The sequence below is a fragment of the Hippoglossus hippoglossus genome, chromosome 13 (assembly GCF_009819705.1).
Source record: "Hippoglossus hippoglossus isolate fHipHip1 chromosome 13, fHipHip1.pri, whole genome shotgun sequence".
Taxonomy (NCBI): domain Eukaryota; kingdom Metazoa; phylum Chordata; class Actinopteri; order Pleuronectiformes; family Pleuronectidae; genus Hippoglossus; species Hippoglossus hippoglossus.
The window spans coordinates 4,188,111-4,310,006 of NC_047163.1; the positions used below are offsets into that span (position 1 = coordinate 4,188,111).

Below are 121,896 nucleotides of genomic sequence, written 5' to 3' on the forward strand. Positions count from 1 at the left end.
TGGTAAATTGTGGCCAGTGATGCACATGCTAAGCGAGATATGCTGTGGAATTCAAACCACTATTGATCGGTATTAAGGTTACCGAGAAGCCCAGCGCCAGCAGCATTGACACGAGGAAGACCATGTCCATGGATTCATGCTGATGAATTCAAAGTCTGACCCAACGATCTGTGTGCCTCGGGAGAAATCGAGATTCATCCGACCAGGCTTCCACTTTCCAATCTTCAGCTGTTCCAGATTTGGCGAGCCCTGGATTTCTGTTCCTCGGCTGGAGTCCAACTTCTGCAGTTGTGTCCCATCCCCCTTCCGCACGTTGTGTTGAAGCGAGTGTGTAGAAATACGACAAAACTGAGCTCTAATCAGTATAATCACACATCAGCATGTGGCGGTCCCTTCGCCGGTGGCGATTGGGTGTTACAGCTCAATTTCCTCCCTCAAATGAAGAAGGTAGCAGTGTCGGGTTTTTTTTGCCTGCACATTTAGACCTGCTGGTAATGTGAAACATATCTCGAGTCAAATATTTGCACATGGCTGCTGTCTAGGAGAGTAAAGAGGAAGGGAGTGATGAGAGACAGCTCTCTGCAGGTCACTGTGTTTGCTCGATACTCCTGGGAAGTGCTGATACACGTAAGTCAATAATGGGGGGAGCACCAGGCAGATGTCTGCTCCGTGGAAGAGGCTGGCAGGGCCAAATGTCTTTTGAGTATACAGTACAAATATATACATATATATATATATAGATACATACATCCTCATCCCCGTGTGGTTTCATGTGAGATTGCTGAATCCGATATTTCAGCTTCCACCCTGAGTGAAATGCTGCGGGACTGTGAAATCGATGGTATGAAGGATTTGAATAATTCCATGTAACTTTGATGCGTGGTGTTATTTGACTGGTTCCCTGTCTCCACGAAGTCAAACACCGATCGCCGGCGCTCGGCTCGTGATCAGAAAAAAAAAAGATCCACACCTATAAGCTTTCACTTCTTTGATGAGCTGTCAATCAATCAGGCTCACATCCCCGCTGCACATGAAGGTTAACCCTTCCCGTGCTGCTCCTCAAAGCAGCCTGGTACAAGTTGGTTGCAGTATTTTTAGACATAAATATTCAAAAATCATGTTTTGATTTATTCCAACTATTCCAAAAAATAACCAGTGTGCCTCTTCTTTCCTTTTCTCCCCATCAGTGATTTTAAAAACCAGTCTGATAGGTCGTCTGTGGAACTACAGACCTACAGTCCTGTTTTACTGCTACAGGCGACTAGAAGCCAGAGTAATTAAGACATGAGGAAAGGAGGAAGTCAGCTGACCCAGTGTTGGGAGGAGGTTGTAAGGGGGAGAGTTGTTTACGATGTGAAACTGAACTGTAGTTCCTTTTTCTCTATAATCGTTCCACAACCTTAACCTATATTATATTGTTTTTATTAGTGTATCCATGACAACAAATCACCTATATAATTGTATGTAAGTAATTATTTTCAAACTAAGCTTTTTTTCTTCTGTGAATAAACTAAACCGAACCATTCCACGGGCTCAACATCACGTCCACGGTGATAAAAGTGGATTTTAAATTCTACTTTGGAGCAAAGTTTCATGTCTTTTTATAGATTGTTATTGTGAAATAAATCAACTCCGCTGTTGCTGTCACATTTTGATTCCTCGCCTGCTGCTGCGCCCTGAAAGGTTTTTTCAAATGCATGAGACATCACCTTTGTCCAGCGGAGCCCCGTCCACTTCAAACTATAGAGTGAGAAAACAAAAAAAAACGCACAAATAGAAATCTCTTCTACGAAATAAATAAAACTGTTGGAGCTTAAGGAGAAAACAAAGGGCTCAAGTTGTACAAAACAAAATCACTAATAGTTAATAATGTAACGGCTTTAGCGGAAAAAACTCAGGTTTCTATATATCTCACCTCTGACCCACTTAATAATTGATGTTGTTTCCATTGATTAAAGGATTGAAAAACAATAGAAACACAAACATGATACAATAACACAACACAAAGTCCTTCTATGAACCGTTGAGTTTAACGAAATATAAAAGACGATATGTACTTTTTTAAATTACAAACAAATTCTGTATTGTATTCAGGCGGAGCCTTGAGTGAGAGAAAGGTAATGATAAGTTATTTTGGGGTCATTTGGGTTAATCAATCTTTTAATTGTCCCGTAAAATACTTTTATTATACTATAACATTTTTACTAGACCCGCCCTGCATTATACAGACAGTAAATCTCACTCCGAGTCAGACAGTGGTGCATTATGTTGAATGACTAATGGCAGTCGCCAAAAGGTGTTGCAGACAAAGTGTATTCATTCGGCAATATGCTATTGTTAAGAGGGAACACCGGATGAGATGGGATTAATGGTCTGAAGTGTTGGCTCAGGAGACACTGCTCGAAAATGAGCTACAAACCATTCGATAAATGATTCATGGAGTCCGACCAATGCATTTAGTGGTAGAGCACTCAGTCCTATAAAACCCCCCTGAGGCCGACTTCATTTGTTTAGTTTGCTTTTGCTGAAAAGCTGTGATATTCAACGGCGGCGGCTCGTCGGGAAGCTGCATGTCTAACAGCCGCCCAGAGGTGAGGTTCAGGGATGTCACCGCGTTAGTTCAGGGTGTTTCCTCCATCATCTTTCAAATAAGTCGGGACAAGAAGATGTGAACTGGAGTATCCACCTTTAAAAGAGAGGAGGGAAGAGGAGGTATTGATTCATGGCCTCCCGCAGCTCTCCTCCCTCATTCATCATGCTGTCCCTGTGCACACCGCCGTCACTTCCCAGTGGGGAGCCGCTCCTCCTCGCCGTGCAGCCGGGCCACTCATCCTCGTGTCTGGGTAACAAGCTGGTGTGCTCCACTCAGACCCCCCCAACGCCTCCTCCAGCCCCCTTACTTTCCGCTCTGCTGTCACACTCCTGCACCCAGAGATGCACCATGACAGGATTACTCATAACGCGCGCTGCTCTGCGGAGCCAGATACGTGCGGACGAGTACCTCCTGTCGTAGCCCGTCACCGGCGGCTTTTCAGTTTCCAGTTCATTAACACAATGCTGAGTTTGCCAGCTAATTTGTCTTTGAAAAGGCATAATTCAATTGTTTCATATGGGTGTGGGAGCAGGACGCAGGTTGACAGATATTTGCACACGTTGCAGGTCTGCGTTTTCCTGCTCAGATCCGGGTACAAGACGTAACAAGCCCAGGAAACAAGTGTCAGCTGCTTCATTGTTTAACAAAGCAAAGTGACACTTGCACCGGTGTGATACCGGCCCGTCTCGTCATGCTGAAGTAGCCTCATGCTAATTAATGAATTTTCCCTCCGCAGAAGGACAACATGATTTGATCGCGACATTCAAAGCAGCATTTCTCCACAAAAAAAGATTTATTATTCCCTCAAATTTTCATCAACTCCTTCAGAAAATCATCCGCTTTTAATGCATTTCTCCTCCTGCATTCATTAAACAAACAAAAAAAACATTTACTCTTTTTATTAATGCATTCAAAACCACAAGGAGCTGTTTATGAATATTCAAATGAGGCTTTGACCTTTTAATAAGAAAAGAAAAAAAAAATGGCACAACCTTTAGTGATCTGCTGTCAAGGGGAGAAAAAACAGAAATACATTTCCCAAGGAATGTTGTAACGCTGGGCGCTGTTCGATCTTGAAAAGAAAACACGAGGACACGAAGCAAGGTCCCGCAATGTTACTGTTTTTTTCTTTTGTTTTCTTCCTCTGGTGAAAGTGGGAGTGTCGTCTCACTTTGACTTTGCCGTTTGAATAAGATCCTCCTCTTCTTTCACAGCGACGCCACCGGCCAGGGTCATCCGCCCTTCACCCTCTCGAAGGTTTCCGTGAAGCTTGGCCGCCTCCCTCGCCCCCCGAACATTACCATCGCTTCTCGTTCCCTCCGTGAATATTATGTCGCGGCATAGCAACAGCACATTCTCATTCCATTCCCTTTGCCTTCCTTCAAGGCCCCTCACAAAGTCAACCCCAATTTATTTGCGAGGGATGGACTCATCATCGCTCAGGCCTGCTTCTCTCTCTCTCTCTCTCTCTCTCTCTCTCTCTCTCTCTCTCTCTCTCTCTCTCTCTCTCTCTCTCTCTGTCTGAGCCACACTGTGCATAACAGAGCTCATTCACACGCTGCCGTTCACACTGTATCTCATCTTGACTGAGTCACAGTCCGAGTAAATTGAAAACAGCATCTGCATTCAGATGAATGTGCAATTAATAATTAAAATGACAGCAAAATATGAAATGCCAGTGGAGTGTCACATCTGTCCTGTGATATCCTCCTCATTCGCCTGATGATGATTATTTTTGTCTCACTTTTGTCTTTCTAGCAAAGCAGCTTTGGCTCTATTTGCATACAGGCTTCATATTTTAAAACCAATTCCCCCTCCCTGCCAGGAGGAGGTAAAACTCGTCTGGACTCAGGACGAACTGACCCTTCAAAGTGTTTGTTTTGCTGGAAAATCAAAATGGGCCGGAATCAATCAATCTGCTGTCTGCTCTCAATTTGCAATTTGCAGCCGCTGCCGGACTTTGCCGCGGAGTAAATAACAACATGTCCGGGAAAACAGTTTGTGAATAAAAGTCAGGTGGTATGTGTCCGACGAAGAAAACAGCCCCGGCCTCGCTCCTCTCGACTATTCAGGTAGATAACAAACGGATGTCAAACAAGCAGCGGGCTGAGACCCCTATCATCCTTTATTTACCTTCCACAACGAGATGCAGTTGTCTTTGCTTTGCTTTGTGAGTAGACGGGGGAATGGGATGAGCTGCAAGATCGGCCCATGATAAACCCCCATGGTTGGCATGGTTCTTTTATTTTTGTCCTCATGTTGAACCCAATCTCTCCACGAAGCTATCGTACTATCTCCCGAAAAAACATCGTCAGGGGACAGAAATCAACATGTCAAATACGTCTTTTCAAGGACTTTTGGGAATTTGAAGACTCGACTCTCCCATTCAGCGCTCGCAGTCTAAGCCTCCGCACATTGTCAGGTTTGGATATTTCACTCCGAGTGGTATCAACCTGGTTCAACAGCCGGTGCTTTTAGATTTGCTTTTGTCGGCTGACTGACTCCAGTGGAAGGAAAGAACCTCCAGATCTTCCCCTTGATCTCCGCTGTTCCAACATATCACCAATTCAACGAGATTCATATCCTTCAAGAGCAATTCTAGTCTGACTAATGAGGCTCAGCGGATTCAGAGGCTGAGCAAATTGAGCACGGCATCCCTTTATATTCCGCGTTCTGTCCGTCTTTCCACGAACAACTATCTTGTGGGAATTTACTTGCAGATTTTCTTTGTGCGCTCATGTGGGACCAGATGCACCTAGTTTGACAGGCTCTTAAATCCTACAGGAATATGTTTGCATTTCATAAAGTGCAAATCTTCCTTACCAAGGGATGAGGCCCCACCTCGCCCTCCGGTGCTTGATCCAGTGGTTTTGGACAAAGTCGGGGCAGCGTGGTGCAGCTAACTGGATCTTTTTGTGAGCGGGTCCATTTCCGAGGGGGTGGTTCATCCTGTCCTCGCTGTGCCTGTCTCCAGGTGATGGAGAGCATGTGTCTGCGGCCACGCGTGCTGTCGGGTTCTCCAGATCACCCGCTGCAGGCATGACCTTCCCTCTCTTACTGCTTAACCTAATCAATTACGGTTCAGAACAGAAGCCAAGAGAGAGGGGAGACAGAAAGCCCATGACCTTGTCAGAGCCCTGAGGAGACTGTGAATAATTCCCTTTGAGCCCCATAAAGAAGGTTTCCATGGCAGGAGGGGAAGAGCAAAGGTAAAGCTGGTTGAGCGGCAGAGAAAGGACCAGAACGACTGTGTCAAAGGTACTAAAGTGAGATCGGGAACTGCTCGATACAAACATCTGAATAAAAGTCTTGTACAGTCAGACGGTCGTAAACATTTAAATCACAACTGCCTTTTTCTGGCCTGAACAAATTGGATATGAGGCTAAAGTTGCCGTGGGCCTTATTTGTCAAATATGCAGAGCTCCAGGTGTAATCTGGATTTAAACCTAAAGTGCCCCATGGTAAATGATGAATATGGCCCAGATCTGGCAAACAGTAGCGTACCGCCCAAGTGGATTCATTCCATGTGGTATGTGGGACAGATGTGGGCCAAATCTGGGCCGTAACTATTTTGCTATGTGGGGAGGAATTCTGCTTTTTACTGTAGCCGTCATCAACCTGCATCAAAGAGGTCAAAAAGACAAAACAACGAGAACTTGACGTAAACGTGATGCGTGATGTACTGTATATGATTTACTCTGGCCCAGACAAAAGCAGACTTCAGACGTGAACTCCGGATAATGTCCACACAATGGACTGTCTCCGTAGTTTATCTTTCACATATGAAACACAGAAATCTCTGGAGCTTTTCAGGTGAGCATGTGTTTGTCGTTCACAGCACATTAACACAGAAGACACCGGCTCATGACCGTTTCACGTTTCAGTTTTGTTCTCACACTCAGCCCCTTCAGATAATTGCAGGATATTATCTGGAGTTCAGCTCATGTCTGAAAGCGGCTACATTTGAATTTCTCTAATTAGCTGCTTACTCTCCTCTGCACAGAAAGTGCGACTGCCTTATTTGTGTTGATTACAGGCCTCAGATCTGTGCTGAGGAAACCCTTCCACTCATTGACTCTTCATTTGATACATGTGTCAAATAAATATAGTTAAATTATAAACACTTGTTTAGTTGGCGTGGCTGGGCTTGAGGAAACCTCCGAGCAACGACAGCATCTCCAGGTTTTTTGATTTATCAATATAGTGAAGTGTTGCTGCAGCTCAAAGCTCAGCGGCCGAGCAGAGGCCTGGAGTCACACCGGATCTCCACCGGGCTGCACAGCCATGACTCTGCCCCTCAAACTGAACAGTAATTAAACAGTGCACAGCGAGTTGAGTGTGTGGTAACGTGGGAGCTCGTGTGATGATACTTTCCAGATCAGCTACTATCTGAGCTTAGACTCCGAGGCAAGTGTTTGAAACGATTCATGCGAAAATCCTGTTTGTTTACAGAGCTACATGAACACACTACGTTCAAATAACGCGAATCTCTTTATTTTCAGAACGCATCTTGCACAAAGTGTGATGTTGAAACCTGAAACCTCTCATCCGCAGGGGAGAGGAACCTGTTTCACTTATCAGGGCCCATTTCAATTATTCTAACATCCTATGTGAGCCATACTAAATTATTGAGCACACAATAAAGCACACTAGACCCTCTCTAATGTGTTGGGCCGGAAGTGCCTTATCATGGTGATGCATCTGATGTCAGATGGTATTGATGATGATGGTGGTGGTGGTGATTATGCAACTTGCAGCTCATGCTCCACTCAAACAAAGCCTCACCTTTTGGCAGAGCAATGCATTCGTGGTACAGGCAGCAAACACACACTTCATATCAAACTCACAAAAACAGAAAGATCTTACAGTTTTCTTAGGTGTTTTTTTTTTATATATATATCTTGTGCGATATCAGTAATCTGCTCAGCTTGGGTTCTGACACCTTGGAACAATTTCACTTTATCCAGTGATAGCAGTTTCAGTGTGTAGCGTCTCAGCTGTCAAAAAAAGAAATCATACATCAATTTCTCTTCCACAAATATTCCACATTTACTTTTCTTTTACTGATAATCACAGTGAAGCTTTTAAGCGAAGACTAGAAAGAAGCTGCACATGTGTTTTGTTCACGAGGGACCACCCAAAACATGCTAATATATAATTTTGTTATTTTCCTTTTTCATGGAAAGATGAAATTATCATGTCATGAGATTATTTGGGTGGATTTTAAAGTTGCTTTTTTGTATTCATGAATTGTCCTGCAGGCTGTGCACGGCCTGGGGGCCGGAGGTTGGCCACCCCTGCTCTTGTTCAGTCATAGAAACTGAATTTTTGTGAGAAATTTGCAGAGTATGCAGAGTTTTCTATTGTCATAAAATATGCGTGGATGGAATCTTAAATATTTGTTTTCTTCGTAGAGAAAACAAGTCGTCTAGAAATGAACGCTAAAATATTTCTAATCACATTGTGGGATAACATATGTCGTCTACAACGTCATACATCTTTTCTGAATTAATCTGTCTTAATTTTAGATTTAAGTTAAACCTTTATCCTTTGGGAGAATCTTTTCTGAACTTGCCAGCACCGTCTGCAATTCGTATTCCACATTGAACCGGCTCCACACACCGTTACATCTGGAAGCTTCCCAGTGCCACCACAGTCATCGCCGAGATTAGCATTCAGGGCTCAGCGGAGCCATTGAGAAGGACACATCGGTGGTTTGTGTCAAAGTGTGTAATTTGTTTGTGAATATCAAACTGCAACCTTTAAAGTCACGCAGCACCCAGGTTTAACATAATCATCTGTAATGACTGCAGCGCACGAGGTTTCTGCATTTCATTTTACACAGCACTTCAGAATTATATGAGTTTATGTTTTACACAGCGCTTATTCACTAGAAATTGTTTCGCTGAAGGGCCGGGTGGTAATGCAACGTGGAGCTATTGCAACAGCTTGTCGCTGCATGAATTCTTGTCTTTAGTGAAGCTTATTACCTTTTCGCTGCTGTATTACAGCCCGGGGAGCGCAGAGTGCTTTGCTATAGGACGCATTTTCTGGAAGCTTTTCAGATTCCCCACAGTCTGGTGTGTGTGTGTGTGTGTGTGTGTGTGTGTGTGTGTGTGTGTGTGTGTGTGTGTGTGTGTGTGTGTGTGTGTGTGTGTTAGTGTGTGTGTGTGTGTGTAAATTCGAAACCCACAAATGTATCTTTTGAATATAGAAAGTCTATAGAATATCATCATCATAACATTGGAAGCATGTTTTGACACGAGCGCCCTGGTCAACTGGTAGAGTGCGTTTCATGTATCAAAGCTGAATACTTAATGCAGTGGCCTGGTTTTCAGTCTAAAGCCTCGACTCTCTGCTGCATCTCAGTGACTATATCACGATCAAATACAGCAGAAATTCCAAAAGATGAATTAATATAAACATTTTTCTACCTGCACAAATATACAGTCTCAATACTGTGCTGTTCACTTTGCAGTTCAGTGAGCCACAGGCAAACTGCGACCAGATCTGAAGTCACAGTCCTTGATCTTGAAGTTAAGAGAGTATGCATGCCCCCCCCCCTGACCTGAGGAGCTGCAAACCACACAGAGAATTTCATTAGCAGAGGTTTCAGCTGAAGGCTGAGGCCTCTTGTTTTCTAAGTGCTCTCTCTTTGGAGGCTTCTCCACGCAGCCAGAAATGAAAAGAAGAAACACTCAGGGAAAACGCAGCCTAAATGTTACTTAGCGAACTGAACCAGCGGGACAACCTGCTGCTTCTTTATATGTTAATTGCCGATAGCAGTTGAGCCTGAAAATACTCAAATATTCCTTAAAACTTTTTAACTGTGGACTCTTGTTATGAAGTCTGCTGTCGGAGCGCTAATCACGCTCTCTGCTTGAGTCCAGTTTCGGGAAAAGCAAAACACAAACTCTGCCTCGTCTAATGAGATATCACATAAGCTGCAAAAAAAAAGAGAAAAGTATGTTTAAAGAGAGAAGCCCATTTGAATCAGGGAGACAATACACATATGTGGGAATAATCGTGCCGCCTGTTTGATGGTGCTGTTGTTGGTTCACCTGCAGTTTGTCTGGCCTCCGCTCTGATCCCGGCAGCGGTCGATGGCGGCTTGTTTGTTTCTTAAACATCAATCATGGTCACCTCCTAATGACTTATTCATTAACTCCTCCAAAACACACACATCTCCACGATGAGACTGGAAGGAGCATGTTTCAAGACGCACATTTGCCGAGTCTGCAGTCAGCATTCTGCGGAATTAAAGCCACTATTAATCAATTTTAGCCAAGCTGGAACCGATCCCAGACACATGATTCTGGAGCTAAAGACTGACAAATGTGCTGCGTGTGCGTGCGTGGGTGTATGTGTGAGGGTGTGTGAGAGTGTGTGTATCTGCGTGGTGCCAACGTGTGAAACAGAGGGGGTGGCAGGAAAGGCAAATTCAAATGCTAATGATGTCTTTTAGACCACGAATATAACAAGATGGCAGCACATAGATCGATAGATGCTGTAGAAAATATCACAGACAGAAATCTGGCTCGATGTTGAACTCGTGCTCCTTCACATCTGAAATATTTGTTTTTCCTATTTCCTGAGCATGGGCTTGTTCCGCTGTTGCCTCCACTCATGGAATCGCTCGCCCAAAAGTGTTAGCTAAATGCGAACCGACGAGCACCCTGGGAAGTGTCATGCCTTCCAGTTTATGTGTTTCCAGCTCTGGAACAGAGGTATTGCTGTGATCAAGGGGTGGATTCAAAGTGTAGCTCCAGGATACAGAGAGCCTTTCCTGCGCTTCCTGCGGGGGAGAGGACGACAACATGTGTCCAGCTGTCAGGGGCGCAGCTGCCGGCTTCTGAAGTGGTGCCCTGGGTGTGTTGCAGCCTGCAGTGGGCGGCTGCAACACAACTCCTGAGGTGGCCCCATCAATTCGGTGGTGACGGCGCTGCAGCCCTGTTTAAATATCAATGTGTCCTTGGGTTTCTACCGCTATGGAGCTTTTATTGATCTTACATAATAGAAACATTAGGGCTCCGGTGTTTTCTTCTTCTGAAGAAATCCATGCTGTTTGGTGTGAGCGTGCATGAAGCTCCAGCAGACAAGAATGAATACATTCGGAGCGGGGGGGGCACGTCTTTTTTTGGGGGGGGATGAGGACAAGTGATTTCAAAGTAGCAATTATTGTCCCTCTTCAGCGCACGGAGAAACAGGTCAGTTTTCTTATTGGCGACAGAGTAGAATATGTTTTTTTGATCTATATTCATTGTTCTGCCTCTCGGCGCAGAAACGATTCTGCAGCTCTCAACCACAGATCTGACACGACTTGAATGATGCACTCACCGCTGTGCAACTTCGACGATGACTGTCACATATTCTTTGGCGTGCGCGGCTTGAAACGGGGCGTCACAGGTGGAGCGAGCGGCGCGTCTCTCATTAAAGAAGCTCTTAGCCGCGCTGTGACACCTGGATAATCCAACAAGGAATCAATCATTAAGTAGTTATTGAGGTAATAGGTGAGCAAATATGTTTACCGGTGGCCGTCCTTATTATTCCGGGGCTAGCGGGGGTCCCAGGAGACGCTGGAGCCAGATGGAATTGAGGTGTTGTCACTACTGAGTGAACAGGTAATGAATTACTCCAGGACAAATGGGCTGCCACATGGGAGATGAGGAATCCTCCCACAAAGGGGGAGAGACAGAGGGTGAATGGCAGCATCCACCAACACTCTTCTCCCTCAACGTCAGTCCTGTGTGTGTGTGTGTGTGTCTGAATCATTTTTTTTCTTTATTCAACATTGACAAATAATCAGTGGATGCTCGAATGAGATAAGAATTCTCTGAGTCAAAGACACAAAGGGATCGTGACACAGCTTTTTCAGAGTTGCGTTTAAATTACATGATACACGATCGTGAACCTTTTCAATCACAGAGTCCGGACTCTTTGTCTTTCTGGTGATTCCTGAAACCAGCTGATGTGTTGTGACATTAAAAGGAACGGTGTTTCTCCGCCGACACTCATTGCTGAGGGATATGATTACGCCGTGGTAATTATGATTGTTATTTCCAATCACAGCTGAATGGAGTCGCAGTGTGTTATTTCAGCCGTGCAGACAGCGGCGGAGCGACTATCGGCGCTCCACGATTCCGATGGGGCCGATTTGAGATACAAGCGTTCTGCTGGCACAAGCACCGACAAACACATTCTGTATTTCTGCAGGGAGGCGGCGGACAATCTCCCCCTCTCTGCAGGTGGATCTGCTGGTCGCTGAGGCAGCTGGGTGACTCCGACAACACTCCACTAAGGAGGGGGAGGCCGAGTGTGACCTTATTCAACACAAACATTAAACTGTGGCTCCCATTCTTTCAGCTTGTGAATACAATGGGTTCACGAACATGAACAATGGGTCATACTGCAGTGATCTAGGATTATACCCGATCAGGCTGCTAAATTATTAATTAATTTAATCCAATAAAGGGATTTTTGGCCACTTGGAGGCAGCATTGACAAGTCGTGGGCCCAACATTGACATATTACTTTTCTAAGCAAATCGGGCAAACATGTTAAGCTTCATTTGGAAACTCGTTTGTTTTGCCAATCGAATGGAAGCAAGTCTGTTCTTAGCTCCGTTTTTTTTTGTTCTCTATCAACTCCCAGCGGGAATAGCTGTCTCTTTAGCAGCTAAATACTCGGCTGTGATCAGCAGAGACGCTGACTCTGCCGAACATTGGGTTTCTAGAGCCTCTTGTTTGAAAACAGCCGCCCGCTGCAGCTGAAGAATGACACGATGAGAGCGAATCAGAAACAGTGCGGCTGCAGAACAAGGAGCTGAAAGATGCTACAAAGCTCTGCAGGCTTGAAATACACTGCAGAGTTTTGGTAAATAATTCTCTGTAGCTTTTTATAACCAGACTGACTCCTTTCGCATGTGAATCATTGTTAAATAAATATATTGATAATAGATGCTTTGAGTAGCAAATATTGGCCAAACATGTCACCTATTGCTGACGGAGGTTTGTCCCTGACATCACTCTGAGGCTGTCAATATTGCGATTAAATCCGATTTTCTTCGTGCATTTTAAAACCGTGATTATCATTTCTATTTTCTCTCCAGCAATCAATTATTTAGATCAAGTAATTTATGGTGAGGAGCCTCATAAACTTGATTTTACGCTCGTTCATCTCGTGTTGAGGAGCCGGAGATGTTACCACGAGAATTATGTTCAAGACAAGTTATTATTAATTGATTCATACGATTTATTAATTTCCTTAAAGTACATTTAATATTTTAGAAAGTTACCGGTGACATATTTCGATTTATGTCCGAGCAAAACTGACTTTGACGAAGAAACTCATTGCACCAGAAAGTTTAATATTTTGAAGCGTTGATAAGAAACAGTCTCCTTTAAGTTATTTTGATTACGTCTCCAACTCTCTGACAAGTTTGATTGTTAATTAATCCAAACTGTAACGTGATTTTTGCTGTTTTATTTAACACCTGCACGGCTTTATATCGACTTTAAATCTCGTGTGCGTCCGTGTGACTTTATGCAGCCACTTGCATGCGTATGCACTCCACCCAGCAGATGTTGGCGCGACCAGTAATGAAAAGAATCAGTCTACCAACTAAATTATAATTTACCACCTCGATCTAGTCAGCATCTGCTGAGCAATAAATACAAATTGCTTAAATTTGCTAAGCCTGTTAATGTTACTCACCATCTGTAGAGGTATACCGTCAGGCTTTCCTGAAGTTTATACGGCAGGAGAGTGTGAACAAGCACACACACACACACATGTAACATGTGCAATAATGAACCTCACTTCTTTTACTTATTTCCTCAAACTTAAAACAAGCTAAACTAATACAAAGTAATGCACAAATGTACGTCGTGTGCAGACAAACAGTTCATTAGGTTGCCCCACGTTTGAGTCAGAAGTTGGCGCAGCAGTCTGAGCGGTAGCCGAGTGGAAAGCAGCGTAGCACAACACAGCTCTCAGGGTGTGTAATGAAGATAAATTAAGACGTTTTGTTCGTGAATAGTGCTGCGTTAGTCCAAAAGCCGAGGATTGCCTTCTCCTTAGCCTTTTCTTGGGAAATTAGGATTCAGTCAGCTGCAACATCACAAGCACACACACACACACACACACACACACACACACACACACACACACACACACACACACACACACACACACACACACACACACACACACCACCTTGCAAACTGCAGATGTCAGAGACTTGCGTTGTTAGAAGTGTGACAATTTTTTATTTTCACACCGGCAGAGAAAAAAAGAGACAGTCTGAAAGATTATGTGAAGAACAGGTTCTGGATCTTAATTGTAAAAGAACAATTTCATTCTGACACGGCACCATTCAGGAATCCAGCTTCACAACTTTCTACAACACCCACGTCAAACTACAACTTGGGTTCTTGACAGGGGAGGAAATTTGTTTCTGATTCTTTTTCTTCTGCCAGCCATATAAAGTTTTGGCTTAAAAGTTCAGAAAGTCCTGCATCCTGTCATGTCCCCACTTGTTGTCAGGCCCTAATTTCTAATCCTCCTCTCGCAGCAGAGCGCCACCTCTCTAATTATACGCGACTGCTGTCTTCTTTCGCCCAACAACATGTTGTCATTTTCTGTGTCGGGTGTGACACTCTTATTTAGCATCAGTGGTGAGACTAACAGCACTAACTCAGGCAGGCTTTCATTCCCTCTATCCTCCTCTCTGGCTGCAATTATGTTTAAAATGAATATGATGTGTTTGCAGTTGGTTAAAAGTGCAAGTGGCCATTAAGAATAAAAAAAGCTGCACCGTACATTGATATCGACGGCGACCAGCGATTATTAAATCAGCATGGAAGTCTGGAGGAAGCATGAAATGTCAGAATCTTTAAGTTGGTGCAGTGGGTTGAAGGAACTGGAAATGAGTTGCCGCTATTACTTTAAAACTTTTTTGTGCTATTATTATTATTTAATGCACCCAGGTATTAATGTCAGTGCACTTCAAAGAAAACCAAAGCCAGTGTGCTCTCACAGGGAATATGTCAGGTTTGCTTCTTAAAGAAAAGCTGCAGCACTGTGCTTTAAATACTGCAGCGTGCACACACCTGCCATCTTGTTAACATTGCCCTGTTAACAAATTCCTGTGATTAGCTGCTGTGGCTGTCGTTGTTATGTTTCAGGTTTATCTTTTCTTTAATTACACCTCACATATCTCATTTGCAGGGACCCACAAGACGAATCGGCCGCAGGAAGCTTCGGAAAGAAATCAATCTATTTATTGCAAATTGTGTTTTTCCACATTATAAAGGATTTAAATTAAAGTAGATGACTGTAGGTTCAGAGCAGACAGTGTTTTTGCAGCATTTGCACGTGTAAAATGGGGAATTCTTTGCAAAATGGATGACACCGCATTAGGAATAGGAGTAGAGTATAAAGTATATTCACTGAAGTGAAACAAAAACACTGAACGGATAACTGCCCTGCGAGTTTTAAAGTGCAAGACAAATACTCCATGTCCCCTGTATCCAAACCATTATTCAGTGCTGGGAAGTACAGCCTAAAAACTACTTAGCTTAAGGTAACAGACCTTGAGAAATAATAATATCCTCTGAAACACATTTCGGCGTGTATACTATAAGCAAAGCTCTCCACACCATATCAATGCCAAGAAGCAAAGTTGTAAAAAGGGTCTTTAAAATGCTGCTTTTCAAAAAGATGGCATCTAAGAGCTGATAAGAGCTACGAGCTTTGCAATGGATCAATTGTGCAATAGGAAGAGCACTCAGCCATGGGTCCTGTTTAATTAATGATGGGGGATAGAGATAGGCCGTTAGCTCCATATTGTCAGTCAAACACTCACGGCAGAGGGTGGCAATATGAGCTATGCAACCGATACGTGAAACAGAAGGAACTAATCTATACTCTCCAGTCTAGTACCATTAGTGGTCTGTTAGGAGGGCGGTGAAGCTGCAGCACGACAACAAAAGAAATACACTTTTTAAAAATGTCTCTTGATTGTTAAAGTCCAATTGTAACTAACAAATAAAATATATATTCTTTATTAGATTGAGTGCCGTGCATAAAAGAAACAATCAGACTGGACTGAACTTTTTTATCTTCAGTCTGTCCTTGATTGATTCATTGACAGGAAACATCTGAACTTTTAAGCCTCAGTGAAACAACAGATGAAGCTGATAGAAACGATTTTTTCTGTTCGTGCTTCCTCTTTATTTCTACCTTTTTCCTCCTCTTACACAACTCACTGGTCTTATGTCACATGGTGGCCTGAAGAGAACGACTTTAAATATACATATTATGCCTTATGTCGGTCGTGGGGGGGGGGGGGGGGAAAAAAACACAGGTACAAATATCTTGACCTGTCAATCACATTTTTAAGCTCAGAGTGACGTATTGATTAGTGAAGCCTGAGCAGATCTGCAGACAGTTGTGACTATCAGCACAACACTTGTCCCGTCAAACAGGAAGAGAGATCCTGACTCATCACCATCACAATATGAAAAGATGCTTTTGCTGAACTGGAATTTAATGGAAATATGGAAAAAAATTAATTATTGCAAATCTCCAATGAGGATGAGCTCAAAAATTATATTCTCCTTAACTACTAGGGAACTATTAGTATTAGCAAACTGGACAATGTGAGCTGAAAAAAACTTTAAGCTACAAAGTTAAGCATTTTCAGTGCCCTCCAGTGGTCACAGTGCAAAATTACAGCTATCTCTTCATAAATTAATAAATAAATAATCATAGTGATGTTTTCACTAGTGTGTTTCATCTAAATTGTACGAGCTGTTGTTTTCTTTACCCTAGAATGGGCCCTTAATATTTAAATACTTTATATTTAAATACTTTATATTCACATCAGGAGCAGGTCCTCTCTACGGAGGCAGCCATGTTTTTTACAGGAGCCCAGACTGGACAAACTAAACACCTTTTGAGGTTCTCTTTTGAGAAGGGTAGGGCGAGGTTAGGGGGTATTCAGCTGCAACATGCAACTTCACCACTAGATGTCACTAAATTCTACACACATTTAATGACGGAAGTGCTAATAAACAGTAAAAAAACCCGACAGCTTTCATTAAGGTTGATGGATTGGATTTCGAAGTCAAGGGGGATGACATTCGACTTAAGGGGGGGGGCGTTCCAGTTGCAACTTCCGACTCAGGGGTTGGAAATTAATGGAACGTGGCATTAAACTGCTAGTTAACTTTGTGAATGTTAACTAAACAACTACTGAAAAGTAATTAATTAGCTGGTAACATTTAGATTTTCCGATTTGCATTTCGAATCTGCACTGGACGCTCTGCATCATCTGTTCTTTTCGAGGTCGGCCTGTGTCGTTGATTACAAGACCAAAACACCTGATGATGCTAAGATGCACAACTGAGGTCGCGTGCCTAACATCCGCTGGCGGCCGCTAACACCTGCTAACATCTCCTGGTGGTTGGTAACGTGAACTGTGCAGAAGACCTTAAAACGTACAAGGGACATTCACCGTCTTGTCCTATATTCTAAAATAAAACAAAAAAAGTTTGTCCAGTTTGGGCTACTGTAAAAAAAACATGGCTGCCTCCGTAGAGAGGTCCCGCTCCCGATGTGAATATACAGTATTTAAATATAAAGGGGGAGTTCTCGGGTAAAGAAAACAACAAACAGTACAATTTTGATGAAACACACAAGTGAAAACATAATTTTATATTAAATTTGTGCCATCACCTTAATCCTACACACTGGACCTTTAACAGAGAAAAGCTGTTGATGTACACAGGTGCGTCTTTTACTATTTCTCCTCCATAATTAACCAACTTTAGCCAAATACTTCTCCATTATTTTTATATTGAGGGCACACAACTCAACACAAATGCACACGCGGTGTCATAAAGTGTGACGCTCGTCGCTGACATGCCCCCCCCCCCCCCCCCCCCAGCAGCGGTGAGGGAGGACGCTCCGCCGCAGAGAGAGAGAGCCTGAGCCGGCGGACCGAGCGGAGCGAACACCCGCCCTGCGCGACGCACAGCCCCGGCACACAGCTCCCTGGAGCGGGCGGAGAAAGGCTGGAGAAGCTCGGGCAGTTGGAGAAAGAGCTGGAACATTCATATTTTTTTGTTGGTTTTTTGGTTGGTATTCCATTGTGTGACTTGAGGATGTACTGGACGCGCTGGTTCACCGGGTAAAGCGGCGGTAGAACAGGATCCCTTCACTGGATATTCATCTCTCTCTCTCTCCACCGCCGTGTGGCTCCGGGAGGCAGAGACGCGTCGGCGGCCACCGCAGCCCGCTGACACCCGGGAGGCAGACAGAGGCGGAAAGTGACCACTTCCTCTGCGTGTTCTGTGAGTAAACTACTTCATATACGTGTGTGTTTATTATATTTATGGGGTTTGTGTTGTAGCTCGAGCTGCACGAGGTTTGTTCAAGTTGTGCTGACAAGGCTCCAGATGTGCATCCGGATAATAAACCACCTGAAAGACGCTGGATAGTTTTAGATGGAGACGTTTGCTCCACATCTGGATTTAATAACTTCTGCGCGAGTGACTGGAGCCAGAATTAAACATGTGGGAGATGTGAGTGTGTCGAGATGCTCACAAACCTTTTTCATCTTATCATGTCTTTATTATAAGGTGGGATATTATTTCCAGTTCGTCAAATTAAAGGTGAACATCTGGCTCTCTTTCAAGTGGGATGAGGTCTGTCTGCCTCTTGACAGCAGCTTAGAGGGAGATATATACATAAAAACGGTATTTGGGGTAAGATAAAAAGCTCAAGGGCAGAGGCAGGTCCTCTTTTTGTTTTTCAGGAGTGTATCTTTAGGTTTGAGCAGAGCTGCAGGCGTCTTCCAACACAACATCCAACTGCTCCCACAGGAACCATCTAATCAGGGGATGTGCAAATTACCCAAACTCTAATTTAGTGGCTTGGCTCTGGTTGAATGTTTAGTGTGTTATACTCTCATCTGTGCTTTGCTGGCGACTGGATCTTTAGTCTGATCTTATTGATCTGGATTATTAGTATTATTAAGCCATTACTCAATTTAGGGATGATTGTGCAATGTTTTCTTTTTCCCTGAAGTTTGTAATATCCTCTCGCTGACAGCAATTAGCGAAGTGGTGGCGAACAGAATAAAGTCACCTTCAAACACGTCAGTAAAATCCCTCTGCTCCCTCTCCATTTCTAAAGCAGGTTCCGTTCAGAGACGCCAAGACAAACAAATTTAAAGTTATTCATTGTGTCACTGCGATATTCAAGAAGATTGAAACCATAAAACTTGCAGAAACTACTTTGTTGTCTGCTTGCCTCCAGAAATGTCCAATTTGAGAAATTCAGATATGGTCCTTTGGAAATACTGGCGATGGAAATGCTGTATTACTGATGTGCACAGCGTCTGAGGGAGACAGACGTGTAAACTCCAGCATGTGTCTTTGAAGTCGAAAAAGGAATAAATGCAGTAATAGGTTCCTGTATTCATGCAATCGTGATTCAAGCTGCTGGTTGTGGTTACGGCAAAGTTGTCCACTCAATCGTTTTTTTGATTCGAGCGCAATTTCATTCATATTCTCCCAAGACTTATGAGTCGAGTGCATCTTTTTTTACTTCCACTGCTGTGTCACATTTTTCTGAGCTCTACTCGTGGGATATCGTTTTCAACATGGACGCGATCGATATTCAATTTTTGCCTTTGATGTAAAGCAGTTCCAGCCGATTCAGCGAAATCACCCAATGCTTTTATGTTTTTTAAAACTTTCCTCTGGACTTTTTTCAATTCAGTGGATGATTTCACAGTTGGAGCAGACACTAAGTTGAATTGATGCCTCGCACATGTTGCTGTAACCAGTGGCGTCTATAGCAAATGTCTGGGTTGTGATGTGGTTGTGTTGTGCTTGGCTGCTTTTGTGTTTGTGTTTTACACCTTTTCTGTTGTTGCACTCCATGAGACAGGGGTGCACAAAAGTGATTAGTGGCTTGTTTTGTCAGAATAGACAGAGATCGGCTTTTTCCATCAAATCAACGCAGACATCACTGGACGCCACAATCATATCGAAAAATATTAAATGTTGGCTCAAATTGACGGTAACATATTTAATCTCACTTGCTGTAAATCAGTGTAAAAACCATGTTACATACATCACGGTCTAACGCTGCCATGCTTTTCTGTTACAGCAGCTATCAAGACTCACTGGTGGAAGCAGAACTCTAATTAATGCTTGTGATTTCAAATGGGCTATTATTTAATGCCGTAACGTTAATGTGGATATATATTTCATGAGCCCTAATCTGCTAAAACAATTGTAATATCGGAGCACTCCGCCGCTCTGCTCAGTTTCCTGAAACCATCTGATAGTGGAGAAGATGCAGTTACAGTCAGAGACAGTCCTAATCAGACGAGCTGCACTTGCATATCGGGGGAATAGACGGAGGGAACGAGCAGCTGTGCCTGTTTCACTTGGCACCGAGTAGAGGTTACCCTTATCCTTCTCAAATGTAAATCAATTACTTGCTTGCAATACATGCTTTAAACGTTCGCACAGCCACACGGGGGGGCCAGGTGCGAGATGAAATGCAATTTGGTCGATGGAAATGGAATATGTCTGTGCAAGTTGCAGCTGTCCCATCATCTTAAATAAAATGATTATTGACGCGGGCCAACAGATATGCGTTTAGGGTATAGCTAATTGAAAATGACAACCCCGGTGAAGGCTCGCCCCTGGGAGGCGAGGAGGAAACGCATAGCAGTAGTGACAGGAGGGAAGCTGGAGATAGAAACTGTCTAACAGAGACAATAGCACCCAGGGGAGGCCTATTTCCACTGGCAAATCTGAGGCTAATAAAGTGCAAAAGGCTAAAGGAATGTCTTGCAGAACACACTTCTTACACTCGTGAACCCTACAGGCCTCAGTATATGTTGTGGGAGAACATGTAGTTATTACAAAGGTGAAGCTAGGACGTGTCGTGGCATCACGGGAATCTGTAAACATGTCTTCAGCGTCCAGAGAAAGGCGAGAGTGTGGGTTTTGTTCACAGAATGTGGGTCTGGGGCATCTGTCCCTGGGGAGATTGGAGACGACACGCATTTGTCAAATTAGAGAAATTCTCTTTAGGAAATGTTGGTGAACTTGACAGTGGCAAAGTCGTCCTTGGCTGCATTCCTATCCAAGCACTTTGTTTGTAAGGGAGACCCACTGGTCTTGCGAAGCCTGGAAGACAAACGTCCCCCAGGTCCCATCTGACAACTTAATTTATGTAATTGCTTGGAAGCATCTGTGTTCGAAAGAGTGACTTTCACCCCCCCCACCCCCCACCCACCCCCTCCACTTGTCAGGGTTATGAATGGCTCGGATTTGACGGCCGATGAGTCAAACCGAAAATCTTGAGCCACAGAGATGTTGTCATGCAAAAAATCACGTGTAAAACCACAAAAAACAAGTTAGTTTGATTATGCATCCATCATCTCGCAGTTTTCTCTCATGTGGCTCTTTGCTCTGTTGGTTAGCAGCTGATCCGAATGGCTGGAATAACTAATAACTAATTGTTTTTGGTTAGCTAATATATATCACCACAGCCCCAGGTTGGGTAACTACGCAGCCCCCTTCATGTGCTTGTCTCTGCGATGTCCTCATTGTGTTAACTTTGAGCAAGTCATCCACAGACACCTGCAGGCGTCGTCTGTGCCAACGCTGAAATGTTAAAGGTTATTAATCGCATGTTCGGAACAAGGCAGCAATGAGGATATTGTTTGAGAAAAATAAAAAAACTGAAGAATACACTTTGTTTTTTGGCAATTAGATCTCAACAGAATTCCCTAATTCGTAACCGGAAGGCATTATGAAATTAAAATATCTGCTTATTATGTTTTTTTAACATACGATTTAACCTTTAATGGGGTGAAAATGCAAACCTTTACCATGCTGTATCAAAATCTAGACTTTACACAAAGGGATTCTTCTTCGGCCACCTTCCTGATGTGCTGAGATCGGGGGTGTTTGGAGATGGTCTGTGGAGATGCGATGGAGAAAGTGGTGGTGATGGTGGGAAATAGCCCGAGGACAGAGTGTTTTTCAGTCGGCAGCCCCTGATTTTATGTGACAGTATAGGGCCTTATCTACCGGGGCCATGATGAAGCACAACACTCTTTGATTTCTTTTTTTTTTTTTTTTATCTTCCAAACGTCTTACACTCTCATGCTCGCGACAGATTAGTGAGATGAAGGTGTAACAAAAAAAACGGTTTAAGGGGCGTCGAATACAGCCAAATACAGGGTCTTAGGCTATATCTGCCTCGTGCTGATAGTACAACATTAAAGATTATCTTATATTTTTTAATGCACTTTGACCTTCAGGCTCCAGAAAGTCATAAAATTCTGATTTGTCTCGGGGGCGTGATTTATTTTTGAATGATTCAACGCGTGGCAGACAATAGACGGGATAGAAAGGTGACACGCGAGGTTTGTGGGTAAACTTTACTTGAACCCACAGCAGCAGTTTGTATCGTCTCCTAATCTAAGACCAGTAGATCTATTGTACTCTGTTGTTCCCCCCCCCCCCCCCCCCCCCCCCCCCGCTGCAGCAGCAAGAGAGAGTCTGTTTCTCGTGTCCTCAAACGGGCCATGGATCCCCCACCCCCCCCCCCCCAAAGAATTAGTTAGGGGCACTTTTTTTTTTTACCCTGCTTAGGATTCAGCGGAGCTCCGACCCCTTTCTTTCCACACATTTCTCTACATTTCTGTGCTAAACTCTGGGCGAACGTCAGCAGTGTTGAGAGAAACACAAAGACACTTCGGGATATCAATGAATTTTCATCTGACATTAGTTGTTGTTGTTGTTTTTTTTAACCTGACTTTGTAGAGCTACCTCTTTACATTTTGATCTTTAACCCTGAAGAAAGAAAATGTCTTCAGGCCTGGTTGGTTAACAAGCATTGATGTGAAATAGCTTTTCAGGTTCTTGTAGAAAAAATATGCCCTGAATCAAAATACATGCTAGTAGTTCATTCCTTCACTCATTTATTCATTCATTTGTATTTTTTTTTTATGTAATCATCTTTTTCAACTGTCATAACCACAGACTGTTGGTATATAATCATCGCCCTGCAGCTTAGAAACTCAAAGTATACGTTGTTTTTATTGTGAAATGGATCTATTGTCAGAAATTGAATATAAAATAATCCTACTGATGTTTTCACTCGTGTGTTTGATCTAAATTGTACTAATTGTAGTTTTCTTTACCCTAGAATGGGGTCTGTCATGTTTGAAAGTGCAGGGTGAGGTGAGGGGGTATTCAGCTGCAACATGCAACCTCACCACTAGATGTCACTAAATTATACACACTGTACCTTTAAATATATTTTTCCCAAAGATGGTTTCTGTCATTTAAGGAAGTTCGTATAACACTGATGTTTGTTTTTATATGATTCTATAAAAAAGAGGGTGAATATATCTTAATTGACAGCTGAGCCTGACTCGGAATTGGTCAAGCGTATGTTTTGGTGGGACCATGATACTTTGACTCCACTGCGCAGACTCTGTCTCCAAATTACATCGAGAACATGTCAGTGGCCGTATCCGGGATATTTAGTTTTTGTCTAATAAGAAAAACTACAGATGCATCATTAATATTAACGATCACCTTAATTTTTTTTCGATTTTATAAGTTACTCTCTCACATGTTAAAGCACCTAACATAAGATCTTATCTGGTTAACGTGAGAGATTGTCATTCATACGGAGGGTTAATGTCAAATCTTTCCCCCAAAAAATCCATGCTACCAACTCCTGAGGTAGAAATACTGCTCAGATCTCTTTTAGTTGAGCCGTTCTCAGTGTCCACTGTGGTGCAGCCTCGCAGGGCTCGCAGCCCAGTGGACACTTTTTGAACAGAAGGCAGAGATGTTGTACACAGAGAAGAGGAAGAGGAGGAGGTGTTTTAGGGTCACCTTTCTTACAGTACTAAGTCATGCATCCTGCAGGCTCATGATGACTCGCCGCGTTCCACTCTCATGCCTCCTTTCTCCCGAGAGATGAAATGTGTATGGAGGTAACTGTCAAAATACAACTAACAGGGCTGGCTGTGCTTTGCTGTGCCTGTGCTGCACCCCCCCCCTGTTCACTCTCTCGTGACAAAGCACTGAATTTATTCCACTCAAGTCTAGTGAATGTCATTTCCTCGGTATTGTACAGTCATGCTGTAACATAGAAGTATGGATAACGGCTAATGTTTAATCATATAGTTCCTTTTTTACCTCAGACTTGGCAATTTGGATCCGATACATTTCTACAAAGGGAACTTGGATGTGAATTGGCAATAATATGCACACAACTGCACACACACACATGCATATATACTTACAGACATTGTATGCTTTAACAAATGTGGGTCTTAATACCAGCAAAATGTCCTCCAGATACAGCGATGATGTGAGGCTTCATTAAGCCCGGGCATAAGACAGAGGCACTAATGCTTTTTAAAGGAAAGAACGGGACGAAAGCTGCTCTGTGAAGCTTTTATTCAAAGCCACCATTGTGTGGTGAATGCTGATGTTTGGTTTTTACACAATTTCAGCTGTCAGCTTGCTGTGGGTGGTATTATGGATGTAGTGATTTAGCAAGTAGTCCTGGGATGAAAAAATAAGAGAATAATATTATAATATAAAAAAACGAGATAAAGACATTTGTATGTGCAGCGTTGCTGTGCTTTTTATGATTTCGCATAATTCTCCTCTGAGCCTTTGACGACCAGCTTCCAACTGGTCAGTGACTGGAGTAATTAATCAGCCATTTCCAACATCTGCTGCAAACAAAGGGGACGGCGGCGTGGAAGAGAAACATGAATCTACTCCAGCTAGTTAGTTTAATTAGTCGTCTTTCAAAGGGAGAAGATAGAACGATGGCTAATGGTTGTGGGGACCATTTAGTTTTTCTGTGTGTGGCTTGTTTACTATAAATTGCCCATGATTGTGCGTTTCCACAGATTATATTTGTGTTATGTTTTACTCATCATCCAGTTTGCCATTAGCCAGTTGTATGGTAGGAAAATAGAAAAGGGAATTTTGAATAATGTTTTTTAATAGTGGTTGTATTCAATTGATTCCACTTTGAATTCACTCTTATTAGAAAATATTGATGACTACATGCTAAGAAGTTTCCAACAAATCATATGCTATAACCTTTGGGTGTTTACTAACGTATGGATGAGGGTTTAAATGTAATACCTAGCCACGACTTATTAAATCTACGAACGTGCAACAGTAACTGATGATTCTATATTTACATTAATCTAACATCATGTCAGACAATAGGTTTTATTTTAAATCACTTTTTGCATCATTCTTAGAGAAAGAAAGTGATGATCTAAATATTCCACTGATGGAACAATTAAACCTAGTTTGGTTATCGCAGTATTTGTGAAGATAGTGTGAGATTCACTCTATTCGTTTGAACAGGTAAAATAAAAAAATGAAGGTGCTGTCTAAATATTCCAGTGCAGCTTTTTTTTTATAGCTTGTTACCGGAGCAGCTGAAGAACGTCTGGCTTTGTTTTCTGGGACATTATGCTAATGTCTCAGATGTTCCACTGTATACCAGCAGCCCAATCATATCTAAACATATAGAGAGATAGTATAGGAAGTGCCTAACCTTAACCTAATTCACTCACACATTCCCTCATTGTACATTCTGTTCCCTTTTTAATGAGTGTTTTAAAGTTCCTCTAAATCAAATCCTCACGAGCTGTCAAAAATGTTTAATTCTCTATCGATTGTGTTGTTCTTATGTTTTCTCTTAATGCATTTTGAATGAGTGAAAACCACTAACTTCAGAGTTAAGGATTAAGATGCATTGATTACAATTTTTATCAGTGCACCATAATAAAACTAATCTGCAAATTTGTTTCCTGTCAACTAATGTTCACGCAAAAGACGTTATTTACGATGCACGTCCCTAATTTGGTTGCTAATGTTAACAACAAGTAGCATCTCTGTATTCTCCCTGGAATAGATCACAGTAATTGATCACTCAGGGAGAAGAACAGTGGAGATCCCACTCAGATAAATGGAGAATTAGCTCTACACTATATATATATATCTCACTGCCACACATGCAGCATGGGACTTCACAGAACTGCATGGGGAATACAATTTTCACAGGCTGCTAGTGTTCCACTTTTCAGCCTGTTCCACACTGACCACACAGTATTCTCGGGGATGGAGGACGACCGCAGGCTCTTCCAAAAAAAAAAAAAACGCCTTTACTACCACCCTTTAAATTCCATGGGCCATACTGGAGTTACCATAGCAACGTGACACCTTGATTTGCGCAGCACATTATTGCTCGGCTTAGATGCGACCTTTACCCCACCACAGATCTAATAGTTGGTCTCCTCTTCCCAATGCTCACTGCTTCTTAACCATAATTGCCTGCATTCAGTCAGATATCGACATAATCCCAAAACATGAAATTTTAATCAGGATTAAAAGCATCTTGGTTCATTCACAGGGATTTTTTTTACCATCAAAGCAAGACTTTTAAAAAAGTAAGTTCTAAAAGTATGTGTGTGCTTTTCCCTTCTCGTCTCTCTGAGCCCTCAGTAAGCCATCAGGGGGTGGGCCACTTTGCACCGATTTCATTATTAAATGGACTGATAAGTGGGGGTATATAACACCAGCATGCTAATAATAGAGCGGTAAACATGTGCTATTCAGATGTATTGTAAGCAGCCTATAATTTCCTGCAGAGAGGTTGATGTGTTTGAGAAATAACTGAGTAGCTGACAGTGTTGCTATGTAATAAGTTCTCATTTAATTTCTAACTGTGGCTGTAACCAAAGAAACAACCTCAGGCACAGACACTCTGATAACTCTGATATTTTCTAATTTGGAATTTGACATTATCACTGAGTTTTTTAAAATCCCAGGTATCTTCCTCTACATGAGCCATGACACGTTCTCTCTTGCCATTGCACGTTCTACTTCTTCTGCGGATTCTTCTTCTTCTGGATTCAGATCACACTATTAAAAGTCAGTGTAACATTCCTGCACAGGTACTTGTCTTAACTGCGCTGACCTGAGGTGTCGAGCTCCCACAATGAGCCCGGAGACAGTCCCCTTATGTGCCCCATCACGTCCTCATTAAATCTCAATTTTCAGCAGAGCTAATTTAAAACATAATTGTGTGACACACGGAACCCGTGTTCTGCTGTTTCCTGTGAACGTGGACAAATTGACGTGCTCAGCTCCTCAGAATGTGTGTGTGTGTGTGTGTAGCAGCTGAGGATGGTCAGCATTGTGAGTCTGCAGAACTATGTGTACGGTGTGCAAAGACGTAAAGTAGCTGTCATGGTGGGTATGTAAATGTGGTCTTTAAAATGCGTCGCTCATACGTTTGTGCAGGACTCAAACACAGACTCTTTTGAGAAGGTGTCTTTCAGCAAAAAGCCGAGTTTAGACAACACTGATGAATATTAAAGAGGGATATTTCTGGGCTGATGGGTTATTTAGTCTGGGCCTGTCGTGAAGCAGGGTTTTGTCATTGTTTTAAGGTCAGAATGAATTGATAAATTCATGTATATTCTCCGAGGAAAGAAACGGTCCAAGATCTTAAAATAGTCAGATGCTTTCAGGGATTTGTGTCCTCTGGCAGACTTAGGTGGAGTGGATGTATTTCCTTGGTGTGGTGAGAGAAAAGGGCTTTAACTCCGAAAGTTAAGCACCTGCAAAATGTAATTCACATCATGCTACATTGCATAATTTACAAATTAGGCTTAACATTTTATTGAGCATGGGCAGAAATGGCCCCACAAGCCAGCCAGTAAATTTAACTCATCGTGCGACCTGTCTGCCCCCCCCCCCCACACACACACACTCTCCTCTGATATGTCATGTGGAAAAAAAACAGTCTTTATGGAAGGTGCAGTCAGCTTTGTGAAAAGATTAGGGCCCCGGTCCACTACACCACAGTTCAGTACGTCGATATCAGGTGTCCCTGGGCCATCTGTCATTATCTGTGGTTGACCACTGCCACACCAGTTGTTGTTTTTTTAGCTGGGACACACAACCACTGCCACCCGGCACCGTTAAAACGCATAGATGATAACCTGCAGTGATAATTAAACTTGAAATGCAACGTGACATTATTTGTTCGGGTTCATTCATTTGGAGCGTTTTCACTGTGTGAGCGGTTCCACTCCAGACAAGTGGGTTGTCTATACGTAACTGCTCCAGAGAGCTGAGCTGGCTGATGTACATATTCAGGCCTCTTGGTTTGAGAAGGGGCAGCTGCCTCTTCACCTTGTCCTCAACCAGACGAGATAAAGGTAAAACGGTGAATATTAAAGATAAGCTGGAGTTGGTGTAATGTTTGTGCACCAACAAATCACCAACAAATACCCCAGAATGAGATCCAGCGCCTGGGACAACAAACAGCACGGCCATGTTTTCATGCAGAGTCTGGAGAGAGGCTGACTTTTTACTGCGAAGCAGGTGCAGGAAGTGTTAATGTTGTAGTTTCTATTAACAGCGCACCAACATCACAGTGGGTCAGCCATTAATTCCAGCAGCCTTCACTCGCTCGGTTCTTCACACATCTGCTCTCTAACAAGTGCTTTCTTTTACTTCTGGTGTTTTGTGTGGGTTGTTTTATTATTATTATTATTATTAAGGGACCAGAAGAAAACGAATTGGCTGTCAAACCTAGATTTAGACTAAAGGCCATTCAGTTCCCTTGAATTCAAACAAGACCGACAGCTAAGCAAACAAAACATTGCAGATCATGAAATCTTAATCTCCATTGCAGAAGAACGATAGGTTGGTGAAAGGGAAAGTGAATTAAAGTCTCCCCCATATGAAACATTTAAATCTGTGAGATCCAGATCCATAAATTACTCCCTGGGAAATAAAACACCTCACAATGTTAAATCTAAAGAAAGTTAAAGAAAGTGAGAAAAAGTTACTGGATCTGCCCTTTTGTCCTCATCCGCACCAAAATGTAATTTGTTCTTTCTCTGCAAACAAACAAAGAAACAGGGGTGAAAACATAACCTCCTTTAGCGGAGTGTTTTAAAAATGGTGTCATGCATAAAGTAACCGAAGTTGACCTGGTTTTATCAAACAATAGATAGTTCCTAGCTACTAGCAAACAGTATTTGTTGGGGAGCTTCTGAGAAGGCCTGCAGACAGATGTTTGGATTGTTTGTTTTGTTGTATTTGTTGAATTTGGGATGTGATGTGTCTTTTTGGGAAAAGCGTAAAACCTCTGGGGGATTGAAACCTTCTCTGGAGCTCATATTTACCCCCGTGCTTTAGTTACACATCACGTGCATCAGTGGCTGTCGGTGTTTTCGGCTCGTTTATGTACTTTGAACTCAATATAATCAGTGAGATCGACAATAACCACGAAAATGTTTACTTGTACTCGATGGACTGAATCTTTCTGTTTACGTTCTTCATAGTAAGCCAAAGAAAGAATCTCTTATCACTTTGTCCAACAAACCAAATTCAATCTGTTTGAGACATTTTCAGCTCACAACAGTGTTTTTGCAGCAAAGAAACAGTTTATTTTTTTCACAATATGCTACAACTGGAGTTAAAAAACAAAGATAAATAGAAGACGAGCCCTCTGTTTATCCTCCTGAAGCTTGCAAGCGTCACATGTTCAGAGGTCCCGTGGGAAATATGCTCCACTCATAAATGACAAACGGTGGAAGAGCAGAGTGGTGCATCCTCCCAGGAGAACGTCTTTGACTTAACAAAAGTGTGTGAGCAGGCACATTGAGAGTGTAGATTGTTTTTTGGGAAAAAATGGAAACTAAATGGAAACCATTAACCTACATTGTTCTGTCGGGCTCTGAAACCTACCGGTGATAGAAGTAGAAGCGACGTGCTCATTGTGATCAGACACACATCTGAAACTGAGCTCTTTGGTTAATTGTGGAACTGGAACATTCTTCAGTAGAGTCGTCAAATACCAATGTTCCCTTTGAATTCAATTAAGCTGCAAACTCATAAATACATCATCACTTTGACTTTAAATGCAAACAACTACTTTGCTCACTTGTCTCTTGTTCATAGTTTGTCATCTCTTGTATTCAGTCTCTTGTTTATATTCTTATTTGTTGTCCTTTTATAGTTAGTACTTTACTGTGTATTCTAGTACTTTATTGTGTATCTTCTACTTAGGGAGTATGTGCAGTTTTTAGTACATTTTATGTTTATTGCATTCTATTTTGAGATATTTTAATTCTTCGTATCTGTTTTATTGTTACTTCGCTCTATGTGCAATACCCTTGACATGCTGCTGTAACACAATCATTTTCCAATCTATCCATCCATCAATCCATCTATTTATTCTTATTTCATTTAATTTCAGTCCTCTAAATATGCCAGATTTTTGTCATCAAGATCCAAAAAATTATTCCCTGTAGGAAATCCGTGAAAAGGTCACAATGCTGAACAAAATTCTAAAGAAAGCGAAATTCCTGGATCCGCCCCCTGATCCAGATCTGCACCCAAATTTAACAAGTTCTTCCCTGAACCAAGTTTGGTAGGAATCCATCCTGTAGTATTTATTTTATCTTCTTTACAAAAATACAAACATGGAATAAATCCTGCCCCCCCCCCCCCCCTGGCGGAGGTAATAAAAGGGATAATTGAAGAGGTTGATATGACGAGGACAGATTTAAGAATAATGAATAAATACAAATAAATCATCAAAGAGAAAGAGAAACTCCTCAAATTCATGTTTTAAACCGAACAACAGTTCCCATCAAATCCCCAGCGGCTCATTTGATCCACTGATCCACACTGAGCTTGTCTTCTTGATTAGCTCCAGAGGAGGGTGATTATGTTGTTGCTGGTAAGTAAACACGTGTCATTGTCAGCGCTGACGGTTCTTTCACCTCGTCGCTCCACATGTTTACGATCTTCGTTTTGCAAAATAAGTCACGATTAGTTATTGGAAGAAATGAAGTAACACATTTTGATCGGCTACAGTTAATTGAATATGCCAACACAGTTTTAATGACCTTGTTTTGAGCAGCACTACTCCCTTCAAAGATGTAGAGCAGGTGTTTCCGTCCAAGTTCTCTGCTGCAGGAATCCTCCGAGGAGCAGCGTGGCCTTTCCTCTGATGCCACTGTCACCAAGCTGGGGCCGCCAATGCTGCTATTATAGTATTTTAAGCACTGTTGTGGGGATTTTTTCATTTTAGAAAGTTCCATTTTTTTTTTTTATTGTCGTTCCAGTGTCAGCGAATACCGATCCAGACAGTTTATTTTTATGCAGCTTCGCCCAGAGGCATTATCTTTTCAGGTTGTCCTTAAAGTCTGAACGTATGTCTGCCCCCTTTTCCTCGAAAACGCGATATCTCGAGAACGTACACACATTCACTTGGACTCAGGAGTGAACTGATAACTGATAGAGTTTGTTATTAAAAGGTCAAGGTCACTGCAACCTCGCAGGTTTCCCACTCTCGTGAAGGCCAGGAGGGAATTTCACGGCATCTGGCACAACTGGATTTAATGGTAAACTGATGAGATTTTCATTGTCAAAGGTCAAAGTCACTGTGACCTCAAAAAATATGTTTTTGACAGGAAATTCTTACATTAATTGATAGATACATTCATCATTTTATTATATGAGTCTTCAGGCATGGATGTAAAGTGCAACCTGACTGGTTGGCGGTGGTATAAAACCACAAGGCTCTAACTGTAGTAGTCAGGGTCCAGCTAATTAACTGTGTATATTGGCCAAAGGACAAAAAGAAAGTAATGGCTGATGTTTCGTGTGATCTCTGAAAAACAGGCTTCTATACATACTGACTAATGACGGCTTTGAAGAGAAACAAGCAGATGACAGTGGGTCAGTTTCACAGCAGAGTGCTGAGGCAGAGATGACAGCAGACTCTCCATGCTTTGCAGTACATCGTGCAGTACAAAAGAAGTGGTTTTTCTTTTGTGAATATCAATCCAAATTTCTTTCAGGAAAAAATATCTACAATAACAAAACAAGCCTTGATATTTTGGTGAGACTGTTATCTGGTTCTTTTAAAGAGGAGATAACAGGGAAAATACAAAACATTGCCCGGCCACAACAGAATCGAGTGGGTTCTGTGTACCAGCATGACTCAGTTTCAAAGAAACTTTTCATCTCAGGTTTATTGATTGGACTCTTTTTCTTTGGGGGGGGGGGGGGGGTAAATGCACTTTGAATAGAAGTATAGACCAGATCTGTTTACTTGCTTATGAATAAATATCACATTTCATACGTTCTGTTATGAAAACAGACTGCAGAGATGTAAATTGATGTTAAGCTGACGGTGTAGAAATCAACACTCGAACCTAATCTTGTAATTTGAAACGGTGGCATTGCATCGCTTGTTGTTACTCTGGGAAGTTAACACACTGCTGCCTGCTGTAGGTACTATCACTACTCTTGACCTTACACTGACAGTGAAGGGCAGACGTTCCCTTTGAAGACATTGAGTGAACCTATGTCCGTCACATATGCTGTTAAAGTTTGGTATGAAAAGCTCAGAAAGAAAGTTGGGACTGGTCAAATAGAAAGATACGTTATTTTTTAACTTGTCAACCTCATGATGGTGAGTTGTGGTGAAGCCGTCATGATTAGTTTGCATCCATTAATCCACAGAGAGGAGTGAGTGTTCAATGCATCATTAAGAATGAACTGTTGTTTTAGTATTTTATTTATTTTTTGTATTAACTTGCCGGCTACATATAATTTAATGATCTTAAATAGACTTGGTGGCAGAGGTGACTGATGAATATTCTGATGTGATGAGAAGATGAGTGATATTTCAAGGCTTTCGCACACCAGGGGGTTTGACACAGTAAACAAAAAGAAATGCTCTTCTGTGAATATCCGTCAGTTAGCTGCACCACATCAGGGTCGTCGGGACATTGAGCAAGTGGCAGAGTCCATCGCGGATAACAGGTTGCATCCAAAGTATTTATTCAGGTAGCAATTATTATTTAAGAGTTTCAGCTCAAATGACGTTTACAGAATTAAGCAACGGTGATTTATGACAAAAAACAAAGATAAATGAATGTGCAAATTAATCAAACACCACAAAAACACCACATTTTGCTTTTAGCATAATTGTACAGTGTTGTTGTTGTACATGTGGGCCTGGCTTTTTGTATTTATAGTATGATGATATATTATGAAGAATTACAATCACGGTATGCCTCTTCATTAACTATACACATATTCTTTATATTGACTGAAGGATTTTTGATGTCGCGATAAATCCCCGAAAATAACAGTTTGCCCTTCTCCTGATCCCCAAATAGCTGCGGGGATGATTAACACTTCTGTGGCTCACCCCCTCCCTCAGTCCAGGAAATGACAGTCATTTCACCAGCCTCAGTATGCACCCCTGCACTGCTTCATGAAACAATGACGGCTTTTTTTAACAATGACAAGTTCATAATAGCATAGGTTTATGCAACGTTCCTCATTTTCCCTGCAATCACAACCCGAGCGATCCATAATCATCAGGCTGCAACTTGCAGAGAAGTCTTTTTTTCCCCGCTCACTTATTAGCAGAGTCGTGTTGAAGTAAAAAAAAAAAAAAAAAACTGCTCTGTGCTCACAGTCCCTCTTAACCTATTTCTCCAACTGATCTCTGCTTGCCCTGAATTCTTCCACCTAACTTCATGTATGTGCTCCACTTCAAACCGCAGCACCTTGCTCGCCGGGGCTTTGAAGTGTCAGCGTCTTCTTCCGAGGACACGCAACCATTCCGTGCACATACCTCGTGCTCACGTCTTCATCCCGACAGCCATCGCAGGGCGGCAAACGTGTAATTTTACCTCTGTGAAAAGGTGCTCGCTCCATTCAGGTGTGCTCAGTCTTGTGGTGAACACTATAATTGCCTGTGCTACTCTTCCCTTTGGTAATTGTCTTTTGATTGAGGTCATCAGGACAATTAAAACCATTGAGGGGTGAAAAGAGGAAGCGAGAGGCTTGAGACAGCAATGCTTTGTGGTAAAATGGACAAGGGGAACGTATGGGAGGGATAATATGTGTATGGGGGGGGGTCTGAAGTCCTGGTAGGAGACTGTACAGAAACGGTTTAACTGCACACACTCATCAGTGTATTAATTACAAGTCAAAGATCTAGTGACAGGAGAGTGTCACCGGTGATCCTAGAGGTTGAATCCTCTGTTTCTAAGAAGTCACGTGTGTGTGTGCGACAGAATTAATTAACCTCAAAACAAATGGTAAGATAGCATTGTAATTAATAATGAATGAATATCATAGAACTTACTAAGAACATATTGCACAATCCCTCCCCTGGTGCTTATAGTGTTATTGTTTCCTATTTTTACATTTTTTATATTTATACATGCACAAATACATCACAGCAAATTCATTGTATGTATAAACCTGATTCTGATCTGTTTTTATGTATGTATGTATGTAATTTGCCTTAAAATTCAAAAAAACATTCATCTGATCTACTTAAAACTTCAAAAGTGACACGTTCAATATTAATACATTTTGAATAAACAGGTGAAAACAATCTGTAGCAGTGGATGCTGGGATTGTTCGACACTAAATGACACCAGTGATCAGGACTATGCCAGGTTTCAAAGATGGCAAAACAGTAACAGTACATCAGTGGGTCCCAGCATGTAGCTAAAAAACCTAAGTCATCTTAGACCTATACCTTAAAATATCTGTGTCAAATGTGACATTGTTTCTTGAAGCGTTACTCAACCAATCTGCAACCAGCAGCGTCACAAGTCCAAACATGCAGCCCATTCAAAACAGGCGTGTGTAGAACCGGCACTGCAGTCGTTAAATGTAGCCTAAATTCTCCCATCTCCGACTCCAGCTTTGATGACAGAAAAAAAACGGTCACGGCCCAAAGATGGCGAGATCCACCTTGTTTCTACAATCTTGACAAACCAGCTGGTTGTTTAGGGGAGAAACTTCTCATGACGAATTACATCTCTTAAAAAAAAGGAAATCATAAAGTTACATCAAACAAAAACTGCAGATATGTTTTCACTGATTTGCTTTGAGGCCCCTTTGGCAAATCTGTGTTATTTTTGTCAAAATGCTGGTTCTTAAAAATAAAACACATCACTCAGCCAAGTTTTTTGTAAAAATAAAAAATCGGGTCAGTAGTTTCTGGGATGTCGCTTGTGGCAGGAGGAGATGGAGCCGGATAAACTGTTCAAATGTTTCTGAGCATTCACACATCGTTTGTCTCGACTCTACCAGTCGGTCGAATGTCAGGTATGAGGCCAGAGTTCGAAAAGATGCGCTCGTCCCCAGGAGTACCTCCTGGATCGTGTGACACATTTTATATATATTTTTCCTATCTACATTCTGTGTGAATGTGTGCACCAGTGAAGCGTGGGCAGAACAAAGTCGTCTCCTCTGTCACTGTGTGGGAGACGGTGGTGGATCTGTAATAATACACATTAAATGGTCCGGGGGTGTTTCAGTTACGTGAAGTTTTGCCGTCCTCCTGTTGCGGCAACTTATTGTGAAGCTACCAAAAGAAATAACCCTAATTGTCTCTGGTGTAGACAGTGGCAGCAATCATTTGTCTCGCACTTCTTCTAGTGTTTTTTGGGGCATGATTCGACACAAACTTCTAGATATCCTTTTTCAGCTGAATGGACGGTTGAGCATCAAAAGTATCAGCGAGCCGATTCATGAATATACCAATTGATAGCGGCTCACTGAGGCTTTAGGACGCGGCAACGACACTTATCACACTGCACAGTTCCTTAAAAACCAAGTAATTAGCGAAGGGTTTACCCCAATTAGAGTTTCATTACCCATTTTGATGACCATCAGTGACCCTGCTTTAATAGAGACCGTCCCTGTAGTTGGTTTCAGTATAGTTGGAGGGAGCAGCATCTCTCTCTCTCTCTCTCTCTCTCTCTCTCTCTCTCTCTCTCTCTCTCTCTCTCCTCAAACTCGATGGAGAATTGTTGCGACTCACTAAAAAAGGCTTCAAACTGGGGGAGGATGTCAACTCTCTTGGCAATGCTGATAACCCCCATTGTTCCATACGTTGCCCGTATGCCTGCAAACCTCATCAAAGACAAAGAGGCACTAATCAGGAGCGTTCACGTTGCTCCTGTTAGACTCGAAGGACTCTGTTGTATCCTTCATCTTGCGCCACCAACGTCATAATCGTAATTAAGACTCAAGAGGGTGGAGAGATTGTTGGAAAGCAGCTGTTGAATACCTCTGATGAAGAATGCTTGGAAAAAAGTATTGAAAATGTCAACTGAAACATTCCTGAAGGACTTTTGCTGTTCGGATTATTTGTTTTTACAGCAAATTCATTATCAGCTCAGCAGAGTGTCTCCCTGAGCTGTGGATCTCTGCATCAAGACTTGAATCGTGATGTAATCAGGTGACCTTTTTAAGAACTGAGCCAGTGAGGCTGAATTAATAAATGATGCTGTGAGGCTCCGAGGGTTTTTCTTGTAAATATTGCATCCAAATGAGTTTTTCTAATGTAGGGCTTTCAGCTGTGATTCAGAAAACGTCCCCATGTCCCTGTAAAACCACCATGGGTGCTGTCTGCGCGTCCCAGGAGCTGTGTCATTATTTACTGTCTGTGAAGAAGCGCCAGGATTTGTCTGTGGATGACGTCATCACACAGTGTGACTCTGTGCTTCTCCGTTAAGGGACGGTCGGTTTCACATTATTAATCTGAGGAGCGTATCACAAAAGATAACATGTAGGTGTTTGTGTCCTTTTTAAGTGATCAATTAAGTTAATTAAGGGATTTCTGTGCCAGTCTGTTATGATCTAAAAAACACATTTAATCATCCAGGTTTATTAGCAAAGAGGTGTTTGGTTTTTCGTGTCTGTCTGTTTGGTTGGTTGTCAGCAAGATGAGGCAAAAACCACCGACCTGATTTCCAGTTAAACTTGGTTGAAGGATACAACGTGGGCCAAGAAGGAGCCCATCCAATTCTGGCACAGGTCTGGTTATTGTTCTTTCACCAATTTCCCAAATCATGGATCTTTGAAAATACAAACTCAAGCATATTTAGGGCCTGATATCTATTTGTGTCTGCGATGTGCTGCAGCTTGATGGGATTTAATTGTGCTGCTGGGACTGAGAGCAATTGTAGTCAAACATTTTTTTTATGGTTGCAGAAAGCCCTATGGCAGCAAAGCCTCCTCAATATATTACACATGTTGTTCTGTCCTCTGGGTTATTTTTTTTTAGACAAAACATAGATTTTATTGTGTGTTTTGCATATTAGAAAGCAGGGATACAAATAAATATATGTTCTTATAAGTTGCACATATTGACAATTTATTTTTAATATATTCACAATTTGCTTTTATCGTCCCTTGTCCACATGCTTTGAAAACAAGATTCAGATATTGAACAGACAAAGCATCTTCGGCAGAGAACATATCTTCATGTATAATAAACTCTTATCTTTTAACAACAATTGCACATCAATGTACAACCACACAACAACCTTTCAGTTCTTTTTCATCCACATAAAGAGCTTGTTCCAAGAATAGCAACATGTAAACATGACATTAAACGCTGAATGAGTCATCCCCCCCACACACACACACACACTGCGTAGTGCACTGAACAAGGCCGTTGCAGGAAATTGTCCTCAGATGTTTCATTGAGAAGTTAGTGTGATGAACTGTGATGGAGGTTTGGAATAAAGCGCGACTCCCACAGGTCTCTCTGGTCCCAGTGCAGTTTGAGGTGGCAGGGCCGTCTTTCAATAGCCGGAGGTGGTGACACTGGGCAGGCCGTGGGTTTAATAAAAAAAATAATAAATGCAGATGACAGGGAGATTGTGGGATGTTCAATCAATATGCTGGACCCCAGTCAGACATGAGCAGGATGTTGAGATTATGAAAAAAAACAAAAAAAAACTCTTGTTGATGGCATAGGTTCTTTAAGAATTCCAGTCCTGAGCTCTCAGGATTTTTCTTTCTACTCTTGTTGATGTATCTGTAACCACATGGGCAGCTACCCCCTCATCTAACCCTCCTTTCTCCTCACCCGGGCTTGGCCTAGCAATTGCAGGCTCGATATAACCTCTCTCAGCAAATAAATTAGATAACAAATCAATTTCGTTTGTATCCTAAAAATGGATATTCCAAAGATTTGTTTGCAATTCATTTTCTGGGGGCCAGTTTCTGATATTGGCACAATCACGGACAGTTCATTGTCCACAGAATAGAACGGCAATTGCAGAAATTTAAAACGCACAACAGAACAGAATCTGGAAATGTGCAGCAGACCTTTTCTAAAATGACGTTTCTTGCAGATTGGCTGCGTTTGGCTGCGTGTGCCACCTGCTTCAATAAAACCTTTGATGGCTTTATAGATGCTGTTTACCTCAGCCTCTGGCTACGTGCCGTCTCTAAGCAGACAGCTCATCAAGATGAGTGACAAGTGAGGGAATGGCAGCTTGACCAACTGAGGGGGTGGATGGTGGGACAGATGATACTACCTGCCAACACACAGAAAAACACATATATATATATATATATATATATATGGCAAACCATTGCCTTTAATGTGTTTTACCCTTTTCGATGAACATATAGAACACATGCTCTTTTCCATCGGTTCAAGATTGCAGCTGCTGTAGCCTTCTCCTTGTCTTTTCTTACTGGTGGTAGTGGTGCAGGACCATTAGCACAAAGTAGGGAGGAGCCTTTCTCAAGGGTAACGTCAGTGGTGTTTGTAGAACTCAGTCAAAGCTCCTCCTCTACATGGTTCCTCCACATTTCCCTTGACACTCCATGATTAAAGTTCAACAGAAGCTCACCTCTCAAGCATTCAGCATCATCCCCTGCTGCACCTGCTCCCTTGTATATGTTTTTTAAAGGGTTTGCCGTGGATTTAACATGACTAAGCTTAAGGCTAATCTGAAAAAAAAAGATGTGCTCCTAACAAAGGGCCTGCATCGGTGAAAAGAGTGAAACTGTGCTGAGAGTAATCCGTGTTTTATCTTGTTTTAACTTCATCCTCTTGCTTTTTGGATTAAGACCTTCAGTGTGTGTAATGAGACTTATTCTAAAGAGCTTAGCAGCTTGTATTGGCTGACGCACAACAACACATCCAAGCGATGTCTGGTGTTTACAGAACCAAATCAGTTTTTTCTTTCTTTCTGAAAATGCATTTGTAGTACTTGCTGATAGCTGCTGAAACTTGACCCAACACATTATTTTCTCAGAGTGTCGTCCTTCTTGTTTAACGAATGACATTTTGATTCCAAGGCTGAACAAATTCCAAGGTTTTTACAGTAAAAGAGGTGGAGCTGCCCTGAATCGTTAAGAGTTGGTTTAAAATGCATCCACCAGGTACTGGCGCCATGTTACCTTGCCCTTAGTTACATTCCTGCTCACATCACCTTTTAATAGACCCTTATCCCTGTCTTATATGTTGATGTGTTTTGATTTGCCCTGTCTCTCTGTGTGCTGTGCTTTATATTATACTCCATGAATTTATTTCATTATTCAATTATATATATTGTGTGTGTTTACGTTTTGAAAAGTGCTATAAATAAAGCCGTACATACTCAATTACTTTTACGCCCTCAGCCTTTATTGCGTTACGTTTAGTTGAAAACAAAAGGGTAAGATATATCCATGACATCTCGCGTGTGAGTGTGAACACAGAAAGCAGCTTTAGTTATTAAATAATCTATAATAGATTTGGCAAATTTCGCCCAATAACACACAAAATGTCAGTGCTGACAAACAGCGTGCATTTACTACAACCGGGCCTGCAGAAGTACATAATAGAATCTCACGCCGCAAAGTAATTGAACGCATCATTCATACAAGTTTTATAAGGCCGTCAGAGGCACATTACCACGACCCTGTCCTGTGTTATCTGGAAATTACACAGCAACTGTCTGGTGAGAGAGTGGGAACATTATCAGGCCGTGTTTGTGACTGGGTTTGTTGAACCTCAGCCTGGGATTCTACGGCCGCATGACATGACAGCGGCGAGGCCGAGCAGAGGCATCACATTCATTACTGGTCGGTTCATCTCGCAGCACCCTGCGCGTTGCCTCATTAATAATCATCTGGGTTGGGCTGCGATCGCCTGGACAGAAGTGAGTGAGGAATCTAGGTTCCACCGGCCCGGCAAGCGCAAAGCTCGCAGCTGTAAAAGTTACTGGGACAAGTCGCAGAGGAGGTTCCTCTTTCAAGGAATCACATGAAAGGTTAGCATCACATGAAAGGTTAGCATCACATGAAAGGTTAGCATCTCACGGGTATATGATGCCCTGATATGACAGGTTCTGCAGAACAGTCTGGGAACTACGAGTAATTTACTTGTTTCGCCTAAAAGAGTTATGAAATATTCACTAGAGGGAAGATGGGTGGAGCCACCCAGCATGCACTGGGACAATGCTTATAGAGTGAGTAAAGTTGTGTTGACAATTATTTAAGTCAGACAAACTTGTTCTATTTAAACTCGGGAACTTGGAAATGACAAGTATGTTTTACTTGCCATATTTTAGCTGGAAATCCTTGACAAAAGTAAAATACGACTACATTTAAAGTGGAAATTAAAAAGTAGATATAAAGTCAATATTAACTTAGTTATCTTTTTCAAGGCAATCCGTTTTTTAGATTTTTTAAGTGATATCAACTTGCGATTTATATGAGCTTTTCTGTTTATGTTTTTTTTGTCTTTTCTTTAATTTAAATAATTTATATTTCATACTCCTGCCATTATACTGTACAGCTGACTGTCTAGACTTTAGGTTTTTTCTCTTGTGCATTGAAAGCAGTTCAACATATTTCTCACAGGCCTATACACGGTGAATGGTTGACTCGAAAGTGAAAGCTTTTCCACAGACGACATGTCTGGCTGAGTTCTGTGAGACGCGGAGCCGTCAAGTGGGGTGAACTTTAGGTTGTCTGAGTGTCGACTCACTTTATTTGAGATGCCCCGGAGACCCATGTTCTCTCAGCCTGATACTGTAAGCACTTGACAGAAAGACAAGACATATTCATATCCTTACACCAGGTTACTGTAAAACTACTTCAATAAATGGGATTTTCAGGATAATTGTCATGTTATCCATTCATCCTGTGCTCGTAACTCTTTTGTAACTTGATTTCATTTCGATTATTTGATGACACTTCTTAATTTTCAATAACGATACATGCTAATGCTCATTACCTCCTCGTCTTCTTCCTTCTATTTCCACTTATGCATGTGTGTGCACGCTGAAACCTTTACCCAACATTAAACTGTCCAGAGAGCTGCGAGACTAAGAGCAAAGCATTGTAACGGGTGAGCTGTGGGAGGACACTTGCCAGAGAACTGCACTCTGCTGGAATAGAAGAGAACAGAGACTAAATTTTACAAGTACAAATGTACAAAAGATTTTGTTCTCCCATTTTTTATTTATTTGGGACTTTTAGGTGCACTTTCATTTAGGTATGAATTATGAAATAAGATCAAATGAGCATCTTTGTCCAGGATGTTTGACAATATTCACTTTCATCATACACGTTCCATCATAATCCATCTTTTGGAATTATCTCCTGTGATATTATTGGATCATAACCTCACTTGAAATGAATGTGTTGTGTCAGTGGTATTGTCCCACTTGCCAAAACTACCCAAACCAAAAGTTTAGAATCTGAAGTTTTATGACAATACTCCGCCAACTGGGATGAAGCAGAATCTGCTGATGGATTTCTTCAGGGAGAAATGATCCTCTGACTCCAGTCACCAACTGGGGGCCCATGTGGAAGTTGTCCAGTCCACCATGGGCCGAGGGGGTTTGGTACGACAACAGACGGAATTATGCAGCCAAAAATAAAGTGAAGTTCTGAAAGAAGGGACAGAGAAAGCTTCCGTTTCCTGAGGGGATGTGTGTGGGCTTCTGCACATTTTCTCTCTCAAATTTTGTTTGCAAGGGAGATTCAAGAAAGGTCAACAGGAGGTGAGGGAGGGGGCGAAACTTATCCGAAAGTGGCAGCAACAGTTTTAAACCAGCCTCTGCAGAAAGTTGTCTAGACAATCAGCCCTCAGCTATTTAATTCTTTAAATCAGTGAGAAAAGAGAGTGAAACCCAAGAAACAGCCAAATTAAGTGGCAGTGGCAGTCCCAAGTTTGAGGTTCTTTTTAATTTATTTATTTCCAGCCGTGGAGGAAAGGATTGAGTTTACAGCCAAGTGCGGCAGCCGCGGCGAAACAAGCAGCGTAAACACTAACAGCTCACATTACGAGGAAGGAAATGGATCATTGTGTTTATCTGACTTCCTCTCTCGCTCTTCATTTCTTTCTGTTTCTAAATAACAGATAGCCTAAGTGCTAAGTGACTAATTGTTCAACCCACGAGTATAACTGCTGATGCATTCTGGGGGAGGGGGGGGGAGCAAATGAGGTGAGGCACCGACAAGGAGGCATAAACGATTAATGTAAGACGATTCCTGCCGGATCTGGTCGTGCTTCCCTCAACCCTCAGAGCTGTCTGTGCTGTTGCATTAATAATCTAAATGACACAGACAACTTAAATGAAGATGAGAGAGACTGTTAGCAAGATAAGAGGAGGAGGAGGAGGAGGAGGAGGAGGAGGAGAGAAACAAGCAGAGGGAGTGAGCACTCAAACAGGTTGACAGAGAGTCAGAAAATATCAGATAAATGCAGAAACTCTGCTTTGGTGTGAAGATGAATGGCACGGAGGGAAAACACCAAGGTCAGCGCGCCTTGCTCTTTATGCTTCAAGCCTGCAAACCATCGGCAGTGGATCCCATTATCACTGTTTGCAAATGGAATTGCATCCACAAGCAGGAGTGCAGTGATTTATCCATCATTTTCTCCTCAATCATTACCTGCGCCAAGAAGGTTATGTTTTCGACCCTGTCGGTTTGTTTGTTTCTTGGTTGGATGTCAAAAAAACAGATTTCCACGAAACTTGGTGGAAGGAGCCAACAAAGAACCCATTTTATTTTGGTGGGGATCTGGAGAAAAAGGGGCATTTCTTTTCACTATCTTGAACATTCTTGATTTTTCTCTATGATTTGCTGTGGTTTGATCATAGACTCTATACAAAAATAGAGATAGACCCCAAGTCTGGAAAGTGAAGCCAATGCGGACATGCCTGCAACCTGTATTCTCCCAAACGACCCACAGAGGGCGACTCAACTGATAAAAGTCGTAGCGCTCAAGCTCTCAGTCAGACCCAACCCCCCACTCCTCCAAATATGGTTTCAAATAATCCAAGATGGTGCTGAACAAAATACCAAACCTAAGGCTAGAAAACTGCGTGAGGTCACAAACCAGTGGGTAACCTCACGGTGGGTTGCCACTGAATTGAATTTGAGGGGACCGTTGGCCCTTGGCGGTAGCGTGCGCTCTACTGACTCCCACTCTACTTGTTCTTGTGGTCAAGTTTGGATGCTGAACTTATAAATGGTGTTAAGTTTATTGTAGTAAATTCTGGTGAAAGCCTCAACGTCGAGGAAATTTATTGCAACGCAGCTTTTATGTTCGCATTTGCACGGCTGTTGGAGCATTAACTGGCATCGGGGTTATTATACATGGACACTTGGTAGGCGGATAGTTAATAGGTACATAAAGTAACTGTCAACATATATTAAGTCAGTAGTAGATCAATTCCTTCTCATTGCACAAGCGTGTCCTACTGTGTTCAGGCTGTGTGCATGACGGCTTGTGTAGGATCTTGTTAGCTTCATCCTCCTGTGTGTTATTCAGTGAAGGAGGAAAAAAAGAAAACATGCATTCTAACTCAGTGTGCCGTATTTGATGTGTTTGACAACAGAGCATCTGTACGGTCAGAGCATAAGATTATGCGCGAACGAAATAACAAAGTCAGTGAAGGGAGAAAGACAATTCCACTTTGCACGACGCTCCAACTCGGCCGTTGTTTTTCGCTCACCTTGTTGTGTTTAAACGTTTATGTAGATGACTGTATTCATCTAGGCCGGATATCTAGGTTTGTGCAGAGGTGTTTATCCACATGAGCAGCAGCAGCCAGAGCACTCGCCTCAAGATGCACACTCACAAAGTATTCACACTGTGTATCTGGAGCACTGGAGCAACACTGAGTACTTTAGTTTTTGCGTGTAAAGTTTGTAAATTCCATTGAAAATGAGTGATAGTTATTGAGTGTTTTCTTCAACAAAGCGACATAACTGACAAAGTACAATCATAGTCGACCTGGTTGAATGTATAGGAGTTATGTTTTGAATGCTACAGCTTTTCTACCACGTAAAGTATGAAAAACACAATAAGGTCACAGGACAAAAACTGTAACCTGGGGATTTGTGGTTATTAAGGTAACGCTGGGTTTTCAAATATCTTTAATATGAACTAAAACCATAGGGGGGGGGGTGGAATTAGTGAACAAGATTTCCATAGTAGTGTATACAAGAGCTGAAGGTAAAGATTAAATTCTTCAAACATGAACCTGTGGCAGCCTTCAGTTGTCCTAAAAACTCAAAAGTGTTTAGTTTGTCCAGTTTGGGCTACTGTAAAAAAACATGGCCACCTCCGTAGAGAGGACCCAATGTAAATATAAAGTATTTAAATATAAAAGGTCCATTCTAGGGTCAAGAAAACAACAATTCGTACAATTTAGATGAAAACACACTAGTGAAAACATGACTAGGATTATTTTATATAACATTTCTATCCCTTTCACCTACATCTTACACACTGGACCTTTAATGTCTATGATGACCAGAGGTGCTGATGTGTTTTCCTCTCTGTTTGTAGACACAGCTTTAATGAAGAAGCGACCCTGCTGACATTCCTGCAGAAGGGACCCTCGTCAACAAGTATGGGGTCACCATGGAAACCACTTCTCCTCCTGTCTGTCATCAGTGGCCTTTCAGGTAAGAAATAACAAAATGTGGTGTTCAAGTATAATGGTCGGAAGTAGTTGTACATAATGGAGCACTGGTATTAGGGGGGAAATGGTAAAAGTGCGCACAGAAATCTCCAGGTGTAAAATGTGACACAGCCGGGGGGGATTATCATTTATGGATGTGAGTGCGTGAAAGTGTTCTTCACTCGTAAGATCCACAGAATCCACATCTTTGAAATGTTGAATTTTGAATTCATATCTGAGCAAAAAGGTGGAGATGCTACGGCTCGATGTGCATTTCTGTTCGGAGTTTGGAGTCTCGGGGATTTGACTTTGTTTTTCGACATCTTCTGTAGTTGTGTGACTTAAATTGACCTTCTATGTAAAGTGCCTTTAGATAATGTATGTTATGATTTGGGACTATACGAATAAAACTGAATTGAATTTGAATAGCAGGGTTTCCTGGGCCGACAAAGTTTTACCTTATGAATACTGACCAACTGAATTAAATAAAAAATTTAAAAAACTCAATTTAGTGGACATGCTTATCCAGGGCACCGCCTCAGCATCCCTCTGGCTTTAGTGACCTACAAGAATCAAAATCTCAACGTGTCAGAGCTTTTCCTCGTAGCATATCTTGACTTGTGCGATTAGCGGTAAGTGCACAATTTTAAGTTCTCGTCTCCCTCGGTAAGCCCAGAGCGTGTGTTCGCCGGTCTAATGGATTCGGCTGCTTCTTCATTTAATGGTCCTTTCAACCCACCAGAGGAGGGTTCACTCTGTGGCTCCCTCAGTTAAGTTTCTGGGATTCAAACACGCACACGGCACCGACCTCACTTCTGTTACATGGGAACAACTGTCTCTTAACTCCAGAGCCTTGATACTCGGCGCTGTTTGACTCTGAATACACTGTGGACATTTTATAGGAGAAATATTGGATTTTTATATGCAAACTGCCACAAATAAAGAGAAGTTTGCCTGACGTTAAAGCTGAATACATAATGTACATACGTGTTTTATTGGACAGTTGAACAACAGCCCCTGCGTCTGTGGACTTTTAGTTCTCTATGTACAAATCACCACATTAACATAAAAACCAACACATATAAATAAAAGTCAGCAGAGGCTCTGTTGTATATTAAAGTTTTGCTTTATGTTTTTGAAATACATCACAGCTTTAGTAGCAGGTATATATTCCACTTCACTTGATTTTCTTTCCGCCCTGAAAAAGTCTGTTTACCAAAAAGCCAGGCTGAGCCGCAGATGTCACCGAGCACGCCGCCGATTGTCCTCAGGAGTTAATGCTCGGCAGCTCAGCCGGCCTCTGGTGATTGCTCTTCAACACTGCCCTTCATCTCCTGTGACAAAATAATCCTCACGCACCCTGGAATTGTCAGAGCAAACTTCCCCAGACAAACATTATTTGAATAAACTGACCTCCTATTTGAAATATCTGAAACTTAATTAAGGGTTAAGGTTGGGTTGGGTACACAAAGTCTGATGGGCAGGCAAGACGTGTTTGTAATGCTGCTCTGCTGTGGTAATTCCTCTTGAATGTTGTCTTGTATATTTGTTGCATTTCTGGATTTATGAGCACATATCCCTTGATTTTTGTTATTTCACACTTGAATGTGTTTTGGTATTTGGAGCATGTTTCCCATATTGTTATAGCTCTGCCTCTTGTATGCACTTTGTCCCCGTGCTCCTCTGACAAGAGTATTCCATCTCCACTTTGTTTACAATTCTGTGATGAACTATCTTTCTTACACCACCTCTACTCAACATTCAACATTCAACCTCAAATTTATACCCAATAATTGGTCTTGATGATTAAAAGATGAACAGAATTTAAAGGTCTCCGTTGCTACAATGGATTTATATCAGTTCGATTCCAGAAAGGTCGCGATTGAGGACAATGTAGAGAGATATATGATTTTATAGCACAAAATCAGAGCAGGCTTCCTATAGCACGCAATCTGTTCTTCTTTTTTTTTTTGCTCTGGTTGTTCGTCTCATGTCATGTCATGCCCTTGTTATGTCACTAGGTTGCGGTAATTAGCTGTGAATTCACGAAGGACCGACGGTGGTGAGTCCGGTGCCGTTCTGGCTCATGAAGCAAATTACTGCTGCAAAGGAAAACCCCCCTCTACATCGACTCACTGCTCCTTACTGGTAGCAACATAAAACCATCCGGAAACAACATCAAACACACAGAGAAACGTTGTACAACTGTATAATTGGTTTTCACGGTCGCAGCCCGATGATGAAAGCAAAAGAAAATGAGACGTTAAGTCAGCTGTTTAATGGGGCGGTCTACGTGCTGGATTTTCCTCTAGCGTTGGCTAGTTAGCCTGTAGGCCGCTGACACTATGCTGAATGTTTTTGTAGATGAATGGAGATATGTAGGCGAAGTCTTGTTTCACTGTGAAATCTGTTTTAAATACATTAGTTAAGGATAATGGGGTCACATTAACCTATTGAGACCTAAGGTGCCCAATAAAAACTCTACAAACCAAATCATTGCTTGAAAACAACTTCCGGCCACTGAAGCAAATAGAGACATGAACTTTGTGACCATTTTCACTGACTGCTCCTTGGTTAGCAGGTTATCAGACACATCATCTGAGTCTGAACCTTCTTCATTGTTGTTTTTCGTCACTGCTGTAATCTGCTTCAATGTCGCTTTTGTCGCTTATCTCGTCAGCCACTTGTCTCTAAAGGCTGATCCGTGCTTCTGCGTCGAAGCTACGCCGTAGGTGCGTGCGTAGCCTACGCACTGGGCCGAGCATTCATAGTTGTGTGTAGGTTAATATAGGTTTCTATGCTGAGTGTCTTCCGGTTTCTGGTCCTCTTATTTACTAGTTCTCTGGCATCTCTGTTTACTTCTGAACAATGGCGAGTGTTTGTGTACTTTGTCTTAAAGAACTGCAGCGAAGAAAAAAAAGACTTCCTTCGTGTTCGTTCCTTCAACTCAATTCAAACTTTGTGCTTTACACTACTTTTAAAAACTTTTTTCCAGGCTGGGAGGACTAACAAACACACAAACTACATTACCCACGGTGCATTTCGCCTTGCCCATGCGTATTTCAGCAAAACACAATGTATTTCATCAGTCACAAGCCAAGTGACACCTTTCATCTGGCCACTAATGGGAGAAGGCTGCAGAGGTCGCACCCGGGCTTAATGAATTAACCCAGCGTAAGAGATTCAAGGTGTCTTATGTTCTTTTCTGTGTATTTAGAGCGCGGATTCTGCTCCTGTCTTCAAGTGTCTCACCTTGGTGGATCCTTATACTAATTTATATTTGTGAAGAATGTCTGAGAAGGATCTGAGCAGGCACTGGTCACAGTGAGTGAGTGAGTTAACTAACCACAGTTAACTAACAGGTATTTGTCCTGACGGTCTGTCAGTGTTGAGCGTGCTGCACATTCATCATTGTTCTGCGGTAATGCAAAAGCGGCACGCAGCAGTGAGTATATGTAATTAACTCCCTCCTCCCATCATCACCTTTCCATCAGAAGACTTTTCTTGTTCTTTGCTACACAGCAGAGGACGAGACAGTGCGGTGGATGTTAGTACAGTAAACTGCAGTATAGTGACGATTCAACTTCTGGGTCCTGAGGAGTTCTTCGAGCAGATCAAGGCCTGACGATGGTGTAAAATTAAATTCCTCAAGGAGAAACTAGAGACACCTTCATTATGTGCTTGTCACACACTGCGCTGACTTCCTCTCTCAGGGTTTCAAGGAGAAAGAAATGGAAGAGGAGTCAGTCCGAGTCATTGAGATTGAATAATATCTGTAATGCACACAGTCAAGGATGCTAAAACAAAAACCAGCCTGCTACAGTTGGTGCTGTTGTTGCTGTTGTTGCAAGCATCATGAAATCAACAGACTCTGCTATATAAAGCTCTACAGTGGGTTATCAGTATTTTATAACTATATACAGTATATTCTTGATATTCTGTATAAAGCTGGTAACATGATGTGAATAGATCATTTTCAAACTGCGCATTGGGAGTTTCGGTGGTTCGATTCCCAGCTCCTCTCGTCGATGAAGTGTCCTTGAGCTGCTCTGTAGTGAATGGATTAGATTCATAAGTGGCCGACAAAGCGCTCGATACATAAGTGCTGTATGAATGAATGAATGAATGAATGAATGTGAACTGTAATCTTAAGCTCTCTGAGTGTTTGTTAAATTAACACTACAACTTCTTTACCTCCTTAAAATAGCATCTTTATAGTTTGATTTAAGGCGCGCTGACTTGGACACTCTTCACCCTGAACGTCTGTTCTTTGCTCTGTGACTTTGGTGAGGGGGGGGGGATCTCCTGTGAACAGTGTGTAACTGACTGATAGTCGCAGCTGCAACTGACAGAATCAGGTCCAGCAGGTTGAAGAGTGATGCTGAACTGTGGAGCAGTTAAAAAGACTTGGAAGTCAGTAAGTCACCGGCTTTTATCTCTGATATATTTAGCCAGAAAATATGAAGGATTCTGAACAGAGGCAGCTCTTCTGGTTCAATATCCACCGTTCAGTTGTGGATTCAGTTCAGTGCAAATGAATTTAGCACCGTGTGTGGCTGCAAAGTCTTAGTGTTGCTTTAAGGGCAATAAAAAATACAATAAAAGGTAGTGCATTTAGCGTTTACTGTGTGTATTTACAGATAATTATTAATAACTTAAACCGTCAACTTTCAAAACAACTTAGATAAAAAAGATTGGGAACGTGTGGCATGAGCTGTACATTTAAATTTTTTAGATGAACTGAACATCGCATTAGAAAAGAAGCAGTTCCAGAAAAGCTGGAGGTTTTTTTTTTTGTTTTGTTTACCAAGACTTCAACTAGTTTATCAAGTTTACAAACAGGGACTTAGTGGCTGGTGCAGTTAATTTGTTGCAGTCTATTCCGTCCATTGATTTTTGATCTCGGGATTCTGTTGCTCTGAACCTTGGGTGGATACAGTTGGCGAAATGTATTCTGCTGGTTCATTATAGGTATCTCAGCCCAACAGACTCCTGTTGTCTTACTACTTTGCAAAAATAATTGCCTCTCCCGAATACTGTGAAGGCTCTTTCTCTTTAGGCCGAATACGACTTAACTGGGAAATTGATTTTTTCTTTTTTCACCTTTCTCATTTAGAGAGAAATATGTGTCACCACGTCTGCGTCTGTCTTAACCAACGTTGCCATCTCTTCCATCAGAGGGAGCAAAACTTAAACTGCCGGCGTCACATCCAATTAAGATGTGCCGTGTTTCAGACAAACAGGGGGAGCTTGTGAAATCACCCTCGTGTTTAGTGCACTTTGTTTCCTAATGACTTGAGAGGAAACAGGAAGACTGTGTCCTTGTTTTTTTTACGTTCAGTCAAATGTGATAATATGCAAATGAAAACTCACTGCAAGTCATTAACCTTTCAGCAATGACGGTGTCACAGAATCATTTCCACTGAATGAACATTAAATTACAGTCACACATTTGATTCACATTAGCATATTGTATATTCCCGACCAAGAAACTCAGTTTTTTCGTGGTGGCCCAGTTTGTTTCCTCACTCAAAGTACAGTAGACAGATAATAATAGTTATACACACACACTTTACTCTGTCTACTTACATGTATTCTCTACGGCTGTCACTTTTTCTCAAGTTCACACACACTTGACGTGGCTCCTCCTCTCCTGCCGCCAACAGGTGAGCCCACGGATCTGTTGTCGGATCATTATTTTCCCGTTTACTTTGTAGAACTGAAAATCATTGTTGACAAATCCGACAGATAAAACGTTTTGACGTTGGAAACGATCTTTCACCTGAGTTTTAATGTTTATCTGTTGAATTTATGTCACAAATATAAATGGTTGCAACACTGGTCTTGTATTCATTTAAAAAATAAAAGCACCCCAGTGTTTCCGTTCGTTTGAAAAAGGTTTTTTTTTTGTTGTGAAATATTTGCAGGAGTGGAAGACACACGGCTTCATTCTGTAAAGTGTCGGTGTTTATTTGAAGCAGCTCCTCTGCAGAACATATTGTTGAACTGAGAAGCTGAATATTGTGTCTGAACAGATGCCGTAAATATGAACTGATATCAATGTGAATATTTTGCATTGAATAGATAAAGTTGCATAACTGCCTTTCTTTGTGTATTTTTATGCTCTTAAATTGAAATTGCAAAAATAGTAAATATAATTTTTTAAGATATTCAGGTTGTAGATCTCGGTTTATGTTTGGAATTAAAAAGTGACCTTGGGCTTGAAAAGGTTGGCGACCACCGCTTTAGATGGGCCGATGCCCTTCGAGAATATTTTGAATTTAAACTGGTTATTACAGTTCCAGTATGACACTTAAAGTGAAAATAAATTAATATGGTGCTGTATTGAGTTTTTTTCTTTTTATAGAAAAACAGATAGATATACAGAATTGTACGTCCACATTAATGATCACAACATTTCCTGTACATATTGCATTATTCCAATTGTCCACATATACAGTTCAGGTCTGGGTTTCTTCCTTTATAAAGTCCAGCAGTTGAAAGGCAATATAACACAGTGTAGAAAAATGAAATTTTATGGGCACCAACCAAAAAACCTTGAAAAGAAGACACACACTATATATCAGTGTTGTCCTCAGGCCTGTTGTTTTCTTATAACGAGCGATGACAGGTCTTTCCTTTTGTTTGCTTGCTTTGTTCTTCAGCCTTGGGAGACATTTTTCTGAACTCGTTCCTGCTCGGCCACTTCAGAGGGATTACTCTCTGTGGACTTTCTATCGCATCTCCTGAAGGGAACTTGTGTTTCCTGTCGTCATCCGTCTGCACATTAACTGCCGAGCGACGCCGTATCAATAACTGAGATCACATTAGTGGAATTAGTGTTGTGCAGTTCTGATATCATCGAGGTGTTGATTTTCAAAACGTGATAAATAAATTCAAAAACGTCTCTCGTGTTGGACGTTAGGTTTTTTTGGGGGGGAAATGGAGAATTGTTCATTTCCTCAACAGTTACTCGAGAATTGATGGACCACAAAGAAAATGTGTGAAAGTGAAGGTTTTTCCCCACTCCAGTCAAAACAGTGCTGAGAGCCGAGCTTTTAGCACAACTACCAGAAATATTTCACATTTTCTCCTCAGAGTGCTGCACTTCAAACAGCTCTTCAATATTATCAGCAGCAGGGGCTGTGAGCAGCTACTCCCAGGGGTGCACGATGCGGTCTTTGTCTATTATGACACTTTTGACATGATGGCTTGTGTAATGGATTATTGACCTACTGTTATCTCTGAATATCCTGAAAATGCCCACTTTGAAGACAACAGTTCCCTCTGTCCTGTTTCATTTCCCTCCGCACCTGTCTCCACTGTCCAGAGCCTTTTTTTTAATGCCGTATATATATTTAAATCACGTGGAAGCAGGGAGGTGATAGCACAATTAGGTTTCTCTTATGTTGAAAAGTGGGCTGGGCAGCCATGATGTCTGGGGCCATTTGTCCCCCCCCCCCCTTCAGTCCGCCTCTGATTGAAATACAACGTTGCTCCGAGTGTTAAGTGTGGAATAGTAATGCAGCTGTATCTCGGCTCACTCTGAGGTATCTCAATATTAAAAGTGGTTGCAGGGAATATAGATGTGTAGTGCTGTATAAGTGATGCATGAAGTCATTTTCACCAAGGGCAAAAGAGTCACGCACCAGAAACGTGGTTGTGTGCGGGGGAAATGGAATATTTGCATGCATTACGCCGCGCCGGACCATGCAATGACTTTATTGCTCTGATTGCATACCTCGACAAATAAACATTAAAATATAGAGCTTTGTTAAAAGTCACCCTGGAGCCACCAGAGGTCAACCGCATTTCCCCAATTTCCCACTCACCTAAAAATGGCATTTGCCTGTCCCCTGCAAGCACAAAGCAATAATCACCGCTCGCGATCCGGCAGGTTATTACTTTTCGCGGAGCTTAACCGCCCTGAAAACAAGAAGTGTGGGATCTATTTTTGGTCCCACCATCAGGGAGCATGTGGACTTTCTCCAACTGGCAGCAGGGGAGCCTGAGCTGTGACAGCTTCTCTTACACGCCAGGAAATAACATTTCGAAAAAGTAAAAAAAAAACCTAAAACAATAAAGTCATTGTTTATTTTGTTAGCACGACAAGTTGGACCCGGCGTTCAAGTCTTGGCGGTCGTGCTTGTTCAGTGATCAAGACTATGATTAGCACCTGGGGATTTGAAATTTCAAAGTACACAAGAACATAAAATGAGGGTTGTGTGGCGACGCCAACATTTTATAAAACAGAAAACCTTCCCGTCATGAGCCAGATCCCCTCAAGCCAATTCGAAAAGTTTGTTGTAATATGCTTGATATTTCTAAACGCATAAAAAATGTACAACGAATTGTGTGATACGTCTAATAAGGGTGTTAAGCAGGGCTGGACAGAGATTCGATTTCAAATTAAAAGCCAGTGATATAATTAATACCACACATCATGCAAAAACACACGGCAGCTCCATCATTGCTCTGGCAAGGTTGAAGGAACTCGCAAACCCTCACAGCGTACCGAGGATCAGGGCGGGGGGGGGAAAAGACCTGGTTTTGGTAAGTAGTCCGCGTAGTGATGGAGGAGGTGAGGTGAGGTTGCATATGATGTATGGATTGTTCCATCTGTAATGATATTCCACTGAATAAATGGTCTCAAGCCTAATCAGCTTCAGTCAATATAATCTCCCTGTGAAGGTCTTCATTAATCTCGCAGGCTATGGCTAATCATGTCCGTCTACTTGAGCCCCCACAAGCGTCTCACCTACTTACTGTATGTTATTCTAATTAATTCTCACCGCTCCGTCTAGAGGCTGCAGGAGAAAAGCCCGAGACTCACGCTCGCTTGTCTCCTGTGCAGCAGCAACACAATGACCCAGTAGAAGTAGATCTGAGACAAAGCAGGTGAGTTTATCAGTCGCGCCCATCTGCCTTGTTCCCCATCATCCCTCTCTTCCTCCTTTAGCCTCACCTTTACCTCCGTTGTGAGCTTCTTTTTCTCCCAGTTGGACAAGCTGCATAATAAGTTGAACTTCATTACGCCTCCGTGCTGGCGACAGCGTTATGTTTCCAGGTCGTCCGTCCATCACTCCCGTCCTGGCGAGTGCGATATCTCAGAAACGCCTCGGGGGAATTTATTCAGATTTGGCCCAAGTGTCCACTTGGACTCAAGGATGAACTGATTAGATTTTGGTTGTCAAACGTCAAGGTCGCCGTGACCTCACGTCCATCGCATTCTTGTAAACGCAATATATCAGGGAACGCCTGCGGGGAATTTCATTATAACTGGCACATACTGTATCTGCACTTTGACTTGAGGATGAACGGATTAGCGTGCGGCGGTCAAAGGTCAAGGGAGCTCACGGAACACAATTTCCATCATAACGCCAGAATTCACAAGCATATATAGAAAACACTTAAACCTTTTAAAGTCTTCATATACTATGAATGTGGACCAAAGACTATAGAGATGGATACAGCATCTCTTTCTCACACTGTACAAGAATGAAGCCGAAATATCTCGGGTACAGGTGTCGCCATCTTGCAGGTTTTCTTCTTGTCCTGCCAAAACATATATTTACAATCTATCTGGACACACGGATACACACGTGGATATTAACTGTAACTTGACTAAGAGAGGAAAACACGAGGCAGGGGTCAAGGTTTAATGCAGAATGTATGTAACACAACAACAAGAGGTGGCTTCCATCGATGTAAACCCTCCGTGTGCCATACATACGATAGTAAGGACAAGGTAACATCAGCGTTGGGCTTTTTTGTTCTTTGTTCAAGTATCAAATGGCCATTGTCTCCTTTGTTGACGTTATCGCGATCGCGGTGTTAAGACCTGCAGTGGATGTCATTGCTCCGTAGCTCGCTGAGACGCTGCAGGCCCGGCCCTTTCAACGACAATGAGTGTTTCTGATTTCCCTTCCTCGGGAAAGATAGAGATCAGAGGGATCTGTAAGGGTCAGTGCATTTATCAGATGAAGGTGACAGCTGACAAAAGCAAGTGCCTGTCAGCTTCAGTAGTCAAACAAACAAAAGGGACTTTTTTTTTTTTCGTGTGCTGCATTTGTCAGGATTTTGTCAGTCGGAAATGTTATTTTCACGGGAAGAGGGAATCGGGCTTCTCATGACTCGCTATCGACGGAAGAGTTTGTGAAATGTAGACCCTCTTTTTGAGGCATACTCATATTCACTTATTACTTTCAAAGTTTCAGGTGCTTTAATGATCAGAAACGCTTCACTTTCCTCAAACCTGTATAACACACTAGAGGAAAGAGAAAAAAGCACCATATGCTTCCTTTGAGGTTCTATACGGTTCTTCTGGATTTCCTTCATTCATTTAATTGATATCATTTGTAGACGACCAAATGAAAAATGTCAGAAAATCCATCCAACTATTCCCTAGTTACCAGTTTCTTTAAAGGGAGTCAACCTTTGCCGTCAATATTTGTTTCTGTCTTGCCAGTGTATTACTAAAGGGACACAGAGCTGCAGGACATTAACTTCAATGTAGTATGAGGCCTTTCAGATCTACTGACAGTAGAGAGGGTGATGGAACAAGTAGGAATTTACAATTTTCAATTCTATGCCGTACAATCAAGTGACTCGGTGGCAACACAACTAAACATGTCAGTGTTGTGACAACCTGACCACAAACCTTGTATTGAACAGCATTGTACTATCAAGTACTTTGATTATTACATTAAAGTGCTCTCTATATAGTGTGTCACATAGTGAAAATCCTGTGGATTTCTTTCTGGCTCCGGCTCAGTCTGAATCAGCAGTGATAGGTTGCTTTGGTGCTGTAGGAAGAAGGACTTGTATCCTTGTGTGTGCCCCTGTTTTTTGTTCAGTATTGCTTTAGTCTGGGAATCTACAGGTATCTAATCGTTGGCTGGTTTGTGTAGATTTCCACAAAGCTCTGTGTTTAAGATCTAGACAAAGGGATGTATTAAGGAATCATCTTTAACATTGCGGGATATGGAGTTTTTCATTAGCATCTTCTCTACTGACTATACATTTCTGGTTACAAAATGATTTCTCTCCCAAACTATGGTTTCCATTTATTACTATACAACCAAATGCACAATCATGGTCATTATCATCCAACATGAATTAAAGTCTTAAGTCTTTGTGCACATTGCGCAGACAGAAGTCTCCTGAATGGCGCTGACATGATATGTCTACATGCACTAAAAGCCAAATTAGGCGTTTGTCTTGTCAGCGTTTTGAGCCTTTATTAAAAACCAAGTTTGAGCAGATGTCGTCTTTAAACAGGATCCACTTCTTCTCCAACGAGCTGTTTCCTTGTCATCGCTCTGCTTTTCTCCGCCACACTGCAAATTGTCACAGCACAGGTGTCAGTCACAGAGATGCCGAGTTGTGCTCAGTCGAATATAGATACAGGAAACAAACTGGTTAAAGGTCAAACTGCTGACAGCTCGGTCCCGTCAGGTGAAAAGATCTAGAGCCTGTTCTTAAATCTGCTTTCTTTGGAAAAAATAATCAGCCTGAGACGGCATCAACTGTCAGACGTGCGCGGCTTTGATGTGTTCAAAGGAATGCAAAATGCATTACATCCATGTTAATGCATCAAAGAAACGGTTTCCACATGTCAGATTTTGTTGTGAATTTTGCTTCATCATTCATGTCTGCGCTGATTCGTCCCTGAAAACTTTACCTGTTCCCACAATGAGAGAAGTGCATCGTCGTCCTTGCTGTTGGCTGCAATTAAAACACACATGTCCAGAGACACAAATCCTCAAGTATCAACAGAGACGAATAATAACATAATTCAACAGGACTTCAACGATTGCATTGTTAATAGAGACAGCCACATAAATGTTAATAATGACTTGGAGGTGAAGCGTGAAGGTTCCTCATGTATCTAAGTTCTGCCGGCGCTGAGGAGCTGCACTTCTTTGTAGAACAATGGTTATTTGTTATCAATTAAATACTGCATTTTGTTTTGCTTTGTGTTTATTTCATGAAACCTTGACAAGCGTATAACTGTTTTATAAAAGCAACAAGCTGTTAAATCAGGTTTTTAACAGTCAGTTTTAAATAATGGCCTTTTGAAGTTTAATGTTTTAATGTTCCAGGATTTATTTACCAATACAGCAAAATTAATTGGAGCAAATCGATAATTTAAATGTCCTTGATGATGCACAGAGCGAAGGCTTCGTCACCAGGGAGTCGACGCTCACTGCTGAGGATTTGTTAAATGGACATTATTTTATTGTTCCATGTTAGCTTCCCCATTTCTTGTTAAAATTACTTCACCGTCGTCACTGAAGCTCAGGACACCTTCTGAATTCCTGTGAGTTTTCTGTGTTCAGTGCAGAATTGTTCAAGAGAGAAGACATTTATTACGTTCTTTAATTTACTGTTTGTTTTCAAAGAGGAAAAAAGATGTTTATAGGAACTGGATTTACAAAAGCATGAAAGAAAATAAATAAATAAACATTGACAAATCAGACAATTCAATAAAACATCACCAATAGGACACAATGGTTTAAAAGAAGAGGCACTGAACTCAGAAATAAAAAGGCTCTTTCAAAAATATGGCATATATTAGAAATTATATAAAATTCCCAAGCATCTTGCGACTCTAATCAGATTTTAGAAAAAACACTTGTTCAGCGAAAACCATTGTTTCACTTCTAACGATTTCTATTGCACATTAAATGGATGTTAAACATCACAAAAATGTACTAAAATAGCCACATTCTGGGTGGTATTAAATCATAGGAGCTAAAAATACCCCAAATAGTTGTGTTAACTGTTCCAGCTTTAAAAGGCACATTTGGAGAGGCTTTGTTCTGTTGGCATCAGCAGTGAGAGATATACTTTACACCTCCACGGAGCTGATTCTCCGTCAGATAAACGATTTAACTGACGACCGACCAGCCGCTAATTGCTTTGCTTATCAATTTACCAAACTCACAATACCTTTTAATTTCAGACGGAGTTCCACATCCTGCCTCTCCCCCGGAATATGTGACACAGTAATTGCCCACTCTCCATTTGCAGATAGCAGTGTTTTTTTGCTGCTGACAAGTCCCCAAAGGCACATCATTATTTCTCAGTTTTGTTCAGTTCTTTCGTGGCACTTTATCATGTAGTGCAAAACACTCCCACTACACCCAATTTTGCAGCTCTGATTAGAGTCTTGCTGAGCTTCCAATCTTTTTTAGCATTTTAAGTTTTTTTTAGCACCATACCTGCAACAGCTATATGCTTCCATATTACCATGAATCTCATCTGTTTGTTTGATTGTACAGTTGCTTTGGGGAAACATGTATTGACAATCAGCTGTCACGGGGAAACTAGGTGTGTGTAATCTTGCGTTGTGATATTTATAGCATCGTAAAAGTCAACACTATGGCAAATTACTCCCCATAAAGTAGATTGAATTCCTCAAAACGTAAGTGGAAGGCTGCGGTGACAGAAATGACTGGTGACAGCCTCAGCTGCAGTTTACTCTTTTAGTGAGGATATTATTCCGAACCCCCACGGACTCTTTTACTTTGAAAGGGAGCAGTTTCTCTCCCCGCTTCTGTTACACTTACCGTTTTATTCAATTTTAAACTTTGATGACAGCGATTTTCCCGAGTATGCAACGTATCCGCCGTGCGTCGTAAGAAGTGTACGCTTTAACCTACGGCATCGCAATTGCCTTTGCAGAGTGCCTCTAATGGCTGATAGATGCTGCTGCAGAGAAGGACTGACAGCGGGAAGTCAAAGGGGAAAGACTGCCAGCGTTGTTCTAAAATAGAAACAATAAGGTTTTTCACAGACGAAGCTGCAGGTCTTGGTTGTTTTGGGCACTCGGGCTTCAGACCTCCCGAATCTGCAGCTCGTTGCCAAAGCGTCCAGACACCCATTGCATCACAGATACTCTGCTCGTGTTTTTCAGACAGTGTGTGTATTTTTTCTGCAGACTGAACGAAATGCACTCAAGGTTTTCTTCCACCTATTTCACTCGGAGCTGTCTCCGCCTGGTGACACCTCCTCATTCTGCCGGGTGCACTCTGCTGTTTTCTTGGTTTTCCTGTTCTGCAGGATGTCTTGTAGGACACTATAATCTGTGGCATATTATTCCTCATACTGTAATTTGAGGAAAAACTACTCGTCTGTGTCAATTTTAAACATTCAAATCAACATATGTAAGGTTGTTTCCCTCCATTTCGACAGTGATTGAACACAGATATCATCAAATATGTCATCGTTTGAGTAGTTCGGATCCATTTCACTCAAAGTCAATATATGATGTAACTCTTTGCCCCCTTTTTTTTTTTCCTGCAGATTTTGCAAGAGCTGTTGCAGCACGGCCGATATCGTACGCCGCACTGTTACGAATGAAACAAGACAGCTCTTCGTCAGTGCTCAACTCGCGCAGCCGACCTCGACAGCACCACGGCGACGGCGGCGGCGGCGGGCTGGTGACTCCTGACTGGCCTCCTTTCTCCAGTCACCCCCTGTCAGCCCTGAGTCTGCTCAGCTCTCAGGAGGACTACCAGAGTGAAGGTAAAACTAATGGTGGAGTCAAACCTTTTTTTAAACTCTCGTCTGAATAGAAATAACATAAAAGTTTAGCTTTGTTGTTCCAAGTTCACAATCACAAACAAACTGTGCTAAAAAGTCACGTCACCCCACGAACAGCTCATGAATGTTGTGATTTTCTTCTCGCCTGAATTACACCCACAACTTAAACCAAGGATAACGACTGCTTGTGACATAATTCACACACTGTGCTGTTCATTAGTTCTGAAGACTGGGAGATGAGGCTGCATAAATAAATATGATTATCTGTAAATAGTGTGGTCTTTTTTGTATTTCGGTGGCACCATCTGTCTCCTTCTGCCGTGTCGCTCTCTGTCTTGTTGTCGCATCATGAAGGACTTGAGTTGTCAGGTGGTCTTCGTGCAAACAGGAGGTGCCACCTGAGTTCAGATGACTTTATCCTCACCTGACGAGCTGAACCAGAGGGTGGACACTCCAGAGTTTGAATGAACTCCTCCAAACGTGATTGGTGTGCCCGCACTCTGCCATCTCCCTCAGCGGTCGGCCTTCTCTGGTGTCACTTCAGACGTGCAGGCTTCCTGGCCACTCAGATTTGGCGTAGAAATGAATCTCACCTATCCATCATCACTGTGGTATGGTCTGCAGTGACCGGGGTCGTGCCCTCTGTGAAATTGAAGCGGGATCATGGCAATATCCACCTCTCTCTGTGTTCCTGTCAGCACACAAGCTATAGATGTGATGGATATCTTTGTCAAAAGGGAAGATTTAAGACCTCAAACACAGCAAACAGGCTGCCATAAATCTACGTGGGTCACTCGCTGTCCTGACTTACAGTATGAATAATTTCAGAGGATATGATGGCACATTGATGCTTTAATTTATGATTAATCACGTCATGCCTTTTGCATCTGGAGTGCCTCATTAAAGGAAATATGAAGTAGCTGCTGAATGGGCAAAGAGGCTGCAATGCAAGTACTTACAATGAATGAAGATTGTCACATTAAACACAAGCAGAAACCAGGAATAACAACTTTTACCTGATCTTTTATGTGTTTCTTTCTTTGTGCGTCTCCGCCAGTGATTTTCCGTCTTTTTTCTTACTTTCCCCCGCATTATTTCTGACGTTTTCACTACGTCGCCGTACGATGACTTACTGTATATCTCTACTACCAAGGTGAGAGTAATGGCTCCATTGTCGGCGATGACACGAGCATTGTACCGCTGCACTGGATTGATGTTCAGTGAATGAAATGGATGCCAAAAAAAGTACCGCACCTTTGGTGGCTTAAAGGGGGATATTGCTTTTTGGCTGTGTGACTGACAGATGGCCACGGCACTTGAAGTTGAGTGATTTAAACAACTTCTAAGCTTGTGTGTGTGTGTTTCTCCCCCCCCCCCCCCCCCACCCCCCCCACCCCCACACACACACACACACACACACACACACACACACACACACACACACACACACACACACACAGACATATGGTCTCCATCCATCTCTTTAATGTTTTCATATGGTCACAAACATGTAAATGGGCACAGTTCCAGTCGCTGAGCTATAGCGTCCCGAAACATAAAGGAAAACTCTACTTGATTTTGTTGAGGCACTTTTCTTTCATGTCGGATCATAAACATATGAATATAAAGATGGACGATGACACTTCCCCAAATGGGATGGCCATAGCATCTTTATCGCCCCCTGGTGGATGGCTGCAGGACGGTTCATGAGCCTGACTTCTCTGTCATTGATGGAAACTAAAAAGTCAAAATACATGTAAAACTTCATTTCTGGAAAGTGAGAGCAGGTGGAGAAGTGTCGTCCATCTTTATATACAGTTTATAAACATAACCATCTTCATCAGCGTCGGTCATAAACCATGTCTCCTCCGTGTTAGCAGATTGGACGTGGGACAAACTAAAAAGTCAGAAGACATGTTGAATAAATTTAACTCAAAGATGTGTCCGGTCATTTTAGGTAGTTTTTATCACACCGATGTTTGTTTTGGTGCAAATTCATCTGGCGTGTTTCGTTCAAATTAGTTTTTGGATCCTATAGAACTTTTAATTGGTTGAGCATGTGTATCTATACTGCTTCTCCACACCGTAACCATGACAGTACAGACTCAGCCTCCTAATGACAGCGGCAGCGCCCATATGTGAGATAGTTAAGCTTCATTTCTGTGCAACGGGAGGAAGAGGAGACGCGTCTTCAATCTTTATTTGCTGTGCATAATAAAACAAGACGTTTCCGCTTCATTTGTCCATTTATTGAATATTTTAAAGTCAGTCAAAGTCAAGGTTAGTTTCACCTGTGAGCCTGAGCAGAACATTTCATGACTCCCTGCAGTATAATGTGCATTATGTTCTGATTCAGGTCAGGCTCCACTTTTAACCATAATTACAGTACAGAGCAGTCAGGAAGGACGAGGACACTCTTCTTTTGTTGTTTTGGCTCTTTGTTAAAACACAAGGGAATGAAAACAAAACAATAACTATGAGCTGAGGGTTTTTCTGTCCACATCGGATGCACACCGGGGGAGTTGTGTCCCTTTGTAGGCATCATCTCTCAATTTTAGGGGACAAAAGATAAATTTGGAGAATGAACACAGTCATTGTACACAGTCATATTTAATGATATGTATTCCTTGCAGTTGATGACGTGTCTTTATGTCCACCAGACACCAGCAGAATCCCCTCGGGAAGATTCTGCTGGGCCATAATATTGTCCAATTTTATTTCTAGCTTGTTTCAGCTGAAACACAGCGCCAGGAATGTCTTCATTTGAAATAGAAATCATTTCATCACACATCCTGCCCCACTCCATAAGGCTGCTGCTGCATGCTAGCACTGAGGAATAATAGTATGGATGGATGTAGAGACACGTCTTTGCTTCCTTCTTGTTTGCACACCAGTAACACTGCAAGTTTTATATTCACAGCAACATTTCCAACTTAATATTGATTCATTTTCCTCCACTGATTAGAGTATTTTTCTTCAAGAGCCTTTTTATTTCCCCGTGGAGCAGTAAATTGCTGACAAAGGGTGATTATACAAACCCAGAGAAAGAAGCCATGATTCTTATCTATCTTTAGATCATTTACTAAATAGTAGGAGGTGCTCAACATTGGTGACTTGCACTGTTGTATTATTCCTGTACTGTTACTGTTTAAACATGGATTTCTATACATTATACTGTAAGAAATTGTGTTTACTTTGCTGTGTTAACGTAAAGGCCGTGTGTTTACCTGGCTTCATAAATTCATTATCTGAGAAACTCTTCTCCTGGAGACCAGAGGATTCCTCCGTCTTTGAAAAGTCTTGAATTCCGAGGTGCAACATACGTAGGAAGCCGTCTGCAGTGAGTGCACTTGTGTGTTAGCAGACGGCCTGATCAAAGAGCAGAGTGCTGCGAGGGAACGGATGAGAATTGCAGCAGAGACTGTCAAGCAGACAACATTAAGCTGGAGAGCACATTGATTTGTGGCGGTATTTCTGCTGTGGAGAGTTCAAATTTTTACAAGAGACAATTCATATTGCCAACAGGAGCCCGATAGATCAGGAAGCTATGGGCTGAGCGTCGTCATGTAGGTATTAAATAGCATTTTGCAGATTTTAAATTGCATAAGCATTTGTAATTCAAGCTTTAAATGGATCCTTACTGGAAAAAACACAAATAATATCCCAATGTTAAATACTTCTGGCATTCATTTAATTTCTATGTAACACGACCTCATGTCCTGTCGTTCAGAATTTATCGTTGGACGTTAAGTAAATCCCATTATGTTTATTTTTAGATCAACTTTGTTCAATTAAAAGTTATTTAATCTGATTTACTCGCTTCCTCTGGGGTCTATATGTTGTGTTTAATATTTTTCTGTAATAAACAACATTTCTTTACTCATATTGATGTAAGTAACTGACTGGTGACGTTAGTAATTTATAAATATCTCTGCAAATCATTCATCTGAGCATCTGCATGATTCATCTTCTCTAAAACACCAAAACTCCATTAAAGCCGACTTTCTAACGCAGGCTCTGATGCCACATTTTACGTCCACGATTGTTGTCTCGAACTTCTGATAATGAATCGCAACCTATTTTCACGAGGGCCTCAAGTGTACCTCGCTCTGCCAGCCAGGAAAAACAATCAAAGCCTTTCCCTTTGTACGACACAAAGAGAACAGCGCATTTGATGACAGATCATCTGCACTGTCAGATTTTTATACTATTGGGATACCAGCCCTCTGCTGTGACGTGAGCAGCAATATAAATCTTATTTATACATTTTTTATGTCGTTACATGTGCAATATTGATTTAGATTGGAAGCGAAGGATGGTGCAGTCAGCGACTATATGAGGGGTGAGAAGACGAGAACAAAAAGTCCTACACATTTGAAATATGTTCTGGAAATGAGGATGAATGCGCTTTAATTAATTCTTTGTTTATTGCAATTAAAGCCATTTCAGAGATGAGCTATACTTATAATCTCTATGCGTTGCACAGAATTAAGTGTCTGAATTCCAGATGGGACATTTGTTTTTTCGTGGACAACATTTTTAACACAGACTTATTTATTTCTGGTAATTTTGCTTGTAACAAGCTTGTTATCGTAAAAAAAAAATCACCTCCTTGATTTTGGCTCCACTGGATTCTGTTGTTTTAATGTGAGAAGTGAATTTAGATCATAGTGGGAAACAGACCTCGGAGGCTGCAGATGTGGAACCGTCAAGAAATCCTCCTCCGTGAGTCGGTGCCGGTTGTCAGTCACGTTTCACCGAAGCTTCCTGTAAAAATGAAAAGTGTGAACAAACATCAGGCTGTTGAGAAAACGACCTAAAATGACAGAAACCATCTTCAAGAAGAAAACAATGACTTTTTTCATTCAATCATCTTTATTCATTTCGAGAGAAATTACACAAACAAGTGAATAAAAAACTGTGATGTAAAAAAAATCATACAAATCTACATATTCAAAAAGGAGCAAGAAGAAGTACAAACATTTTAATGTCACCCCTTCTACATACGTCATTAATTACTAATTATCTTATACTTAACTAACTTCCTCTATATCTATAAATATATTGTTCACCTGGGCTCTATATTGCATATAATGTCCCAAAAAATATGTGTAGTAATTAAAAACATATAGATAATAAAATAAGGTTATGTTTGACTTATTCATTTGCTCCATGTCCTGTCCATTAACATAGAGGAGGCAGGATTTTTAAACCTATACTGTAGCCAGCCACTAGGGGGCGATCAAGAGGCTTTGGCTTCACTTTTGGGAGCTGCCTATTCAGTCTGTGGTTAAGACCAGTGTGAACAACCTCGGCGGCTCAGCTGAAGAAAACAAGAACAAGAATGACTTCAACCTCAAAAAGGTGTTAAAGTGATTGAATTATACCTTGTGACATTTTTATTATATGAATCATATCCAAACCAGGTTATTTGTATGAATACAAAGGGTCACTTCCAACTCATTAAATTGTTAAAGCCACTTCAGAGCGGCTCCAGCCTCAAGGTTTCTCATTGTAAACACATTTTTCACATTTCTCACTCCGAGGATTTCATAATACCTTCTTACTGCCGAGCAACTGCATCAGTTATACAATATGTCAAGTGTCACCGTTTGGCCAGAGAACACCGCTGTCTGTTGTTGTTATAGTTCTGTTGTTGCTTTTTAACAGCTCCATCACTCGGAAGTCGGCGTGAAGAAGTACTCGGACGACAGAAGTGAATGGATGACAATTGCAATCATCCTCATCTTCATCTCTTTTTTTTTTCTCTCTCTCACAGAAAGTGAAGAGTTCGGGCCTGTCTTCATCCTGGAGCCGGACGATGTCATTTTTCCTCTGGATTCTACCGAGAAGAAAGTGGTGATGCAATGCGACGCACGGGGAAATCCGCCGCCTACGTACAGGTGGGACTTGTTTTATGTCTGTCTCCTAAATGTAATCTGACTTTCATTCATTAGTTGTCTCTAACATCCCTTGTTTTGTCTCGTGCTCTTCAGTTGGTTCATCAACGGGACGGAGGTGGTGGAGGAGGCGGATTACCGCTACAGCCTCATTGACGGAAACTTGATTATCACCAACGCGAGTGAGATCTCTGACTACGGGAAGTACCAGTGCAAAGCAGAAAACCGCTTTGGGAGCATCTTAAGTCGAGACGCTCTGCTGCAGTTCGCATGTAAGTCGACCTTTTTACTTATTCAAACCGTCTTTTACAATTCTGCTTACAAAAGGTCTCAGTAGCGGCAGCTCTAGCTTTTAGCTGCAGGTGGCTGTGTTGACAAAATGTATGAATGTACTTTTACTTTTCTTTTTTAAGGTCTGTTTGCTTCAAGCTCTTTGAGTCCAAAGTAAACCTGTTTAGTTCCAGGCTAAATAAACACCTTTACTCTCTGCAGTAAGGTTTCGCTGAGTTCAGTTTTCACTGGTTCCATCTGATTCCGTTGCGTCACGCTGCTAACAGGGTATGTTTTCTCAAATGCCAAATCTTCATGGGGAATTAATACGAAAAAATACACATTTATTTCCAAACTACTCCCCTGGCCAACCTCCTAAACGTCATCAGAGGCGAAGTCCGGTCAGACGGTGCGAGCAAGGCCACTGTGATAGAACGAAAGTGCATCGCTAGTTTTCTTTACAGTTTCCTCAGGGGCAAAGAGCGTAACAGCTTTATTGGCATGTCTGCTGGGAGCTTACTGTTCTCAGTGGTTGCTGCGAAGTATATGGTCTCATATCGTGTTATTTTTTAAAGGTCTTTGACGAGAGGAGTAGATGTTGTGTATGTTGCATAGGTCAACCTGGAAGTTAGCATTACCCTGGTTCCAACAACACAAAGCCAATTGGCCTTTGTTTTGCGTCTGTCTGTCTGTCTGTCTGTCTGTCTGTCTCTCTGTCTGTCTGTCTATCTATCTATCAGTCTATCTATCTATCAGTCTATCTATCAGTCTATCTATCTATCAGTCTATCTATCTATCTATCAGTCTATCTATCTATCAGTCTATCTATCTATCAGTCTATCTATCTATCTATCAGTCTATCTATCTATCAGTCTATCTATCAGTCTATCTATCTATCAGTCTATCTATCTATCTATCAGTCTATCTATCTATCAGTCTATCTATCTATCTATCTATCTATCAGTCTATCTATCTATCTATCAGTCTATCTATCTATCTATCTATCTATCTATCTATCTATCAGTCTATCAGTCTATCAGTCTATCTGTCTATCTGTCTATCTCTTGGACTCATTCTATCATCGAGGAAACAAGTGATGGAATCAACCTGTAACTTTGCCAACATGAATAAAGGATCTAGTTCAGTTCAGTTCTGTCTGTTCTTCAGGCCAATGGAACCATGTGTTTCCTTTACTCTGTTGTTTCATTTCTATTAGCACGATCAAAAAAGAGAAGTACAAAGTACAGGCCTTAAATTAAATATAAGGCCGTCTTCGATGGCAGGCCAGAATGTCCAGATGGTAACGCGCAGTGACAATTTAAACGAGTGCTGCTAATTTGTGAAGGACAGAAGCTGCACCTCAACATGAACCCTCATCTCCTCTCAACTGCCCAGATCCTCCCCCCCCCTCCCTCTCCACTCCAGAGCCAAATCAGTAGAATCCATAAAAATGGAACTTGCCTGAAAATGAGCAATGCAACTCGTAGGCCCTCGTTTATTAGTGTATAGGCTTCCAGCTGAGATGTTGACACTTGGTTGTTCATCGGCTTGTAATTGTTTTATCCATTAGATTCACGGTGGCAATATGCAATTTTCTCTTTGGCTAATTATGTTTTTTCTTGAGGGAATCAGGTATTTTTCCACCACATATTCTTTATCGTGCTTTTTTTTATTTTATTAAGGGTTTGTCTAGTTGTTTTTCTGCTATAGATGACTGTGGTTGTTCATTCTTCCACACAAAGCTAAATGAAACATAGATATATCAGTTTAATGTGAGTGGTTTACAGGGTCTGTAGTTTTTGTTGTTTACTGTTGCTTATTTTAAATCATTAAACCCAAAGCAACAATACTACAGTACAATAAGGGATGACCTCACATTGGAACCAGCATGGGTACCAGGATGTAGTGCAGTGCTTTGAGATGTGCCACAGAGACGTCTGGTTCTGTTGGTCTCTGTAGCTGCACTTAGTCTTGAAGCAAAGTGCACGTTTGAAGTCGTCTCATGCCGACTGGCAGGTGTGTAAGTTGAGACGGTGGCCACATGTTTGTCATCACTTTGACAGAACTGGACTTTGTCGTTCCAGTTACTGAACAGTCAGCATCCTGTTGTTGACGGCACGACAGGCCAGTAATGTGCAAAGCTGCAGCACAGACAGGATGCAGCAACTCCAATGTATTGCAGCCTATAAATATACCCAATAATAATGAGGCTATTATCATTCAGCTCTTTCTGCTAATTGACATTATTGCCTTGCAGTCGGTTACAGCAGCAAATTGCCAGTGACTTAGAGGGTTCGGCGCCACAGCCTGAACATCTCAGTGAATAAACATGTGCGACGGTCTCAGTTGGACCATTGAGTCAGCAACAGATCCCACATCTCACCAACTGTTGTTGTGCTGGGATCTGAGGAACCAGTCAGAAATATCCAAGGGGGGAGGAATGAATGGATATTTGTGTAATGGTGGCACATACAGTTGTATCGTCAGTTAAACAGACACTGAAACAGATATTTGTTCTATTTGTGGATAAAGTCTGTTTGTAATAAAGACTCAAATATCTTTAAGCAATAGAAATATGTTTGTATATAGGGGGAGGGCTGTGGCTCAGGGGTAGAGCGGGTCGTCCTCTATCCAGAAAGTCAGTGGTTCGACTCTGCTGCTGGCTGTGCCATTCTCGTAGAATACTTTTTAAAAATGATTTCAGTTAAAAAAACTTGCAGACATTATGTTCAACTTCTTAATTGTAACGTTTGTTGTACACACTCATTACACAACACTGTAAAAGTTTTAGAATGACTCAACTTTGCTAGCTTCTATTTACGCACATAACTCAAAGTCCCTCTTTTCTCTGAAGTTAAGGAGTATAATAAATAAACAATTTGAGATTGTTAGGAACAACCAAAAAAAACATATTTTTGTTTGATTAAATAAAATCAAAAACATACTTTTATATATTCACATATTCAGAAATGTGTAGAAACATCTACGGAAAGTTCTCGCCAATGCCAAAACCATCTCGATGGAGTTCAAGATATCATAACCTATAAAGTATGCTAATGAGGTATTGGGTGTAATAGCAGTTTATTGTTATACTACCTTTGTATAAATAGTGCACCAGTAGGAATTAATTGCATAAACTTTGAAGGCTTAATTTGTCTTCATCGCCGTAGAATAATAAAAAGTTAAGCAATTTCTAACCTTTCCTCTGCATCTACAGTTTGTCATTGGACTCGAAGTGCAAACATTTAAAAATAAACTGGAATAATGAGGCTGTCATAAAACTGTAAGTAGAGGACATGGAAACAGAAATGTGCAACATACACCACAGACAAGACTAAAGTCAATTAAAACACATATGCACTGTACACTTTTTCACGATGATAGAAGCTATGTGTAATAATAATAACAATGTCAGAAAATACACAGGATCATCCAGAATATATCTAATATGGTCAAAAACTTCAGAGATTCAGAGAACCTTTCTAGTCATTTCATCCAATGACAAAATGTCTTTATTCTGTAATTCCATCCACGTCTGTTCAGAATGGGAAGTGACACATGTGTGTGTTTCCTCAGGTTTATTGAGTTCACGGCGTCTACGCAGCACCATCAGTGGGTAATAGTCTCAAACCCAGTCAACATGTCTTTAAAATGGGACCCTTCAGAAAAGCTTGCCACGGAAACAAAGAGCGGTGCCCTGCAGCACGCATTTGGATGCAGAACCTTCCCTCGCTCTCTCAGCATAACAAATAGCGGGTATTTATCACTCGGCGTGGAGCGTAACTTTTTCCTGTTCTTTTCATGTTGGCACCGCACACACACACACACACACACACACACACACACACACACACACACACACACACACACACACACACACACACACACACACACACACAGCTGTTTGTGCACTACACTGAGGTTGTCATGCATCTACTTCCAAGTCCTTCAGATAAACATGAAAATATTTCCTTTATAAATTGGATGTTGTTAAGCAATTACAGGTTGTTAGTTGTTGTTAAGACTTGAATGTGAAATGACACTAAAAACCTGGAGGCCTGTGATTTGACTTGAGTCTGACTGTCTGTATTTATAGACAAACTGCAGGTTCAGCCTGAGAATAATCTGCAAAGGCAAATATTACAGTTTATAAATATGTAATAATTTCTGCTGGCAGAGCGCTGGCTCAGACACGGCAGTGAGTCTTCCTCCTAATAAACCAGTGGAAGGTCTGGTCCTGTGAGCCAACTGACCTGAATAGCTTCTGTAACTGGAACATGACAACAATGAGTTGTTTGTGGGTTTTTTCAGGTAGTTGTTCTCTGTTTCTGCTTCGGGATTGTGTAAAAGTGTTTTAACCAGAACACACGTACGAGCAGAGTTTAAGCTTTTGGCTGAGATAAGGTGAAAAAACAGCTAATTTTCTCCTGTTAAGAGCAGCCGGGGCTACACTAATTCGGACCTTGCTGGCTTGACTGAGTTTTGCCGGGTCGGGCAAACGGCTAAATGACGTGCCTGTGCAGCACCGTACCCTCTGTGCTCCGGAGGGTTGTTATGTCAAGCTGCTGCCGGACTGAACAGCGCCTCTGTTTCTATCGGGGGGAGGGGGGGGGGGGGGGGGGGGGGGGGGGGGGACCAGGGGAGAGGTGGAGTGGACCAGCTAGAGTGCATGAGGAAAGGTTCAGTCAAGGCTGTCTATATTCTATCTACTGGTCGTGTTCTCTGCTCCAACGATGTTTCAGCCGGATGTGTTTTCTCTCTCTCTCTCTCTCTCTCTCTCTCTCTCTCTCTCTCTCTCTCTCTCTCTCTCTCTCTCTCCCTCTCTCTCTCTCTCTCCCTCTCTCTCTTTGTTTTGAGATTCCGAGCTGCTGAACTCACACTTGGGCTGTTTTTCAGGCGTGACTTTGAAGGCAGCAGGCAGAAAGGAGGCCTCTGATCTTTCTCCCCAAAGATTTCTCCTCTCTCTCTCTGCAGATGAGAGTCTGGCTGAGGCTCAGGTATCGAGCCTCTGTGAGCAGTGCGCTAGTAATGAAATTAATGCACTGCTTTGACTTCGGCATTTGAAGATCCACACACACTCACACACACACACACACACACACACACACACACACACACACACACACACACACACACACACACACACACTCCACACTCTGAAATGTTCTACAAATCTGATATCGGCGCCAGTTAATGCCCATTGATCGAATTATACCGATCTTGAAATAACTAATTTGCATTGAACACGCGCTCCTGCGCTGGCTGCTAATTTCCTCGCTGCATTTCTGGATTTTAAACATTAATGCAGACGTACTGTACGTTGACGTGGGGTTTTTGCAGGACGCTGTAATTACCATGTTTGAGTTGTTAAAACGTGTTCAAATGTCAATATTGATTTAATTACATAACTGTAGTTGCAAAGGGGAAATGATTCGTCAGTTTCCTTTTGAACCTCGTTTCATGGTTCAATAAAATATGAACGCCTCTAAAATTCATGTCTTATTTTTTAGGGACTGAAAAGTGATTATTTTTGAAGAGTTCCTGCATTGCACTTCTCACTTTACACTCACTACTATAGGTTTATATCGTAGACTTTATATAAAGATGGACGACATGACAGCGCCGTAAAGGTACGATGTCATAAAATGGGGTGAAACATCATGATTGACAGCTGAGACTGACAAGTGATTGGTCGAGCGTGTATCAGCTGGACGTCCAATACCACGGCTCTATCTCCCAATTGCTGCACAGACTCTCGCTCTCAAATCAGCGCCAGGGTTATTGAAATCATTTCTGGATCGTGGGAGGAAGTGGAAAATCTATGGTTTTATAAAAGAAGCCCCTGATTTTTATTTTCTCTTTCTCCACCGTGGTGGCTATTACTGCTCAAGCTACCCATGGCTGATTTATTCCAAACAACCAGTGTTGCTGCTTCAGCCTGCAATTATATGATCTAATTGTCCATGCACCTACGTAATGCTCTTAAACTGGAAACGATGCACTGCAGGGTAAATTGCTGCCACGCTGCAGCAGTGGGTAATCTAGAAAAGCACAAGATGGCTTGCAACAGCGTTGGTGAATAATTGAAGAGAAAAGAGAATCCACACAAACGCCCGCTCACATTCGGTTCCTGCCGCGTACGAGTCATGTTGTACTTTAGCAATTACTGTTGTTGTACTTCAGCAGTCGGATGTAAAGAGCCCTGGTCAATAGTCCTCAGACGGCTAGCGTTTCCGTCTTTGTGTTACTTATTTACTCACTCGTTTGTTTCATTTGTTTCCCTGACAAATCTATTTCACTTACCTTTTGTCCGTTTGCTCATTGAAGCTAAAGTAAAGGACACTGATCGGCACCTGTTCGTGATCCATGTTGGATCAATAGAGGTAGAAGGAAGTCACTCGGAGATAAAAACAGAAAAGACGGGGTGATGACAGCTGCTGGCGAATCAATAGGGAACATGTTGACTTTCTCAGGGCTCGTCATACCTTCTTAATGGAGCAAGATGATGGCATCAAGTAGCTTTTAGACGGCCACGAGGACCATTTCATGAAGAGCCAAGAGGTTTTTCTGAAAATGTAGATGCATTTCCAGCATTGAGCACAATCTGCAGCTGATTAACGGTTTATTATGGGATGTGCTCTGGTTCAAACGAACCTTCTGTTTCATACTTTTATAACATGAAATCCAACTTACTGCTTCTCTGAGGAGAAAAAGGGATAAGCAACCGCACTGTGTCCTGAAAGTCGAAGAAATATAAAGTGAAGGGAAAATGGCTTTGTGCTACGTTTAAAGATAAAGGTTGTGAACTATAATCACTATTATCAGAATATGGGAAGAAATTCAGGTTTCTCATGTCACTTGGAGGCGTAATTATCCAGCACTTTCAGGTGAACAGTAAACAATGTCCCTCAAAGCGATGGAATGAAAGTGGTGCAGACACAGAGACCTGCCCTGGGTCAGCGCGCTGTCGCTTGATTTCCACAATTCTGGCGTTGCCTCAAATAAAAAATCAAACGGGCAGCGTTGGGTTCCAGAAGGCGGCTGCTCTGGGATTTCAGATTAAACCTGCTTTGTTCTACTTCTACAGAAAAACAACCAGGTGAAACAAAGACGAAATCATTAATACTGATCTTAAATAATGTTGGGGAAGGATTTCTTTGAGAGACGCTAATATTAGATGTGAATTATTTAATTCTACATTGACTCAATTGCAATTCTTAAGGATCCATGGATTTTTATCTGGGAAATCAGGGAAAAAAACGTCCTATGTCACGATGTTATTGTTGTTGTGGATCCTCCCCCTGATCCGGATCCACACCAAAAATGAATGGCTTCTTTCCTGAGCAATACCCCATCTTTCCACCAGGTTTTGTCATATTCCGTCCTGTAGTTTCTTGGTAATCATGCTCACAAACAAATGTACAGTTGTGAAAATATAACTTTAATAATCTTTAATTGCAACCAGACTGAAAAACAATAGAAGTTGGCAGTGCAGTTACGTTCTGTGACCTCACGACAAAACACAAGCTTTTACCACCAGGAGCTGAATAGTGGATGGAAATTTCAACCTTGCAACACCGACTTAAAATTCAAGTCAGTTATTGTTCTTCCACATCCCTTAATGATACTGTGAAGTTGAGGCACGGCTGCAGGGACGACGCTTCAAATTGATCCAACATAACCATGAGATAATTGACTGTGTTTCAGATCTGGGAGCTTTCAGCGGAAAGACCAGAGGTGGGGTCTCCGTGCGTGAAGGCCAAGGTGTGGTGCTCATGTGCACCCCCCCTCCTCACTCACCAGGTAAGACATTATCTGCTCCTCCAGTCACAACCAGAGCTTTTGGGAATCGGATCAATAAAATCCTCTCATATTCATCAGGACGCCCACAACACCAAGTAATGTTGTTGCTGTTGCAAGGTGAACAATGAATGTTCTCATTGTTTATTTATTAGTTGTGTTGTTGTTGTTGTTTTCTTTCGTTCCCCCATCTATTCTCCCGTCCGTCCATGCGGTTCAAACGATGAGCGTGATAAGTTATGGCAACAACAGAGCGGCGACGCAGATTTCTCAGGGATCAAATTTGCCGGATCGTTAGAAACGAAAAAGAAACGTCGCACCGCCAATTATTTCGCATATCGGCACAACGTAGGCACCGAGACTTTAATGGCATTCCTTGAATATCCCTCTCTGCAGTTGTCCTCTAATGTAAGATATTATGTGGGCCATGAAACATCCAGGCTTTCTGCTTGTTTGCACGAGGGCTGCAGCCACGGGAATGTTTGCCAAGTGCACCTCAGCACCTGAAGACTGTTGGTGGAACTTATTAGTTTCACTGATATCAACCAGGAAGTTGATATCAGGGCAAACCGAACATACGTGGTTTCACTAAGCCTCCACAAGAACAGCCAGTGGTCAGAGGCTTTATGTTCTCGGGTTGTCTTATATCTCAAGAAGGCCATGGGGGACATTTCTTCAAATTTGGTACAAACCTTTGACTCAACTGATTAGACTTTTGTGGTCACAGGTCAAATACATCAGAGAATAGGAATTATAGTTGTGTCGGGATAATTCGGGAACACCTCTTGGGAATTATGGTACAAATGTTCATTTGAACTTATAGATGAACTGATTAGAATAAGGTGGCGAAAGGTTAAAGGTCAACGACGTGCTGACCTCATGTTCTTGTGAATGCGATTCAATCAGGAGCAACCATTTCATTTCATCAAGCACAAATATTCACTTGGCCGCAAAGATTTTTTTGCCTCGTGAACATATCTGGCACAAATGTTCATTTACACTCACAGAGGAACTTATAATATGCAGGTGGTCAAAGGTTCTCAAGTCTGCCTTTAGGGAATTTCTACCAAATTGATCAGGTGTCACTTGGACACGAAGATTAATGGATTAGATTACAGGGGTCAAAGGTCACAGTGACCTCACACGAGTCTGGTCAAAATTTGGACTGAACCTGCTCTGGTTGGCAGGCGCTCAACCGCATTTTCCAGCTTTTACAAAGGTTTTCTGTTGAATGGGTGAAAGTGTGATTGAGATCAAATTAGAGATGATGTGGACTGAGGTCAGCATAATGGGAAAAGTGATTTTCTGTCATTGAAGGTTTGCTGCAATAAGCTGTAAAATTGACCCAGGTTTCAGTCATCCTGACATTCTGTGACAGACGCTCATGATCCCAAACCTTGTATCAGAGCGACACAGTTGATCGATATATATTTTATTATATATATATATATATATATATATATATATATATATGTAATCACTCAAGCATTAAAAGCACAGAACAATGAGATTTACCTCAGATATCATCAGATTACCTCAAAACGAATGGGTGCTGTGTGCGTGTTTCAAGATTATGCACAAAAACACGGGTGCGATTATGATTTATGTCTTCAGCAGCGCTAACATTAAATGAAAACTGATCTTCGACAAATAAATAAGCAAAGAAAAAATCCACAGTCATTAAGTTTGCCCGTCTGGTGGATTTCCCATTGAGCCAGAGCATGTTACAATTGAATTTCACAGTGTGTAGGGAGTGTTTAAACAAAATTTGGGTTAAATTGGATGTGGGAGGATTTAAAGACATTAAAATGACACTTACATTAGAAAAAGTCTCAAGAGTGGAAAAATAATTTGAAGTCAGTGAGATGTGAAAAGTTCCATGGCTTTGAGCGCTTGCGATCAGTTTTTTATGCGTCCGCGGTAAATAGTGTTTTACTGAGATGAAGCTCGGGTGTGATGATCTTTGAATAAAACCTATCGGAGCCATAACTGTGTGTCCTCTCTTTATGAAGTTGTCCTCTCAGTGGATTAAACAAACGATGCTCACTCTGCAAATCAGGGTCTTGAAAATATTTTTGAAAATGTTCCTGTTCTCGGTTTTTCCAGCTCGTCGTTGGCACAAACCCCCGAATCAGCAGCCGTCCATTATTTACCAAGAGGCCTCTGATAGTGTCATTTTCTTTTTCTTTTTTTGCTCCAGTGCAAAACATATTATGGATGCAGAATCAAAAGACTTGTGAAATATTGCGTGACAACGTTGAATAGATTAATTTGTCCCTGAATTTGACAGTCCTGTTTTTTCCTCTAACATAATGATGGATGAGGCCGTGTAGAACTATGCACAATAGACAGAGCAAACATCACGCTGTCAAAGTCTGCTCTGTGTTCATCACAGGCATTTCATACCCATCCATCCAGTTTATTACCCACTTATTCATCTTCAGGGTCATTTTGACAACTATTTCTGTTTTTCCTCTTATTGTTTTTTATCTTCATATTTTCTTTATAAGCAGCCGTGTGGAAATTTACTTTGAATGTCAGGATGCATTGTAAATAATGCTAAATATATCGCGCACTGTAATTCATGAATAAAATATAAAAACAACAAAGATTATTACGTGTAAAGTCAGAGGCACCTCGTTCTGTGTCTTTCTTGTTTTATACGCTTGTCATTAGAAGGAAACTCGTGACACGCGTCTGCACTCGCACAACTTAACTGACTTGGAATAATCAGTAGATGTCAGTTTTCTTTTCCTTTCTGATGGTACCACCAATCAATTAAAAATAACCTTGCTGCAAATAACAGACTCAATAAAACCCTTTTAAATTGATATTTTTCCATCTTCAGGGGCAGCAGCAGTTATTTTATACTTCCCTTGTTGTTGGAGAAATCCCATAACCATTACATATTTAAGTTATTATTGTTTTATACTAAGAAGTGATTAAGAATGATTAATAATTGACTTTATGTTCCGTTGTTTTACATGGGTTTATACAGTATATACAATATGTCACAAATTACCTAAATATACTTCAGAGCGTAGTTCTTCTTAAAGTATATTATTAAAAACCCTAATTGTAACCCGTGGATAAAAATTGCATGAAGTTCCATTGCATCATATTTTATTTTATTCTTATATAGTTGCAGAAAATACAAATGCATTCCAGGATATTTAATAGTAAGTCTTAGATGAACATTTTCCTCCTACAACAGATTACTTTGACAACATTAGCTGTTGTAGTGTGTGTTTGCATAGCTTTGCTGTACACAAAATCTAAATGTAACTGAATATCATTCATGCATTCATTCATTTAGCACATTACCGTCTGTGTGTTATGTACAGAAAATGCTTTCACAGGAGTTTTTAATGCTGACCGTGCGTTCGCCTACTCGCTGCCGCCGCCGCCGCCGTTTTTTCCGTCCTATCCCTTCTAATGAGGATCTCCCCTGTCGGTGCAATCAGTGCAATCCTTGATGCATTCTGTCATCAATTACTTCTCTAAAATTTGTGAAAGACCGAACGCGACACAACCTCACACCGCACACAACTACACGCACATATTCATACAGAGCGTGTGGGGGGGGGGGGGGCGTGCCCGATACAGACAGACAGCCATGTTTGAAGTGGAGGCCACTGGTCGCAAACTGTGCACGCGCAGCGAATCTCAAGCGATTTGATTAGAATCAGAAATTAATCTGATAAAGTAGCTGAGCTGGACTTCAATGAGTGGCGGGCTGCTTGGCAGGCAGTCTGCGTGCATGGAAAGCTCTGACACAGTCAACTTAACATCAGATTAGATGCCTCTTTACAGTCTTTTGATGCAGTGGGAGTACCGAGCTATGTGGGTGCTTATTATTTGACAGTCTTTGCCACAAACCTAGTCCACAACCACGATTGCTATTCTACAAGGATGTACTTATTCAGACTATGGTCTCCCCTTGTTCTCGCAGAGATCGTCTACAGCTGGGTGTTCAACGAGTTCCCCTCCTTCGTCGCCGAGGACAGTCGCCGCTTCATCTCCCAGGACACGGGGAACCTGTACATCTCCAAGGTGCAGCCCTCTGACGTAGGAAGCTACATCTGCCTGGTGAAGAACACGGTGACAAATGCACGAGTTCTGAGCCCCCCGACACCCCTGACACTGAAAACCGACGGTGAGCCTCTCAGATTTATGGCACCTCTCACACATGACGGGCCCTGATTTGTATGAATGCCCTGGGAAGACACCTCTGAAAGTTCATCGGAAAGTTTTAAAATGTTTATTTTTTATTTTTTAGATCTATCACACTGCTTCCTCTCGCTGCACTTGTTTAGCACAGATGGAAATCTAAAAGCATGTTTTATATTCTACTGGGGCATTTCAATTTGTATCCTAATGTGTTTGGGCGGAATAAAAAAAAAAAGCTCAGATCAGATAGGTTAATAAAAGCGGGGCGGTCCTCTGCTTTCCACTGAGCCTTGTGTTAGCGGAGGGCGTTATGAATTCCATACACACTGTAAATAGATGGCCAGCATTGCTTTAACATTAGTGTGGGGAGCCCTCTTCACTCACATTGTGCTTTGGTGAAACTGGCCATCAGGGAAATCATTTTCCAGCATAAAATTAACTGAATCAATGGCCCTTGCTGTGGATGGGATTTGGCTCTTTTATACTAGCCTCTCCGGAGCCGTGCTGCGGAGCCGTTTGCTGGATTCAGGTGTGGATTTCACCTACAGGCTCTTTGCTTCTGACTACACAGAGAAAGGCCCGTCACTCCAGTCAGGTGCCTGTCATTGTCAGCGCTTTCAAAGAGCCACGGAGATTACATCCCCGGTGAAGCCGTGCAAAAGGGGGGGGGGCTCTGTGCCTCGGAACCAGGTTTGCTCCAAAGTGCTGCAACAGGAATTCACCTCTTACGGTTTACATCCCTTCCAGCAAGATTCCTGCTCTGCATTTGCATAACTTTGTATAAAAAGGCCCAGAGAGACCCACATAATACTTAGCACATAACCGTGCTTAATTGGTTTGTCTCTCTCGTTAACCAAGATACAAAATATGGGCAGAAGGGCGTGTGGTCAATCTGCTATCAGCGGTTTTATTACCTCCAAGGAGATTATGTTTTTGTTTATTTGTCTGTGAGGTTAGCAGGATTACACATAAACTACTGGCTGGATTAGCATGAAACCTGGTGGAAGGATGTTGTTGGGGAAACAAACCATTGAATTATGCTGTGGATTCGGATCAGGGGCAGATCCAGGGTTGTTTTTACACTTTCATCAACATTGTGAGATATGGCTGGTTAAGATTTTAGCTGATTTCAGAGAGACTAATTCATGGATCTTGATGAAAAACATCAGGCATATTTAGAGGATTGATATTAATGAGTTCGTCCAACAGATCCAAATAAAAATCCAAATGTAGTGAATTTAAATGTGGTTTTTTTAAGGTGACTGTCGGGCCTTGTGCCATGCTAGTTATATGTTTTGATAGAGGAAGATGAATTGATTTAGCGAATCCATATTGTGACATGTGCCTGCACATTTCTCTCACCTGCAACAAAACAGACCCAATCAAGTCTGTGCAGCTTTGAGCCCGAAGAACATCTTGGCGCCTCCTGCTCTGCAAACCTCACGACGCTCAGCAGCCTTCTATATTGTTGTTGGGGCTCAAATGTCTGGCACACCTCACTGCAGACACACAAATGTTCTGGCGCCGCATGCTCCCCTCAGTCGCTGGAGTCTGACCAATCAGACGCCGCAATCTGTGCCTCGGTGAAAGTGGGTGATCATTATATGGTAGACGGTTCAAGCTGGATCTGTGTGCAGCTCGCCACCGTCTCTCAGCTCCAGCCCCGACGCTCTTAATCACAACAAGCATCTGGGCTCCATTATACCATGCTGGGGGCCATTGATCGTCACTCTGCAATCCACCTTGAGCAGAGCAGAGCGAGACCGGAGTCCTTAATGATGCACTGCTTTTAAACAGATGTACAATTTAACTCAGAAACGCCCTCCCTTTGATTTTTCACTTTGCCGTAACAGAAGCAAATGCATCATATTACTGCAGATGGCAGCAGCTTAGTTTTGTTGTTTTTTCCCATCATCTGTTGTTTATACTTTGCAGTTGTCCATCAGTTCTAATAACAATGGAATGCAAACTCTAATGAGGTTGAACATTCTGCACCCTGGTCTAACTGTGCAGGAGTGGACATGTGTTATATTCATGTGAGGATACAGTTTTGTTTGTAGTGACCACAGATCAGATGCAAAATTACCACTATTTATGATTATTTATTTACCATTAGCAAGATCCTTTGCTTTAGATGGCAATTATTTAGCATGAAATTATTTTAAATGTTCTTTTCAGTGACAGTTTCATCCTCAAACTGATTGACAAGTAATTTAATACATGAAGCAACATTGAACAGATGCTGATTCTGAGTTATCACATTTATACATAGTCTGTTTACATCAGGAATGTTGGTAAATACATTACAACACACAAACATTAAAGGAATTAAAGGTCCTGGTGCTCTTAGACCTGATGGCCACTCTCGACACTGTCGATAACGCAATCCTGCTGTCACGCCTGGAAAACTCTGGAGGGATTAAAGATACAGCACTCAGGTGGTTTCAGTCAGACTTAAGAGATAAGAGTTTCTCTGTCCCCCTGGGTGACTACTCCTCTGGGAAGGCCCCACTTACATCTGGGGTACCTCAAGGATCCGTTCTAGGCCCTGTCCTATTCTCCCTATATATGCTGCCCCTAGCATACATTTTTGAAAAATCGAATGTCTCTTTTCACTGCTTTGCAGATGACCTTCAAATATACTTGCCCCTGAACCTTAAAACTAAGACTTCACTGCAGCCCCTGCTTGACTGCTTAAATGACATAAAATCATGGATGGATTCAAACTTCCTCAATTTAAATAGCTTTTTCCAACTAAGACTCCTAGCCAAAGTAAAGGCATATCTCCCACAAAAAGACCAAGAGAGGGGGATCCATGCCTTTATAACCTCCCGTCTTGAATATTGCAATTCCCTGTATGTGGGCCAATCCTCTAAGAAAAAGGGAGACCATGTCACACCTATGTTGCGCTCCCTACACTTAAAATCGATCCTGTTCTTCACAGGATCGATTTTAAAATCTTACTGTAAACTTTTAAATCTCTAAACGGACTGGTATCGCCTTTCTTAGCCGAACCTATCCATGCGCACACTCCACTTAGGGAGCTGAGATCAGCCACTCAGCTCCTCCTGTGGGACAGACCTAAGACAAGGCTCATAACCAGAGGTGGTCGCGCCTTCGCAGTAGCCGCCCCAAATTCGTGGAACAACCTACCACTTCACATTAGATCTGCCACCTCTCTAACACACTTTAGATCACGACCTAAAACACATCTGTTCTCCTTGGCTTTCTCCTCGAGTTGAGTAAGTTTTTATCTCAGCTGATTTTATTTATTTGACCGTATATATTAAATTTTATTTTCTCTTACTTTAATTATTTTACCTACTTGGACTATGATGTATTACATGTTACTGTCCTCTTGTTGTACCATTACACTTGTGAAGCACTTTGGTCAACCAAGTTGTTTTAAATGTGCAGTATAAATAACATTGACATTGACATAAAAAAGTTAAAAAAAAAAGAAAAGATCAAAGCAGTAAAAATGCAGATAAAAAAATGACAATATAGAGAAGCAAAACAAAACACAAATCAAAGGAAATGTTTAATGTCAAACATGAAAGGAAGAAAAACAGTCTTTGATACGACTTTGATACGACACCTTGGATGAACCTGTTGAGGTGCAGGCTATGAATCAGTCCTTTTGCATTTCCTGTGGGGAACAGTCAACAACATTCTGAGCTAGAAGCCACAGCCGTGAAATCCCACTCAAGTTAAGCTGGTGGGAGACACTACCGAGGAGCTAACATGTCGGGAAATGGATACGGCGACGACGGCTGGAGGAGTTTTCTTTGGAATTCAGAGAAGAAGGAGTTTCTGAGACGAACGGGCTCCAGCTGGTGTAAGATCCTCTTGTTTTACGTGGTATTCCTCGGATGCTTTGCTGGAATTTTTATCGGGACCATTCAGGCTCTGCTGCTCACGTTAAGTGACTACAAACCCACCTATCAGGACAGAGTTGCTACCCCAGGTCTGTCACACACCCCGCGCTCAGTGAAATTTGAAATTGCTTTCAATATGTCTGATGAGGCCTCATATAAGAAGTACATCGACAGCGTGGCGACTTTCCTCAAACAGTACGAGGAGGAACAACAGATTACGCTGATGAAATTTGAAGACTGTGGAGACTCTCCTCAGACGTACAAGGACCGTGGACGTCTGGAGAGTGACGCCGGACAGAGGAAAGCCTGTCGCTTCCGCAAGACCTGGCTCGGCAGCTGCTCAGGGGACAGCGATCCCACTTTCGGCTTCAAGGAGGGAAAGCCCTGCCTTATTGTCAAGCTCAACAGGATAGTCGACTTCAGTCCAAGAGTTCCCTCGAACAATCAGTCACTCCCAGAGGCTCTTCGGGGCAAACTAATGCCCAACCTCATCCCTATTCACTGCAAGAATAAGAGAGAAGAGGATGCAGACAAGATTGGAGAGATCAAGTACTTTGGCTTAGGTGAAGGCTTTCCTCTCCAGTACTACCCGTACTACGGCAAACTGCTGCATCCTCAGTACCTGCAGCCTCTGGTGGCCATCCAGTTTGCCAACATCGCTCTGGACCAGGAGCTCCGCATCGAGTGCAAAGCATACGGAGCAAACGTCGACTACAGCGAGAAAGACCGCTACCAAGGACGTTTCAATGTTAAGATCAAAATCAGCTCGTGACCTCAGCTGCGACGAGCACTCTCATTTTAAAAATTAAACGTAGAGAGAATTTACCAGTTCAGAAATACACCACTAGTCTTTGAACATCCATAGGACCTGCACTTAAACACTTAACCTGTGTGCTTTACACTAGCTTTTCTGTGTGTTTGTCGAGGGGTTAGAATCTAAAATACAATAATTTGCAATAGCAAATATTTATTCTACTCCATTACCAATGACGAGTCTCATCCTCTGCAATTTCACCTTCCACCCTCGGGTCGAGGGTTTGCTGCCCCAAGGTGTAAAACAAAACGCTACAGAAATAGTTTTGTTCAATCGTTCAATTGTTCACTTGAACGGGCTGTAGCCAAATCTGCACACTTGTCCCTATCCAGTCTTTCTATTGATAGTGATGCATTTAAGCCCTTTTTATCATAGTTTTTTATGGTTTTATGTTTTTATGGTCCTCTCTTCTGTCAGTGTGTTATAATTTTCGTCCTGTGTTTTGGACGGATATGCCTTCTCTTTTCTAAAGTAACCTAATCTAACCTATTGCTTTTCCCTACAGTGAAGTGGTGGAGGTTACAGTGGCACTGGAGCATCACTGGTGTTGTTGTTGCCGCCGAAAGACATTTTCTCTCTCCACACCGACACTAGTATCAGTAAAACACAATATTTGCCGGCACATGTCATCTCCACATGGGCATGTGTGCTGGTACTTCACGGTAAATGATTATTGACGACCTTAGGCCCACAGCCATATTGGATGTCAGCATGATTTTTCACTAACCCACATCTTTTTTAGTGGTGCAGTCAAAACAACTCGTTCTGCGTTACCCTCAACATACACATTCTGCTTTCCACTATCACACACACATTATTCTTTAAAGAACAACGCACTGAATCTGTCCAGGCTAATGGGATCGTTCCTCGTAGTGCATTTGAAACAAATTGAACGGTTTGTTATATATGTTGTGATCATTAGGAGCACGCAGCAGTTGGAAATAAACCGCTTCTTCGTCCTCGAGACAAAAACTAAATCATCTAAAATATTCAACGTAAAAAGTACCAGAGATTCAACATGTTCTGGTCTGTTAGTCGTGCTCCGTGCGTGAAGCTCTGCTGAACCGCTGATGCAGTGTAGATGGAGAATCTGTCGTTTCTCAGTGAAGACATCGAGGTGTGACAATCCGTTCACGATTAGTGAGCAGGGACCCGTCCAGCTGTCCAGGAATCGCCTGAACCAATTCAATTATATGGAGATGAAGGAAGTGCAAGGGGAAATTTAAAAATGATATTCTTATTTGAAAACATTAAAATCTAAAAAGCATGTTTTTGTCTATATTTCATATTTTTTAAAGTCCAAAAAGTTCAAAGGTTGCTCTGCGTTAGTGCCTGTGAGAGGCATGAGAACTCCAAACACTCATCTATTCCAGGATCAGAGAGCTGATAAAGCGGATAAAGCACTTCTATGCTCTCTATGCCATTAGCCTGGAGCCCTGGTAAAATTTAGGACGGGCATCATGCTTGGAAATTGGTTTGCAGGAGAACAAAGCACAAAAGAAAAAGGTAATTTTCATTTGATTAATAAATAAAGTTGAGACGTAAAAAAAAAAAATCTAATGCTACATGAGAAATGAGGGTCAGTAACGTTTTAGCACACCGGGCCTGGACATTATTTATTTCACTTCCTTCTGGTCCAGCCACTGAGGCTGAATATAATGTTGAATGTACTGTGGCCAATGAAATATTGAAAATTCATTATATGTGAAGGGCTGCTTTGGAGCCATAAATGTTGGGAATGAGATTGAAATTGAAAAGTTCTTTGGAACAAATATCATAAAACTCCTTTCTCTATACATCGTGCACCACAGCTCAACAACCTCACTCCTTCTTTTTTTGCAGCAGCCATTTTATCACACACAAGAAGGGTCAGGTACACGTGGAGGGGGGGGGGGGTGTAATTATTGTTTCTCAAATGCAGTGCCAGTCATTGGTCTCACTGATTATCTACATCACGGCACATCTGGAGGAGCGCTGCGTATGCTCTCGTATGCTTTCTTGTGAACTTGGGGCGGCTGCTGGGGTCGGCTGCTGCAGCTGTCGGCGGCGTTCACTTGTGATGATTGTGTTTGCATATAACATTACGTGGTAAAGAGAACAAACGCTCATGTGATATTCATATCGCAAAGCTCCTGCTTAACAAGACAGATAATAGTAATGAGATCCCAGGTGAAGGTGCTTTTCCTTTGCTCCTTTCGAATTTGCTCAATGTCATCTGACGTGTCATTCCGGCTAATGGTTACAAATGGCCGCCTTAACGTACAGATGAATAAACAAAGACAACATATCCTCTGGCTGTGAGAGCGGAGGTGTTAGTCTTGGTGGCACTTAGCAAAGTATGATAACAAAAAAAAAATACCTTTGTATCCTTCATAGCGTGTTGGGGAATTGTGGAGTGGTTTACTAATTCCTGAGGACAATGCACAACGGCACCATGTTGTCACCGGAGAGCATCATCGTGATGATTTGTTTTTGTGATAGCGTGTGTGTGTTTCCATACAAACACACACACGCAGACACACACACACACACACACACACACACACACACACACACACACACACACACACACACACACACACACACACACACACACACACACAGGGGGGGAACATGCACCATGTTCAAATCTATGTTAAATCCACTTTTTTATGTCTGTTTTTGAAAACTATGATTATTCAGTTGCATGCTCTGTATTTCATCATCACTGCCACTTGCCCTATTAATAAACTGTGTGTAACGTTGTGGTGGATAGGGGAACAATGTACCAGATGGCGTGCATAATGTGCAGTCACTGCATTATTTAATGTACTGTGTGTACTTTCAGGGGTATAAATACGAGGAATACTCAAGATCTGCTGCTTCATGTTTTCCCCCCAGTTTGTTGCTTACATATGACACAATACTGAAAAAGAATAAAAGGTTGTAGAAAGTGGGCATCGCCCTTTATTTTGAAATCACTGTACCCTGTGTCTGTGTCGCACGCTGCACGAAAAGATGATGATAATGGCGAATGTGCGAGTGGCTGTTTCAATCTGCCTCCTTCTAATGTCTGCAATTCCTCTTTCTTAACCTTTTCCAGGTGTCATGGGTGAATATGAGCCCAAAATTGAAGTGCATTTCCCTACATCTGTTCTGGCTGCCAAAGGAGTTACTGTCAGGCTGGAATGCTTTGCTCTGGGGAAGTAAGTAAACAACGGCATATTGCACAAATACAGGTAGCTGTTTATTACAGCAATATAAAATTAATCACCAGGCACAATAAACCGCAGCCTATCGCCGCTCTGTTGCCGAGAGAGATCCTTGGGATAATGCTCCCTGTGTTTTTTTTTTGTCTCGTGTTTAAATTAGATCATCCCGGCACCTGAGTGGGAACCAGGCATATCTTGTCCTCAGGCGGGATGTTAAGTGAGTGTAGAGAAGTGCAGCATCGTGGCTCAGCTGTTAGATGACATGTTAGTGCACGGAGGGGGGGAAGACTCAATGGGGAATTCTGCCCTGGGGGCCCATGTGTTCTCGTAATTGAGAGGCCCTAATGTATCTGTGTTTCCTGGGTGCTTCCAGGGCCTGTTGTGAATGTAGAACGCCGAGGTTATGTCTGTGGGAGAGAAATGAAATCAGTAACAGTCGTCTGCCAGGAGGGACGACGCTTTTGTCCACGGAGACTAAAACCCAAAGCACTTACCTCCGTGGCTAAAGTCAGCGTCACGGTTCACGAAGCTGCTTCACTTTAAAAATTAATTTAAGATAAAGTTCGGCTCGGCTTGACCAAAAATTACTGCAAAACATTGTCACTCTGTCACACAGTTGAATTGGTGTTTGACTTTACGTTAAATAATTTCACATCAGAACCAATAGTCATGCATCATCCTCACTCCATCCTGTTTATAAATGTTCAGCATGAATTATTCATCGCTGACTCCTATCTTTAAATGCAAACAGTCTCTAATCTAGAGATGAGTAAGGACCTCATAATTGTTTACCTTCATTTCAATTAATTATCCACATTACGGTTAGTCATTTCCTAAATATATAGACACTGCGTTCTAATCTCACACCCCTTGGTTTCCTTATGAAGCCGGGGCGAAGTTTTTAAATAAATCTAGAACAGCCAAACAGCTTTTCTTTTTTTTGCTCCTGTGATTCTCTCAATGAAGTAATTTGCGGCTGATGGCTTTCAGTCAGACGGTGACTTGCCCTCGTGCGTAGAGATGAATGATTTATCAGCGCACCCCTATTAAGAACCGCCCGTCTTTATATAGCTGTGGAAAACGAAGTTAAAATAGGTTTTGTTCTCCTGTTGATCAATATGTATGATGGCACGGCGAGCTCAGCCGGGGCAGAGCGGCTCTTTGTACGTGAATGCCACAGCTCCTTGATGTGATTTTCTCTCCTGATATTTGCCAGTGACAGTACTTTGTAGGCCACAGTCAAGGGCAAAGAGAACAATGAGACGATGAAAATGAAAGAGAGACCCATAAAAACACAGCCCTCCTTAGTTTTAATGAGTTTTTGCATTCACGGGTTGTTATGTTATTTTTAGCAGTGCCTGCAAAGAGTGATTATTCATCACGAGTTTGTAGCTGGTGGGTACGTGAAAAGAAATCCTGTGTAAAGTGATAACAACTGTTTACTGTTGTGGACCAGACCACCACTGTGCTTCTGATGTTTGGAGTCATTTCATATGAATAAAAAGAGAAATATATAACCACTGACTGGAAAGGGGAATCGTTAGTACTTTCCTAAAAGGGCTCATCGCATCGTTTACGTGAACAGGACACAAAAGGAATCCTGCAGCGAGGTTCATCTGGCATTTTGTTTGTAGACATCGACTACAGTTGCTTTCTAACCAACTAGTAAGGTGCAAACCTCCGCTAAAGACCCAATGTTATGGAGGCTGAGATGTCTCACACAAGCGCATTGACCGAAAACACGAACGCAAAAGCCACAACACAACAGCAAAAGTCACAGTATTAATTAAAAAGTCACAACACAACTACAACACAAATGCAAAAGCCTGCATTGGTGCAAAATCTTGTTTTTATCATCCTTTGTTGCCCTCTTCCGTTGTGGTTGTTTCTCTGTTGTGTGGCTTTTGTGTAGTCGTTTCCATCGATGTGATTGTGTGATAAGTCTCTTTAAATTCAATCAAATCACAAAATAAATCTATAATAAAGACAAGAGAGCCACTTATATATGAATAAACAGTTTGAGCGTAGCACCATGTAAACAGTCCTGGATCCACCCCTTTGTCTGAACATCTCTTCCACCAGGTTTCATGGAAATTGATTCTGTAGTTTTAATCCAGCCTTCAAACACATCAAGCAACAAAACAAATCGACAGGGTGAGAACATGAATCCTTGCTCGGGGTAATTAGCTCATTTCTCAGGGCAGTCAGTGTTGCAAACCAAACATGTCACTGCTCACTGTCATCACCCCAACCGCTAGTTTGCTGGTTTGTCTGTCTCCCAGCATATAGTCAATGTTTTCCTTTTGCAAGATTCCCATTAGCTTCTATCACAGCCTCGGGCTTGTAGCTTCTAGCTGTTTAACAGAGTAGCTCAGTATGCAGATATATTTCTGCTCTCCTTTATTTCCAGTTAATGCAAAGCTGTTGTGAGGACAACTGAGGGAACATAGCCACATATTGATGATGGTATATGCAACTTGCAAATTTCCAAACAATCCAAATTCAATTCAAACCCATGGCTTTTCGCAGTGTGATTTATACGAAGCAGTGGAAAGCGCAGTGTTGTTGGCTGCGTTAATTTTCAAAGGATACTGCAGTTTGAAGTTCACTGCAGTTCAAAAGCCTTGTGCGTTTGATGGGTTACACATTCTCCCACTCGTTTCCACTTAAAATATAATATGTAGCATGTGGTGGATGCTTTCATCCAAATTGCCTCGGTGTAGTGGATATACTTTTAGTTTCTTTGACCCCAGAGGGAATCAAACTCTCGAAAACCCCTCACAGTTTCCTCTTTGAGCTGCACAGGACCACAAGGACCACGCTGTCAGCAGCAGCCGAGAGTGCCTCTTAATGACAGCACATCTCATACCACCGCGGTTAATGTCTTTGAAAGACAGTTGTTTTGCTCCGATCATGCGGGTAAAAATATGGCTTTTGTGTTTCAGGTAGATTCCTCTTCAAAACAGCATAGAATTTCCTGAAGGGGCCAAAGAAAACCCAGAGCTTCGCAAATGAGCTAAATCCTGGGATAATATTTAGATGTTAATGAGCCGAAAACGAACCAATTCTCCAGTATATTCTCAGTATTAGTTTTAATTCTGAACCTTTTCTACGGAACTAGTCTTGATGAGGGCACAACAATTGTGTGGAATGTTAATTAAGATGTAATCTACAGCGCTTGCCTGTGGGCGCGTTCTCGAATGGAAAACTGTAACACTTAAAAATAAACTGTATGCAACACATTCACAATAAAGAGGGGATAAATCTACCTTGCAGAGCTTCGTAGTTTTTACATCTTCTTTTCAGAAGTTGTCCAAATGTACGTAGACAACTGGACTTGCTTGTGCTTCTCGAAGACATTTCACCTCTTAAGTTAAACAGACTGAGCGACTAAGATGTCTTCTTTTATTCTTTGGTAGTTTTGTACCGACTGTTTCATGCAGAAGACACTGACGGGCACAGTTTCTTATTTCCAAACCGAATGAGTCTATTCTCTGCCGCCCGCCCCCAGTCCTGTGAACACATACAGCTCATTACTCTGAGCTCCGAAGGGAAATGCTGCCGTAGACTCAGGAAGATTCAACCCTGATGCTCCGGTCCCTCAAGGTCCCTGCAGACTCGCTATGTTCTCCAACTTATCAGGAGTTTACTCGGAGCCAAAGGTCTCAGCAAAACTTCTTCCTCACTTATAAGGACGTTTTTTTCAAAACAACTGCACGTAATGTTCACAAGAACCGATTCAGTCTCTCCTCCTTTCATTAGAATGTATGTAATTTATATGTTCTTACTCGCCACGGAGACATTAAAATGAAAATGCAAAGCACTAAAAATATGGCCCCAGATATTACATTTTACCTAAGACTTTTATTGTTTAGTTAACTCACTATTACAGTATATAATATAACCACAGTGGTGGGGTGATACTAGTTATGATAGTTTTTGTACATTATTTAATACGAATAATGCGACACACCTTCGCCTTATAGTCTCCTTAAGTTAATTCAAGCTGCAATATCAGATTTTTCTTTTCATATCTCTCAATATTGAAGAAAGTTGAATATAAAATCCAAAAAACCGCCCCTTTTGTCCACATCTGTGCCAAAATGTAAAGACTCATTTCTTGGCCCAGGTCCATTGTTCCATCAATTTCCATGTAAATCCTTTATGTAGTTTTTGCGTAATCCTCCTGACAAAGAAACAGACAGAGGTGAGAACATCATCTTCTTAGGTAAAAATTACATTTCTTCCTCATCTGAGGGATTAACTGGAATTCACGAGACATAAATATCAAATGTAAAAAAGCTCGACTTTCCATGTTTTAGTCATTGTACATCGTAATATATCTTCTATTAAGAGACTAATCTACCTTATATTCCACGTTTGGGACACAAATTAAACATTAATCAAAACTTTGTCTCAAGACAAACTGACAGAACTTTGTCCCTGGATCCTTGTGCAGAAAGTTTAGACTGAAATGTGTTTGAATCTACCGATCATTATTCATTATTTAGCTTCACGCTCTCGGTGATGTGAGGAAGCCTAAATGTGTGCTGTGAGGTAATGAGCTAGCAATTCAAAGGAACCAAATTTAAACCATTAGTCTACAAAGAAAAAGGAAAGAATAATGTGACATAAAACTTCTTTCGAAAATGAAAAGGAATAACACTTTGTTTAATATAAATCACGCTCTGAATCCTAATTTGAGCTCATTGCCGCCAAGAGCGCTTCGACGTCCTTGTGAAAATTTGGAACAGATCAAAAAAGCTCAGGGATGTAACGTGTTTCCATCTCCAGCTAAATGATTGATGGGTTCACTGGAGGTTTGTGCGGTGTCAGATTTCCATCTCTCAGAGACACGTCTATTCTCGTTGTCATACAAGAGAGCGCCGCTGATAGCGAGCTCATAGTCAGACGTCCTCCTGCCGCGCGCGTGCAAGTCATCTATCACGAGAGCCTATAGGGCGAGCCGTGGATAAACAAGGATAGATGGCGGCGCTCACACACTGATCATAAAGAACCGTGGAGTATTGTCTCCGTCCCTCGGGGAGCTGGTGTCTAATGCGGGGGGTCATTTGCTTCAGTAAATATATCATGAGTGATCAAAAGGTTAATGACTCACATGTGGAGAAGAACCAATATTAAATAGGTGTCGTGGCGTGTCAGTGGTTAAACTCAAGATAAGGACTTCTGGGATCTCTCATTGTTTATTGATGTGATTATTAATATTTTAATTGATCATGTCGACGTAAATGCCCACAACGATTTTTCCAAAAGGCTCGTTCTCTTCTTTTCTTTTCCACGAGCCGTCCAAAGCTCAGCTAACTTGATTTATAAATAATACATCGACGCAATAATCGCGAGTTTTAACATCTAAGAAGTATTAGGATTGTAAAAACTCAGAGATATAAATTATTCAGATTGTTCTCCTGCAGAGGAAAACAAAAAAATAGCTGGAAAGAATCTATCAAGGTTATCTTTTTGATTTTCTATCTTATATTTACAAAGAAATCTCAGTCTGTCCGTAGCTCGCGACTCTGGAGAATCGTTGATCTTATTGGCCTCACATGTGCTGTTTAGGGCCCAAGGAGGTACAGGGAGGGATTTCCATGTATTTTGGACTCGTGATGCTTTGAATATTAATATCAAACTTTGAAAAGACGACCGGCTCTGGTGTCTGGGACTCATCAACGTGAGTGACCTTGTCGATCGTGACAACAGCACGTTCACGACAACGGCAACTAATTCCCCAGTTCAGGGTTCTGTGCACCGAGTCAAACTTCAGCCAACTTCAAATAACTACATTCACAAGCTATATCAAGAACAAACCTTCAAATGTGTGTAGTAATTGTAGGTAATTATTAAAAGGTCGTTGTCAGATGTCAGGTTAATGTTCTTAACCTCTGAATCACATCATCATTGCAGCTCACAGCCTGTCTTCTCTCCCAGACTCCATCACTGACTGTACATATACATCATGCTGCTCTCCCCTCACAGTCCAGTGCCAACAATCACATGGAGGAAGATAAATGGCAACATCCCCAAGAAGGCGCGGCTTCGCAAGTCGCAGGCCGTGCTGGAGATCCCCAACATTCAACTGGACGACTCGGGGACGTACGAGTGCAAAGCGGAGAACCCGAGAGGGGGCACGTCCTTCAAAGGACAGCTGCAGGTCTACAGTGAGTCGGAGCACATTCTCATTCCTGTGATTTATTTTTCTTTTCTAAAAATCAAACAATGTGCAGTGTGAGGATGTGTTGTGTTCCAGGGGGCACAGCGGTGCGAGGAGTTCAAACTACTGTTGAATTTTTGATGAGCCGTTTCATCCGCGTAGTTTCCTGCGGATTTTTAATGATGCGGTTACACTTTTCTCTAATTCAATGAGGAATTGGTGGCCGTGGACTATCTGACCAGTCCTTGGACCAATCGAACACCCATCAGAGATAATCCAATAACAAGGGCTCCTCAGCTAAATGAACGAGATGTTTCTCTCTCTCGAACGACCTCGTTTTCACTGTGAGGTTGTTGTTGTTTTCAGGACAAAACCTTCTGAAATCTTTCTCTTTTGAGTTGTTATTTAACATAATGTGATTGGTTTCAGTAATATTCTTTTTCTGATAGTTTTATTCATCCAAGTCTTTCTCTGAATTTGTCTGAGAAACCTGTTTGGATTTTGTGGATTTTGTGGATTTCTTTTTCAACCTTATTAAACATAAAATAATCTGTTGGCTAGAATAACAAGGACCATAATGTATCTATACTCTCATCTTAAACATAATGCAGGTGTATATGATAATAACGAAGTAGACAAAATAATATAGTCTAGAAATATAGTTCATAAAAAAGGGAGAAAAAAATGAAGTTACCCACAAAAATACAACACATGGTGTCAAACATACATTTAAACCTTTGCATTAAAAATGTTCAAGACATTTAAAAGACACTCAGGATGTTATTATTGTCTGTTTCACAGTTTCAGCAAAAGTAAAGCAGTTATTTATTTTACCAAATTTAGTTTCGACACCGCAAATATTCATCTTTAATCATCAAATGATCACTTTTGTGATTTGCATTCGGATGAAGCTGAGTTTTGCAGTTTTCTAGCCCACGTTAGGAACCTGTAAGCTTTTCAAATTACTCCTCTGCCCCCATGTCCCCTGTCCTTCTCTGTCTGAGCCATGTGCTCCGTCCCGAGATAATAGCGTCCCTCGGCCTTGGTAGGACACATTTCCAAGGCCGTGCGCTTCTTGGCAAACCCCCTATTCTGTTGCCATCACAAGGAGAATAGAGAGTCTCAATTTATAGCAGCTTCACGCTAAATGTAATTTACACAGGTGAGCTGGTTGTTTGAACTTTCGTGGTGAGGGAGGCTTTTCCTGAACATAACAATTCAATTAAATCACACTTACAAAAGCACTTGTCTGCATCTGGCAGCGTGATATAAGATACACTCATGTGGACAAAATCATGTCTCTAGTTTTTGTGTGGTAAAATGTAATTGCATGGGGGGGGGGGGGGGGGGGGGGGGTCTCTTCTCTGTTTGATCTCTGTAGGTTAAAACTAAATCACATATTGGTGATGTAACCAAGTGAGAATCTAATTTAAGAGTTTTTATAGCAAAAAGCACAAATAGAGGAGGTTGAAATATAAAAGAGTTTGACAGTGATTGACACAAGACTGACAGGAGGATCCAGTCCCGGTAAAAACACCTTTTAAATGTTTTATTCCGGTGAATGTGCAAAAATTGAAATATTTACAACCTCAGATCAGACAGAAACAAACTGCAGAATAGAGAGGAGGTGTGTGTGCAGTGTTTCTATCTGAAGGTGTGACAGATATTCTCAACAGCATGTGGAGTCGGACAGGAACTCACATTGCAGCTTGGAAATTCTGTGGAAACAAGAACAAGAAAAGAGGAGGAAAGAAAAGAACAGAAGCTTAATGGTTAAGGGGCCCGAGGGAGAAGGCAGTGGAGGGGAGAGAAAACACAGTGTTCACAAACATGATTCACTTGGACAGAGGAGAGAGGAGAGGGGAGAGGAGGAGGAGAGGAGGAGGAGAGGATTAGGAGGGGAGAGGAAGAGGAGGAGGAGGAGTGGAAGAGAAGAGGAGGAGGAGGACGGGAGAGGAGGATGAGTGGAAGAGAAGAGGAGGAGGAGGACGGGAGAGGAGGAGGAGGGGAAGAGAAGAGGAGGAGAGGATGTGGAGGGGAGAGGAGAGGAGAGGATGTGGAGGGGAGAGGAGAGGAGAGGATGTGGAGGGGAGAGGAGAGGAAGAGGACAGGAGGAGGAGGGGAAGAGAAGAGGAGGAGGGGAGGGGAGGGGAGGGGAGAGGATAGAATAGGATGAGGAGGGGAGAGGAGAGGAAGAGGACAGGAGGAGGAGGGGAGGAGGAGAGGAGAGGAGAGGAGTGGATGAGTTTGGAGAGGAGAGAAGAGGAGGGGAGAGGAGGGGAGAGGAGGGGAGAGGAAGAGGATAGGTTGAGGAGGGGAGAGGAGGGGAGAGGAAGAGGATAGGTTGAGGAGGGGAGAGGAAGAGAAGAGAAGAGAAGAGAAGAGGAGAGGAGGGGAGGGGATAGGTTGAGGAGGGGAGAGGAAGAGAAGAGAAGAGGAGAGGAGGGGAGGGGATAGGTTGAGGAGGGGAGAGGAAGAGAAGAAGAGGAGAGGAGAGGAGAGGAGGGGAGAGGAAGAGGATAGGTTGAGGAGGGGAGAGGAAGAGAAGAGGAGGGGAGAGGAGAGGAGAGGAAGAGGACAGGAAGAGGACAGGAAGAGGAGGGGAAGAGAAGAGGAGGAGGAGGAGGGGAGGGGAGAGGATAGGATGAGGAGGGGAGGAGGAGAAAAGAGGAGAGGAGAGGATGAGTAGGGGAGGAGGAGAAGAGAGGAGAGGAGAGGAGTGGATGAGTTTGGAGAGGAGAGGAGGAGGAGGGGAACAGTCTAACTCTGGGTCCCATCAGTGAAAATCCCGTCTGTATTTTCTTATGTACAAACAAACACGTCTGAGAAGTTGCTTTGATCAGAAGCTCGTGTCGGTTTGATTCTGTCAGAAACTGTTTGTTTGGTTGTTGGTGAAAAAATTATCTTAACTGGAGGTTTGTGTTTCAACCACAAAAACAGATGCACCAGTGGTCGTACCAGCAGAGACAGAGTCCAGCCTCAGGCTTGTTTACACAGGACTCACACACATGTTGTGTATTAATGCTTGATAGTATCACGATAATCAGTCGATATCGATATAAAGCAAATCACTATTTCTGTCATTTCTGCTTCAGACGGTGAAAAAGATTATTACCTGTCTCTTTGGGGGAACTTGCTTTCGACACAATTTGCTTCTTGTCCGACTTTTAATAGCCAAAATATCTCCACGCTACCGAATTCCTCCGATCTTTTGAGATTTTAATATGGTCTCATTTGGAATAACTTGATATTCTTTCAGGAAACATGCTCAGCTAATATAAGCCTAATAAGTCTGACAAAGTGATTTCAAAGATTCTTTGGTGAAAACAATGTTTCCTCCTCATCCTGGATATGTTGCACATCATTTTAAAACATCCCTGTTCCCTCGTGTTGATGTCTGCTGTACCGGTGAGCCAGCACCTCATTAGAATAGTGTTTTTTTTTTTCTTCAAGATGAAAGAGCAGAGGATCAGAAAATGAAGATGTCTTATTACTGGAAGTAAAGTGTGATTTTGAAGTTTTTCCAGGGGGCAGAAATACAGAAGCGGTGGATGTCGATGTCGTAAAGGATTCAAGGATTTTAATGTAAAGTGACATCAAAAGACTAAAAAAGGAAAACACTTTAAAAAGAAAACGCACAGAAGGTGCTGAAGTTGATTTTGAAAAAATTAATAATTTAAACATGTGTGAGCTTCTTTTAGCCCCTGTGGCATTAAGGGATTATATAAAAAGAGGTTTGGTCTATTTCACTGTCTGCTTTAAATACAGCCTCTCGCATTGTGTGTTGACAATACGTTTATACCTGTATCCTGATTACTACATCCACTCTGGGGCTTTGGGTGTGTTTTTCAAGGATGTAATATTCTCATACGTGTGTTTCTTTTGTTCCAGCCTTCCCTCAGTGGGTCAGAATGATTAATAACACCCAGATGGATAGTGGAGAGAAGCTCCATTGGGAGTGCAAGGCCACGGGGAGGCCCCGGCCCACCTATCTCTGGCTCCGCGACGGTCTGCCCTTGACCCCCCAGGTACTGCACCACCACGCAGATCGCACCATGAAACGTCTCAATTATTCCCATGAAACTACACCTGTATAGTAAACGTCTTTAGTTTATTCAGACTTCAGCTTCCTTTTTCTACACGTTGTTCTTTTTTCTTCTGTTCTCAGGGTCATGTTGTGGTAATGAACGGAGACCTGACCATTCACAACGCGCAGCGGACGGACTCGGGGATGTACCAGTGTGTCGCAGAGAACAAATACGGGGCCATCTACTCCAGTGCTGAGCTGACGATTCTAGGTATTTTACGTTTATATCACAGCTTGACACTTTAAGTTTATAAAAAGTACAAATAATGATGTAATAATAAACTAAACAAAAGGCATTCGAAACCCTGCATTTGATGCGGTTACCTCGGTGCTCCAGCCGGGCCCGTTTCTTGATCCTCTGCAGAGAATTGAATTGCAAACAGAGTATTGGCATCTGAATGAGGTAGCAGATGATAGGTAAGGGAGATTGAAATGCAAGTGGTGGTGGGGGGGGGGGGACGCCGAACTGTGAGATGTGCTGATTGCCAATCAATGGGCCCTGATTTTGACGGCATGAATAAAAGAAGGATCCCTTATGGTTGTATTCAATGTGGTGTCCGCGCACATCGGGCTGAGGGGAGAGCGGAGCAGTTGCACATTATTCCGAGCAGAATGGAAAAACAATGACTTGTAGCTATAGATTTATACTAATGGGAGCAAACACTAGAAGGGGAGACATCAATGGTTTCTTTGATGGAGTTTAATGACTCCATTAGGGTCTTATCTCCGCTCTATTGTTTGTCATCAAAGCGCAGACCACACGTGGATCCCAGCAAACCTTCACTTTGGACCTGACTGTCATCCGATGTTTATTAGTCGGAGCTAAAATTCCAATTATAACTCGCAGTAATTGCCAAATAACAGTTTTATAATAAAGTATTTCTAGTGGTTTTGTACACAGCAGAAGATTGCACTTGTAAGTTTAAGGACATTAACAGACGAGACGAAAACTTCTCCGGCTTTTAAAGCTTCAGGCTAAAAGCACAACAGTCAGTGGCTGTTCACTGTTCTGTGTTGATGCACTATTTTCTCCTTGTCATCCTCTATACTGGGACACATCTGGTGACACCCACTCCCCTTCCATGTTTCCCTGAGGGACAGTTTGATTTACTGTCTGCATGGCGTGCCCTTTTTGGAAGGGAATCTGTGGCATTTAAAAAAAATCCCTGCAACAGGACAAAGTTTGTTTTGTACATTGTTTCCAGTTTAAAATCAGTGGAAATATCCACTGTTTCGTAAGAGGCAGAAGTTACAGATTTTAATAATCTTCCTCTGAGCTGATGAGGAGTTGCTTTCTACCCTTTTTCTTCCAGTCACAGTCACAATGATGATATTTGGAAGCGCATGATGAATGTTTTCATAGCGTGACCCCCCCGGGCATCTCTTCCCAGTGACCTGTGTGCTCTGTGGGAGATGTCCACAAGCAAACACTATCAGGACACATTACCCGGCTAATAACAGCCTGAAGATGAGCGATCACTGGAGGCTACGTGGGGGCAGCGGCTGCCCTCGTGCCGGCGATCTTGTCCCAGATCCAGCTCTTCTGGGAGGGTAGCAGGTGAAGCAATAAGGGTAGTGCTGCCACCAGCTGCAGGCCTGTTCTTATTTTGATTAAAACAAATACTCACAGCAACTGCTCTGTTTTCTGCTGTTTCTGTTCCTGTCTGCAGGGACCTCTGCCACTCAGGCAGCTACTCAGGCTCAAAGACACAAGTGTTGCAGGGAGAGGGGTCAGCCTGTAGCTACAGATGGGATTGAATTGTCATTGTGTGTAATGTCACGTATAAAGCGTCATTCAGGATTTGAATAATCAAGGCTGACAAAGCCTCGCAGCCAGTAGATGGCCTTGATGTGTGACACAGCTCGGTACCGGGACCACATCAAGTCTCCTGCCTGCAGCCCCATTTAGACCATTACTGCTTAATTCGTTCTCTTGAGCAAGTAATAATTATAAAAAATGTTTATGTTGTGTGTTTATTATTCACTCAGGGAGCTCGGTTAGACACGGGTTAAAACATTTTCCCCAAAAGCGGAGGAAACCACCCAGCCATGTCATCATTAACGTGATGACATCAGTTACTGAGCAGACTCCACAACACATATTCATATAATGGTGAATTAACACAGAGTTAAGACAAAGTAGGGAACATTATACGGTATATGAAAACATGTTTAAATCTGCGTTATTATATGTATGCATGCTTTGAAATGTCTTATGGAAACTCTGGTTATTAGTATGTTGATCAAGTACTGAACCCGCCAGCAATGTGGAAATAATTATCTTGAAATGCCACAGCTGAAAAGTTTTATCACGTTTTCAATTCTGTTACATTTTAGCTGCAGGACAGGGATTCAAATGGCATCGGGGTATTGTTTTTACCACTAGGGGGCAGAAAACAATCCAAAGCAAATGTATGGAAATAAGCTCGTTAAATATTAGTACAGGTTTAAAACTGAATATATCTTCATTTTAGTTGAGTAAAAATTTAATTTAATGTATTTATTTTGACAAGAGCAAAAGTTTTAATCACAAACAGTATAAATATTATACTTTTTTCATCCATGTTAAGATCTTCTGTGTTTGTCTCACACAGCGTCGCCTCCTGTCTTTGTCCCGAACCCCGTCCGGGTCATCGCCACGCTCGGCAAAGACGTGTCGCTCGAGTGCAAACCCAGAGCGTCGCCCAAGCCGCGGGTAACGTGGAAGAGAGGAGACAGACGGATACAACCAAATAAAAGGTAGAGCAGCTCTTCGGAGGCGTCGAGTTTCACTCTCCAGCTTTTCACAAACTGGATATCTCCTTTTTGATCGTGTTGGTCGGAGAGTGTATGAAATAACGAGAAGTACTCCGGGTTATTGATCTCTGTGAGAAAAAAATTCTCTGTTCACCTCCAGTTTGTGGGAAGCTGTCAGGGATCCAGTGTTGTGCTCAAGGACAGTTCAGTAGAGCAGGGTTTCAAACCCTAACCCAAACCGAGGTGGACTCCATGTTCATAATAACAAACACTGACTGCACAGCCCCACACACTGCCTATGGTGACACATGGGATTTGAATTGATATCAGTATAAGTGCATTTTTGTCATTAATCTTTTCCTGGTTATTTATTTTTTATGTCTGTAATGATTTAATATAACAAAGATATTAAAGTAATATATACTTGCAGTGCCGCAGACTCCTACTGTTTTAGAATTGCACGATAAACTGTCAGAGCCCCGGAGCCTGTTACAACTTGTGATATTGAAATGCGAATGGAAACTCCAAATATCACTGATGTAGGGATCTGCCTTAAGCCCTTTATTGTGCAAAAAGGGGGGCTTGTTTCACTGTCTGAAATAAAACCCCTTCAAGTACTTTTATATGTTTTAGAGCGAGGATTAATTTCTGCTGCCGTCACTGGGACAGATTGTGTATGTTTTCTTTGAAGACAGTGGTAGGTTTACCCGTTCGCAGATATAAATAGCCTCAGATCTGCTTCTTCCTCTGCACAGCTTAAAGTACAGAAAACTGTTAGAGAAACTTAATTCCCCTGTAAAATATGTATGAAGCCGTAAAAAGCTTTGTCTCCCTCGATATCTTTATATTGTTTTCCGTCGGAGTTTTGCAGCATAAATTGGAGCCTTATCATCATGGCTCAGGCCTTTTGAGGGAACATATATACGTGTCTTGTTGTAACACATCACAGTTTCATTACTGTAACTGAAATTAAGTGTCACTGCAAGAATAAAACACCTTAGGTACCGGGGAAGCTCTGGAGAGGCAGCCGCGGCCCCACCTCCCCCCCGCAGATGCCGACAATTTAGGCCGCACAATTGCATTTGGAATTCACATGCAGTTTGATGCATCATCTGTTATGAGGGAACATCTCTCAGTTGCACCTAGAGGGGGGGCCGAGCAGGGGCGAGGGTCCATCAATCAAACTGAGCGATGCCGCTGAAGTTATCAGTCACTGCTTAGCGTCCCTGGTCTGGAGAGAGAGGGAGAGATGGAGAGAGGGAGAGAGAGAGAGAGGGAGAGAACGGGACCTTTTGTTTATCAGCTGAGATTCAGCAGTCTGTTCAACGGCCTCACAGCAAGGGCAGCCAGTTGATAGTCCGATCCTCGCTCCTTCACAAACACAATCGTCACAGACCTCTTACAGTTGGATAAAAGCAGAGAATTCATAGTTTAGTGTAATTATGGTGAGTTTGGAGATGGGTGCATATCTGTAATTTGCTGTAGAGGTAATTTTAAGACCTGGTTTAGGTGTAACTGATTGACGGGGATAGAGTTGTTGAGTTTGTTGCCCTAAAATGTTGATGAATGGCCCTGACTTGTCTGGAGACAACTTTCAAATCAATTTGTTTCTTCAGATTCAAATCAGATTTAAAGTTGTGACTTTAAAGCAGAAAAATTCTTCACAAATAATATTATTGATAGAGCAGTTACTTAATCTCCTCCCTCGGTGTGAAGTGTCATTCACCATTAAGGTCATTTTCTTCATTTTGTGTAATTTTAACTTCTCGGAAATTCCCTCAGAAACTCTGTGGTTTCATCGTCTGAAACTCAAACAGGATATTTGTAAACAACCTTGTAAATGAGTGATCTCTATCTAAAAGAATCTAAATCAGAATAAAGTCGTGCATTTCCTGATTTTGACCTGGATGACTCCTGCACACGTTTCCTGCCATTACCTTGTCGTGAAGTAAAGAGTGTACGGATGGAGAGCGGCTCTATTCTTGGAGGAACAGGGGCAGGAATCGAACTCGGCGGCGTCACGTTTATCTGGCATTGACAGCTGTGCTGACTTAATGAAGGTTTGTAATTAAAATGGATTTCCACTAATGTTTGGGGCTTTTGTCTCTTAAATAGAAAGTATTAGTGCCACGAGTTTGAAAGTACGGGGCCGACTCAATTGACACCCACGGTTTCGGGACAATAGGTGAATAATTTGGCAATTTTCATTCTGAAATGGAAAAACGTTTTTTTTTATTGCTGAATGATTTTCTACTATATGAAAAATAAGAAGAATTCTGTTGCACTTCACCCAACCTCACCCCAGAAACCTTCACTTTGAATATATGTTCACATGCTGCAGGTTTTGCTGTAATCTTTTAATGTTTCCCTTTAAATTTTCCTAAGGTTGAATCGTTTTGCATATTGTGTATTATTCCCATCAGTCCCTATCTTGTCCTTTCTGCCTCAGTGTCCTTGTCAGATGTGAATTTCCTCCCTAATTTGAAAAATGTCTCCCGGCTGCAGATTGCCTCTGAATTGTGTACGTGTGGCGAGATTTTGTCACGCCCTCACAAATTCCTCTTCGCCAATTTCAATCACCTTTGCCCGTGATGAAAGAGCTTGGTGTTCATATAAATAAAAATAAATACCCAACAACATCAAGCAGTGCTTCACGCACGCACGCCCCAGCCCCCGCCAATCTGATTGTCTGATTTGAGATTAAATAGATTTTCTAATATAAAGAATAACTTCGTAAACGTGCACCCCCACCTCTGTTATATTGTGATATAAATATTTATATTCCGTGACTTGCACAGTGAGGTTAAAGCCGCGGTTCCACATAAGTCACAATACTATACTTAAACATGATTTCTCCTCGGCGGCCATATGCTCACACACCTGCTTCTATAGTGTTGCTACATCCAGCTCTTAATTGTCCGGCTGTTATGTACAAGTCAGACTCGGTGAAAATGTAAATACTACAATGCTCGTGTCCTTCAGCCGGATGAGGGGACGTGACGCCGGGTTGTGTTTTCCTCTCGGTTACACTCGTGTTTCCCAGGACACGTCGCCGATGTGCACATCTTGCTCTCTTTGTCCGATTTCTTTTGGCTTTAGAATCATTGAACGCAGCAACACTTAGCGGTTTGTCAGCTGGATTCATGAGCGCCGGGCAGCGTCTGTTTGGATTAATGGAAATATTGATGCTGAGGAGCAAAGAATCGTAAACATTTGTATATTATCGCTGCCAAGGAGGTTGTGTTTATCACCCCTGTCCGTTTGTTAGTTAGTTAGTTAGTTAGTTAGTTGGATTAAACAAAAACTATTGGACGGATTAGCATGAAACTCAGTTGAAGAATGGATCATTCGATTTTGTGTTTTGTCACTTTCTTGAACATTCTTGAAAAATATGTTTATCTACATTTTCATTGTTTGCCCAGACAATAATTCATGGATTTTGATGGAATAAAAACACATTTACACATTAAGGGGGAACTGATTTCTGTGTGAGTGTGTGAAATTTGGTGCGGCTTAATTGAATTTTAGGGGACTGTTGGGCGTTGGCGGGGGTGTGCGCTCCACTGAGTGTCACTCTGGTTTAATGTTGTGTTCTCCACAAATGTTTTATGACAATTTTCTATAATTTACGAAAGTGGCTACCTGTTGTGTTCTCGTAAAGGCTCAAGATGAGACGTAGTACATCAGTGTAATCGCATTAAAAGTCAGAGGAAGAATTTGTTTGTTCTCTGCATCGACGACGTGGTGTCGTGTTTGTCCCGAAATCTTCGTCAGTATCTTTAACAACACGTGTTTTGATCAGATAAATTTGACATGTTTAAATTATTGATTGATCCTTATTAAAAAATAAGCATATTACCATGTTTTTTTTTGTTCAAGGTTGCACAACAAATACAACCACGGCTCCTGACTCCACCTCCCTCGGTCCTCTGAGCTTTTTTCACAAACACAAACAACAAACAGTTTTATTTTATATTTCCCACCGGTAATCTAATGAATGTTTAATTCAAGAATATCTGAGCAGTTCTTCGTCTCATCCCGAGTGAACGTTGCTATTCTTGTAACGTGACACAACCGCAAACATACAGTATCACCTCCCCCCCCCCAACTCGCTCTGCAACTGTCCGTACGCGAATTTGTTTCTCATTCCCCGTATTGATTTTTGTGTCCTTTGTCACAGGATTATGTTATTGCGGAACAACACTCTGAGAATTGTTAACTCCAGCCGAGCGGACGAGGGCAACTACGTGTGCCTGGCGGAGAATCAGTTCGGCTCGGCAGAGATGACGGCCATGCTGTGGGTAAAAGGTAAGTGATGCCCTGGGGGCCTTTATTTTCTGCCAAATTAGCACAAGTCGGCCACGAGTAAACAGTCCCCGATGTCGTTTTTTTCCTCCCACCTCTGCTCCTGTGCCAGGAAATTTATCGCACTTGCTCAACCGTGAACCAAGGGCCCTCACATTCATGAATCATATTACAAGGACACACTTTAGCAGTGTAAAGGCTTCTGTCTCATCGGCCCCTGTTCAGACCGGGTATTAACTCCTGTCTCGAGTGATTCGATCATAAGTGGACAGCTCTAAGTACACGTGAAAACGCAGCCAGGATGCATTGAGGACGTATTTGAGATCCGATCACTCAGACCGAATTCAAGGGAGTGTGAATTCTTTCTGAACGTGACTGTGTCCTGGACCGACTTCTCATCTGACGTCCTCTGGCAGCTCCAGACGTTTACTGGAAGTTATCCTGCCAGGAACATGTGTGCGTGAGCCAACGTGAGATAATATTCCAGTAAAACCCTCAGCGAGCGATTGGGCGTGTTGATGACGTTTTTCCAACATGTGACGGACGTGACGCTGGAGGAAGAATCTCAGGATGAAACAGAGGAGCCATAAACTTAGAGAACTCCGGCAAAAATGTCAAATTTGAAGGACAGCGAGCTTCAAGAACATAATTTGGTCTTTGCGAAACAGAAATGATGGACAGTTGTATTTGCATATAGAGCGAGGAAGTGGTCACTGCAGAGACACATGGAGACGCATTCTAATGCCAGGTTTGAACTGACGCCTACTTGTGATCAGATTACACAAGATGTTTATGCCAGGTTTGAGCAGAGCCACAGATGCACCATACACAGTCTAGTTCAGGATGTTTGGGACTTTCTCTCTGGCGAAGGTGAGTGTCACGAGAACCCAACCACAAGGTCCTGGTCGGGTTCTGGTGATGGCTCTGGCGGTGATGCCTCAGTTGAATGCAGCTGCGTCGGGTTAGCCTGAGGTGACAGTGCAGCAGCTTTGTGCTTCCAGAGGCCATGCGTGTGGAGCTTAGCCCGGTCAGGGTGGAGGTCACCGTGGGCGAGAGCGTGGTGCTGAGCTGCAAGGCGACACACGACACCTCGCTGGACGTGGCCTTCCAGTGGCTCTTCAACCAGAGACCCATCAACTTCCAGCAGGACGGCGGCCACTTTGAATACATCCAAACCGTAAGAGCAAGAGTAAGAGCAAGTTTTTCATCTGTTGGTTTTCATGTAATTGTCTTTTTGCCCCAAACTTGCTGATATTGCGAATCAACCTCTCTGAGTTCAAATGATTGAGTTGTTTCCATTTGTTCTCTTTCTGTAGTTAATGTTTTCTACTAATTGCACCAAACACCCACAGATAAGAAGATAATTAGTTAGAATAAACGTCAGAACTTTATTGAATCCCACAGTCGTATACTTTATATCAAAGAGTAGGTTTTTTATTTTTAATGGCCTTGAAAGGAAATAAAGGTCGAAACAAGGTCAGCGATGATTTAGAATATGAAGTAGGAATGAATATAATGAATTAGAAGAATACTAATAATGTGAAACTTATCAAGGTGAATGAATCTAAAGGCGTTTGTAGACATATAACATGGTCTACGCTCATCTTTCTTATTCTTCATTAAATCATTAAATTATGGCATTGTAAAAACATCGTTATGAATCAATTCTCGACGACTGCACAGTCATTCCTGCTGAAACGCTCTGCTTGACTTAAAGGTTTGAAAATGTTGGAGGGAGTGAAGGTCCTCTGAGGAAGGAGTCATAGAAATGATCCAGACAAAAGTGAAAGATACACAAACCGGATAAAGCATTTACACCTTTTCTCCGCCTTTAACATCAAGGTCACATCGTCAACCGTCACCTTTAAACACGTTTTTATTAAAGAAGGACGAGTTCGACCTCCGTGTTTTCCTCGTTCCTTTGGTTTACTTGACTTTACTCTTTACTTTGTACGATCTACTGTTGGTTAGATTCGTCCCCAGCATGCAATGAATCCTGGGATACGTTGCCCCCCCGAGAAGGAACCACCTTTAGGATCCTTCGTTGTTCGGGAACAGAAGGACGCATTTGTTGAGACACAGTTATTATTTGTTTAACTGACTCTTTTTCAGGTTTAGATGCATTCAAATTTAAAAACAAACGAAGTTAATCGAACTCAAGCAGAGATTCAGATACTACTCCCATTCAATACATATTCCTGAAGAGCATTACGAGGCTGTAAGATTAATTGAGTTTTACATTTTAGATTTCCCCTCCCCTGACGAAAGAAAGAAATCGCCAGCGACGAGGACGACTTAGTTACGTCTCTATCTCTCTGGCAGTGGCTGTTAAACTCACATCTGCCTGGATGTGTCCTCTGCTACTGCCCGGGCTCTGGAGGGAAAGTATTTGCAGTGACATCCCTTTACAGGCAGCACAGATTCCTGGCTGATGCATGGTTTGTAATTGTAATCAGGTTTCGTACTAAACAGCTGCCTGTAGACCTTGAATTATTCCCAGTTTTGCCTCGGGCGTTTCTCATTTCAACGGAGAAAATACGGGCGGCTGAAGAATGTAGCAGCGAGCGAGCACCTGAATTAAACAGGAATCTCTCAAGCCACATGAGCCTCTACAGGATGTAGAGGAATCACACTCTCTCTTGCTAAGCACAGTTACACTTTGCTCTTCTAAATACCTAACTCCTTTTCCATGCTTTGCTTTGACAAATTGCAGCAGTCCTCCACGGTGGATCTGATGATCAGGAGCATATTGCTGAGGCATGCTGGGAAGTACGGGTGCCGGGCCCAGACCAGCGCTGACACGGTGTTTGCCGAGGCTGAGCTTCTTGTGCGAGGTGAGCTTGTTATCTGTCTGTCTGCAATGCAACATCTTTGCTGGAGGAGGTGACTCACTGCCCCCCCCCCCCCTCCCCCCCTTGAATTGAATCAGCTCCCTATAGCAGAATCCACATGTTTTATTTTTGAAGTTTTTACTCCAGGACGCTCTGAGGAAGGAGTTTTTGGGGGTGAAGAGGAATAATAACAACAAGCTGGACTCAGTCAGTGCACATATGGGATCCTAACTATTGTTTAAAGACGTATATTTAAAGTCAGTGAATCTATTCTGTGGAGCAGTTACTGTGAATCAAGGAAATTAGCCACAAATGTGTTTTCAGTGCAGCAGGTCTGAGGAGTTGGCCAATTAGACATTAGAGACGATTTCCACTCTATCGGAGCCCCTTTGATCATCTTGACTAATTTTTACGGTCACTGTGAATGTGGCCGGACAGACGGTCTGTCTGCATGAGCAAGTTCGATACGAGCTGCTGAGCAGATGAACTGTCTCGTGATCTGATTGTGTGGCAGCGTCTGAATGTGAAGGCTGATAATGTAACGAGTGGATCGTTATCCCAGCAGCGTGTCGTCAGCTTTAGATAGTTTGAGATAAGATGTTAGGTTCTCTAAACCGAAACTTTAACATGAGTTTGCTTTTTCTGAACTGTCTGGTCAGGCAATAATTCAGTATTATCTTATTGTATATTTCATTTAGGAATACAGGTTGTTTCCTTTTTCTTTTTGTTTTGTTTATCTATCTATTTTCCATCATTTTATAATTATTAGTTTAAATTAAATGAATAATTAGAATTTAGTTTTCTCCTTTAATGTCAAATTGCCTCTTAGTTATTCCGTTAATATCGGCCGCTCTTAATCAGCCACCTGATGAATTGATCGTGCTCCTGTGTATGATTGTATATCGTAAAAGGAAATAAGGGTTTATGCGTTGGTCACAAAGCGGGTGTTGTTCCCATGGTGACACAAAAGTCATCTTAACGCCCCGTGATGCAAATGCCCCCTTTCAGCGTAACCTTCTAACGGGCACTTTTTGGGGGACACAGTAGATTGGTTTTCATGGAGCGTACCAGCTGCCCACTTTTCATTTACAGCTGTTCCCCCCAGAGTCCTTAGACATTTGCTGTACTTGCAGATTACGTTTACTATTGAATAGCGCGGTAAACATATGTTCGACTGTATTAAAACATCGGAAGGTCTGCAGCACAGTCACGCTCAGCAGAACTGGCAAACTGCCGTCTGAATCCACCCCCAAAAAAAGACAGCACCAGTTAGTATCCCTTTATCAGCAGGAAATCGTTGGCAGCAGAACCGTGTCCGACCCAAATCCTGGTTCAGTTTAGGATGAGGTGTTTCTTGTCGGCTGTTTGTTTGTTCAAAGATTACAACAGGGAATCGGTGTTGTCACCATATGCACACAAGTGCGCATCCTTTTTTAATGCTCGCGTGGCTGCATCCATCAGTGAGACATAGTTTGCGTGATGAAGACATCACAATATGGACGAGTTTAGGATGAATTCAAACAGCTTTTCCTCCTTCGTTGCGTCATCCATCCACACACCTGTAATTCCTTGTTTGTGTCACCTCTCGTTTTTCCCTCAGGTCCTCCCGGACCCCCCGGAGTGGTGATCGTGGAGGAGATCACCGACACCACAGCCACCCTGTCCTGGACCCGTGGCCTCGACAACCACAGCCCCATCAGCACCTATAATTTACAGGCCCGCAGCCCATTTTCATTAGGCTGGCAAACTGTCAAAACAGGTAATCAATAAGGAGAAAATTGCAGCCCCTCGATGTGGAAGGTGAAGGTGAGGCCACATAAAGGCTTCAATCCGGCCCACAGTCATGTACAGAGACTGGGAATCAGAGCTAAGCTGCTGTTTTCAACACACGTGATTAAACATTCTCGATGTGGCAATTTACTTCTATATATTATCGCCCTCAGTCTTTTAAATCCCATCCGGAAAGTAACGGATCAGGCTTGTTTCAATCTGGACAAAAAACTCTCAGACGCCCGAAGTTAAAATGCAAGTTCTCCGTCCCCCGTTTTACATCTGAACTATTGTTCGGAGGAGCTTATAGCAGAAAGTAATTTAAGCCCATTTCAAATGTCATTGGTTTTAATTTTATTCCGTTTCGTATCGGTTAGTGTGAAATTAACCTTTCAGGTGTGAATTACGACACTTATCCTTGTCCATTTGGCATAAATGCACTTTCTCCTCTCTTTCTGTACCTTGACAGTAAAAACCATCAGTTAGCATTAAGGGATGAAGGCTCGCTAAGCGTTGTGTATAATCCATCTTAATACGCCGTTTGGTAATAAAAGCAGAGTTGAAGGTGTGATAACGATTCATCCCCACTGATTTATAAATCATACTTTGTGTACATTCCTCTCGCATCATGTCTCCTCAACTGCGCTTAATTTCGACAAAGCACAATTAGGCCTGTGTGATGTATTGTCGGTGTTGAACTTGTTAAGATTAGCATAACGCAGATAGCGCTTTTAGCTCCCACTCCCTGCAAACACAGTTATCAGCCGCTGTTTGAATAGCAGCTTGCTTGACTGAGTGGTCTCATTGTGAGCTGCGTCGGATGATAAGGGACATGAGCTCTGCCGCTTCGCCCCAACGCTGCTTTAGTTAGCATAGAGAGAGACCTCTGGTTCATTTGTGACATGGATATGCTTTCAGTCAATGTTTGTGTGCTGCTGCCGAGTCAATATTGACAAAAGCTTGATCACGGGCGTCCCTGGAGAAATTAGATTAGTTGGGTAACCTGCTTGTAACGTGGTTGAAAACACATTCATGAACTGGAGTTTTTCTTTTGTAGTTTGTAGTCACTCAGCTCTGAAATCAGCTTTCCCCTTCTATGTGACGCGTTAGACGTCCAGATGTGCTCTGAAGCTGCCAGTGAGTCGTTGTTCAGGCGTCAAAACATCATCTGCCAGGTTTCAGGAAAAAACTCTGTATCGTCACCAGCTCTTTTAGGAATATGCCAAATAACAGAGAATGTGGAGGGAAGGTGTTTAACTGCTGAGTCCAAACCAACAAAGACTGTGTTATTTGTGTTTTGGCTCCGTATTCAACCACATTGGATTTTAAAACGAAACAAAAGACGAGGTTGAAGTGTCGACTCTCAGCTTTTACATGCAGGTATAAACCTTAGATTGTGTTTGAAGATGGACGACAGGACCAATAGTGAAGCCAAATGTGGCCTGATTGCCCCCTGGTGGCTGGCTGCAGTATAGGTCATTAACCCTGCCTCCTCCATGTTAGCAGATGGGAAGCAAACGTTATGTTTAAAAAGGAGAGGAGATAAAAAAGACAAAAGTAAATAATAAAGTAAGGTTAACCACATAAATACCATAAATAATGAAAAATGGGTTTTCAGGCAAGTTTCTAAAAGGTTCCAGAGTTGATGAGGTTCCACAGTTTAGGGGAAACTACCACAAAGGCCCTCGATGCTTCAATCTGGACCTTCGGAAATACAGATTCATTTTAATATGCACACCTCTGTGATGATGTTAGGTAACGAGGATTGACAGCTGACACTGGCAAATAATTGGTCGAGCAAGTGCATGGGCAGGACCTTGGTACCGTGGCTCCACCCCCAAAGACTCCAAATGATACGATTGAAGCTAGATGGCAGCGTTTGTTTTTTCTTTGGCTCATTTCTGGATAGTGGGAGGAAGTGGAGATGCACAGTCCATCTTTATTTACAACCTATCGTATAAACAGTGCAGGAATTATTCCTCAATTTCAGGGGACACTGCCTTCAAGTGATCATATAATGTCATCGTGGTTAATCATATGAAATACTTTGTTGGTGAAGATGGCCTCCGGGCTACAGCCCACAGATATGCACAGACACTTTGGAGCTGCAGTTATACAGTCCTCTTGTTGGCTTCCTTCAATGAAACACCTGCTGTTGCCTGATTGAGATCAGGTGACTGCCATAAAGAAAACTCCCTGTTCGCCTTTTCACCACGTTCAGCATCATTTTCCTGCCTGATTGTCCTTCAGGGGGACTTTACGTTTAAAGCTCTGTGATTCTTACACTGTTCAGCACTCGATGCGGATGAGAACGCAGTCAAACACCCTTAAAGTTGAAGAAAAGTGCAGCTGTTGTAATGTGGCGCTTGTCCCGAATAAATAAATACACAAGCAAACACTCTTGTGTGCAGACCCAGACCCTGTGACCGGGAACATGGAGTCGGCCATCGCTGTGGAGCTCAACCCCTGGGTGGAGTACGAGTTCCGGGTGGTGGCGAGCAACGCGATTGGGACCGGAGATCCCAGTGCGCCTTCGAGGGGAGTGAGGACTAAAGAAGCAGGTAAATCCTGTGTGGGCCATCAGTGCCAGATATACGCTGCAATCGTGTATTGTGCCCCCCCACCCGGCACTTCACAAGCACGTCATGTTCCCCTCGTCAATGAGCTCAGTTTTAATTGGCTGAGACGTTAAAAATCAATAAGATGCTTACATGAATTTCAAGAAGTTTAGTGTTTCTGTTAATGCAGCCGCTCCTTTAACGCCCCGAGGCAGAGACACAGCAGAATCAACCATTTAAAGCGACTCAGAATTCACCGACACAGCCTGGATCTGCTGCTGCTGCTTGTTTCTCTCCTCTAATATGTAATAATTACAAAGGTCGGCCGGTCAATCAGAAGTGGCGTATTTTATATGTTTAATCTCCTTCATCATAATTAACAGACTAATTACTGTATCTCCACACGGTCGCGTTAATCCGTCCTAGAATTTACAGCAATGATCCACACACCAGACAAAGGGTGTAAAATTCGAAACCACGAAAAAACTGCACAATAACCACGTTCCTTTTGTTTTATAGTTCTGTTAAATGTCTGTTTACACACGCGACGCATTGTATAATCTTCATGATACACATTCCAATCATCTATGAAATGTAGGTCAAACGATCGAGGCCTGTAAACAGTGTTAAAGGAACATTTAGTGGGTGAGAGAGTTTGCAGTGTTAACCTTTTTTTTCCTCTTCCACACAGTCCCATCAGTGGCACCAGCGAATGTTAGTGGTGGAAATGGCCGCAGGCATGAACTGGTGATCTCATGGGAGGTAGGTCCTTCGCCAAAGTCTCTCTGTAGTACGAGCATGACAGAAACAACACACAAATGTCACGGTGGTGTTTGTGCAAACTGCAATTTTTCTTTCGTTGAATAAACAGCGGTTAATGGAAGCTTTTCATTTCGTCTCCTCTCACTTAAACGTCATCTGTGCAGCTTCTTGTCGTAACGAGGAATGTCAACGACTTGACATTCAAACCGTGAAGTGTTTTCAAAACTCCAGAGAGCCTCTTATTTTCACATAATTATGATATCTTCACTACGTATGAGAGAGAGGCCTTGAAATCCGAGGTGCTTTCTAATAGAGGCTGATAAAAAACCTGGAATTCAAAATTAAATCTTTTAACTATTATTCAACCAAAGTTCCCTGTATAATTTGAATGTGATTAATTTCTGAATATGTTATAATTCCAAACAGTCATGTTTAAAACAGACTTAGTCTCAAATACATGATGTGTGGTATGAGCATCTATTCGCCTCAAGTGTGGCGAACTATTCCCATCATCACACCAGACCCACTCAATCTACAGCATTAGAATGAATAGAATGAAATCGTGTTTGAAGTTTATTATTATTTCAAGTGATTCAATTATATGAGCCATTCTAGGTGACTATAAGAGTAGATGTTGTTTTTTTTAATGCTGTTAATGTTTCCTGTAGAGTTCAAACAGTGTGATTTCAGCCCTTTGAGACAAATTATAATTTGTGAATATGCGCTTTACAAATAGGAAATTGATTAATTGATTGATTGATGATCTAAACTAAACATTTATATGTAAAAACTAAAAACACATTCACTATTAAAAAACTTTGAACAAACAGGCTCTGCAGCAGTGGACTCCATCATGACAACAATGGTCCAGCAGTGGGTCTTTATTTGCTGAGGCTCAATAACTGATTATCACAAAATATTTGCCTGATGAAGTAAATAAACAACAAAATAAATATAAATGTTGATTTTGACGAGTTTATTCTTATTAAATTCACTTTATAAGCCAGTTCCTCTAAACCTTTCTGCTTGTGACCCTCTGGAACAAAGCCCTGCCTCCAGTACTGAAATCACCAGGGATTAAAGCATTGAATGATTCATTTACACAATAAAATATGGAAACAAACTTATTGGGCATAAAAAAAATTTTATGTGACAATTAATTTGTAGTGAGGGGAAAATGTATCATCCCCCCCCGCTGCTCAGAACATTCCTGCAGCTTGATCCAGGAGCAACAACAAGCAACGTTCCCCTTTAAACATCTGTACTGAAACCACAGCTTCACCATGTTCCTACAGGATTTCATCTGTCACTAAATAATAAATCCTGTATAACTTAATAATCATGTAGCGGTTGCTGCTGCATGTGGCATTCATTAAATAGCGTCACTTTTTCCTGCCTGGGAATTCTTGTCAGACATTATTAAGGGGGATAAAACACGGTTGATGGACGACGCTCGTCCTCGTGGTTCCTGAGCTTGAGGAAAAAACTAGCGCTCTGATGATTTTCTGATTCAGGTGATTGACTGTGTTAGTTTACAGTGGGGGGGGGGGGTTCTGTAGTTTCACTCAGTGTGTGCTGGGGACCTGCGTTTTCTTTCCTTTCCTATTCCCTGAACCATCAAAGTGGGATCTAATTAAAACATAGAGGAGTCGTTTGAGCAGCTCGGGTGAGAAAATGACGAGAGGAGTCGGGAGATGTTCTTAAAATGGGAGAAGAAAGATGTTTGGTGGGATTTTCAGCAGGATTTAAATAACCCAGACGAGGAGGTCGACGTCTGTGGCAGAGGTATTTCCGTGGTGAATTTAGTTTTGGTTAAATTGGATGCTTTATTTTTATCAAGTAGAAAAAGAGCTGAAGCTTAAATTCCAGCAGAAACGTTATTGATCGTATTAGTCTGAAAAAATTAAGATTAATGGAGACGCTTGTTTCCAGTCTTTCTTTCCTCTCGTGCGTTATATAGGTTGCTTGTGAATGTAAAAGCAAAGTAAAGAAGCCCAAAGTTCATGGTGCTCCTCTCCCCCACAGAAAACACTCCTCCTGAAACCTCTCATCACTAGTCCAACATATACTTTTTACAAAAAAATATACATTTGCATAATGCACGGCTGGCGGCTAGTCTGGCACGCTCCCTTACAAAGCCAGGTAGAGTGAGAGCGGAGGCCAACATTTCATACACGCGCTCGAGCTGCAGCCAAGGACGGCATAAGGAAAGGGAGGTTTTCTGAACATTACAGGATTGTGGAACCTTTTCAAGTAACAACCCAAATTTTAATTAGGAGCCTGAATATGTCTCGTTTAAGATTTTAACGAAAGACAAATGAATTCACACAGATTTAGGTAAGACAAGTTCCAAATGAAGTCTTAAAAGGTTCAACGTGTAAGCTGCAACATGCAACTTCACCCCTAGATGTCACTAAATTCTACACACTGCACCTTTAAACTTGCAACATTATAAATGCTTGTATTTAGCGTAGTGAGCTGTTTGAGAATTAAGCTTTAAGGTCGCTTCAGTCAATGTCCCCTGGAAAAGCTTAACGTGCTGCTTAAGGATTTTTCTGAAAACCATGTCCGCACTAATGTACAATATCCATTTTTTTTAAAAAGACAGCTCACACTCAGTTTTTTAATACTGTGGAAGTCGTAGGAGACGAGCTGCCCAGCACCACAGCTGCAGAGACAAAGATAAAATAACACAGGTGAGGATGCACTCAGCTCCCAGGGAACCGTGACCCCTGTGATAGAAAAACGCGACGCGCATTCTATCCAGTGGAATAACACAGAGGTTCGGTCTCGGTCTGTGGAAGAGAGGGTCTGTGAGGCGTGAGAGGGCTCAGGTGAGCACCCATCATTAGGGCAGGGTGACCTTTTTCCATTTCAGACAGCAGAGAGGGTATAGACCCATCTGCTGCAGCATTCCACCGGATTTTCTCGGACTGGGGTTTTTACTGAATCTTAACTCCTCGCTGGAGGATTTGATCAGGTGGAGCCGGCTTCAGCTGTTCGAGGAAGGAACAAACCAGATGAGGCGCTGAATTGATTTGCCCTCAATTCGGCGCCTCTTGGTTAACTATGACCCGGAAGACTGAGAATCTCCACAGACAGATTAGAGAGTGTTCACTGGGGCAAGAGTGGTTTTCCACCAGAGCAGAGGTTGAAGTGCTCATTGTAAAAAGGAAGCAACTGCATTCAGTGGGATAAGGAAAATTAAACTGGTCCCAAATGGATTTAAGTCACAACAGCAATAAATAATTCAATATGAGTTGTTTATAACAAACAGTACGGTGGAAATGCAACTTAAGGAAACACACGTATAAAAAGGCACAAAACATATTCATCAATCTGACAACGGATTCGCCGACAAATGGAAAACGTGCTGCGAATATTTACAACACAGCACAAGTGTTTCCAGGAGACACTAAATAGTGATGATGGTTGAGACACGCTTGCTGTGGGACTCGTGAAGTTATCAGCAGAAGTTGATTTCTCAGTCTTAGTGGAAAATGACTTAAATGCTTATTTTAACATTGGGATTTGTTAGCATCTTGTTGGTATTGTTAGAATTCCGAATTCGAGTAGTGTCTCTAAATACACTTAATCAATTGAGAAACAGGTTGACGTCATGTCGGCCACAGTAACGACGATAAATGTTGATAAGAAAAACACAACGTTAGCATTTACTTGAGTGTGTTTATATCAGATTACTTGAATTAGCGAGTCCCAGCCGCCTTTACGCTTTTTAGTGTCCCGGAGACATTTTGGCTGTTTTCTTTATCTGCATGTTTCCTTATGTTGTTGAACTCTCAGGGCCAAACGTGAAATAGAACCTGTTCAAGTAGAACTAAGACAAAACTCACATTTATATGTAACAGTTCTAAAGCAGAAATAATTGACCCTTAGATTTTATTACATCTCAGGGTCTCCTCATTGGCTCTCCTTATTTTGAGTTATAGAGCATATGTGCACGTGTTGTTGACTGTGGGCACGAACATCTCCTTTATCAGTAACAGTAGCAGGACCTCAAGATCGTAGCTCAATGCATTTAAAACAGGTTCATGTTTTACTGTGTTGGAAATGTACCTAACCATCCAGGGTGTCAGAGTTTGAGGGCACAACTTGGTCGCAATTAAAGAATTTGCTGACACAGCTCAAAGTAGGCCAGCGACACCGTATATTACCAGGAGCCGCAGCAGCCGGCCAAGTGATTAAGATGTAGTGAATTTAAAATTTGGTCCCACGAGAGACCAACAACGATGATTAACCTTGAGTCGCGGAGTCGTTCCTAATAAATCCAGGGGATGTTTATGAATATCCGTTTGTACCCTCGGTCTTGACAATGATTGTACAAAATGTAATAAATCTCTCGCTAAGTAAAGAGGATATTAGTGTGAATCGTTTCCAAGTGGACAGCTTGGCTCGCGGCCAGGTTCAGGGGTGCAGCATGTTCAGAATTACTATGAGCAAAGCCCCGAGAATTTGCAATTGAGATCGGTGGAAGGATATATTAACAGGGGAGCGGTGAACAGATGTGCAAGCAACTGACAGTTATTCTTGTAGTTATTAAGTATGGGAGCCCAACTGCCACTGGGAAGATAACCTTCACACGAGCAGAAGTGCACCTCGGTGGCACATTATGGAGGATAATGTCCATTCCAGATGGGATGGCGTTTGGTGGTGGACCGTTTCCTATTTATAACTCAAGAGTGTCACTAAGCGTGCCGAGAATGACACAGTGACCTCCTTGTAAATAAATGCAGGACCCCAATGTTGGGGAACAATAACAGGGGGGTCTCTTTATTCCAGTTACACAAAGTAGCCTCTGGAGCTAAGTTTGATATAAAACCGCCGAAATAGAGTCAATTTGAATGATGGCCTCCACCAAAGAGGTGATGTTTTCATCGCTGTCTGTGGATTACACAAAAACTACTTTACTGATTTTATTGAAACTTGGTGCAGATAGGATAAGATAGGACGAGGGACGTTCTCTAAGTGCCCTTCAAGTAACATGTCTGCTTGTTTTTCAAGCCTTGAACGGTCGGGCTCCTTCCTGTATCTGTGGCCCCGTACACATCTGGTATTAACATGTGGTTTATTTGCGATCCGATCCGTGCGTACAGGTGTGAACGCACTCAGAACACCGAACACATCTGGAAACTCAGATTGGGTGAAAACTGCATAATTTAGTCGTAACACACCTGGCGTACGTGTTAATTTGGATGTAGATGGGAGAAGTGAGATGTGATCACACGTGGTCACAGGAGACACACTCAGGACACGTTTTAACATCACGTGGGAACACACGTACTTAACGCTGGCCACTTGTGATCGGATCTCTCAGGACAGATGTTAATAGCAGGTGTGAACGGGGCCTGCATGTAAAACCACCTGAGATCCTCCAGCAGGGCCCCACTAACCGTGGCCCTTAGCTGTGTCTTCTGAAGACTCACTTTTAATGTATGGTCTATTCTTAATTACTGGTATGGTTGAAAGTTTAATGTATATGTAGTATTTTATCTTGTCATATTTTATGTTTTGGATTCGATTACTTGCATTTTGTTCGTTTTTTTATTGTAAAGCACTTTTTAACTTGGTTTTAAATGGTACAATTATAGTTATTGTTACAATTATAAGTTTATCACTCAGAATTGTTGATGGAATTCATGAATTTGCAGCTTTAGTGATACAAACCTCCATCGTTGGAACAATCAAAGTCTTTTACATAAATCAAATTGTGCCTGTTTACAGAGGAAATACACAAATATAACAAATAAGCGACTATTTAATAGATTAAAAGCAAAAGTATAAAATAAAGTTCTTCATTAAAATATAAGTAAGTCGAGGTAATGAGGATGCAAAGAGGATACAATAGCAGTAAAGTGACTGGCGTAGATAAGTATGGTAAATAATAATAATAATATTATACTATAATGGTGTTTTAAGGTGGTATGATGAATATGAATGTGAAAGTGCCTCAACACAAGACTGAGTGTAAACATTACTCAGTCTGCTCTGGTTTTATTCACTTCACTGAAGTTCAGGCTTTACCTGAAGAATTAAAGTACTTCTTAATGCCTCCTCTGAGACCATTGTATGGAACAGGGAGTAGTCACCCATCAATAAGTGTGTCAGGATCACTGGGCACCGCTGTGATGTTCTATTTAGATGCAGTGTCCTCCTTTTGCTACTTGGCATTTTAAGTCGTTTTAGTTCTGCCCTATTTCTTCTCCTTTCTGCTAAGTGCTTTTGGAGATAAATCAGGAGTCCGTCGGTGATCAATGCAGATGGATATTAAAGGAGACGGCGCAGGAATGTTCACCCTTTTTTGGCAGTCGAGGCGTTTGAGCGCGCGGCAGTTCCGCCTCTCCAATCGCCTGTGAATAGTTGTCACAGCTCGGACGGCCACGGTGGGCAGGGTTATTAAGCAGGATGAATGACTCGACAGTCGCCGCAGCTTCATTCAGCCGTCTCATTAGATGGCTGACACTCAGACACACCGCTCTTTTTCTCGGGGAGCCATTGGGAGGACCATTAGCGATGCCCCCACCGTCACCGTCGCTGAGCTCAGCGGGCCCGGCCATTTCATCCACGAGATTCACCTCAGTCAGAACAGCCGTCACAGTCTCCCCACTTATCTGGGACGATCTCGACGCCCAAACCCACGTGCTTCTACATTTAACAAGTTAATTTGTTCATGCTGTTTTTTTAAAAAGACCCATATTCCTTGGCACTCCTTTAAAAGCATTTCCTGCTCTGATAATAACTTTGATGGTGGCTAATTAATTTCCACTTATCATCTCTGTAATTAGGGAGTCGTGCTGATTGGTCGTTGTTGAGTGAAACGTGAACTACACCTCCGCCGCTGCCTCTGCAGACTGGATGGCATAATTTGGGGCGATGCCTTCAGGGGACGATATTCCCTCCAAGCCCGTATGCAAATCAGCACATTAGAGGGCGAGCCACAGCCCTGTTGCCAAAAACAGGTGTACAGGTGTTTGCCATTTATTAAATTTTGCCAAAGATTGAATCCCTGCAGCCCTTATTTTAATTAGATTCCAGCCCACTTAATAAGTTGGCATTTGATTTGATTAAGCGCAGAGCAGCTGTGGAAGGCAGCTCCCCAGTTCCACCACTTCAGGAAGGACCACGGATTAACACCGCACCCGTCACACACAGATGCCGGGTCCCAAGAATCCTCCCGTCAGACATGGGAAGATAAATAGCAACATAATGGGCACGACTGAGCCAGATATTATTTGTTTCCATTACTCAGGAGTGACGGCATCTTTATCAACACCGGCTGACAGATACAGTAAATGAGTAGGAAATTGAAAATGGGTTATATGGGGCTATACCACAGAGGAAAAAACCTAACCCTGCTTTTTGGTTTCTCTTCAATGAAAACCTTGTTCGAAGTGAATACGCTGCTCAAATGAGGAAGAAAGAATTCACCTTCAGTGACAGAGCCAGGTTTTGCACTTACGCTCGGTGAGAGACACGCTCGAGTGATTGCTCCTCTCCTTCTGATTCTTCCAGCCTGTTTCTGAGGAGTTCCAAAACGGCGAGGGCTTCGGCTACATCGTCGCTTTTCGCGCCAACGGGACCCGAGGCTGGAAGGAGAAGATGGTGACTTCAGCCGACTCGACGACGTACAAGTACCGAGACGAGACCTTCCCCCCACTCACCCCGTTCGAGGTGAAGGTCGGCGTGTACAACAACAAGGGAGACGGGCCGTTCAGCAAAGTTGTGGTCATCCACTCTGCTGAGGGGGGTGAGTGGATATTTGTGATTGTGTGGATTTAAAAAAAAGAGCAAAAGGGAAGTTACAGGTTTTTAGCGTTTAATGATCGTCACCGTTTTGTCTTGTTTCACAGAACCGAGGGAAGCACCAACCGATGTGAAGGCTCACAGCTTTTCTTCATCAGAAATCCGGGTCACCTGGAAACCTCCCAACCCCGGCCCCGGGAGACCGAGAGGATACGAGGTTTGTGTACATTCTTTGCTCGGAGGTTGTGTTTGCGTGCGACACGTGCACATCTACATACAGCGTGTGACATTTTGCGTGCAGCGTGCATACCTTTGTGCACGTTTTTGAAGTCAACGTCGTCACTTTCTGTTTAAAGGTCAGCTACTGGAAAGACATGGAGCAGGAAGAGTCGGGAAAGAAACAGAAAACCGTGAAAAACGAAACATCCATGGTGCTGACGCGACTGGACGGCAACAGTGTGTATCTCATCATCGTGAAAGGGTTCAACAGCATCGGCCAGGGTCCTGCGAGCGCTGCCGTCACGGCCAAAACCAGGAAGGCCCGTGAGTGCTGACTCTAATCGTGTTCTGCTATATATAGCACAGAGGCTCCCTGATAAGATGGCTTCGAAATATCCCTGTAGAAAAAAGTGTGGCGGTTGACCTCATTGGTCCAAAAAAAACGCTGTTTTGAATTCTCTCCTCAGCTCCGGCTCAACCTCCTGCCAACCTCATGTGGATTCAGGAGGGCAACAACGTGTCTTTGAGCTGGGACCCGGTGAAGGCCAACGACAATGAATCTGATGTCATCGGTTACATGGTAATGAGCCATTTCCAAAGTCTCGTCTGCTCAGTTTGAAAAAAACATTCGTGAAACTAAACGGTGGTGGTGGAGTAGGAACCTTTTTTTTTTTTAATAAATGTAAATTCCTATCGCAAGTTTTCTTGTCCTTGTCAGAAATATAGAACCACAGGCGTCTCCTGAATAAATTAGTATGTCCCAGTATCTGTTTTTATTTTTATTTTCCCGTTTGTTGTTTTTCTGTCAAGTTGATATGATGAGTTGACAGAGGGATCAGAGGTACAAACCTTAGACTGTAAATAAAGATGGACAACAGGTCTCTACTTCCTCTCACTGTACAAAAATGAAGCCAGAATATCCTGGATTCGGGTGCCGCTGGTTGTTTGGAGTCTGCCCCCTGGTGATCGTAAGGTGGAGCTGCTCATCTGTCCCCGTTTTAATAGCTTTAAATAACTAATTAAAGTCCAACTTACTGGACCTAGATCTACCTGAAATGGGAGCAACCATCTTTATTTAATGTGCACCTTGACTTTTTAGTTTGGTCCATGTCCCATCTGCTGACATGGAGGAGGCAGGGTTTATGACCTATACTGCAGACAGCCACCAGGGGGGGCGATCCAGATGATGTAGCTGTCATGTCGTCCATGTTTATACACAGTCTGTGGTGTAAACTGCTTGTTGGATTGGTATAAGGCTGAGCTTAATTAACAATGTAATTAATGATGTAATGATTTATACCAAAATACATCATCATTTATTAATAATTGATGATGATAATAATTCAATATTTAAACATTTTGGAAACAGAAACATCTCATCACCCCAAATGTCACTTCTTTATAACAGTTATAACTTTAAACTGAACCAAGCTCGTGTTTAATGATGTGTCTCCACCATCTGAACTGTTTACACAGTGTAAACCTGAAGTGACTCTGTGCTTGGGTCCCGCAGGTGTTGCTCAAGCAGGAGGGCAGAGGTCACAACCAGGTGACCAGAACCATCAACCCATCCACCATGCTCTCACTGCCGGAGGGAGGCACCTATATCATGGAGGTGCGTGCCCTCAGCGAAGGAGGAGAGGGAGCCGTCAGCTCCCAGGTTCGAGTCGTCACCTCCTCCGGTAAGCTTAATAGTATTTGTTACCCCCCCCCCCCCCCCCCCCCCCCCCCCATCTCTCTCCCGGCTGCGCTCTCCTTTACATGACCACTGAAATCCAATCTCCGAGCTCAGGCTGTTTTCTCTTTGTAGAGATCTTATGTTCTGCCCTTAATTGAGTCACCGCAGCTGTTGAGCGAGCCAAGTTTTCCTTGGCTAATACTGTTTTAATTACCTCACCCACACAAACCTTCCTACTCCGGCACAGCCAATTAACTCCTAGGCAACAGGGCGAGCGGGAAGTTCACCGCTCAATGTGCAACACGACCAAACTCCTCAGGGCGACGGGTTGTTGTTTTCCTCCTCCTCCTCCTCCTCTTCGTCCTCATTGTCCTTCACCGCCCACTTGTTTCTTCATCGCAAGAAAGAAAAAGGAAACTTATTCATGGCTCCAAACTCCCTGAGTGTCAATGTAGTTATTCAGCATTAAAAATAACATTTTTGCATCTTTTGTTTTCTCTGGTTTTGACTTGTTCTCTCTCTCTCGCTCCTCTCAGGTGTTCGAGCAAAAAGCAACCAGTGCTCGGTGCACTGTCTGCCTCGGAGCCTAGCATGGACAGCACTGCTCCTGGTTCTTCTGGTGCCTTCAGCGTCCTGGTGAGGCCACTGCGCCCCGTCCTCATCTCCACGGAGGGAGCCACCGGTCTTCGCTCCCTCATTCCCCTCTGACTGCCTGCTTGCTTTGGCCTTTCCCATCTCAAAGGGCCCGAGGCCTGCCGAAGGGGGTCGAGTCTGCCAGTTGACGTTCAGCTCTTCCGAGTTCATCCCCCCTTTTTTGTTTTAGTTCCCTTTTGTTTCTTTCCAGGGCCCCGGAACGTTTTGGATTTGCTTTGTTGTCATCGACATCGACGGTAGTGTTGTACTGTAGTGTACATTGTGCGGAAAAAAGATTTGTTTAGTCATTTACTTTTTTTAACATCATGTGTTCCTCGCATTGACTGGCATCAAACCACTTCCAGACGGCTCCTGCAGCTCTGGGGCTCCACAGAGCGTGAACAGTTCCTGGAAAGCTGCTGTGGTAGTAATACAGGGATCAGCCGGCCTGTTTCTTCTCATTACTTATCTGCATCAATTTACCCCTTGGCTGCCTAACAAGCAACGAAGCAGAAGCTCAGTAGAGATAAGTGCATTGTTTTCTTATTCACACATTGAGGAGGGGGGAAGAAAAAAAAGTTTTTTATGGAACCAAGAATCTTACTATTTCCAGACTTGCTTTTTGTACATTGTGTTACCTTTAGAGAAGAAGAACCAGTGGTGTGTGTCCGCTATGTCAAACTCTGTGTTTTGGTAGCGATGCTCGGTGATACAGTTAGTTGACTGTTGGATGTATGGAGGCGTGCGACAGGTTCTGACTCACCTGTCACGCCCCGAACACGAATAGACAAAGACAAACTCTGTACGGACTCTTGGTGTCAGTACGAATAAATGTGATGTATATTTTTAAATACTTGGTGTTTGTAATTTCTAGCGCTTTAGATATTGATGACGATGCACAAGGGTTACAGACGATTATTGTTCTGATCAGTTGGTTTTTTCAAATTTGGTCTTTTATTGGTTTTTCTAACAAGTAGTAAGAAAGAAAAAAAGGATTAAAAACAGAAGCAGGAGTATTTTCTACATTTAACCAAATGTCATAATGGTAAAAAAAATTATAATTGTGTCTATACAATGTTAGAAAACAAAGAAAATTGCCCGTCACAGTTTCCCAAAGCTTCAAATTGCCTGGTTTGTCTGGCGAGCAGCTCGGGATCCAAAGACTTTCAATCTACAATCAAATAAAACTAAGAAAAGCGTCAAATTCTCACATTTGAGAAGCAGAAAGAGTTCGATAATAATTAAACTGATGAACTTTAGCTCTAACATATATCACTTGAAATTCCCTTTTCTTCTCTGACTGATCTGGATGAAGCTGCATCAGACGGCTCTTCACTCTG

The 121,896-nt window shown here is 42.2% G+C and overlaps 2 protein-coding genes across 3 annotated transcripts; both read left to right on the forward strand.

Annotated features, from left to right (window-relative positions):
• Positions 1–17,579: 17,579 nt before the first annotated feature.
• Positions 17,580–121,407, forward strand: cntn5 (contactin 5). Of its 2 annotated transcripts, none has more exons than XM_034604462.1 (24): positions 17,580–17,949; positions 44,360–44,478; positions 58,785–59,006; positions 64,804–64,927; positions 65,021–65,196; positions 72,902–72,997; positions 76,947–77,150; positions 84,939–85,041; positions 91,042–91,223; positions 95,108–95,244; positions 95,385–95,514; positions 97,898–98,042; positions 102,220–102,347; positions 103,346–103,533; positions 105,058–105,178; positions 106,776–106,934; positions 109,357–109,506; positions 110,195–110,265; positions 117,796–118,030; positions 118,134–118,243; positions 118,383–118,569; positions 118,713–118,825; positions 119,759–119,927; positions 120,460–121,407. In XM_034604462.1, exons 2-24 carry the CDS (start codon positions 44,424–44,426, stop codon positions 120,561–120,563), a joined length of 3,309 nt encoding a protein of 1,102 aa, XP_034460353.1. In that variant the 5' UTR covers positions 17,580–17,949; positions 44,360–44,423; the 3' UTR covers positions 120,564–121,407. The 2 variants fall into 2 exon arrangements, with proteins under 2 accessions (XP_034460353.1, XP_034460354.1); XM_034604463.1 differs by having other exon boundaries at positions 103,346–103,521.
• On the forward strand, positions 80,909–81,847 carry LOC117772898 (sodium/potassium-transporting ATPase subunit beta-233-like). Its single transcript, XM_034604464.1, has one exon. The coding sequence runs from the start codon at positions 80,909–80,911 to the stop codon at positions 81,812–81,814; it is 906 nt and encodes a 301-aa protein (XP_034460355.1). The 3' UTR covers positions 81,815–81,847.
• Positions 121,408–121,896: the final 489 nt, after the last annotated feature.

Bases quoted from the DNA above. Each gene is read 5' to 3' on its own strand.
- cntn5 (XM_034604462.1), top strand. From the start codon at position 44,424: ATGGGGTCACCATGGAAACCACTTCTCCTCCTGTCTGTCATCAGTGGC. The intron at 109,507-110,194 runs GTAAATCCTGTG...TCTTCCACACAG, and splicing joins AGTGAGGACTAAAGAAGCAG to TCCCATCAGTGGCACCAGCG. The intron at 118,570-118,712 runs GTGAGTGCTGAC...TTCTCTCCTCAG, and splicing joins GGCCAAAACCAGGAAGGCCC to CTCCGGCTCAACCTCCTGCC.
- LOC117772898 (XM_034604464.1), top strand. From the start codon at position 80,909: ATGTCGGGAAATGGATACGGCGACGACGGCTGGAGGAGTTTTCTTTGG.